Source organism: Gasterosteus aculeatus, chromosome 4 (genome assembly GCF_964276395.1).
Source record: "Gasterosteus aculeatus chromosome 4, fGasAcu3.hap1.1, whole genome shotgun sequence".
NCBI lineage: Eukaryota > Metazoa > Chordata > Actinopteri > Perciformes > Gasterosteidae > Gasterosteus > Gasterosteus aculeatus.
Window position 1 is genome coordinate 2982920 of NC_135691.1, and position 132787 is coordinate 3115706.

A 132787-nucleotide genomic window follows, 5' to 3' on the forward strand; every position below is an offset into this window, starting at 1 on the left:
TTTCAACAAATAAATGTGTGTTTATTATCCTCCTTAAGATGAAGAAATCCGATCGATAACGTCAATCAAATAAAAAAGATCTATAATAATACTATAATACAATCTAAATGGTTGTGAGACAAACGTGTAAAATATCCATATATATATTTTAGTGTAAGATCATCAGCACCGATCAATCTCTGAACCACTGGTGAACAAATTCAAATTGATAAATTAAATTGCTGCCCGTAATTTCTGCTTTCGATCATTTGGAAGAAAAGAAGAAAAAAAAAACTCACAGCTTCAAACGAAACGAGGACTTGAACTCGGTCCAACGGGGGGAAAAAACAAAGACGCACGAGTGCGTAAGCGCCATAGAAAACGGTTCACCTTATTACACAAACCAAATTAACCACTCAGCCAATATTGTGAGCCTAAGAGGTCCGATGACTGCCTCGCCAGTTCGTTACTTTCATTAGAAAGATGTTATTTGCCAAATAAACGGAATAATGAAAGTAATAAAGACAATTACAAACTCGTTTGAATCATAAAGAAACACACCCGGAAGTTAAGCAGAGATTGAACCTCAGCGGCGCAGAGAAAAATAAATTGTTTGTTTATTTGGAAAAAAAAAGGCGTTATTAAACCGAAGATGCTCGTTTATTACTGAATAATTTCTAATGTGTTGGGATAAATAATAACTTGCATGTATTGACTTCGGACTTGATCTAAAAGTATGAATGGATCATCAAAGACAATGAACAGTGTCAGAAGTCATGCGATGTAATGTGATATCAAAACAAAGGGCCTACACTTGTGTTTGTGCTTGTGATTGATGCGCATTCACCGTGGGAAGAAAATTCACCTTTTTTTATTCACTGCAGCCACATAAACAAAGCATTTCCTCTCAAAACAAAAAGATGGAAATCGGAGAAGTTGTTTCAAGGCACATCGGCGTGTTTCAGCAGTTCTCCAGCAGTCAATGGCCTGAAACGAAGCAGAATGATCAGGAATCAGGAAACATTTATTACCAAAATATGCCAAACTAACAAGGAATTTGTCTTGGCGGTAAGTGCGCGACAGTAGACAGACAAGACAGCAGTGCACAAGTAATAAAATAAAGTAAAATGAAATGCTAATGCAATGGGTTAGTAGAATAAGGCTATGGGTTTGTATAAAACAAGGCCACATATGGTGCAAAAAAAAACCCAATTAAAATCAGGCGACTTCACCTCAGTTGTGAATTTGTATTCGTCCCAATAAAATGTAAATCGTCAAGCCGTAACAAAAAAAAAAAATCGTTGTGCAAATGAACGCGTTTTTGCAGCTTCCGTGCAGAAGACACAGAGTCAGAAGAGCCAACAGACGGGCAGAGAGAAGAGGCAGAGGGGGAATACTCTGTGAAATCCTGCCCAAGGTATACGCTCGCTTAAAAGGCTTAAAAGCTTGGAGAAAATTGGATCAGGGAGAATCGTCACCCAACTTTCATTATTTCCAAGTGGTGTGATTGAATTAAAGGGCAAGATGGTGGTTGGAGAGGAGTGTGGGGGGGGGGGGGGGGGGGGGGGGGGGCGGTGGAGGGGTGGCGGGGCGGTGGTGGTGGTGGAGGGGTGCGTAATGGCGCGGTATTAAATTCTAATTAGAGATGCAGGGGATCAATGATAGGGAGGTTGGACAGCCCGGGCCCCCAGTGCCAGCCCAATAGACTGATGAGTTATTGTCATGTAAAAAAGCGCTAGCAATAAGACCGAACGCTTTGCTATTGTCCAAGCGGAAAGAGCCAAGTTTATTATGAGGACTATATGCTCTAGAGACCTCGGGCTAGGCGGCTCTTAGGGGGCTTTTCATAAAACAGGGCTAGGTTCCTATAAAGGAGGCCAGTTTTGGAGCAGGCGCTGAGCAGTGAACATCTACCCACCGTCCAGCATTCCGCCCAACCAGTTCAAACCAAACAAGTCCTCTTTCCCCCCAAACTCAGATCGCGCGTCCTCCTCATTTTTATTTCGATTATTATTTTTTTTTAATTTTGTAACCCACCTTTTTGGCAGGGGGTTACTTTTTGTTTGACTGTTTTTTTTTCCCGGGGAAGTGCAGCTTTCTAACTCCACCGAGCCTTCTCAAATGTATAAAATGGAGTATTCTTACCTAAATTCCTCTGCCTACGAGTCATGTATGGCCGGGATGGACACGACGAGCTTGGCATCGGCCTATGCGGACTTCAGCTCGTGCAGTCAAGCCAGTGGGTTTCAGTACAATCCCATCAGGACCACTTTCGGGGCCACCTCCGGCTGTCCGTCCCTCACGCCTGGGTCCTGCAGCCTGGGGACCCTGCGGGACCACCAGAGCAGCCCGTACGCCGCAGGTAAGCAGCGACTCCGCGGCCCGAACCCGCCGTATTATAGGACGCCTTGATTGCATTTGAAAATGGAAATGTGTTTAGTATTTACCAAACGAAATTTGCTTACACAAATGAAAGAATTTATCACGTTAGAAGCGATTGCAGGCAAGCGGTAATTCGGTTACGGGGTTACACTATCCCAGTCACACCCAAAAACCGCCAACAGAATTATCTTAAGCTGCCAAAATGATAGGCATAATTTATTTACTTTGCGATGAGACATAAAGCTTCGAAAAATAATTAGATAACCAAAGACTAAAGCTCATTATTGGCACTGAATTGGAGCTACAGCAGCAACACGCGGGGAGGATGCGGAGCATTACGACAAGTTTTCAAACTTGAGCCTCAACGTGAGGAGCAACAATTAGTTTAACATCACAATTAACCGCATCACAGGTCAGCGACGTTATCAATTCAGAACTAATGCGCAGGTATCGAAGGCATAATACAATTGGAAGCTGTTGCCCAGCAGCCACAACCGGATTTTATACAATATACCGAGTTTGAATTTACCCCCATTTGAAGACATCGACAATTACGCGCACTCCCACGGCACACTGCGCGGATAAGACCGCGCGCGTCTCACGGCGGCATTGTCTTTTCCATTCCGTTCACAGTTCCCTACAAACTCTTCACGGACCACGGTGGACTGAACGAGAAGCGGAAGCAGAGGCGCATCCGGACCACGTTCACCAGCGCGCAGCTGAAGGAGCTGGAGCGGGTTTTTGCTGAAACGCACTACCCGGACATCTACACCCGAGAGGAGCTGGCACTCAAAATCGACCTGACTGAAGCCAGGGTTCAGGTACGGACGCCTGCCCGCTCGAGTATGCGCAATTACGCACGAGCGGATTTATGATGAAAATAAGAATCATTTTAACACGTCGTCGAATCACTTACTTTTAAGAGATTTGAGTGAACTGAGAGTCTATATTAACTGGCCTCCACTTGTTGGCAAGCTCATTAATGCACAACGTACTGATGGGGTTTATCTTTAGGGCTTTAAGACATTTAAACACCGGATAGAAGCGCACTGATTTGGAGTTAAATCGATTAAATTATTTGGTGTTTGTCTACTTGAAAACCGAGCGAATAACAATAGCGCGCTGATTGATTTGGTTTGGTCACAAATCAAGCCTTCGTGCTGGATTAACGTCGGTTCTTCGCCCTTCCTCGTTTTTCCACCAGGTGTGGTTTCAAAACCGGCGCGCCAAATTTCGCAAGCAGGAGCGCGCGGCTGCAGCAGCAGCAGCGGCCGCCAAGTCCAATTCCGGGAAGAAGTCCGACTCCAGAGACGAAGACAGCAAAGACAATAAATCCACCGACCCAGACAGCACAGGAGGACCGGGTCCGAACCCCATCACCACCTCCAACTGCGGGGGACCGAGCCCCACCGGAGGCCAGGTCAACACCATCGGGAACGGACAGGTGGACCAAGTGAAGACCTCCGTGTCCTCCGGTATGGGGGTGACAGCGGCGAGCCAAGGCTGGGCCACCGCCCCGGGGACCATCACCTCCATCCCGGATTCGTTGGGCGGGCCGTTCGCCAGCGTGCTGTCGTCTTTGCAAAGACAGAACGGAGCCAAAGCTACATTAGTAAAGACCAGCATGTTCTAATGCAGCTGCTTCCTCACCCTCCGGAGACCCGAAAGCAATGGCTCACTACAGACTTAAGGACAATAACAAGCAGTGAAAAAAGAAGACAACAACTCTTGTTATTTTATTTTTATGCCTTGTTGCCGTTTCTTGTGGCCAGTTGACACATTTGCTGTGAAAATATCCATCTTGACAATTCGTGTTGTCTGATAATAACGTCGTTTTTTTTTTTTTTTGCAAGTTGGGTGAAACGTTTCCACTTGTTTCGTGCAAAGACTGAAACCATGACAAAACTGCAGAGCGCATATTAATATCAACACAATTATACTTCTTTCTAAATGCGAAAATTCAGAACGAGACAACGTCAGCGCAAAAATGTCGCTCCCGATCGAAGAATCATCACATGTTCACATCTAAATCTCAATCACCGGTGAAGCGACTCGTTAAGATGTTGACCAGGTGCACGCGCAAACACAGAGGCCCGCGCGCGCCACCGGCGAGCCGAGGCGCCTCGTTGTGAGGTCACGTGACATGTCAAGAGTTCAACAGCCGCTTTGTTTGGTGGAGAGACGTTTAGCGTGCACGGCTGAGGACGCGCGCACCCGACCGGCTTCTCTGACCCGCGCAGACACAATATGCAGTTCGGACAGCAGCCTCTCTACAGCTGTGTGTGTGTGTGCGTGCGTGTGTGTGTGTGTGTGTGTGTGTGTGTGTGTGTGTGTGTGTGTGTGTGTGTGTGTGTGTGTGTGTGTGTGTGTGTGTGTGTGCGCGTGTGGTTGTGAGCGTGTGTTTGTGTTTTTGTGTGATTGTTTTTTGTTTTCTGGGCTGCTGAGAGTTTAGTTTCTTTAAAGTATCGATATAAACACAATTATTTCCTCGAGAAAAAAAAATGGCACAAACTACTGCAATGTTCACCTCTGACGGGAAATCTGTGTGTTTCGTGTGTCTTTCTACGGCAGTGTTTTTGTGGCTCAAACTGTATAGTGTTAATACGTATTACTGTCTCCTAGTTGAACCATAGGCCATACTAGATCGATCATACAAGTCTTTTCGATGTTTTACTAAGTTCCCTGGGAAGAATTTATTTTGGGTAAAAAAGGAGAGGGAGTGGATGGAAACATTGTATTTATTTCTATATAATTTGCATGTTGTCTTTTGTCTGATTTACGATGATTTCGTTTCCTTTTTGTGAGCATTATGTAACACGTTTTGTCCAAGATCTGAAAGTTATTTATATGTAGGTAATGAATGCTTATATTTAAGAAGGAAATATTTCTACATGTGCACATAGTTTTCCAGGTGTACCATTGAAATGGTTGTTGATGATAAAAAAAAAAATAGTCCAAGTGGCTTTTGTCATGTTTTCTTTGGTTGGGAATTTTATTATTATATTATGTGTTTAAATCCTCAATTACATAAAACAAGCTTTTTTAATAATTGCTCATTATTTTACTAATAAGAATCCCGAGGTTTCAGCACCACAGACAGCTCCGTAATGTACGGAGTCCTTATTTGTTTCTCCGAAACACGGTGAGAACATTCACCTTCAATTACATTAATCAACATTATTTGAGCCAGTTTCAAATATACAAAATAGTTTTGCTCTTTTGAACGAGAAATTAAACAATGACAAGTTAAAAAGGGGGAAACGATGTCTTTGACATTTTAAACAAAGGACACTGACAGGGGAATTTTTGAGGCATTTTTACTGCATAAATCTATTTCCCGTCAGATTTTGTGCCAAATTACAACCAAACACTACCAGGTCGGACTCTTTAGAGCGACCCGTCCGCTGACACTGGGTGTTACTAAACTACTTAAATGTGCAACTCGGTGTCTTCAAGGTCAAAATTTATGGCAACTTTTGTTGCCAACGGAAATATTATGAATTCATATTTGGAACTTGGAAATTTGGAAATTCGATATCACATATTTCGTTGTTGCACCCGTTTAAAAATACTTTACTTCATCCTGACTCGAACCCTGTCAGTTCTGAGTTTAACGATAATAAGAATTTAACAAAACATTAGAAGTGAAGTGATAAATCTGACATTAGAAGCAGAATCGTTTTTCGATTTGCTTTCATTTGAGTCATTTTTATGTTTTGTTTCATTTTTGCCACATCCCTTGATTTTGTATTTCTTTGCAACTTCAGAAAATGTATTTTACCAGATTTCAGTCTTCGACGTATCATCTGGTTAAATAATGTTGTTTTGTAGAATTAACAGCCGGAATCACAATTTTATTTATGACATTTTATTTATAAACATACAGTTTGCTATAAATGCCATTGCATTTAAACATCAAAGGAATCTATATTTTGGATAATGTTCAGGTGAATATTACAATAAATACAGAGCAGACGTGAAGGCTCCATTCCTCAACCATCCTGCAGAAGCCCGTCTAAATGTAGAGCTCGTGTCTCAAAGATAAAAGAGACTTGATATTTATTCATTAACTAAATGAGGATAAAAATAAAAAAATACACAACCGAAACAGAAGCTTAAAAATACTGTAGAACAGAGAGATGAACCCGCAGGAGAAGCTTGGCTTTAGGACGCCGTTCAGGAGGACTAGTTTGCTTTCTGATAGCAAATCATTTGGTTTTAGGCTTAAACGTGCATTTTTTTTTTTTTACCTCTGCAATACACAACCGAGCTCCTTTCACACACGTCCCCAAAAAATGAAGCAATTATTTTAAATGTCCAGCAGGTACTTTTCATCCAACCAAAATTTGCACAGGTGCAACTGCTGCAATGTTCATATGACCTCTGCTCTTATAGTTTCAACATTGTGTTGATGCAAGTTTAGAAATTAATCCTACCACATGAGAAATGATCAAATTACCTCAATTAATGGCGTCTTTCTCTATAATAAAACAACATTCAGAATTAAATCAACGTTATCCCCTGCATTATAGGTTTCTAAATAAACAGCAAATGTTTTCCTTTACACTGATATTTATCACTGCAAACCCGGAGGAATCACGGGGAGATATGAAATGTCATTCATGTAAAAAAAGCAATATTTAGGGAGAGCTGCAGCCTGTCTGTCTGTCTGCAGTTAAACGTGTTCAAATTTGGCCAAATCTCTCCCTACACCCTAAAAAAAAAAAAGAAGAAAGAAATCAAACACAGCCAGTGTGTTTTTTCCTGCATCACCTTGCTTTTCCTAAGGCACATTAAAGTCCTGACTTTCTGAGCAGACAGGCTGAGGAGCAACCTGCTGTGACCCAAAAGCACCAAAACAGCTCACGAGTAGTTATTGCCCCGAAGAGGAAACTACATCTATAAAATGTGTTTGTAGAAGATCGATTTGTTCAGGAGGGCAGAACGACAGACATTAGGGGTCACTGTGAGGGCGTAGAGGGACATTTACTCTCTAAATGAACTTTCTGTATATAGTTTTGTTTAAATCTTGCACTAAATTAAAGGGTCTTAGAATTATCAATGTTTCACAGATCATATATGTTCAGAAAAATATAATGAAAATCCAATCGGAGCTGCAGGACTGAGGATTTTCTTTCCAAATTCGGAACATCTTTCTTAAATGACAACACAAGGATGCAGTAAGAACGGGATTCCAACCCGGAAAATAGAATCTGCTTTAACTTAACCAAAGACTGGAACCCCATATTTTCTCTTTGTTCACTGCCTTAACATCAACCTGTGTTTGAAGCGTGGCATTTTATTTTTTAACATGGCCGCCACCGGAGAACAAGTCTCTCGCTCTCTCCCTCTCGCTCTCTCTCTCTCTCTCTCTCTCCCTCCCTCTCCTTCTGTCTCTCTCGCTCCCTTTTGCATGAAGGAACATGCATGAGTCTGTGGTTGTACGTGGACCAATCAAATCCAGATTCCACTCACATAATGGATGACATACACACAAAGAATATATTTACATACACACATAGGAGCAACCTGCTCCTATCCAAAAAAAGGAAATATATATATATATATATATATATATATATATATATTTTAATCTGTCCGACTGTCCCCAGACCCCCGTGATGAATCTTCATTGGTTACCGAGCTGCAGAGGATGCAAAGGTCCCTCCACGCTGTGCAGGACATGATTTGCAGGCAATGGGTTTAAAAAAATGCAGTTCCTTCCACGAAGCGCGTGCTTTTCTGTCGAGCGTCACAACGTGGTTGGCTGTCCGGCCGCTTGAAAGGAAAAAGAAACAAAGAGAAAAATAAGGCCACAATTTTTATAAGCTCTGTATTTTCTGCTGTTGCCGTGACACCATCACCTCATTGACATTATTCATCGACATTCATTCATTGACATTAAACAACAAGGAACCACACGACTCCACCCACTATTGAGAATTATGCAACAGTGACGTTATCTTCCTATTTGTGGTGCTTGTGTGTTTCAGTTCACGATGGGGGGGGGAAGCGCCACACGTTCATTAATGATTCGGGTAGATGGACTCACAGCGGGAGCGGATGTAGCACTGGTGGCAGTTGAGGAGGCCGTTTCTGATCCGGACGTCCGTCCCCGTAGTCGTGTCGCCTAACTGTCCGTGACACACACCGCACTGGTGAGAGGAGGGCGGGGGAAATTAATATCGAGTTTTCTGAGGTCCCTTGCTCTGTCTCGGACACTCGAGACGGTTCCCACCGAAGAGTTCATCTTTAACAGTGTTTAGCTTAATTTAATTAGTGCAAAGGATTTGCAGCGCTGTAAAAAATTAAACAGCACGAAACGGCACATTTGCAGGGGGACTATTTTCAGCCGCGGATTAATATGCATCTGGTGCTCCGGTGACTGATTAGTCCCAACGTAAACATGTCGGTCAAACCGTGCGCATCAACTTAATCAGAATTTGCCTGAACGGTGGCACCGACCTTGAAGCAGTGGATGTGGAAGTAAAGCCCGAGGGTCTCTATGATCATGGCCGCCCCCTTCCCCAAAGGCTGCCCACAGCTGGAGCACAGCTTCTTCCCACTGACTGACCTGCAGGAGGGAGGAGGGACAGAAAACCATGTGACAGGAATAACCTTCTCGTGTGTCAGTGTCAACAGTCCAACGTCTTTCCGCGGTCATCAATGTTTGCGGTTGCTCCTTTCTTCTATTTAAAATGATTAAAAGACACCAGTTGCCTCGCGTTGTATTAAAATTCACATTGCATTCACGGGACGTTGCTGCAGTGCTACATGAAACGAGTGAGAGATGAAAAAGCAGGAAATGACAGTGCAGAAAGTGAGCCCCTCCTCCACCTCCTCCCTCCCTCCCTCCCTCCCTGTGGGCTGTTTGGGATGCGGTACCTGTTGGGTGCCGTGTCTGGAGGCGGTGGACATGCCGCAGGCTTTTTCAATGAGCTGCGGCACATATTACTATCGATGGGACCACTCCTGGAAATGGACAGCAACATGCAACATGATGATGATGATGATGATGATGATAATGACGACGACTCACAGATACAGCGATTCGATTGGCCGCCAGATTCTGACACGAACAGATCAAAGCCAGAACAAACTACATGGCTCAGACGTACTTTATTCTTTAAAGAGCTCTGTTATGTGATACTGACTAATGCACGTTTAAAACATCTGTCACAGACCACTGTTCCTCTGTGTGGACGGAGGCTGTGGGGGGCCGAACGCAGGGGCCACATGCCACCTGCTGGTCGAACAGGTTAGGATCCACTCAAATATGTGTTTACAGCCAGAAAGAAATGAGAATTCTATCTATTTTAGAGGAATTCTATCAAATAGAACAAGTAATGTGAGGAACTAAGGCCCTGTTTAAAATGGAGATAATGTAAAACAAATTCTGGGGTCAATGAATTTAATGTAAACACTGAACCTTCTTTTTAAATCATTGTCTTATACCACAACAAGGAGCATTAAAGGACATTCTGTTTATTACAGAAGGGTTCGTAAAACTGAAAAGGGACTGAACTTAAAAAAGAAAAAGCTGAACTTGTTTTGAGGACGGACACACACACACACACACACACACACACACACACACACACACACACACACACACACACACACACACACACACCTCCTGTCTCCTGCGGGCCGGTCGGGCTTGTCGCTGCCCGCTGACGCCTCTCCTTGCTCCGGCGTCGACGCGGCGGGACGTTTCTGTCCGTTCTGCAGAGCGTGACCGAGCGTCTCCGGCTGGCTGCTGCTGCTGCTCCGACTCACCGAGCTGAGGATCAGAAAGACACCGCGTGGATCGTCGTATCTTCTCCCTCTGATCCCACTGAAATGCACCGTACGAACGGCCCTCATCACATAAACACTCACGTGACATTTCATTGTGTTGTCTACTTTATAATCTATATATTGATATACATATTGTGCGTCTCCCACTAGAAATAACGTTGTAACATCTTGAGCAACCGTAGCTCGGAATGTCAGATAAAAATGTGTTTTTTCCCCGCTTCATTTATCACTTGCGAGTTGACCCGCCAACCTTCTGGCCGTTTCCATGCCGTCGTCGGCGGCGCTGATGTCACTGGTCCTGTCGTTGTCTCTGCGTTTCCATTCCGCGCCCTCTGAGCTCCCCCTCTGCGCCGTCCAATCACACACAGGGCACAGTTAGCAGAGCGACCAATCACAGACGGCAACGCCGCGCCCACTCAAGTAACTCCACCCGCTCCAGGACGGACGGCTTCCGCCAAACGATGCTTAAATCACCGTGTGCCTCTCCAGCAGCTCCTGCTTGCGTTCCCAGTCGGCCAGCGAGCGGACGACGGGGTCCCGGGGCTCCGGGGCGCAGGAGACGCCTCCCCGGCCGGGGGAGGGCAGGGCCGAGGGGCGGGGAGTCAGAGGCGCCACGGTTTCCTCCAGTATCCTGCGCTCCTGTTGTGATGGGAGGGCTGGGTGAGTATTTAAAAACAACAACAACAACAACAGATAAGCACCACAATGGGTCGAGATCAGCAGCGAGAAAATACACACGCACGCACCTCCTCGTGGTACTTCCTCTCCTCCGCCGCCACCTCCCTCTGGGCTTTCTCCCACTCCTCCTTCAGCTTCTCCTGCTCGCGCCGGTACTTCTCCTGTCACCATGGCAACAGACACATGACAGGCAGCCCGGAGCCTCAAACGGAGGCCGACACTAAGCTGATCTGCCAATCGATACGTTGGCAGTAAAAACAGAAGTGGCGCGGCATCGACAGGCTCACTTAAAACGGAATTCAGGCCTTTTCGGGCACACTGCTTAAACTGATCCTAGAAGGGACAAAGACCTCTACTTCTTGTTGTAACACTCGACAAATCATATATATGTATATATATATTGTCCATGTGTGATTCATTCAGTATGTAATAAATAGGAATCTGGACTTTGAGACATAAATGGATGGAACGAAAGCTACTCCTGTTTTCAGAGCAAACATCTGACACCTACTTGTTAGGAATGAAAAGAAAGCAAAAAAAGGCAGAAGTAGTTACAGTGGACAAACGCAGAAGGAGAGCATGCACAGGTTCCCACACAATTTTCATTTTAACAATATTTCATTGTTTTTTTTTCCTTGATGTGTGCAGCACAGACATCAGGAGAACAGATTGTCACTCTTTTTTAGAATTATGGAGGAACCTTCGAATGGAAAGACCCAAAAGGACAGAACGGATCAAAGCACAGAGACAACACAAAAATCAAGCAGGAAGTAACGAGCACATTGATGCACCAGGCGGACATTCACCCCATTCAGCGCATCTCATCGGAAACACCAGAAATGTGTCCTCATCACTGACGGGACTTATTAAAAAAAAAAACGGATGACACTGCAGATGAGTGCAGTACGTCAAGAGTACCATGACACGTTTGAACAACACGTGCACCTGCGATGCACCTCTGATTGGCTGAGGAGAGAGAGAGTGATCTGAGCAGCAGCAGCGTGTCTACGTGCGTGAGATGGAGACGGCTCTTAGGCTGCACACCAGCGCCCCCCGGTGGTCAACGCGTGCATCTGGAGAGGATCGGCTCAATATGGAAAAAATAAAGAAAAACACGGGCGCAAGCTTTGTGTGGAGCAATGAAATGTGGTGAATCCACCTGATCCGACACATTGCAGCTTCTTGTGCCGCTGCATGATTCACAGTATACGGAGAACAGTGAGTATTCCAGTTTGGGCCTTCTGGTTTGGACCTGCCTCGCCGAAAAAAACATTTAAAATGTAACCTGGATGCCTGTGAAGATAGCCCAGTTTAAAGCCGACGCGTCTTTTGATCTCTCTGCTACTCAACTCATCGAGGCTTACTGATGAGACGCAATGCTTGTGCATCGCATTTGAAAAGCAAGTCTCAATTTTCCTGTAGTACCTGCATTTTGTAAATGTGAAAAAAAATAAAGCTACGCATGCTGAATGCCAAACTTCCTCCCTGAGCTTGAGCTGTGTGTTAGAATAACTTTAGTGAGAGTGTGACGCCTCATAATTAACAGGCTTTAACACCTCAACCATTGATTTCCTTTCCTTCCTTCCTTGTCTTTTTGTTCGTTATCCCGCAACAGCCAAAAGTCCTAACGCCTAATCGTCACGGCCCCCTAAGCGCCCTACGACCTCACGCGCCACGCTTTACCCGGCGAGGTATTCCGTGTACCTGCAGCATGCGCTCCTGCTCTTGCTGCCACCTTTCCTGACGCATTCGCTCCCCGTCCGGGTCCCAAGACCAGCGGTCACCCCGCCTGGCCTGGGGCAACACCGGGACTGACACCTGGTAGACCCGAAACACACACACACACACACACACACACACACACACACATCAACGACATGCACAAATACACACACATATTCATGCACACATTCATGGTTACCAACAAACTGATTCACTCACACACACAAACAAACACTCTCCCACACCAATCCGTGAAGCCAAGGAGATCGATATGGCCTCAACACACACACACACACACACACACACACACACACAAATGTGTTCACACATCCACCACAGGAAAAGAAGAAGGGCAGGGAGGAGACAGAAAGAGTTGGTCTACCAGCACTACTCCAATGCTAGCCAAAGGATTCCTACTAAGGAGAGAAGACAGAGAAACAGAGAAATGAGCTCGAATTTAATCCGTTTTTCTACTGCGTCCTCATCTGGCGCGCTACAGCTGCGTTGCTCCTACCTGCAGACTATGTTTTCAGCATTTGACCGTTTACTCTCTGTGCACACAGTTAAACTACACTTCTGTAACGCGGGAGCCAGATGAGAAGCGGTAAAAGGGGGTTTGTCATGTTGTAACGTGGCACTTTGTTTTTTTACTCACGTTTCCTCGACGATCCTTATCCTCCTCCTCTGTAGAGGAAACATGATGGGGGACTTTAGTTCAAATACAATTTAAATACGTCATGAAGCCAAAAGCCTTCGAATGGGACAAATCTTCAGCGAAATGACAACACTGGAAGAGCTGGTTTGACAGCTTAAGCAGTGGAGATGCTGATGAAGGAAACAAAGCGAGAGATCGATCCACCGAGAGCAACATCCTCCACGAGTCAACCAAGCGGGATGAACCTCGCTGTACTTTTGTCTTTAGGTTTGGATTTGGAAAGCTAGGAATTGAAAGTCTTTTTTGACTCAGAAGTTGAGGTTAAGGGTTCTCAGATCAGTGTTTTTGATTACAGGGTCTATTTGAATCCATCTCTGTGGGCGCGCGTCAGTGTGTTGATCCGCCCTCGGATTGGATTAAAGGGCAGCAAAGCAAACAGGAAAGTATTGAAAACATTTCAATCGGGGAGTCGTTTACAGGCCGCCTTTCCAATTATTCAGAACCAACATTGGCTAATCGATCGGCGACCTGAAGCTGTGGCTCTGGTGGATGTAAAGCACAAAGAGACAAAGATGAAACTGATCATTCATAGAGTTAACAAGGTCCACCACGATGCATTTTCCTAAATCGACGGGGACAAGAACATCCTAATCAACACGATGATATGACTCAAAGTAAAGAACAGTAACAATGGCATCACACCCCGATGACCCCGGGAGGTCCACCGGTGAACGAAGGGGTTTACCTGCCGGCACGAAGAACTCCCGCCGTAACTTAGGGTTGCTGGTGGCCAGCGGAGACCTGACACTGTTTGCAAACTCTATAGCCGAGTACAAAAAATGATGCGGGTGGAAGGAAAGAAGGGAGGGAGGAAACAGATATGTGGAGTAAACACATTGGGAAGGGCGTTCTGCTCACCTGATAAATCAGTTGTAATTGAAGAAAAAGTCAAAAAGTCAAAGTGTTTTTCTACCCCCCTTGAATTAAAGAAAACAAACAACTAAAAACGTAACTTGAGGGCCTGAATACAGAATAAAGGCAGGACGAAATAATAACGAGGTGTGTTTATTAGACTCTCTGGTAATATTGAATCTTGAATTTGTATTGGATCTCAGGCGTAATTAGCATGTAAGTCCACCTACATTGGAAAGGTGAACCAGGTAGTTTAGAGTAAGGGTCAATTTAATATATGTGTCTGTCAAGCGGATTAAAAAAGACAAAGCAGGAGTTTATGCAGGTTGATAACAATCACAGCTCCCCTGGAATCCTGATCCAAACAGAAAGAATCACGCCGACGGGCGAAAGGAGAAAAAAAAAAAAAGGCCAGCCAGGCGGATTAAAACGAACTCAGAAGCCAAGGAGATGCATGGAAAGAAGTCGCTGGCGTGGCATTTGGACGTAAAGAGTTCACCAACCTGCTGCCGTGTCCCTGGGGGGGGCGCGTTCAAACGATCCTGGAGAAGCTAAGCTCGGGACCTTCTCCCTTCTCAGTGAACAGTCCTGGGACCTGGGGACACTTTCCTGCAGGGAGATGCAACGATTTATCTGCTGGACGTCAGTAAGGGACATTAGTTTGGGACGAAGAATCACCTGTAAAGTCACCGGCTGATTTTGCTCCGTGGCGACTCCCGATCGGACAACGCTGGAGGGACGGGCTTCTGACGACACACGCAAACACAGCTTTATCCTCCCTGAACTTCTAGTTAGAATGAGAACAAATGACGACCCGCTGCCTCACACCTGCAGCGTTGGACCTCTCCTCCTCTGGAGCCGCTACCGACCGACTTCCGGTCCCCCCGAGGCTTCCTCCTGGCTTCTGCAGCTCCTGCATCACGGAATAATACATCAAGCCTGGGATCCAGAGGCATGTGCAGTCGGTGAGGTAATCGCATAAAAACGTCAATTAAACAAATTAAAAAGACTGTAAAGGGGATTTTAAGACAAAGCCCAATGCAGCAAGTGATCGCTAGATAGTTAAAACTCCTCATCCTGACCGACGGGAGCGAGGTGGGCCGGCCGGGGGGCGTTGAATGTTGAATGAGGAGGACTCGTCCTCCCGGGACGTCCTTAGCAGTCGCTTCTGAGCCGCCTCGAGCCTCCTCTGTCGACACGGGGTTTGCTCCTGCGGTCGAGAGGAGCGGACGGCGCGTCGGTGGGGGGGCTGCGGACGAGGGGCTTTTGGAAGGGGACGCCTGGGGGAAGTCGGGGGGAGACTCCCGTCCTCGACTCGCTCTCGCCGCGTCGTCACTTCCAGCGTCGCCGTTGACTCGGAGCAAACCAGCCGCCTGGAAAGGACAACGCGGTTAATACTGGCTGAACCCGCTGCAGAGCCCAAGGAGACGGTCTTTGGAAATGATCCAGACCAGGACGCGATATGAAATATGATCACTTGAAAGATTTGGCTGACGAGTTAAACATTCTCTTTCAGGGCATATAGTCTCTCTTTCAAAGGATTTGGATTATTTATTCCTCAAAACGTGAAGCGTAAATAATTCATCTCGGTTCAGCGTGAGCTTCTCGATGTTTGAATTTTGTCATTTTCCTCCCTTCACGAGGGAAACACGGGTTAAAACTACGAGAAATGGGCAGAAATGAGGACGAACCCAGAGCCTGCAAACCCAGTGCCCTCGTTTGTGGTCGTCACCAGCCTCTCATCTCCGTCCGCTATTAGCTATTCATCTGGCCCACGACACCGGCCTGACAAAGAGGCCCTGACGCATGTGTGAGGAGCTCCTAGTGAGCCGTAACTTAAGACACAGCGGAGGAGTTGGGTGAATGTAGGTTCCCAGTCTGCCCCCCCCCACCTCCTCATCCCTCTCCTCGCAGCCTGTGTGGGCGCTCTTTGTCCGCCCGGAGCCCACTTCACGTCGAGAGGGACCTCCTCGTCAGCTTCTTAAGTCAACAGGGGAACAGAGGGCTCCATTCAAAGCCGGGCTCCGCTCGGACTCCCGGGCAAGACATTCCGCAAAGGCGCTGTGCTCCGCTCGGTCTGGTAGCGGTCGCCCCCCCTCCCCCTCCCCGCCTCACCGACACACGAGATCTCATTTGGAAGAGCGTTGCAGGAGAAAAGGAAATGGATCCTGTTGAGAGTACTTTGAGCCAAATGGAAGCATGACAAGAAGAAACCAGCTGCCTCATCACCACCAGGGGGGGTTTCTGTGGCATCCTGATGCAAGTGCCAAGGGAGGAATCCCCCCTTAGTGGGAAATAACCACACGTTCCACTTAACACATTTAAATTTGTAAAATCGGTACGCATGAGGTCGTCACCAGTTAGCGTTAAGATTTAAGACGATGACCAGAGCATCTGAGTCAGTCCCACCTGGCTGGGCCGCGGCTCGCCGGCCGTGGGCTGGAAGTAAGGCTTGGGCGTCAGCAACGGCAGCGGTTTGGGCGACAGGGCTCTGTTGGACGGCGGCTCTGAGGAGCGCGAGCGGATCTGGGGCCGCTGGTGCGGGGGCCCGCTGGGAAACTCCTCGATCCGCGCCTCCAGCGTGGACGTGAACTTGGGGGCCGGGGCGGACTGCTGGCGCAGGTACTTCATGGGCCCGTCGGCGTCGGCGTCGAAGGGGTCCGGGGCCGTCGGGGAGGCGCACGGCGGGACGGAGGGGTCAGCCGACACGCTGCGGTCCAGGAGCTTGGGCAGCTGGAGGCGCTCCAGGGCGGTTTCGCTGATGGAGAAGCGCTGGGCGTAGCGCTGCAGGATGAGCGAGGCCTCCTCCTGGGTTCTGGCTCTCCGGTACGCGTCGCGCAGCTCACCCTCACGGCGCTCCCTGACGAAGGGCGAAGGCGGTACCGGAGGGAAAGAATGAACAAAAAGCCAATCAGCTGTGTACAATGTGAAGCAACATACTCTCTCTTTCATTATCTCCTCTATGGGAGAACTGTCAATGATCTCCAGGGAGAGTCGCCGTCCTCCTTGTGCCCAATAACAGGAAACAGAATGAAGATTAAAGCCTCCTGATCAGATCAATACATCCTATTTGCGTGTATTTCCCCTACTTTTCCTCCACTATCTCTCGGTAGGTCTTGATGCTTCTCCTCCTCTGGGAGGTACATGTTCCCCCAGTCATCAACTGCTCCATCATCTTCCTCTCCTCCTCCTTCTTGATCAGGTCCTGGGAGATGCTCTTCCTCCGATTCTTCCACCGGGCCAGGTCCTGACACGCAGACACATTGGGAGAGGTTGAGTTGGGGGGGGGAAACGGGGCGAGCGGGGGCTCGGCTCTGCAGCGCTGCGGGGAATGCCGAAGAAAGACGCGGCGGCGAGAGAAGACGGAGACACTCACGTCCTGCCAGTGGTCGTCGTCCTCCTTCATCCTGTTGTACTGGTCGTGCATCAGCTCATGACGCACCTGACTGTGAGGCTGCAGCGCGGCCTCCTCCTCTCCTCGCATGTCCATCATACTCACACTTCTGAGAAGAGGGAGGAGAAAGAGTGACAGATAAAAATATGCGCTGACATCTCGTCGTTTCTAGAGTGGGACGTGGTTTAGTTGGTTTCACTGTGCTATTAGTACACTTTGTTTGTATGATGTGGACTCAATGTGTCAATAGCAACACAGTAAATACACTCATCAGCGGCTAAAGCTGCTCACTTTGCGCCAATCCATCATTAGCAAAAAAAAAAAGAGAGAATAATCTGTAACCAACAGTTCAGCACGGACACCAAAAATAATGAGTCCAATAAAGATCACATGACTGGAAAGGTTCCTCGTCAAAGGTGACCTCTTGATCCCCACTGAGAACCAATGCAACATAACCAAAGAAATATATGATCACATTGTTATAACGCGACACATTGAGAGGTTAGGAGGACGTGCGTGAGACCATTGAAGACCTTCGGCACCTTCAGTGGGAGCGGGTGAGGTCTTTACAGATGTTCAGTGAGTAGGGTTAAAGCCTCCGGAGAAGAGCAGCTTTTTGGTTTGGAGCAGCTCATCCCAGACAAAGTCACGAGTGAGATAATCGTTGACGGTTTGATATTCAAAATACTGATATTCATAAGGGGGTTTACATTTTCACTTTCTCAACAAAAGAGACGATTAAAATGCTCTTTGTACATTAGAAATGTAGTAGGAAGGGTACGATGCTGAAAAATGGCTCCTCCAAATATAAAAACAAAGCCTCCTCTCCTGGGTGAGAATCATCTCGCCCGCTTCACAAAAAGCTGCACTTTTTACATCATCTCCATGAGGATGTGTTTGGTAAGGGATGCTGGGTGACTGAAAGGGTTGCGTCTTGTGAAACATGCAGCTAGTAGAAGCACGGATGATGTCGGAGCAGCACAGTTCAGTAAGTCCTCTCCGGTCACGACGGAGGATCGCTTCGCAGGTCCAGCGTTAAGCATCAGGCGAATGGTTTGCCAGCGAAGAGCCAAAACAGTCCTCGTCCAAGGTCATTTGACTGATTTACAATCTCCATTTGAGTAATGCAAGCAGGAAACATCAGCTTAATTCAATACGTTATTGTTGTCCGTTCAAATCCGTCTACACCTGGAGGATCATGGACCGGGCATTTAACTCAATTTAACATTTAACTCATTTAACTGAATTTATTTCAAAGACAAATTTCGCCTGAAAACCAAGCAAGATAATTGATATTTGGAATTCCATTCCATTCTAAGCTTTTGAGATTGACGTATTTACAGGTGAGAAAAAGTTATTATTCCATATTCTCCTTTCACTCATCACAGGGTTCATATCTAATGTTCACAAATGCATGAATGCATTCTAGGCCAACTAGGAACACGGCAAAGTGCTGCACTAGGATCTGCACTTCAATCAAAAATAAAAACGAGGTAAGACAAAAACTGGCACAAAATATCGCCACTGAAGTTTCCTCAAATTACTTCAACCGATTTTCCCACTTGCATGAAGAAAAAGCCGATTCAAAGACTACACGAAGGACCGAATGGCTGATTGAGAGATCCGTGTTTGGTAGTGCGGAGCAGCCAGGTAGCTGAGCCTCCGAGTGGCAAATGGACAACTTACTGTGGGTCACATGACACACTATGTGTGCGGCTGAATCTACAGAAGACATGGAGGGAGAGAGAGAGAGAGAGAGAGAGAGAGAGAGCACAATCACACATGACTACGAGCAAACGGGACGATGGGATGTACAGACGTCACTGACGATCCTCGAACCAAGCACAAGGGGGCAGTGTCCTCCGTGACGCAGCCAGCGCGGAGCCCGAGACAAGTTCACTGCGTCCGCGCTGGCATACGGCACCAGACGGTTTCTGTCTGTGGGTTCGGCCTCGACCTCAACTCGCGACTTCACACACAGCCCGGAGGGAGCGGCCTCTGTGGTGTTCGGGGGGGGGGAGAGAGACCGTGTGGCCTGTGGTTTCTCGCCGCAGAGAGAACAAGGAGTGTAAACTAAGAGGCATCGCTAAATCAGGACCCCAGAGACACTGCTTGGGCCGTTGTATGAAATGGCTTCTTGCAGTATGTTGTTGGTAGAAAGATGTCGCGCTAAACCAGTATTTCACTGGCATACATCGGAATGGTCAGGGATTGATTGATTGGCATGGGTTTCACCAATTTATTGCCAAATAACGCAGATTTAAAATAGGGTCAAATATAATTGTCCATTGCTGTTATTCCCCAATTAAGTATATGGATTAGGTGGAAGGATGTCATTTAAAATGATGGGTATTTCATCAAAAATCACCTCATCGTTCTTAAATGCTTCTTAACAGAGAGGTTTCCATTATTCTCTTTACAAGCTCCTTAGAAAACAGCATCAAATAAACAGGTCATGCAATGTGGAGAGTGACGTCATCCAGGTAGCAGCATTGAGGTCAGAGGTCACATGCTGAGATTTAAAATGTGTAGTTTCCTTGATGTTAGAGGTGAATTAGTGGTTTGAGATTCATTAGATGTGATGCAGCAGCTGGAGGGGGAGTGATGGGGGGGTGATGGCGGGGGTGGGGGGGGTGGAAAGGGGGCTCACGTTGCTGGAAGGCCGCTGTCCAACCAGGGGTTTCCTCTTTGCGGGTCGTCGCTTTCGCTCAGCGCCCTCCCCTTCCGTCGGCCCGTTTCCGCCGCGGCTGCCGTGGCGTCGGGCACGGGAAGGAGGCGCGGGGGGCTCGGGGTGGCGAGGCGTTTGGGAGGGGTCAGCGCTTGGCGGGGCCGCTTCTCCTCTCGCTCTGCGGCTGACGGGACGCCGCCGGCTCCCTCCCTCGCGGGCGCCGCCGGCGGACGTTTCTCGCGGGCGACGGCGGGGCTCGCGGCGGCCGTCGCGGCGCTCGAATGGTGGAAGAGTTCCTCTGAGCACGAGCGAGCTGGAGTGCTGCAGAAAGCAAAAAGGGAACTAAAGCGCTCTGCTGCCCGGTTATCACCCCGTTTCATCAGACATTCCAAAATAAATCTGAAAAAATAACTACTCAAATCCCTTCGGAGCAGAAATCCGCTGAACCCTCAGTCGTCTGGCGTCCTGTGATGAACGGCCACCTTCTGAAAGGGTTATTATTGGACTCTAAATCCCCAGGATGCATTGCAGGGAGAGAAAGGCTACGAAAAGGCCGCGCTCCATTCCCGCTCTGCTCAGGGTCACGGAAGGAAGAAAGCCTCATTTCCTGACATCCTGAGGGTGGGTCGCACGTTCGACTTCCCTGGGAACGTTTTGTGTGAACACCATGCAGTGCATTTTTGCGTAACATTTAACTCCTGGCAAAGCTTACAACACAGAGACTCTCGCAAAATGCAAGCTGCTATCAACTAAACAAGCCTTTTCAAAACATCCTGGAAATCCCCCCTCGTCTTTCAGCCGTTCGACAGTCTGGTTTCTTCACGTCCAAAATGCGATCCAATACATCACATCTGTGCCAAATAAAAAGATGGAAACGACTCTAATAACTCTGCAACCGGACTGTGAATGAAACGACCAGGAAATGTCAGCAGAAAGAGCGCTGGACCGACTCCTCGTGGGATGGACGAAGCAATCGCCGCTCATGATCCTCACCCTGCTAATGCGACATCATGTTTACACGAGTGACCCCCTGCCGGCAGACACCCAGCATGACAACGGTTTAACCTCGACGTCTCAATGAGCCCTGAACCTCTTGCTGACTCACTGCTACGAGGCTCTGGATGAGGACGGCATTGGAAGTGATGATCCAGTAGCGTTACGGAGGAAAAGGGCTGAATGGAAATACCAGCTGTGAAAGTTGAAACTATTGAAGGTTCCTGATGGAAAGTGAAATATGTGCACGACCCCGATTAACCGGGACATTGTTGTTGGCCTGGTGAGCTGCAGATTTATTTGCATTTTGAGTGGCAAAAATACAATAATATTCATCTGGTAGGGCCGTGCAAACAAATATTCTGCTGCAATAAGAACCTACAAGACATGAAGTCATCTAAATAACTCTGGTTTAGCATAACGGGAAAACCGATGCAGCAGAACAGTTTGTTCTTATTCCAGACATCATTCCGACCATCAGTCAGTGATTCGTCCTCTGAAAGGTAAGTATTTTTACATATTTACCCCTCGGATGCATCAACACTGTGAAAAAAACATGAAATTCATTCAGGTTCTATAAAGACTATTATCTTTTGGATCAGGTTAATTTAGAGGAAATACGAATCAAAACTGAATCACAACCGTCGTCATACGAACGTAATCGGGCAGCTGATTTGGGGCAGAACGTGAATCAAGGGGAGGACCTTTGCGTAGAGGTGACCCTCACGGTCTCTGCGTGGGGCCGGGGGGGGCTACGGGCCAGCGGCTCGCTGCTCCTCCTCACGCCCGCTGCACGGATCGCGACGCGAGGTGCGGAAGCGGTCTGCTCCCCTTCCTCTCGGCCCTTTTTTGTCCGCGTCCCCATCGGAGTCCATGCCTGGGGGCGGGGGGGCGGGTCGGGGGGCGGTCCGGAAGACTCTGCGGGTGGATCGTCTAAGCTAGGGACCTCGTTCGGACTGTTAACGTCGGCCATTCACACGCGGGGAGGGGGGGAGAGGACGACGGTATGGCCGCAATATGGACACGAGACAGGGAGGACGCGGGGCAGGGAGGAGGCGGGACGTGGGACACATGAGGTTCACACAACACGAAGGATGGAGATAAAAAAACAAAGTGCAAAATCAATGAATAAAGGCGCACACTAGCGACACACAATGGGTATAACACACACACACACACACACACACACACACACAGATGGAAACAGATCAAAGCCCATTAAAGAATCCACTTAGTGTGTGAGAGCGATGATGGAACTGATCCCGACACTGCCGACAGGCCAAACCAGTAGCTGCCAGTAATACCGTCAGGCTTCAATCTGCCTCGTCTGAGCAACACATTTCACCCTTTCGCTTCAATCCCAGTCAGAGCCAATGAACACGCACATGTGGCCTCCATCAGCACCGCGCACACCGGGAAGAGAACCATAATCAACAGTTTGAACACCACTTTCAAAATCATAAATCCCACCATGTCGCTTCTTCTGCAGGCTACATTTAACTCATCAAACGTGTTCTTTTAAACAAGTAGTTTTAAAGAATTTGGCAAAACCTGTCACAACATTACGGCATCCATGACCACCACAACTTGTATAACATGAGTATTTAGTTACTTAAAAAAAAACTAAAGCTTGAATATTTAAGGCTCCACGTCTTCTGTTAAATGCAGCGTCACGTAAAGGGGTTAAATGTGTCATTTAAATCGGAGTTTTGAGTTTGGCAGCGTCACACCCGCGGTTCTCGGGGTTGAAGCTCTGCTGGTCAGTCCTCCGCTCGCCACCTTCTAACACCTCACCTGAAAGGCCCGTCCCCCCCTACAGGCGAGGTGGCGGTGCTCCAGCTCTTGCGCGCGCCCTCCTCTTTATCGGCCGTCCTCTTGCGGAGCGGCGCCGGCACGTAGCCGCTCTGGTTGCTCCTGTTGGGCAGGTACTGGTTGAAGGGCACGGCGGTCCGCGGCTCGCTGACCGACGTTCGCCGCGCCAACATGTCGTCCTTGCGCACGTCCGGCGTCTTCCTGTGGGCGGGGCCGTCCGACTCGGAGTCGCTGCCGCGGCCTGTTGAGGAGAGGGGAGGATTTTTATCCTTTTTATTTCTTCCACTGGCCTCGGCGTCGTTACGTCATTTAAGCTCACATAACAGTCAAGTGCTCTTCCGGTGGTATTTTATGCGGCGCTCTGCAGTAACGGAACATAAATCAACCCCAAGCGGGATGACGGCCTGTTTTTAAGAAGCAATAAATCATCAGGGAATTTGTACCGCTGCTGCGGTCTTAATTCTAGGCTGCAGATCGGAAGAATTCACTTAGGAATCCCGTTTGAAACACGCTGACACCTGGCGCTGCAGGAGTGCGCCGCTCAAGGACTTTCTCCCCGCCGGACGTCAGGAATTCCTCCCCCAAGATGTTAACCAGCGACCCGCACAAAAAAGAGGGAACTAAATCCAATTGATGTGCCGTTACATCTTAAGACAGTTGGAACTACCGGTAACCTGCAGCCCTGAATTTACCCAAAACCCCTCTGCAAGATGCTCAGCACGCAAGCCACTGGCATTCCCCCTCCCTTTGGATGTATACTTACTGAAATTATGACTCAACGTATACGCGTTTTCCAAGTGTATAAACCCACAATTGCAACCAGATCAAAAGCGTGAAATCTTCCCGGCCTGCCGAGCCGACACAAGTGGATGCAGCTGCGTCTCTCAGGGCAAACAGCAGAGAAAAAGCTCCCTTTCCATCAGTGGACTTTTTATGTGGTTTAAAAAGATTGACACGTCGAAGGTCTGAGGGAGGCCTTTATGTATCTGCACTTCTGAACAACCAGCGGTTCAATCGGGACTCGAGCGACTTCACCATCCAAGTCTTAAGGCCTCACACATGTGTCTATGGGGCCGACGTGCTGTGCACATCTGGGAACGCTGAGGCTACAGGGAGCGTTTGTCCCGGGTCAGTGCCTTACTGTGCCAGCGCTTCGCAGACAACATATTTACATCAAGAACCGCCATCGAGCAGGAAAACCACCAGGACTGCGAAAGCCGTGAGGCCTCAATGAGGCACAAAGAGAATTACAAATGAAGAGTGACGGTGATTCCGTCCACTTTGTCTTACGGCATTAAAGTGATATAAATGGCGAAGCTTTCCGGGATGGTATTCTGGATTTCTCCCGTTATGTGAGAAACATCCGTCGATGAAGAGCAGATGTCTAGACGGAGTTTGGACCTCCGGACTAAAACTACAGCACGGTTCGGTTTCATTCAGCATTGGTTGCCTACTCACACTCAAACTGAGCCTTTGGACACAGTATCTAACTCTCTTTAAAGAAGTCATTGGAGCAAAATGTAAGCAAGTACTAAGAATATTGAAATAAATATCCGCATCATGGGATTTTCTGATTAAAGCTAACGGTTGTGGATATTAGAATTACACGAAAAGCTGCAGGTATTCTTCCTTCTCAGACCAAATTATGTTTGATATTCGTTTACTTTAAAGTTTTGAATTTCTTGGAAAGCTCAAACTAATTATGAACAACATCACATTACATTACATGTCATTTAGCTGACGCTTTTATCCAAAGCGACGTACAATAAGTACATTCAACCATAGGGTACAAACTTAGGAGAACAAGAAACAAGAAAGTGCAATTTCCTCAAATAAGCCAATTTACAATTTGCTATAGATGAGTGACGTTACAAGTACAATTTAAGTGCTACAATTTATTAGTCTTTAGTCGAGGTAGAGTCTGAAGAGGTGTGTCTTTAGTTTGCGGCGGAAGATGTGAAGGCTCTCTGCGGTCCTGGTGTCTTCAGAGAGCTCGTTCCACCATTTCGGCGCAAGGACAGCGAAGAGTCGAGACCTAGTCGAGTGTTTTGCTCTCAGTGAGGGAGGGACGAGTAGTTTTGCAGATGCAGAGCGGCGAGTGCGGGTTGGGATGTAGGGTTTGACCATGTCCTGGATGTAAGCTGGACCCCATCCATTGCATGAGAAGAGTAAGGTTCTAGTTCATGTCCGAGATGGCTGCTAGGCACGAAGACGTGAGGGCAGAAGCACACGCTGGATCACTGCTACTCTAGAGCACCTGTGCGTGGGGAATGCCTTATTAAAAATGCCCCGGCTGTGTGTGTGTGTGTCGCCACGGATCACCAGCACGCACAAAGCGTCGGATTTACCGAGCGAGGGATGCCGCTCGCTTTAGAGGCTCAAAACGGAACCGCTCCGGCAACACGGAGCAACTCCCTCAAGAGAGGGAAATGAATTCAGGACGATCGTCTGGGTGCAAAGCTGAACAGTGAAAGGGGCTTTGTCTAAAAAAAAAAAAAAAAATAAAAAAAAAAAGGGGGTCGGGGCGGGGAAATCCCGGCTGAGTGGACTTTGTGCGCAAGTGAATAAAAAAGGTGCTCTTGTTCTGAGCGGACTCACAGCTCGCTGTGATTGGCCGATAGCTGCATTGTTATTCGGTTCTCGGGTCTCTCGTTCGCTCCTCCCGGGACGCTGATGACGCCGTCTTTCTGATCACTTCTGTCCTCGGGAGGCCACGGTGGATGATGCGGATGCTTGAAAACTACAGCGGCCCCAACCGCGTCGTGTCGTGGCGGCCTGAAGGGCGGGGGCCAGTTTTTGAGCGAGTCCCTTTACGTCCCACCTCGAGAAACGAGCGGAAAAGGGTTCCACGGGTAGCAGCCATCGCACGCGGCGAGACCATTTGTTGAATTAACGAAAGGTGAAAAGCTTTTGAGTCTTCATTCTTTTATTGGGTTAACAATTTAGTACATTTTTCCATGCTGACAGCGCACGTTGCTGTGCTTCAGAGGTGGCCTGGGAATGGGAATAACAGCTGTGGGTTACATGTGTTAGTGGCTTGCGGCAGCTTTGCATTTTGGTCTGTTGAGGAGGTGGAAAAAAAGCATCATCTCTCACCTCTGCGATGGATTTCTCCGGAGGATAACATCTAAAAATGTGGCCGTTAAATGACCCTCCATCTGGACGCGGTGGACATCACAACCTGAAACGGCCACTAAACGCGCGGCTCAGAAAGGCATCTGCTATCGGAGGCCATGATGTCACTGCTGTGTTTAAACAGCGAGCATTAGAGGCCGCAGCCGACGCCAAACGTCCGGCGAGGTTTCAGTCGGTTCTGCGGGTTGGCGGCAGCCTGGCTAAGACCTTCTGTGCTTCCCTCAAAACAACACAGTCAGACGGAACGAAGGCCTCACGCTGGGTTATTTCAGAAATGAAAGCAACATCATGACAACTTCTGTAACCTTTTATAGGCTCTCTTTAAAAGGCAAAAAGGGTCAAATTCAAATAAAGTGCAGCAGTGAACCGCTTTCAATGACAACATATGGTAGACTCGACAGTTTAAAGTAATTATATGCTGCCAAACTACTCTAAACACACAAAAAAAAACGGGCTTCTTTACTGTCAACGGTAGTCATGCCGACCGCAACATCACACGTCTTCTCAAGCGATCACCCACCGGTGCAAAGTGCAAGAGGGTCGTCCGTTCACTCACCATCGCTGCCGCCGCGGGGGACCGGGACGTCCGGCGACGGGGTCTGTCGTGAGCGCGAGCCGAAGGAGTCCAGGCTGTCGAAGGAGTCCTCGCGGCCGTGCCGCGGCGGGGAGAGGGAGTCGCTGCGCTCGGAGTCCCAGCAGTCGACGTAGCCGCTGTCCCGGACGCTGCGCACGGGGCTCTCCGCCTCCTCCTCCGCCTCCTGAGCGGTTCACAAACACACGGCCACCTCCGTTTCAAACGCGCAATAGGGAAGATCAAACATTGTGTGTAATCAAACATTTTTACCTCAAAAAACACAAGGATTTTCCCCATAAAACATCTCAATGTAAATGGACCTCATTAAGCGCTTATTGTCCTTCTTCCGTGTGTGTCGCCTCTCGCTGCACCTCAGTGATTCCTCCCCCCGAGTGTCCACATGGAAACACGTCCATGCGGCTAACTGAGAGGCCTCTCCTGCTGCTGGCCGCCTGTTATGCGCTCATCTCTTTTTCAAGCAGCATGGACACTGTGGCAAAGATCCGTCGCACTGTATTTAGAGCTAAAAACGTTTTTTTTTCAGTTAAATGACTCTTTTGTGGGCGTAACTCGTCTGGAAAGTTGCCACGCTAGACGTTAGATTCCCTGATTACTCGTCGCTCCAATGATACGTTTCTAATTCTTTCTTTGCGGCGGACGGTTGGTCAGTTGTGTCCAGAAGGTATTTAACGTGATTATCAGACACCAATACAGAGAGAGAGAGATCAGCTCTGCAGAAAAGAGCACAGGAGCCGAATGGCTCGTCTGGTGTGACGGATCAGGCTTCTGCTGGGGAGAACGGGCGTAACAGTGTGACACTTCAGAACCGGGACGAGAAATCAAAAACCTGTGATGGAACATTTTATGTTTTAAATCATGCCAACGGATCCTTGAAATCATGTAATCATGTATCCTCAGCAACTAACAGTAAGGGAGCAGATTAAATTGCAGCTTGTTCCTTCATTCACCCGCTTCACTACTGCCATAAAAAAAAAAAAAAAAAGAAATTCCACTTCATAACCATTGAAAGTGAGCCGTTTACTTTGCAACTGAAGAGCTTTTCTTGACCGTCCTTTTTGTTCCACAGAAGAGCCGTTCGGTCAGAGGCAACGCGGGAGCATCTGGGAAAGTGACCGTGCCGACTTGGCAGAGTTTTGGCGGTTTGATGGAACAGACTGGGGACGTCACCTTGTGGAATGAATCGCACGGGGGTGACATCATAGCTGCGAGCCGTTGCTTTCGTGGTTGTTGGGGCTCTGCGGAGGATAACCTTATTTTTGTCCCTTTGCGTCGGTGAAGAGGTGGAACCAGGTCCAGATGATTGACAGAACAACCGAGGTCTGTACACATTTTATCAATACGCACTTTTGGTGCATCGCAAAACGAGTGGTCCAGTATAGTGTGTGTGTGTCTCAGTATTGAGCAGCCTCTCTCCATCCCTTATACCGGCAGCGGTTGCTAGGAGATTTCTAACACAACAGCAAGCACCGACTAAATGGCCCCTTGTGCTTCAGATCTGGATTCTTATGATATTCCTCGGCCCGCACGTTACCAAACAGGACGGGGCGAACCTTTCGCATCTGTGACAGCAGGCCCTCAAACTCCTTCAGGTCCAGCGTGGGACCGTTGTAGGAGGCACAGCCGTTGGCAGCACGACCCAACCAGTAGATGGTGATTACAACCTGCAGAGGGAAGAAGACAAATGGAATCGGACGCCACGATGAGACGACACTTTGTCAGTAGAGAAGAAGACAGCAGTGATTTCCAGGGCCGACAGTGAAGTTTAATATCAGAGCCAGCTCCCATTTGCATGTTGCTATATCCAATATAACAGATTTATTATTAGTATTTTTTCACAATCCAGCCTCCTTCAAAGTACACGTCAGCATGCTGCTCAAACACGACAGGCCTGAGCCACCGCTGTGACCCCCGACACAGGTCACCGGCTAAAAGGCAGCCCCCCCCCTCAGGGCTCACAATGATCTACACTCGCCTGTCAGCTAGCTTAGCCTGGAGTGCATGAATCACCAGGTTAAACCTCGGCTCCTCTCAGCGCGGTAACCCCGTGAAAGAGTGAGCAGGACGCACACCTGCTTCTTGCTCTCGACCTGGGAAGGGAAGCTTTCTCCCCTTCGGCGTCAGCTGGACGTCCGACATGCAGAACGCACAGATCGGCTGCAGCCGCGGTTGGAGATCACGTGTTCCCGGCACCTTTTCGGCTCGTTGGCCACGGCGCCGCGGCTATATTTGCCGTGTCCATGTCAACCGGCGCTCTGCCGGGATTGCTTTGATAAGAAAGCTCAGCGTGGCTTAATGTGTTTATTTCAGTCGTGCCGTCAGTGTAAACAGCCTCAAAGCCACTTGGCGGCGGGATAATGGAACCGGCCTGCTGTCCAGAAGAAGCTCATGCTCAACATCTCAGTGGTCGGCAACAAATGGCTTTCAGTTGCTTACTAGTTTGCTTAAAATCCCATTGATCCCAAACCGAAATAGGAACAAATTCCAAAATTCCACAACTGCAACGAGCGTGCTTGGGAGATGCTTCACTAAACCCACAGCAAACGAGCGCCGGGCTGCAGTTCAAAGACAACACGTCAGGGGATATTTGACACGGAGAAATGTAAACGACGTGCCGGCCGGTCGAGTAGTGCACGGCGCCACTTTCGGCAGCTGATCGGGCAGGTGTGGAAAGACCTGTCGGAAGAGGTTCCATGGAAAAAACGGCAGTCACCGCTCAGTTTCGTTAGTAAACACAATTAAGTGATGCGTGCTCGAGGGAGTGAAGGAAGCCCGGGAGAAAACCACCGACAACCAGAGCGCGCCAGCTGCACGCCACGCGTGCTCGGTGCACATAGACAGAGATGCATAGCAACACGCACACATGCGCACAGTCAGCCCTTCTTGTTCACACCTGCGCTGCTATTCATGCAATACCCACCATCCAATCTACCCGACAACACCTTCTCACTGCATTCCCTTCACCTCCTCGACGTGCGGCGTGCTGCAGAGACGGCTGCTATCAGATCCTAGTCCTCGGCCTGCAGGGCCGATCCACAGCAGGTCCCAGCTAAAGCCCCGAGCTGCCGGGATGCTGGGCTACGTGGGCCCGAGAGTCCCTGCGTGCAGTCGGCTAAATGAGCCAACGTGCCCTCTGCAGCCGGACACAATGTACAGTGCACAGCAGCATCCCCCGAGAGAGAGAGAGAGAGAGAGACTGCAAAGTGGGCAGGGCTAGCACTATGTGTTCTACTTCTTAAAGCAGCATAATGGAAAAAGAGATAAGGTGCATTTGAGCAAAAGAAACTGTTTAGAACCAGAACTATAACATAATCGATACTAGAGAGAAGATGCTGATGAGATAACGGATCAAAGGGGCCGTCACATGCAAGCGGTATGAATCCAAACATACATTCAGCACTCAAACGAATGACCCCTTGCAGTCCAGAGGCGTCACTTACATTCTTGATCCTGCGGCTGCAGTCACTTCCCCTGAGAGAAAGACAAGAGACACATTGGAATATATTTTTACATAAACATAACAGCACACAGCTTTAAAAACAACCACACTCCCTCATATGTAAATGCAATACAAGAGAAGCAACTTTTTGAATCTGAAGCGAGTCGCCCACGCGGCGAGAACGCCGCACTCGGCTTTCGCTTCCAGTTTCTCCGTTTGGTGAAACAGATTCGTGACACATTTCCTGCAGTGGCTTTCGCCGCTATCTGACGTATGAACTTATACCACGCATGCGATACGAACTGCAACGGCGCCTCCAGGGGCCCCCCGGTCCAGCGCCGGCGGCGATCATTCACAACGACCGATCCCGTCCTCAGCGAAGAGTGAGGGCAGACAGATGTGGTCGCCGCATGGTCGGACCGCCAGGGGATTACAGGGAGGTGAAGTGCAGGAACATCGCATCGGGGGCCACTAAGAGCCACAGATGTTTCCCAAAATGGAAGCACGCGCATCTTGCGGATCACCGCTTGAAGCTATAAGAGGGAAGCGGAATGAGGCGCCACATGCACTTGTGTTGTGAAGAGGAAACTTCTAGAGGGACGAACGGCTAAACTGGTATAATCCCAGTTTAACAGGCCCTCGCTGTGTGTATATGTATGTACCCACAGAGATCTGTTTACCCTCCAGCTCCTCTTTATGTCAGCGTGTGTGAATAAACCAGACAGGTGGCTTTTCTCTGCACACCTGACTGACCGATCCCACATGCTTCATATTTACCTTTACTCGTCTGTCCCTCACAATCAGCATTAAGGAGCTCATTCAAACCGGTGTATAACATACAACAGCAAGGTTTTTATCAATAACAAAGTAGAGAACAGCAGCATCCTGTGTGCCTGAGGGTCACATAACCCTCCTCTCTAAACCTCAGGGTGAACGAAACCGAGAACCCCCTACACACACACACACACACACGTATCTTAAGAACTGCATGCACTCGTCTTTGTTGCTTGGCAACAAAGACAGAGTTGTGGTTCAGTGAGCGAGTGTTGTCTTTGGAGGGAGACCAGTTGTGTCACACAGATGTGGTTTTATTTATGTTTGTGAACTCAGTGGTTGTCTGAGTGACGCACGCACGCACGCACGCACACCAGGCACCTATGAAGGCACAACACTGGAGTTTCTTCATCTTCAGCGGCAATCACGTCACAAACAAACCTTTCATTCCTCACGTAAATGTCCACAACGTGTATTTCAACCGTGGAGCCGAGTGTGAATGGACTTCTTGAGGTGAGATCGTAGGAGCTGTTGTATCAAAAGGTCAACGCCTGAGGAACAACTGACAGAAGCCCCTCCCTCCCCCCGCCACACACACACACACACACACACACACACACACACGCACACGCCGTGCGCTGAGCAGTAAGGGGACACTGAGACTTACGTGGCGGTGGGGCGCGTCGACGTGTCCTGCAGGTCTCCAGGGTCAAACAGTTGGGAGCCTTTCAGTCCCAACTCCTCACAGCCGCACAGAAACACACTGAGGTTGTCCTGCACGACACACACACACACACACACACACACACACAGTTTGATAAGTGTCGGCAGAGACTGGAGGCAACGCTAGGTCTCTGATTCATTTAAAATCATTCAGTGTCCCAGAAATGAAGGTCTGGCTCGTTAAGAACGACACACACGTGTGAACACATTTCAGTACTGAATTCTTCTCATACGTCGGACATTGTGGCTTCACTGAAATCAACCGGATAAAAACTCAGTTTTACCCTCAGAAACGTAATATTCTCAACATGCAAGTTTCAAATGAGTCCAGATGTTGGACCGCGGTGTAGAAGAACAATAGATAGAATAAGTCCTCTTTTAGGATTCTTCACAGCATCTTTTACCCGCATAAGATACACGCAAAGACACGAACACAACACGAAAACCCGGCTACCTGTCGGAGCACAAACGGAACCCCAGCCGGTTCGCCGGACGTCTCCTCTCTCAGATTCCTCCAACGTTCACTCCGCGCCCTTTTGTTTCTTCCCCGACTCTCACCGCCTGCCCCATCCTCTCCGTCGTCTCCCTCTCTCCTCCCTGACAAAGTCTTTGTTGGGTGGAACCTGAGCCCAGCTCTCCTCTCCTGTTCCCAGGTTCTCTCTCTCTCTCTGTTTCTATGCCTCTCTATCATCCACAGGGCCAAAGCCCCCCCCTCCCTCTCTCCCTCCCTCACTCTCTGGGTGTCACCATTTCCTCTCCACCCTGATTGTCCCAAGCACCAAAACACAAACACCATCCCCGAGCATCCGCATGCAGCGTGCACACATTTGGACAGAACGCGGCATCAAGTATGGATCCTTCCCGGTGCTCAGACCCACAAAACGTATTTACATGTACACACCAGCTGGTGTGAGACAGCTCTCCTGCTGAGACAACCCCACCCACACACACACACACACACACACACACACACACACACACACACACACACACAATCTCTCCTTTTGACAGAGGCCACACCTACAGTGGGTCTCACACTCCTGCTGACCTTAACTTTGGTTGCACCTCATGGACATCAACGGGGGCTCTAATGAAGAACATTCTCTAGAAATAAGAGAGGAATTATTCAGGGAATCCCCCTCGGGGCGAAGGGGATAAGTGACACAAACTCAAAAACACTCTGAAGTAAAGTTGAACAACTGGCAGAATCTTTGTTACGGTTTGCCCATTCTGCTCGTGAACGCTTGATAATAAATCATTTCAACAACCTGCTCGACAGCCGTGTGCAAGCTTACTTAACGGCGCCCCCCCTGGTTTCCCGCCTCGCTTCAAAGATCTGATGTCAAAGCGCACAGATCAGTTAACAAAGTCCACATTGAACACAGAGTTGCATTGAGAGACAGGCGTCACCACGGCCTCAGACGGCCTCTTCTCTACCAAACCAAAATATGTGATGAACGACGAGGATATTTAGCAGGAAAAAGATAAACCGTGCTTACATGCTGTGCAATCAAACTATTGTCACTGGACGATATCGCCTCTCAGAGGCAGCAGATATTTGATAAGGAAACCTCCAAGCGAGCCGTATCTCCAAGAGAATCCATCAAAAAGGGAGCGCTTGTTTAGTCTGCTTTAGCAGCAGAGATGGGGATCTGGTGGCGTTGACTAAGAAAACCTCGGCCATCACGGAGCTGGTATCTCACCCTGTCTGGACGCGAAATGACAAAACACGGCGATAAACGAGCAGACACACAATTAAACTGGCTGATTTAGTAGCAGCTGGCAAGGTGACAACAATGTAGTGGGTGTTGGCGTGTGTGTGTGTGTGTTGGTCTTAAGAAGTGAGCATAACTTTTGATTTTCCAGCCAGTGCCACAGGAAACTGGGCGTCTACCGCAAAGGAAGATGAATGTGTTCGCAGAGTGATCGGGACGTAGATTGACTCAAGTCATGTGTGGCGAAATAAATCAATGTTTTAAGATTTACAACAAATCTAAAAACATGTTCAGGGTAGAGACATTAAATAATGTTTTAGCTGACAGTAAACCATCGCGCCTAACGGCCACTTATTGTAGGTTGCAGTATTACTAGCGGTGCGTGTGTGTTTACCCTGAGAAACACACTGTACGCAACGCTCATTTTAAAGAACCGGGATTAGTCCCCCGAGGTTCCTCAGGGAAGAGGATCGGCCCTCACGCCCCTGATTCTGGACCGTGAAAGAATCCAAAGCGTCTCAGGAAGAGGAAACTCCTTCGGAGTCTTTTTCTCTCCTCGAGAAGCATAACAGACAAATGTAAGACACGGGGAAAAGTCTATTGACATTCATAGAGTAATACTCTGTGTTAATATGCAGGTCTATGCATTCTCGTCGGATCCTGACCGGAATCAAAATGTAACGACAAATGTCAGCACAAAATATATCGTGAGAAAATTGCATGATTGAGGTATTTTAGAAACAATGCAGAGGTGCTTATTCAAAATTGTTTCTCAAAATGATTAGAATAAATGGATTAAAGACATTTTATGAATGTAGCTGGTTTTATTCATGTTATTTATCAATAACATAAACCTAAAACTTTTTTCCGTTATCAAACCCCCGTAGATCCGCATAATAAAGGCTTCTCCATAAGATCCTGTCGTAACAATGAAAACAATGGCGCAGAACCCGAGCGCGCCGGTGGACCCGGAGACAGCATGTGGAGGCCGACAGGGGAGCCGAACGGCACCGAGCCGCCGCTCCGATTACAAAGCAGCCAAAACCTCCTCAGAGACTCGTTTGCCCATTAGCCCCCCCCCCAAACAGGAAGGGGACGGGGGAGTAGGCTGTGTTTTATTACGATGGTCCAGATAACAGCGGAGCCCTTGTTTACGCATTTCTCACCTCTTTAGAGGGGAAGGAAAAAGCCACAGGAAGAAGCGGAGGGCCGTAAATATGAAACATGGCAATAAAGGCTCATATTGTTTAGACTGGAGTCAAACCACAGGTGTCCTTTTGTCCCTCAGTGTGTTGTCCTCTGCTGCAGTAAACATCTCGTCTTCAGCTGAGGATTCACTCACTGTTGTTTGAGATGATTTAAGATCATCACTCTAAAAACTTGTTGTCGCTTTGCAGAAAAGGTGGAAACGCGACATTCCTTAGGATCACCGGGAAGGACGTGGAGGTCTGCCGTCGCCGGCGGACCGATTAGAGTCCATTAGGCTGCCGTCACAGGAACATCAGATCAAAGTAACCGCTTCAGATGGACGCAGAGACCTTTCCTTGATCCCGTACCGCGCGTGTAACTCGGGCCCATAAGCTAAACACCACCCTTGCATGAACAGTCAGCGATGCACGCAGGAGAGGCGGGAGTGTGTTTAGTGTGTCTTCACAGTGCTTCCGTTTAACGCGCCCGAAGGGTCACTTCATCCACATCCAGGGTCCCGAGGGCGCCGTGAAAGAGCTGCAGTGACTCTCAAGCGCGTCAGCGTGCAGGTCTGCTCAAACGCACAGGCCCTCTTTCCAAGCAGGGGGGGCCGAGTTTAAGATTCTTAAATAAAATCACGGACAACAACGTGCATTATCGCGTTGAGGTTTTAGCCTCTGGAAGACATGTCTTTGGGCTCTGATTCACAAGACGTTTGGATGGTTTTAGTGAATCAAACTTTACTTTTAAACCGCAACGGAGGGCTCCTGTAAATGTAATGTTTTTAAATTATAAAACCAGATTACACGCATGTCACATGATTATCTTCAGTGTTTGTGTGTTTATACCCAACACTTGTGTAATCAGCCCGCTGAGGCATAAATGACCTGCAGAGACGTGTGAAGTTATACGGTGATGAACTTTACACAAGGTACCAGGAGCGTGACGGGGGTTAGTGACCTTTAGGTCAACTTCCTGCTCAGGTATCAGAGATGTAATCTCAATCTGCAAGGCCGTCACACATTTCAGCCCCTCGCAGTGACAGGCGGAACGTTTTGGAACACGGAAGGAAAAGGCAGGAGAAGAAGAAAAAAAAAAAGGATGAAAGGGCCGTTAAGTTTTAGAGGAAAGCAAGAGTGCAGGACTCACCAGGCCAGCGATGGGTGTTGGGAGCCTGTTAATTTTCTTCACCAGGCCGGGTTTAATAGAGCTCAGCAACCTAAGAAGAAACACACAGAGGAAGACATCACAAGCTGAATATTCAAATCAAACTACACGGAGAAACTGAGTCATGCCTTCTGAATTTGTCTCCATGACGAGTTGTGTTGAATATCCTAGATGATGCACTGTGAAATATCCTAGATAAAGAATGTGAATTGGTGTGTCTTTGTAGAAAAAGAGTGGGAGGAACAAAAGGGAGACATTTTCTGAGGGTCTCGGGGGCGTCTGGAAGGTTTTATAACAAAACAGATCCTAAATCAGACCGGGGAAGCTTCCCCTTCCGTCCCCACTGGGAGCTGTTAAATAGATCCAGCGCACTTCACATCGCAGCGAGCCACCCGGCGAAGGTCTGACCGTTTGCGGCCATCTCCCATTGTGCGCTTGCACGCGTGCAAAGCAGAACAGCGGCTTCTGGAGAAAGTTCCTGCACATTCCTGCAGTCTCAGACTGATTGTCAGTCACGGAGAGGCCACAGAGTTCCCCCGACCTCTTTGTCTTCCATCTTTTGTGTGTGTTCTCGTCAGAGGAAGCGGCTTCGGATGCTCTCTCAGTATGCGGCGTCCCTGCGATGTTGCTGATGGCATTGCAGGGACGTCTCCTTCTCTCCTCTACTTCGGCTTCAGTCACAGACGTCCTGCTGTGCTGTACTTTTCCCAAAATGACCTTCAACAACCCCCGAAAGGAGGGGGCTCTCAGTGCCACGTACAATATATACACGTTGGAAGCCTGGAATAAAAATAATGCTGCAGAATGTATTGTTTCATTCATTATTTCCTTCCAAATTTACACAAAAAGAGAGTTAACACAGTTTCATCATCTCTTCCAAGATGGATTGGCCCAAATTGCTGTTTACCAAAAGGTTTTGGACTTTTGGAAATGATGATGATGATGATGATGACACACACATTCCTTGAATGAAGGGTGATGATTAAATAAAAGCATTCAAACCCAAGCATATCAAATTTGCAGTCAAGTGAAACAGAACAAAAGCTTCAGATTGATTGACTTATTAATTAAAAAATGTTTGAATCGTCTGAATAAAACCGTTAAAAAAAAAACATTATTGTGGTCAGATGTTTAGGGTTTCATTAGAAGTCACATGATATCCAGGAAATTCCAGAGCCGGTGGGGATTCCTTTAAATTGGATTCGATGTCTGTTTTCACAATAAAGATGATGTAAACTTTGGGGTTGTGCAGCTGAACTTGACTTGTTTTCAGTCTCATTGTAGACCCTCAAACTAATTATGAGGGTTCACGGTGTCTCAGCGGAGGACAATTTAACACGACGGCAGTCCGTCTGATCACTGGACCACGCTGGTGTCTTCAAATGCTTCCTATTTGTCCTGAAAATTCTTCTGGGTTGACTTACGTTTTTATTATTTTAAATTATTGTGAGCTGAAGAAGGACGAGGACCAAACTGTATAAAATATAAACTTGTTGTATTATAAAGGAAATGTGTGAACGTTTAGATTCTGCTTCTCTGGACTGAAGCTTTCTTTGTTGTTGCGGCCTTTTTTGAACACCCTGCCTCTAATAAAAAAGAATCTTATTAAAAGAAACTATATTGTAGAGCCACTGACAAATGCATCGTTTTCTTAAGGAGTAGAATGAAGCCACCAAAGATAAAAAGGCCGCTAATGAACAACTTAAAAAAAGCAAAGACAGTCGGATGGAAACCACAACAGGCGGAACTTACTCGCACAGCAGAATGCCGTTCTCCAAACCTCCCCTGAAGTCCTTGTCACCGAAGCACCTTCCAGTGACGGCCTGCGGAGAAAACAAAGGGGCCGAGTTAGCAAAATACAACGGCAGCCATGAAACCACGAGCAGAAGATCACACCTCCGCCTCTTAGTCGCGCTTGGGGGTCCACTCGGGAACCGAGAAACCAGCCGAACAACCTTTTTCCCCCCACCCACCCAAACACTCCTTCCAGGTATTCCCGTGAATGCGAAGCCGAGTGCAGAGTCGCTCTCCGGCGAGCAGAGCGGCGCGCTAACGAGCTTGACGTAAGCCGCGAGCTTCCACAACCAAACGGCTGCGGTGGGCTAATGTGCCGTGACAGGGGATTTATTGGGCGGGAGTGACTGAGACCCTCTGAGGGGGAGAAGCCGCCTGCATCCACGACTCTTTTAAAAAAATAAAACACGTGTAAATGCTCATTTTTTTTCTTTTTCTTTTTCAAGACATGTCAGGACACAGAATCCCAGGCCAGCAAACCCGTTCGGTGCAATAACAAACAGCAGCAGTGAAATAACTGTCTAGCACTAGAAAATATCTGCCGTCACGGGACATTTAGCATCGGGCCCACTTGAGATCCATTTATTCTCACAAACACTGGCAGGGATTTGGCCATGAAAAAAAAAAAAAGGCTTCTCCCTCCCTTTGGGCCGCCGGTTTGAGAGCCAAAACAATTACAAGATTAAATTTCCTGAGACATTTCTTTCACATTTATTTGCACAGCTGTGGCAGAAAAGCGCGGAGGAGGGTCTCCGTGCTGCCTGCTCTTCTCCCCTCGAGTGGGGTCCCAGATCGCAAACTAGTGGCTCGCCGTTCGAGCCGAGCGGCACCTCCAGAGCTCAATAACCAAGTCACGTTCTACCTAGACGGTTTAATCCGAGGGGAGGGGGATGATGACCATTTGCCGTTTCCCCCTTTTTCAGTCTTAATGCTAAGCTAAGCTTCATACCATGCAAACTATTTCGATAAACAAACTATTCTATGAGACATCGGGCAGATGTCTCATAGGAGGAGGTTCAACAGACTAGTCGACAGGGACCATATTGCCAGATGGCGTTTTCTCAGTTAGGAGCGAGAACAGAAGGATTCACGTCATTCTTTTTGTTGACCTTATCTTTTCAGCTTCGGTATAAAGTTACGTGGCCAAATGTCTTTTGTTTGTAGGACAGCCTTTACGGTGACGTGGTCCAATGGGAGTAACGATTCACATGACCTTGATTTGGGAGCTGCTCAATAAACGTGCCGCATAAACGTCCCTGGCGCTCGCAGTCTTCACCGTGCAGGAAATGTCTTTGGCTTTTTGGTCTCTGGCTAAAAAAAAAAAAAAAAAAGGACACATGTGGCGGCTGCAGGTGTTGAAGGAATAAGTGGGTCAGCTCGTCAGGTGTCCTCGTCGCTGAACGCTCGGGTCCTCGGGGAGATTAAAGTGTCACACGAGCTTCACGCGCAGAGATTACGGTGTCCCCACCTCGACGTGGAATTGAGGACAGAGTTCAGGCTAGAGCAGGAAAAGAGGAGGAGGGTACTTAGGCCATTACTAATGGGAAATAAACTGCTGGTAAATATACTAATACTGATGGAGGAGGTTGCAAGTGAAGTGAAGTGACCCAGGTACAACGAGGCAGGAAACTACACAATAAAACTGGAAACAAACCCACAGTGACCAAACTGCTCATACTCAGGATTTAAAAATAGAGCGAAATGACCACGCTACGATCTGCGTATGCATCTGAAACCTTTTTTTTTTTTAAAACAGATTCAATAAATCCCCCAAATAACTTAACGGGCCCTCTTGACCCAAACCTCCAGGTGGGAAGCTGCGCCTAAAAACGGCACAGAATAATATTTGATCCTTTGGGATTCATGCACATTTTACATTATGGACCACAAAACCGCAGGGATTCCATTTTTCTCGCCATGCGGCTGCTCGGTTTGAAAGGGCCTTGATTCATGTACGTCTGCCGCTTCCATGAGCGTCATCCAGCACTGAAGCGCCCGAGAAGCTCCTGAACGAATCCACAGATCTCCCTCTGAGCAAGTGCTGTGAGGGGTAACACACACACACACACACACACCTTACGTACAGGAGGAAGCTCCACGTCCTGTAGAATTCACTATAAAGTGTCCATTAAAGGCTGAATCAGAAACCTCACAAGCATCAGATCTGATGTTAATAAAAACCTTGTGCTATTACTGAAATGTAATCAAAAGAAAAAGTACTTGAGTACTTAAAGTCTTCCAGATCACGCTGTGACTTTAAGCGCAACAAAGACTGCACCATCCAAAGGCTGGAAACGTCTGGATCCGAGCGGCGTTTCCAGACCGCCGGCGGGTCACACGGGGGGGGATCCGCTAAATGGAGAGGAATGTGTCGCCTGGGTTGTTTTCAGTGGAACGTCGCCCGCTTTGTCTCACAAACAATCAAACGATGCCGGTCGGCTTTTTCGCGTCCCTTTCACTTCCTTTCCTTTGGAATCCCCATCATGTCCGAACCAAAGTGCTTCTCAGGGATCCGTCGACACGGTCGCCAGACGAGGTGTCGGTTGGTTAAAAAAAATGCACGAATGAACGTCAGTAATCTTTATTTTTCTGCTTAGATGGATTTCAGAATAGAAATCTGAGAGATGAAACAAATTGAAAAAAACAGACAACAGGATTTAGAGAAAAAGGTGCGTCAACAGAGGGTTGTGAGAGAGTACTGTGCATCAGTACTAGTCTGTGTGTACTAGCTGAGTGCAATCCCCCTCCCCCCCGCCCGCCCGTCCGTCCAATGAATGATTCATTGCAGCAACCTCAGAGGCCCTGCGTTGGACGGGTACCCGAATCAACGACGCAGAATTCAAGGCCTGAAACAGGTCAGCTTCCGAGAGTCGGGGGAAAATAAGACCCCACTTACTTCGAGGCGAAGTGCGATGGGCGTCGTTGAAGACGTGACAGCTGTCGGCTGGAGGGCCGGCGAACATAAACAGAGAGGCGTGACCCCTCCCCCCCCGACCCGCACGCTCGCTCTGCAGTCACCAGCATTCTGCTTAATGATTAATGATTGTCGAAGATTTCGGGCTAATATTTGGATCACTCTTGTAGATCCCGCATGACAGACCACTGCTAAATCACCACAGTCGGTCGCGGATCCATTCGGACCGATCTGGGGACACAGACGAGCGGAATACGCAGCGGTGACGAGACGAGCACATTCACACAGACGAAACTCTTCAATCCTTGACGCAGACACAATGAATCATGGTCCCTGGTTGGGCCACGCACACAGAGAACAGGGGAGCCTCATGGAACGGGGGCCGTCACAGGCCGTGCCTGGCAGTAGACTACGATCGGCCTGCTGTTATCCCTAACCCCTAACACCTAACCCCTAACCCCTAACCCTGATCCCTAACACCTAACCCCTAACCCTGATCCCTAACACCTAACCCCTAACCCTGGTCCCTAACCCCGATCCCTAACCCCGAACCCCTAACCCTGATCCCTAACACCTAACCCTAACCCCTAACCCCGATCCCTAACCTCGATCCCTAACCCCTAACCCCGATTCCTAACCTCGATCCCTAACCCCTAACCCCGATCCATAACCCCTAATCCCTAACCATGATCCCTGATCCCTAACCCCGATCCCTAACCCCTAATCCCTAACTCTGATCCCTAACCCCTAACCCTGATCCCTAACCCCTAACCCCGATCCCTGATTCAGACCCCGGCTTCTGAGGGGAATATTATCAGACTGGTGAAATGAAAGCAGACTCTTTATGCTCAGTCTGTTGCGATAGAGGCCCGTGCTTCATAGAATGCAACCTGTGGAGAGACCACCCTGAAGAAAGGGAAGAGTGGACTCAGACTGTCGGAATAAAATTACTTTATTTTCGCGACCATGTGACGATCACCTCATTTGCTCAAAGAACCGGCGTTAGAAAAGTTATGTGGGGAAGAATGTTACACACGTTTACAGGAGTTGACCACACGCAATGCCAACGACCGCAGCAAAGATAAATAAGTCTGCTGTTCAGAGACCCAACAACGAAGAAACACTATTTCATAATAACTTAAACAGAACAAGTTTTACAACTGCTCACGTTCTTGTTATTTAAACACTTTTTGAGCTCCGTATCTTCTTGTAAAACAAACTCTTTCTGCCGTTGCAACTTGAGAGCAGGATGTTCTGAGGCCCAATGTAGAACCTGAGAGATGCTCGCGTGTGACCTCACGCAAGACGGGTTCTACAGAACAGAAGAAGAACTCCCTGTGATGACACAAACATTTGAAATAGTAATAATAAAATAAGAAGCAGATGTAGTTACGCGCTTAAATAGGAACCGTGACATAACGCCCCCCCCCCCCCCCCCGGGGAATGCGGACCCGTCGCCTGCAGGGAATAATCTACCCGTAGTGAAGCTATTTTCAATGTCACACCTTTGTCTCCGCAGACCGTCCTTCATCTGATGAGCTCTGGTTGCGTGTCCCCCTGCCGTCTGCTAAACTTGTGTGCGTCATCACAGGACTTTGTGTAATGAAGGAAAAACGCAGATGAAACTATGGATAGAGGAAAGACAAACCAATGATACGCAGAATAAATGAATACAACTTTGGAGGAACACCAAGATGAACGCATGAATGAATGCAGTGTTTGTAACTGTGATCACGTAATCCCAATGTGATTATACAATATTATTGCTCCAATCACCAAAGTGTTGCATTGACCTTCACCCGCATTCCTGCTGATCAAGAAATCTTTTTTGAAAGATAACATTAATTCCCACAGACAAGGAACTGGGAGTGCGACGCAGTTTTCCCCGAAATCCTCGGTTTCACCGAGACGGAGCAATAAATCAAACGCTTCCCAGGAGTGACACATCGGTGTCAACAACGCTGAGGCAGAAGTTGGAGGTTTGGTCTTCGTCAGTCAGGGAGGGGATGCTAACAAACGAGCTTCCGCTAATTTGCTGGTGACGCATGTCACCCAAGTATGTTGTGCACCATCTCTAAAAGGGTCCTTGGAGGTGAAGGTGCATTCCTTCTGCATCAATCAAAGATTAAATACAGTGCCAGTGGATGTCTGGGACGGAAAAACACATGATGTCAAGGGGGAACCATCCGAGAACTGCAGGCCGAGCGGATTCCTTCAGAGGATACTTTCTTTTTGTCCGGGGCTCGTTCTCTGCTTCCTTTCACACGGAGGGATGAAAAGTCGAACGTTCACATGTTCCCTCAGTTTGAGGAAGCTCGAAACCAAACCAGTAGTTTGACTTACAAGCGTCTACAGAATGAAGCAAAGCCGACCTGCTGTTGGACATCCTCACACAGATAGTGTCCACCACTCAACACCTAAGGAGGTGGAGGAGTCACGGCTTTGTGACAACACTGTGGACAGGAGGGGACAATCATCGCACACAGCGGGGAAGTGAGCAATAAATAACTACAGGGAATAAAAGGCGTTGGGACCAGATAATTCATCCAGACATTGTACTGTTGAGCATGACAGCTCGGATTACAACAGTCCTCTGGATCGTTCTCTTCTATTGCCGATGGACTGCAGAAGAGGTTATTGATCACGTGTTGCAATCGAATGCTACTTTTTCACAGAGTGAGACGAACCCCGCGGGAGGCCTAAAACGAGCTCATATTCTAAATCATTTAAAGCAATTCAGAGCCAACTCGAAGCATAATACGCTTTCTTTACATGATTGTTACTCAATGGGGCTAAAACAGCTTAGCGAGTGCCCCCCCCCACCCCCCCCCGACGCTGCAGCCATTCACCGTGGGGCATTTCTACTCAGGCCCACTGCGCCAGAAGCACCAAAGCTGTGCAGGACGTCTCTTGGACAATCATGTTATTTGTCCTGTTGTCCACTGTCTCAGTGTCCTCCTGTCTGATCTAATGCACCAACCGCCATGTCAAATTCCTTGTACGTCTAACATATTTTGGCAATACGTTTTCCCGATTCCTGCCTCCTGATTCCTAAAAGTACAAACTCAAAAGTTTCTAAGTTTGCAAACAAACAGCTGACGTGTGACCATGTGACACGTGTGACCTTCTGCTCTCTGCATTCGGCATCCAGGCCAAGGAGACCGCCGGCTTCCAAACTTGTTTTCTGAGGAGTTTTAAGCGTCGGAATTCCGAGGCCCGGTTCCCTTGTCGATGCCTCCCGCTCCCCACCGGACCTCGATAAGTCCCTCTGATTGGACAAGCCGCGTTTCCTGCCCCTGAAAGGGCCCCGCCCCCAGCTAGGTGTTAGTATTCCAGCCGCGCCAGTCCCATCTCGTCCCTGATTAGATGATGGAACAATGTTTGGGTTGTGGATTAACCCCGCTACTCGCCCCCAGTCCCTCCCACGTTTTTCTCCCCCAACTCTCTTCCCGGCTCGGCGGGGAGATGGAGGGGGGAGTATTCGGCATGGCGCTTGTTTGCCAGTTTTTCGGCTGCGCTAAAAAAAAAAAAAAAAGGACAGACGAGGGTCACATGTGAGGCTGCAAGGTAACGCTGACTGTTGTGAAATGTCTGCGCAGTGTACACACACACACACACACACACACATATCCCAGCAAGCGAGTGTGTGTGTGTGTGCGCACGTTCACAACACCTTCATTTGTATGGCAATATGAGTCTGCATGACATCATAAATCAACACTGACACGGCAGACAAGTATTGCCTGAAGCAATGCACACTAATTAAGTAACGAACACCAAGACAAAACCTTTGCATTGCAAACATTTGATCGTTATGATTCTTCCTGTAAAGATCAGCTGCAGCCGAGAAATGACTCATTCCAACCGCTGAATGCTAAAGACTAACCTGATTCACGCTATTCAATCGTATTTAAGTAAATTAAAGTCACTAGGAAACGATGTGTTGCAATCTTATTTGGGGTTTTCCTCAAAAGAACTATGCAAGCTTAACACACTGTGTTTGCAATTAACATAAATCTGTAAAATGTATATAAAATATGAGAAATTGTTCACCAAACCGCTGAAAAAAAATAAAAATCATCACAGTTTGCTTTCATTATCATAGGACCTTTTTGTCTTTACAGACCAACATCGAATGTAAGGTTGTGTGCATTATACATATATTCCAATTCATGACTGAACAGAGTGATTCAAAGTGTCTTTTCACGCGTGTTGCGACACCCGTCTGTGCCGGATTAAGGAGGCATTATATGCATTTCACACTCTGCCTCACAGTTTGGGCCTGTGAAGCTTTGATAGAGAGCTGCTGAGAAAGGAAAAACAGCAGCTCGTCCACAACGTCCCCTCAGAGGACCAAGGTGACCGGTGGGTGGGAAAGTCGCACACAGGGCTTTGATTGTGTCGCTCCACGCTGGCTTCACGACTGGTGCGTGTGGGGGAACGGACCTTGACATCCTTCTTCCCGTTGCTCCCCTCTGGGTCGCCTGAACTTCCCACTCTGGCATAAAATTGTGCCTCTTCAAAACAAGCCATTAGTATGTGGTTTCCCCACTCGGCCAACACACAACTACATCCTAGCGGACATTAGACACAGGAAGTGAAAGTGAGAATGAATCCACAAAAGTAAAGTTTGAGAAGAAAAAAAAGTTGTTTTTTCCCCCAGAAAACAGTAAATGCGAAGTAAATCTCCAGTTGAACACGGATCAGAAACATCTGTGTTTTTCCCAATTGCACACGATAACCTACACCGGAGTAGCCCGCAGAAATACCTTCCTATACCACGTATCCCATACCTACCAGGATTTTAGTGACAACCCCCTACAGCTCTGCACGATCAGAAACAAAGAGCCCCCGTGTTGACACCGGCTCTCTGAGCTAAGCCTCCTAAGCAGCGGGGTACTTTCTAGGGGCCTCCACTGGTCTCCAATATCCTGCCTGCTACAGTTTCCATGCAGCCAACCGCCTAACTGGGAGCCCCAGTCAGTCAGACAGGCAGGCAGGCAGGCAGACCCCCCCCCCCCCCCCCCCCCCCCGCCCCCCTCCTCCCCTCCGGGCCTGGACATCTTGACGCTAGTGACGGATCAGACAGATTTATTTAAAACAGGGTGTCATTTAGAGTTTACCTGATAATCATGTCTGCAATATAGACAGAAAATATTGGAGCAGTTTTTGCTTCTTCGTTTTCTAAAAGATAATGAAATGGATTTTTGTGGCGTCGGACTTTCTCACATAGGACCATTAAAACGAGTGTTCATTGTGTAATTAGAGGAATTTCATGTAGACTCAGATTTGCAGGACAGATAATCAGTGGCCACATTGTTAGCGGCTGGCTCTTTGCTCATGGGCATTCTGCAGACTCCCCTTTCCTGCAGTGTGGTCAAGGAACAACTTGTGTTAGTGGGAGTTTGATGGGAATAGTGTCATCCTGATTATTATCACCAGTCCTCCATCTTCACCCAATTACTGCAGGCACTGGATTAGCATCACTGACAATGGCTGCAATCATTTCCAATCACTGGATGTCTCCAGATAATAATACCAATCCCATGGAAACCAGGCTCCAGCTTCAAGCTCATTGACAGCAGTGAAGTGTAACCCGAGTGCTATTTTCTTGCCGACCGAGCGATGTAAGATTTGGCACAGCATGCCTGTGAAGTGCACCACGCTCAGCACGGTATCCAGGCAACAGACGTTGATTTTTAGTAAATACTAGAAGGATGAAAAAAAAAGTAGACTCGTCTTCTGTCATTGGGAGAGGAGGGAGGCCTGTGTACCAGCCAAAACAGACACACAACCACTTCAAAACCTCCAACGTGATAAGATTCTGTTCTTGGTTGAGTACACGTCGAGACGTGCCCTCTTCCTGTTGCAAAGCTCTTCCTCAGAAAGGCCGAGCTAATCAGGAGCTTCGCCGACGTACTCTGTCAACACCGGAGCACGACGCTGGTTAATCAGCGTGCTCACTGTGTTGGACACTCTTTTCCCCGTGGTGTAATCATGCCGAAACATCTACTTGTCAACACAGTTGATTACACACTGGTTCCCATTACAACATAACATCTAACTGGCATTCCCAAAAAAACAAAATAAATAGTTCATGTTCACAAATGTATACAAAATAAATGTTGAATCCAATCAAACTGCATTTTGAATAAATGCAATGTATGTATTTAAGACACTTTCATTTCTATTGCGAAGGCAAACCAAATCCAAATGTTTCAACTGTATCCCTACATGCATGTACTGTATCTGTAATACAGAGCCTATAGCATAGCACGTTAGTACAGAGCCAATAGCATAGCACGTTACTACAGAACCTATAGCATAGCGCGTTAGCACAGAAACAATAGCATAGCACGTTACTACAGAACCTATAGCATAGCACAATAGTACAGAACCGATAGCATAGCACATTAGTACAGAACCGATAGCATAGAACATTAGTACAGAACCAACAGCATAGCACATTAGTACAGAACCGACAGCATAGAACGTTAGTACAGAACCGACAGCATAGCACAGCACCTTAGTACAGAACCGATAGCATAGCGCGTTAGCATAGCGCATTAGCACAGCGGTGATAGCTCAGCGCCGAGGGAATAGCACGTTACTACAGCGCCGATAGCATAGCGCGTTAGCACAGCGGCGACAGCATAGCGCGTTAGCACAGCGGCGACAGCATAGCCCGTTAGCACAGCGGCGACAGCATAGCATGTTACTACAGCGGCAATAGGCAATAGCATAGCACGTTACTACAGCGGCAATAGCATAGCACCTTAGTACAGAACCGACAGCATAGAGCGTTAGCACAGAGCCGACAGCATAGCGCGTTAGCACAGAGCCGACAGCATAGCGCGTTAGCACAGAGCCGACAGCATAGCGCGTTAGCACAGGAGCGACAGCATAGCGCGTTAGCACAGAAGCGACAGCATAGCGCGTTAGCACAGAAGCCGACAGCATAGCGCGTTAGCACAGAGCCGACAGCATGGCGCCTTTGCATAGAACCGACACCATAGCGCGTTAGCACAGCAGCGACAGCATAGCGCGTTAGCACAGAAGCCGACAGCATAGCGCGTTAGCACAGAGCCGACAGCATAGCGCGTTAGCACAGAGCCGACAGCATAGCCCGTTAGCACAGAAGCGACAGCATAGCGCGTTAGCACAGAAGCGACAGCATAGCGCGTTAGCACAGAAGCGACAGCATAGCGCGTTAGCACAGAAGCGACAGCATAGCGCATTAGTAGAGAACCGATAGCATAGCGTGTTAATACAGATCCGATAGCATAGCATACAAAGATGAATTGAGCCCACTAAACGTGTGCGGGTGGATTCTGTTCCATTTCCTTTTCGTCTATGGGGGAACCTACACGTTAAGTGGACTTGTCAGGCTAAGCCGCTCTGCCACCCCTGGGAACAGGAGTGTTTGTCAGTCCAAGTTAACACTGAGCTCCCCATTAGAAAAAGGAAGCACGGAGCCGTTCCTGCCCAAATGCACAGAAATCCTGCCATTGTGTTTCCCCCCAGGGGTTCAGGGATTTCAAGAATTCCAGGGCCAATAAAGTATCTTCCCAAGAGAACGAAATAACAAACTTCTCTGTCTAATTCTTCAGAGGCTGCAGTAAGGCTGAGATAATGTGGTTCAGAATGTCACCAACATTCTGCCAATGTTCAAAAAGAAAAGCATGTTCTTGTAGTAATGTAATATCAGTAGAAAACTATTTTTAAAAATGTTACATTACATTACATTTTTTAACTATGGCTGCAAACAATTATTCCCATTGTTGATCAATCTGATGCCTTGCTAGTTTGGCTGCATGTACCAGATAATCCCGAAATTAATAAAAAAAATAAAAAAAATCACACCTTTCCAGGTTGGATAAATATTGTGACAGAGAGAGAGAGTCGGGCACTAATCGATCGGTTGAATGGATCAGAACTCGACATCCTGGGAGTCTGTCTACTGGGCATAGAGGACACAACTACTGCTGCACAGAAGAGTCCCTGATGGTTAAACTCTGTAATATTGTTACAGTGTCAATAAAGCAAAGAACACAGCCTTCAGCGAATGGGAACAAAACCAAAAAACGCTCAAATCCGTTAACTTGTAATTCTTCTGCTAAGCAGATTCTAAGACGAATTCCGTTAAGATCGAGCTCCGATTTGTACAACAAAACCTTCAATCTTTTACATAGCTGCACCTACTTAGTCATATTTCTCATAAAGCCCCCTCCCCACACACACACGCACACACACACACACACACACGCACACACACACACACGCACACACACGCGCTTTGAGCCATCTGAGATGGACTGATGACTGATCAGGTCGGGAAGTAAGGATCAACATTAGTGTTGGAAATAAGCTTCATAAAGTCAAGGAAGGAAAATGTGGTGGGGTTCCTTGTTGAAGCTTATAGTTTTATTCACATTGCATAAGTTGCTTAGTAGTGATTTAAATTACCGATTATATCCCCGACATTACCGGCGTGTTGCTGATGAACATGAACACAATGAAGTATAAAGTACCTGTATGTGTTGGTGTAGGGAAACACAGACCTTAACAAGGACATCTAATAACCGTAGACATATTCCATGTATGTTTGACACACACTCACTTACGTTAGATCAACCTGACAAAAACACAAGTTCTTGTGAGGTGCCAGTTTGCGCTCTGCCTTAGATGCCCCTGAGCAAAGCACCAAACTGCCCCAGGGGCACTGCACTGCTGTACGGCTGACCCTTTGCTTTCACCCCTCTGAAATAACAAGGAGGGGGGGGGGGTGTGTGAAGAGTACATCTCAGCCTGCTGTGTAAAACTGCCTTACGAGGATCCCCCTGGTTTTGATTGACAAACCAAGCATCTGAAACGGGCCTCGCGTTTCTCTTCCCCCCCCCGAGTTCAGAGTTGGACTCAAGCCACCCAGGCGAGCGGCCACGGGCACAAAGGAGGGAGGTGCAGCTGGCTAGATTAGTCAGGATTAGTGTTTGTTCTTCGCTACCAGGAAGCTGATGAGGATAACGGCTCCCGAAGAGGCCGGTACTGTAAGCTAAGCCATTCCTCTGGAGGTATTTAGTTGACTGTTAAAGAGTTTTGATCGAGGAGGCAGGTTAGCTGAATGGTTGGTCAAGCAGAAGGTCTCTTGTGTCTTGTAACGGCGCATTCCACATAACAACAGGAAAACAGTACCGGGAACCAAAGGGCCCCTTTTAGACGACATATAAAAAGGACTGAATTCCTCTAGTTTTGGATCACTGATCCAAAATGCTTCTCTGCAGCGTGTATTAGGTCTGTACTCGGCGATTGCTAAATGCCCAGGTCACAATTGAGTTGTTGCCAGCAGCTGACAAACAGCCTCCCTGATCTGCAGAGCTTGGCGGGGGTCCAGGTCTGATGGAGCCCGGGGAGACCTCTGCCGCCGTCCTCGCGCGTCGGGGAGGACAGGACTCCTACTGTACAAGTCAACACGCTTTTATCCCCTTCGCTTGTGGTTCCAGCCCGGCGGAGCGCCGAACCCTTCACTCAGGCCGAGGGGGGGGGGGGGGGGTTCTTACGTCTTAAACCAAAAGTTATTCTACTTCAATACGCTTTAGAAAATAAACCGCCTGAAACATGACACGAAAGAGTGATTTTAACCAAACTTATTGCATTAGGGAATGACATTGCAGACTGCAGCTCCCCTGTGAAATGAGAGAAATACACGAGTGACAGCAATGCTGCATCATGCAGCTCAATCCAGACAAATGGCAGTCAGCCGACAGACAATTGTGTCACTTTCTAGAGCGTGGTGACAGCACGCATTGTTGTTGGGGAGGGCGACCAGCTGGGGAGCTCTGTGAAGTCCGTGTGTGTGTGTGTGTGTGTGTGTGTGTGTGTGTCTCAATGGGATGGGGATTAGGGGGCTCAGGAATGTCACAGTGCGTGTGCACAGAATCACGTCTATGAGACCGTGTGTGTGTGTGTGTGTGTGTGTGTTGCAATGAAAGGCTTCCCACTCGGTCCTAAAAGCCTCCATTCATGGAGGACGGGAGTCCCCTGGCCCTCTGCGGATGCTTCAAACCACAAACAAAATCGTATTTACATATCTATCTGAAACCACCTCCCCCGTTAACTGTTGCCATTCCTCCTCCGATTCAAAGATAAAAGTAAAATCAAATACATTAAGACGGATTTTCAATGCAAAACCCTCGGCAATAACTGTGCAGGGACCCGTGTTTGCTTCCAGCTGGACGCTATGGTCATCGGCTGTGAGCGGGTCCATTCGATTCGGTCACCCTGCCATCCAGTGCCGGTTGCACTTGCTCCCTCGACAGGCAGAAAGAGTCCAGCTCCCCAGAGTCAGAAAACTAGGAAACCGACTCAGCCTGCATGACCCAATTAGAAAAGATCCCCTGGACGCAGGAGAGACATCAGTCTCTGTCCCATCGTTCAAACAGCCCCGTGTGCCAGATAAGAAAAGCTCAGAGTGCTGCAAGATACGGGATTAAGTATTACACACACACACACACACAGCAGATACACAAGACGGCACTGAGAAGCTCAGCAGATGTTGCACGAGGACGACACAATATTCACTGAAAGACGTTTGCTCCATGACTGGAGTAGATACCTGCATATTTGAAAGAGATTTCTGAGCACCTGAACCTTTATGCTTTAGGTCGAAGGCGCACAAACAAATCAATGTTGTGGTGGCCGATTATAGGACAGAGACAGAGGAGGAACACCCTGTAATTATGGCAAAGGTCTGGGACGCTTCGGGGGGGGGGTTTGAATGATCAAGGAGCAGTGGTAGTCATGGTGACAGAGCGGATTCGTCAGGTACGGTTGCTCTTACTCTGCATCTACTCCTTGATTCCCTCTAAGGCAGGAAGGAGATCTCATCTACAGAGCTTTGTGTGGTTTGGGGGTCGTCTTCGGTTTGTTGCTGCTGCCTGATGAAAAGGAGAGCACATCCTTCAAGTAAAACCTAAAAGTCCTTCATATGGTTAGTTCAAAGGAGAATTATAAACAGAAAACGGCTTTTTTGGACACGCTGTGGCTTTCATGATGAAGTAGCACAGCAAATTGCAAGATGATACATCATAAATTCTACTTCAAGAGAGAATCTTACTGGCTTTGTTTTGGTCTTTCAAAAAAAGAGTAAATGGAAAAGTCTTAATTAAAGCCGCTGTGGTTAGTGTGGGAACCAGCGTGTGGGACGTTGCTCTGGCTCGTTAGCTTTCATTTTCTACTAGAATGTCTCATCATTATACCAGGACTAGAACTCCTATTCCTAGATCCACGGCGTGCCGAGAGCCTGACCTCGAGCTCGCCGCCATCCTGCTGGACGCCCACCAACGGAGAAGGTGCCACCGAAGGAAAACAGAGGCACATACACACGGAAAAAGCATGCAAGGCTAACATTCATACGGCAATCGTGTGCCTGTTGTCTCTCTCGGGAGGCTTTCTGATCATCCCGTAAATTGACTTTTAAACGCGCGACCTGCAAAGGCCTCACAGTATCCAGCTGTCAACATCTGTCAGTTACGTTCCTCCTCAGAGAGAGCATTGGCCGACCCGGCTGGCGCGCCAAGTCACAACAATTGTTAACAGCTTCCCTGCAGAGAGAGAGAGAGCGAGCTGTGCAGCCCTGGCACACGGTCGGCTGAAACCACCTTCACCGTGGGGCTCAGTGTGTGTGTGTGTGTGTGTGTGTGTGTGTGTGTGTGTGTGTGTGTCGCAATGCAGTTGGAGTGCCAGGCTGCTTTGCTCTCTGCTCCATGAAAAGCTCCTTTTCTCTTTCAGTGGACACACAGAGCTGACAGTTGAACGAGATGAATATGTACACCTTGTCACAGACAGACTTAAAACATTCCACACACACACACACACACACACACACAGGGACACGCACACAAAGCCAGGAAGTGAAAGGGACGTCCGGCCCGAGCAGCTGATGGTGTGCGTGCTGCGCTGGCCGTTATGTAATTTCAGGAGTTTAAAGAGATCCTGAGCTGCAGAGTTTCCCAGCATGCATCCTGAGAGGGTCCATCTTTAACAATTCCTGTCCATCAGAGGGGCAAACATGTGATTATTGGATGCTTGGAAACTAAAAATGAATTCGTCAGCAGCGGCGGTTGGTCAGTACTCGTTAAATCTGTTCTCAAACCCACAAATGAAGGAAACTCATCAAATACAATAAACCCACTTTCAGTTTCAACACTTGATGAGAAGTTGTCATCAACCTAACCGGATGAAGTCGCTTAAGCTTTGCCTGGCGTCCTACAAAATTTGAATATATTTGCTTGTAAAATGAAGTAGCTGCAGATTTGACGAGATAAGTTGAGCCTTTTGGTTATCCTTCATGCAGTATGTATCCGATGTGAAAGGTACATTATTTAGGGGGGTTGAAATGATTGACGCATGGACGCCAAGGCCGCCTGCTTCCCAACTTCTAATCCCTTGTTCCTTCACTAATGCTGCCGTGTCATCACAGTAGTAATTAGCATCTTACTTTCAAGGCTTTCTCATGCATGCGAGTGACGGACTGAAGCTCTGAGCCGCTGATTTGTGTTTTGGCAAAGAAGGAGCTTCGTTAAAATGGTAAAAAGACAGCATCCGATCTGGTGTTGCACGTGAACCAGATGCAGCTCGGCTGTGTTGGGACTCGTTCCACCAACAGTGCTTTCAATGCTATAATTCATGCAACATAAATGCGTGACAAGCCGCTACAGCTGTGGGCAAAAGGGCTTATTCAACAAGTGGCTATAAAACCTGATAACGTAACGAACTGATGTAAATGGTCTGATTGTAAAATACCCTGAGGGATCCATACAAGACGTCAGTCTACAGCTTAACATCCTGGAACCACAATCCACTACTTGTGGAATTTACATCAAGCCCAATAATGACCCATTTTGCCCAAATTGCTCAAATATGACCACGAACACACAAGAAACTAAATACAGAGTTGGTCTCCTACAGTCGTGTCTAAACTTGATTCTCATCCTGTAATAATACACCCGATTGTGTTCTCTTCATTTATCATTCAGGATCCACAGGGATGAGAAGAGGGTGTGCTAGACCGTGAATATCCATCCGTGATCGCGTTCGAGCCTAAACCCCCTCACTGACAGACGTTCGCCCCTAAAGCAACACTCCTTCTTGGCTTGTGGTCACAGCGCTGCACGCCGTACACTTTGACAATAACGGGCGAGACCTTCCGGCACTCCACACATCCGTCGACTCCGTAGGAAAGAATGGCAAAGCTCCCAAACTGGGAATGACATCACGGATGAATTAAGAGGAGACTACAGGTCTTTCTATAGACGTGGGCGCCAGATTTCCAAAACAGCCCCGGGGCCAAAAACAGAGAGGTGTGCTGCGTCGCATTTCTCAACTTCTCTTGCTGTAATGGGACACGAGGAAGAAAAGAGCCTTTGATCGGGCTGATTCGGAACCACAACGTCGTATAGCGCTGGTGTAAATTATTCAGGAGGGACGCTGAAGGACATCTCGAAAGACAAACAGCTGTGAGATTGACCGTTTGATCCCATCTGGGGTTGGTTTTGCCGCTGAACAGGATGTTGTGGCGCTCTCTTTTAAAAATCAGACAGGAGACAAAGATTTCCTCGGGAGGATCCATCGAAAAACCGAACGTACTTCAGAGAGCTGAAGGCCGGATGGGAGCGTGACCTCTGGTCAACGCGGGACGATCATCATCGGTGAAACGCTTGCACCTCTTCTGCCCATTTGCTCGCTTTGCTTCATTGTTTCCCGGCACCTTAAACTCAACGTTTCGCCGTAGATAACAGCAGCTGTCATCAAGTCTCAGCCCCTTTGGCACTTTAACCTCATGAACTGTATCTCGCTCCAGTCTGATTCGCTGGCTGCCAAATGTGGTTATTGCACTTATACACGTTGATTGATTGAAAGCCGTTTAATCTTTTGTCTATTGGACGTCTTCCATTGCCCCTTTTCACGGGACTCTCGGGTGATTTATGCCACTGCGGAATCTGTTCTTTCTGATGGAGTTGGGATGCAAAGGATAAACAGTTTGTGTGTTGACACAACACAGCGCACATACCACAAACACTCCGGATGAAATGCTTTGTGTATACTGTGAAGGGGTACGGAGAAGGAGAGATACCCGGACAAAGAAGAGACACTGAACAAGCTGGCAAGCTCTGGACCAAAAAAATGACAACTTGCCAAGAACAATTAATTACACATTTTTGGACACATGATTAAAAATCACGCAATAACAAGATCATCGTAGAATAGAAAATCAGTCTGATGTCCATGGAGATATCGACTGAGCACTTTGATTCTCGTAGTGATCAAAACGCATCCATTTCCCGCTTGCACCACAGCGGAGACCTTTAAAAGGAATTTAAAAAGAGGAAAATCCCACGTTTGATACCTGATTTTTGTAGACACGGGGAAGAACACACTGACGTGGCTGAGCTGAGCTCTATGGAGCAAAATATGGCGAGTTACCAATGCAGCGTGTTTTTCAAGCTGAACAAAACAAGCGTCTCTGGCAACACAGTTTAACTTAGAATTCATTCATTTGAGAAGAACAAAACCAGAGCGTCAACCTCTCATACGAGACTTCTCTCCACTCGACATGCATTTCCTTCTCGTTGCATGTTTTTGATTCGATGATTTCTGTGTTCTAAATCAAAGTGTTTTTTTCCCCCGATACCTTTTGTCATTACGAGGCGAGGGTAACTCTCACAGGTGCCTTTGACTTTGCCGACAGCAAAAAAGTGCTGAACTACCGTTCAGAAGTACGACAGTAGATCAAACCACCAATGAGAGGTGAGGAGGGGGAGGAGGACCTCGCTCACGCAAACACCCGCCGGCTATGTGACACAAATCAGTCGTCCTCATCAAAGGGCCAGTCGGGCTCTACTGAAGTTCCCAGCAACCTAATCGCTGTCATTAGCAACGGCGTTAATGACGAGCTGGTGAGAGGAAGCCGAGGAAGTAACGAGTCAACGCGCTGGACGCCATTTGCCCATGGGGGACGCATTTGAGAGGACGCTTCGGCAAATAAAGCCTCCCTCCTCGTCAAAGGTTACCTTTTGGTAAGTTCGGTGGACAAATTGTTCTCCCTCAAATGAAACCGCTGTGTGTGTTGCGATCATGAGGACTGTGAGGAACTGCGATTGGTCGGCCGTGGCGGCTCCTCTCCTCCCAATGCACAGGCCGTGAAAAGCAAAGGAAACATGAAGCCAGTGGAAGGTTTCAGGAACACCACTTTCATATCCATTGTCTCATTTAGAGAGGTATTTCTGAGCTAATCATCCCTGACCCTTTGTGAATGACCATCATTACTTCTTTGGAATCGCATTGGAAATAGATTCCAGAGAGACATTTGGTGATCGACGTATCAGAGCGATTTCACGTGGAAACATTGCAGCGGTATTTCGGAGAAGTCTATTTAGTTCGACGGTGGTGTGGGGCTGACCTGCAGGGAGAAATCCTACACTCAACTGCGTTTCTACTCTGGTGACCCCCAGAACACGCTCACAAAGAGGCATAAATCTGGTATGTGTGGTCAGCAAATCGACAGCAGGGGTCAAATTATCCTCTGCTGCCAAAACAAACCAAAATGTAAAAGTCTGCTCTGGGTTTAAAATAAAGAAAGTCAAATTGTGATGGTTATACGTAGCTTATTTGTGTTATATGGTTGTTTTTTTGTATGTTGTATGCTAGCTGGCCAGCCATTTTCTTTTAGAATAGAACACAGAACCCTTTTAGGAGGTCAGAAGATCCGAATGTGCTTTTTAAAAAAAAGAATATTTCCCTCAGGAGGATTTTGACGCCACAAGAGTTAAGATGACAAACTTCAATTGGAACAAACAAGAGGACAAATGAAAGCAGCGACACTTTCGCTTAAAACCCAGGACGCGTTGGCGGGCGAAGGTGAGGACGCACAACAGATGGCAAACACTTGGCTCGCCGTATGAAATCACACGCGAATGAAGTCAAGTTTAACCGCCGCCATGCAGACGGAGGCTCTGTGTTGGAGTGGTGTCAGATCACTCCCGCCTTTTTGAGCGGTTGGTCCCGATCTGCCTCAGAGATTCTAGGTCAGTAGTGGCTTTTTAAAGATTTAATAGGAGCCTCCAAGGAGTTTGGTGCTGCTAAATGGGTCCATAACGGTTCCGGACACCCTTAAAGGGGAACCGCCGCTTTCAATACTCATTTTCAGATGGAATACAATTAGTCTAAACACGGCATGAAATGGATTAGAACTAACCAGTTTAATTTCTGATTCTAGCTTTTAAGTTCATCATTTGGCCAATAAAACATCCAAATATTTGGGAAATTGACTTGACTAAAGACTAAATAAACCTGCCAACGGAGACTTTAACCGTTTAAAATGATACGTGTCAGTTTAAAAACAGACCTATCACCTCAACTCTAGTTTGTCACAGTTCATCCAGGTGTGGCCCCTGTTGCTCTGAACCGTCACTTGCTTGCAGCCAGATGTTTAAGCCCCTCTGTAAACCTGTCCAGCTCACTGCAGGATGACAAAGCCAAATGAGTGTGTTGGGATTAAATTCATCCGGAACAAAACCCTCGTTTGCGTGACTGCTGTTCCCCATGCGGGCTCCCGATGGGGCAGAAATCCACTCCTCATGATGCGGTCTTTGTTTTTAATGAATTTTTGAATTCCAGAAGAAAAAAAAAACCCTCCAGTTTGAGTCACCTTTCAACAGGTGACGAAGCAAAACGTTCAAACTGCGGGTTGGAGAAAAAGGCGCTGCGGACACCTGCAAACAGGGCAACCGGGACCCCCGCAGAGTAAAAGAACACGCCTGCACGAGAAGCTACTCAAAGTCCCGCCGGAGCCGCGCGCCACTCACCTCGATCCACACCCGCGCCTCCCGGAACGCGCAGGCAGCGGCCGCCGCTGCGCCCGCGGGATGCTGATGCGAGTCCCCGCCGTCTGCCACCGGACTGGCCATCGGCGAAGAGGCTCCGCTCTCCAAGTGCTGAAGCTTCGGTTGGTCGACGGCGGTGGGAAGCAGCTCGGTGCCGCCGTATTCCTCCCGGAATCAGACGCGCAACGTGTCGGTCAGCCGGTTCCCCTCCGCCGGGTTGTGGGTGGTGGTGGTGTTGGTGGTGGTGGTGGTGGTGCAGCAGCAGCAGCACCGGCGGACCAGTTGCTGCCTTCCGGTGTCGCTCCTGTTGGAGTCTGTGGGCAGACAGCCGGCGTCAAGTCACCCAGAGTCAAGCGTGTGGCTTCCGGTGAGGTCTTTCACAAATAAAAGCCTCAGAACGTAGTAAATGTGCACAAGTCGCATTTAAGTAATTAATGCGGCAATAAGAAACACGTTTTTAGAAAACTAAATTACGAACTCGTTGTTTAATAGTAAATAATAAACACCGTGACCATTGATTGTCATGTCTTCATTTAGATTGATTGATTTATGTGATCTGCATCTGTTTTCCTAACCACTGGACAATTATGTTTCTGCCCCCCCCCCCCTTTCTTTTAACCAATGAAACCTAACTTAGAAATTTACAACGCGTTGTCGGAGTCCTACCTCCCCTTTGCCCTCCGTTTCACTGGCCGTTTGTTCGCTTCTTATTTTGGTTGCGACGCTTTGCTTCCGGTAGTGATCGAGCAGTGTCTGGCTAACTTGACGCAGCTGAACTGACGGGACTTGCGCACCGCAGCGTGATCCGCTCCATTGGCCCAAAATACTCCATCGACCAATGAGGGCAGCAACACACTGGGGACCTCACACTCTCCTCAACTCCGTGGGGCCACTTGGGAGCACCGAGTTCACTGATTTGGAGATAATGCACCAGAAAACAAAGGAGCCAGCTCACAGTGCGCTGTGCACCTTCCTGCTTTTTACGCAGATGTGTCTGGAAATGGAGTTGAAGACAATGTCTCCAGTCATTAACCATTATGAGGAAATACACAATAGTGCAGCATTTAGAAAATGAAATGTGTTTATTTTTGTTCATCGACACATTCTTGTCTGTTTTTCTATGATTTGTATTGTTCAAAACAGATTTAACTGCATTGTGCGAGTAGAAACTTTGCGTAAACTACGTTAACAGGATTCCCTTTTCGGACAAATCTTAGTTCCCGTTGCCATGGTTTCGCTGGTTAGGCTGTTTTGAGGGACAGAAGGGATCCTTGCAGGGAACATCTATTTGAAATCTCCAATTTAAGTTTGAAATCTCTGGAAACATGGTGTCAATGGTGTCAAAGTGCAACACCAAGCCAGATGAAATGTCGATGCAAACAGTTTTGGCCACACAAACCGTTTCAACGCATTAAGCACAAATCAAAACACTATTAAAAGCCATTCGTTTGTACCCAATGTTCGCTGACCTTCAGGCAATACTTTCCCAGTTCCTATACAGACAGTTTGTTCACAGGCTTGATGTATTTTCACATTCTCACATATTTGCTGACCTCCTGTGGAATGAAGCAGCACTGAAAGGTGGGAGGAGCTCGAAGCGGTTCATCTGTAATGATTCACCTGGCCCTCCTCTCTTCGGCTCCTCAGGCTTCGATTTCCTGGATCAGAAAAAAGGCTCTGTGGATTTCCTCCATTGTATTCGGATCTCTTTCCCACAAGGCTTCTGATTAGGAGACAGTCACGGTCGGTTTATCTGTTTCTGCTGCTCGCATTGTTGACAGTCCCATCTGGGTTTGACAGGTCACTCTGGTAAGTATTACACCGTTGCTGCAAACGTGTCACCTCTTCTGTCTCAGGAAATCCCAAAGAAAGAATTTTCTTTTCTTAGAACTATTTCAGAATTCACGAAAAGCACCATGTTCATATTTTTTACTTCAACACCACTGACTTCATGGTAACCCTACATTTGTATATTCAGTATTTTTTGTGTTTATTCCAAGATGTAGCTCATATGGACTTTGCCTTTTTTAAAGATTAATATAAAAAAACGTACTAATTTATCAATTGATTTATTAATTTAACAGTATATAGTACTTCCGTTCTTTATTCATCAGAATCCTAGTGTCGTGTATTTACTGCATTGTACGTTGGTTGAATTTCTTTTGATCCAGAAACAGATTTATTCACGGTAAGCACTTCTTCTGAAATGTAACTGTAAGTGTAAGACATGCAGTGACTTTTATTTACCTGCATTTCCAAGTATGTTAAGAGCAAGTAGTGCCTGCAGAGGGAGCCAGAGCTCAGGTGATTGTTGGTGGTTGCCTTAGAAACGCACATTATTCAGTCCATATATTGCTTCGGGCTTTTAATTATTCCTGCGTAAGGTTGAGTATAAAACCGTCATTATGACCCTTTGAGCTCCTATTTCAGAATGATGGAGAATTGAGTGTGAACGTTAGAACATCTGCACGCCAACAAAGCACAAGTCCGAGTTGTGATTTATTCAAAACCGGGACGGAGAAATACCTCAAATCTGTGCTGTGGAACGGGACCCTCGTCGTTAATCTCGCGTGTTCTCGCTCTCCTCTTTTCACCCCCAGCTTCTCCCGGGCCTTCCCGCCCGCGCCACAACTCCTGAAATGTGGCTGGTGGTCGCCTGCGTCCCGCTGCTTCCCGCCGTCTTCATGGTGAGCGCTCGCTGCCGCGTCAAAGTGGCCTCCCTGTGCCACGGGGCTCTGGCCTGGGCGCTGAGGCTGCTGCGAGGGAGAGCGTGTGCAAAGAGCACCCACGCCTTCGTGTTCTCCCAATGCACCCACGGCCAGGCCGACAGCGTCCTGCAGACCTTTGAGCTGTACGCCGACACACACCCGTCTCTCTGCATCGGCCCACTGACCGGTCGGTATGCGGGGTCCCTTCAGTGCATCAAGTCACAAGTCATGAAAATCTTGCAGATCATTCATTTAAAGCTGTTAAAAAGTCTTCAAATGAACACTGACTTTTCCATTTCACTCACAACAGCTAAAAGTAAGACAACACTTAACTTTTTAATATAACTGAATTTGGGCTTTTGATCATTTGCATTTCTGTTTGGAATTCCGCGACACTCGACCCTTGACATCAGAGTAGCGGTGCCGGGTCAACGATTAGTCCCAGATGTGGCGAAGGGGGCCGATAAAAGGAATCACCATCAGCTGTCATCCCTCCCAGGTGAGGCGCTGGACGAAGCGGTGAGGCGGCTCGGCCCGTCCCGGGTGTTGGAGCTCGGGATGCACTGCGGCTACAGTTCAGTCCGCGTGCTGCGTCTGCTTCGCCCAGCTGGCCGGCTGATCGCGGTGGAGCTGGACCCACTGGCCGCGGAGCTCGGGGAGGAGGTCATACTTGTGGCTGGCTTCAAACACTCGCAGGTCCGCCCAGGGAAGGACGAGGGTTTGGGCTCTACTGCACCGAAATAAGATGTAACCGTGCTCATTGAAAGGGTTCCACCCGTTCAGTTCCAGGTGCTGACATCCAGCTCGGCGGAGGCCATCCCAACTTTGCGTTCGTTTCTCGAGGTCAATCAAAGGGTCAGCGATGGGCTGGATCTGGTTCTGATGGACCACGACCCCGCGCAGTACCTCCCAGACCTGCTGGCTCTTGAGAGGGAGGAACTGCTCTGCCCGTCCGGCTGCTCCGTCCTTCTGATCTACGGCAACCGAAGAGCCAGAAATCGAGGAGATGTCCTGGATTGGATCAGAGCGAGGCCCGACCGCTACAGCGTCAAGTCAGAACTTCAGTTCATGACGGAGATCTTCTACCAAAATAAAAGCACGAGGGTTGATGAGTGAGAAGAAAATCTAAAGACGTGGTTGTGTGCTTCCGGTTTTTTTTCTCCACTTTATCAACCAATGGTGTAAAATACAAAGTGCGAAATACTATTTTTCCTATTACGTTCCTTAAGAAACTAAAGGAAATCGTTAAGCGATTCATTATCAAGTATGTAAACAGTTTTTATGCTATGAATTAAATAACAGCAGATAAGGAAAGGGTCATATTACTATACTTTTTCTCTTTGGTTGCTACACCGTACATGGCCCCTGAGAGACAAACAATAACACGTATACAGAAGGAACTGCTGAATTCACATTATTGCATATAAAGTATTAATATTCCAGATTTTACCATGTGTTGAAAAATGCACATGAGTGAATTGTCGGATTTACTATTTCAATAACTCACACAGGTAGGGTGGGGGGGATACAAAATACTACTTCTTTTTGTTTGTAATATCCCCAAAATCCCAAAGCTGCGTACACGATCGGCCCTGCTCGCAACAAAGGAAACAAAGAAAACGTCCTGCATGCAGAGCCCTGAGCAACCACTTGAGGGCGTCACGTCTCTTTGAAAGAACAAACTGATGCACCGGTCTGGTTTTCACAAACAAGCCTTTAAAGGGAGATTCCACCCACTTTAAAAACATGCACGTTCTCCCCCCGTGACACATGGGGAATACCTGTGAACCTCAGGAAACAACCTTTGACTTTGAGACCTTGACCTTTGACTTTGAGACGTGTTCTGATTCCCCCGTGAAGATCGTTATGATCCACACTCCCTCTTGTGCATCTTGTTTACAATTCAAAGTAGAGCGCTATTCAAGAAACTGCCCCCAGTCGCTTTATTGCCCCCCCGTCTTCTAGTAATAGTATTCAAATTGGTCATGAAGTGAGCGATTCAGTCCTGCAGCATGGTGTGCGTCACAAACGAGGGGAATCACAGTTTTCCTGTGTTTAGAACTCAGACTCTGATGATACAAAAGACTTTCAGAGCAGCCGGAACGCCATTATGTGGTTTAGAGACAATTTAGTGCGGCACTAAAGCAAATAATATTGCTGCAAAACCACAATTTAATTAAATGCAATTTATCCAAGAGCCCTGGGCCTCAACTCAAGGTCATAATTGTTGAACAACAGCGCAATAAATGTGAAATGATACAAACCCGGGGAGCTCGCTGCAGTTACAGAGAGACAGGTAGAAAAAGAGAGTCGGGGGAAGAGAAACGCGTAATGGAGCAGGGAGGGTTTGACGAGCTGCATGAATACTTTATAATCTCATGCATGGATCATTATTTGCACAGCAGGAGATGTGGTGATTCTATTTGTCGAACACAGAAAAGAACACAGGAAAGTGTTGCTCTTTGCTCCCCAACTGGTAGTACTCCTGTTGTTGAGAAGTGCAGAAGCCTACACAAAGTATCATCCCCACCGAGGAAGTTATTTCCTGCATGAAAGTCAAAGCACCGATCACTAATTAGTGTTAATTAATATCTGGAAACGATTAATATCGTTTTGCTGGGTGTAATCATCTGTGAGGATTTCTTTCTTGGTTTGTTTTCTTTGTAAACATCCACAGCAAGTTTCCGAATCAGCACGTGTCAACACCAGTTTTTCATTGTGAAACGATATTCCCATTAAATTAAAGAAAAACAACGTGGCTTAAGTGACTGTGATTTGACTAAACTTTTCTTTATTCATCTGTGATGAAAAGAAAAGCTGTGAAAGTTGTGTGTTGCTGGATTTAAACTCATCCTTTCCAAACCAGGCTCATGTGTACATATTTGTGCATTCTGTTTACCTGCAAAACTGTCCTCCCGAGCCGTAGATCCATTAAGATGAAGTGCCTTCCATGGCGCCAACTAGTGGAGAGAAGGTGAATTATTGAACTCTAGGTTGCCTTCGAGTGGACAAAAGGGGAAGTGCCGTCTCGGTCGCCATTTCAGTCGAAAGACGGAAAGATGTGTGCGGATGCCTCTCTGCGTGCAGCTGGTTCGTTATTTTTAAATATTTGACATGCCCCTCTGCTCGTATTCATGTTGAAATGTTTGTCTGTATTCGCCTTCAACAAAGTAAAAGGCATTTCTAGATGAATTTTGGAGACACTAGCAGCGTTACAAAGATGTTTGCAGGATGCAGCAAACATCCAGTGTGCGAATGTAATTACACGAAATGAGTCAACCGTGTGATTGCTCTTTAGCTAGCCGCCGCCGTTTCAGCCTCGAGAGTCCTCCAACTTCCCACAACACGAGCGTCACAGCCGGGACCAGGTCGATTTCTCAGCTGTCAGAGGTGATTTAACGTTTCCGAGTGCCACCGGTGTACACAGTGGAATCAAATGCAAACAGCGTGCTCTAGGACCACCCCAACCTTCGCCCCATCCTCCAATTTCCCTAAAAAGTCCAACTTTATTGGTTTGAATTTCCGTGTTCCACCTTCATCATGTTCTGAACTGCTGTCCGTGCTACGGAAGCTGGAGATTATAAATATAATTATGAATCAAAGGTATGCAGAGGATCTTCTGCTACATCTTCAGTACGGCAGGTTGTCAGACAACGTTCACTCCTCTTTTAGCTCTGCTTTGGTCTCTACCACTCCACCAGAGAAAGGTCTAAGTCTTCACAGTTCGTCACATTGGACGGGCCAGAAAAAACCCAACCCACTCGTTGGGAGACACCTTAACGCCCCGTGGAGGCTGAGTGGAGCTGTCAGGTGATCATGAGGAACATTCAAGCATTTGAACACCCAGCTCGTGCTGCCGTTTAGCGGGGACAGTTTCCGGCGCTAAACTTCATTAAGTCACTCGACGCAAAGAAAACTCATTTTCTATTTGTGATCAGCGGGAACAAATGATACATGCGAGGAGCTCCACGGTGTCACAACATGTTAGTCTTCACTGAATGGATTTTTTTTTTCGGGGTCCACAAATACGGCTGAACACAACCGAATGGTCCCTGACGGCACCAATTCCATCTCCTGTTTGTTAAATAAAATTGGTTGTTGTGGAAATGATTTTTTTTTGTTCTTCAAGTCAGTAAACAACCAGTTAAAGCAAAGTCATTTTAAATTCTCACTTTGCTTCTTCTTCGGCAGTGAAGGAACAAAGCCTGCGCCTCTGCGTCTGTTTCATCAACTCGAGTGGGTTGTCAGAGGAGAAAGGAGTCACTTGATGGCCTCTCCAGACACCACGGGGCTTCTATATTTGTTACACTGTGATAGGCTGTCATCACCCCCCCAAGAACCTTTTGAGGAGTGAAGACCCAGCCTTATTTTAAACTGTCTGCAAGGAATTATAGGAGAGCGATGGGTTCTTGTCTACTTGTATGTGTCTGCATTTTGAACAAATGGTCCTATATCACTAGATGTATATGGATATATGTGTTCATGAAACTATGTTAATTGTTTCACACAAAGTCATTTTCGTGTTTCTCCTCCCATTTTCTTTCATTCAAACTCACACCCTGTTGCAATTATTATTGCTAAAATGTTGACATTGCGCGCCATAATGCCACTGACAAAAGATTACTTGTGGATCTTACATGTAATTAAATTATATTGAATGGATAAAAAGTACAAGGATGGTTTACGAGCAGTTTTGCTGTGTTACATGTGGTCACAGAATGAGGCTAGTTGATATTCACAGTAACGCACACTTCACAAGGAAAGCTTCAGGTGAGCCGTGGTCACATTTAGGAGGTCAGCTCCTTTACTCCTCATCACTCTGATGAGCGTCAGCTATTGAGAAATGAAAACACAGCTTCTCTCTTTTAATCTTTGGAGGGATCTGACAATGTGAAGTGACTCCACCATCCGCCCCTGACCCGGACTTCAACTCGCAACACGCACACACACACACACAGACACACACACACACACACACACACACACACACACACACACACACACACACACACACACACACACACACTCACTCACACTCACACTCACCCTCCCTGCGGAGAGAGGGAAGATTGAGAGAAAATAGACCTCCCACCATGCGGTGTCTTAAGAGGGCTGAAGCCTCTCAGCATGTACTTTCTCCGCTGCAGGTTGAAGAGCCCTCCTACGCTTGGTATTCTTTTTGTCACAGGGAGAAGGGACACATAATGTCCATGTCTCGTACTGCAGGAGCTAAGTGCACTTGCGTGCTGCCGATGGAAAAATTGGACGAGCAACTGTCGTCAGACATCTTTTTTATCATGATATGAAATGCTCACATGGCTCCAAAAGAAAAACAAATATCTTACATCTTGTGCTTAATTATTTTTTTGCATTACATACAGCAGGTCCTCAGATAGTGTAAGTGTAGACTATCAAACTTCATTATAATATTGACACATTTAAGCATTATTTAATTATTAAAATCATTGTGCTAAATTATGTTAACGTCATCGATGGGGAACCAGTGGCGGATTTGCCGTCATTTGCATCCCAGTATTTGGTATCGAGCTCGCCAACATGTCGAGCAAAACCAGGTTCTCCTGCTCGATGTGTTTGGTCGCTAACTTAAACGTTAGCTTGCTTAACACTTTTCTACTTTTTTTTCCTAGATAGTTGCTTAATCGTGGTTTTAAGTTGAAATAGCGAGCTTATTTAGCTAAAAGCTAACTCGCTGAAGGCTAACTTTGCTAAAAGCTAACATTTCTAATTGTGTGTTTAGACAAAATGCTAATTAAATGTTCTCAAGGCGGCCCATTCATAATAATGATAAAGACGAAAAGCGACCTTTCTACTACTCACTGTGTTTGTTTCATGCTTTATTTTGTGACGTCCTTTCAAAAAAGTAACCGGGTCTAGTTGTTGCCCTAAACGTACGACGTTCACCATGGTGACGGAAAGTGATTCCGCTCAGCAAATTGGTCCCATATAAGAGAGCCAGACACAAAAAGAGAGAGCGGGAGGATCGATGGGGGGCGGAGGGGGAATACGCTTGGTGAAGGGACAGAACGAGTGCAATCACTTCAATAAACGTACATCGACAGGACATCTTATTATCATTGACCTGTATTATTCAAGCATTTGCTTGCCCCGCCAGATTGTGTGTGTTTGTGTGTGCTTGCAGCCAAATGTTTATTCTCTTGGTCAGTATAGATTGGACTCAACTGTTTTATTATTGGATCAATTGCGTTTCTGCATCATCAACATTTCAAAGCCCACTAAGGGCGTATTGACTACAACGCAAAATACTCACAAAGAGGCGAGCCTGAGAAATGTGAACGCATTGATTCTATTAGTTACCAGGAAAATAAGACATGAACGACCACAAAACAGTTCGCACATTCGATCCGAGCAGAGAAGTACTCCATTGAGATGCACCGTGGGTTTTGTCCATCACGTCCATATCCCACATTCAAGTGAGCATATTGCAAATACACATTTCACCTGTTGAGGGCGCTATATGAAAAGTGACATGATGGGCAAAGTTATTGCATTCTTCCTTTGGGGACCACCCATGTTTGTATCGAACTGTTTGCAGGTTGTAGTGATCTTTGTGTGGGAACAACGGATCTAGATTAAGCGTCTTCCAGATGACCGCGGTGAAGTAATGTGAATTCCTCTGAATGCTGCAAAATCTATCTAGATATACAATATTTACTAGGCCAATACCACCACAACCCCCCCCCCCCCCCCCCTCCACCCAGCCGCCTCCCCAACGCTCCATCCTGCCCCCACAAGAACAGGACTTGTAATGACCTCATTTCAAAATGGAGGGTAATTCCGACACACCGCCATGGGTGGAGTAGAAACAGTTATGAAGCCACAGAGTTATTTCCCACGAGTCCATTGCTGCCCAAGAAGCCATAGATTTATTAAGCCTCGAGGCAGAGTAAGCGTCATGTGATCCGTGGCTGTTTTTTTTTTTTTAATGATAGTTAGTATGTTGAAAGGATTATATCAAATTTTAATTATAATCTCAAATATCTGACCAACACACTTGAATTGAGGCCATCTAGACGAATCGCCAACGGCGTGAATTCCCTTCCAGGGCCCCTCCCTGTTTTTTTGTTGTTGTTCTGTTCCTATTTGCTGTCGTATTGCTTGTGATTTCTGCCGAGAGAGACTCTGCTGCACACGGCCCTGTAATGACCGCTGCGTATCTCCAATCTGACGCATCGCCTCGGTGTCTTTCATCTTGTTTGAGAGGACCGGCGTGCCTCGCTCTCCCCCGTGCACTCCCTCGTTTTATGAGCCCACACAGAGGCGGCGGCGCTTGTCAACCAAATGGACTTTTCATTAGGACCCAGGACGGGTTCGGGCCACAGCAGCGGCGCAGCTGATCAAATCTCAAACAATGGAGCAGCTCTTTAGAAGCTCTTTTCTTTGTTACTGATGTGGATGAAGGTGTGTGTGTGTGTGTGTGTGAGAGAGATCTGAGGCATCAACGTTGCTGTGAAAAAGGAGTTGGTTATCATAGAAGGCCCTGAAGATGTCACCTGCCAAGATTATTTTTTAATTACATAACCTCAGGTTGATTTGAACACAACGTGTATGGTTGCTTCAGAAGAAATAGTGTGTTATTTCTTCTGCAGCTTTAAATGGCACCTGCTGTACTTTCACAGATCTTCTACCCTCTGATTTGCAGTCTGAAATGTGTGTTCATGCGACTTCGATTTTTGTTCTTTAGGGTTCACCGTCCAAAAGCAGAGCGTGAAAACAAAAAAAACAACATTTAACCGGACAAGGCTTTACTTTTTTCATTCCGCTAACAATGCTACGCTAGCTTTGCAAGCACAAATAAGTGCTGGTTGTTATCAGACATTGAAATCCATGTGCATGTACGCAACTATAATATTGTGCTGTATTCCCAGTTGCACAGCACTGTTTGGTACAATAATATTAGATTTCTTCTTGCTGTCTCTCCCCCCCCCTTTTCATGGCCATTATCTTCTGTAAGTGAGCTGAGAGAATAACATCTCTACAATAAAAAATGTTCCCTCCCCCCCGCAGATTTATTGTAGTTCTTTTGTATATGATGTAAACGTGGTACTGCGAACCGGTTAGAGGTTGTAAATCAGACACTGATTAAATCTGTCTGGGCCAGAGATCTTCCATTTTTCTTTGAGTGCAAAACTGACCTGATTTGGGGCGATTTTGGAGACAGGTCCGTACATCACGGTGGGCGTAACTGCACTGTGGCACATTTCACGCCATTAAAGTTATCTGTGGGTCTATTAGGCTTCAAAGGTCCAGTATCCTGCCCCTGCATGCGCGGGGCCCACTGGTGAGTAAATCTTCTTAAACGTGGTCCTTTGCCAAACACATTTCTCTTTTTGTGAAATGTGCAGGTTAAAGTAGGACAAAGTACCAGAAGCGTAGTTCTTTCTCTCTCGTGCAACATTCGATCAGGCAAGTGCTCCTTCTTCCTTTTTGAATAGTCGGACCTGTTCATGCCAGTTTAAAACTAAATTATTTTACTCCCGTTTTCCCTCCACTCCAAGGTGAAAGGTCACCGCGCTGCAGTCTCTTCCTCCCTTCGATCAATAAATTCACTTAAAGCCGAAAAAAACATCTTGTGTTGTTATTTCTAAATGTCGAACTAGGAGCTAAAAAACATTTTTTGTGAAATATTGTATGGAGGGTAATTGTATTATTATGGTGCTGTTTCTAATGTTCTAGCATTCCAATTATGGAAAATAGCAGCTGCATTTATTGTGAATTAAAGTAAACTATAGGAGGGTTACGGTTATTTCAGGATATATTTTTTATAAAATTACAATACAACGCAGTTTAATGATGCCACAGTAACTCAAAAAACATTCTCTGAGGTTTGTTTGTGCGTTTGAAAGTAGCAGAAGAGGCTCAGCTGTTGTTATCTTCAAAAGGAAACTGGAGAGTCGTGATTGGCTTCCTGGACCTTTTGTTCTGATTCCCACAACAGATCAATTGGTCCTCCCGCTCGTCCCCGAGGTGACACCATCAGTTCAGAGACGACACTGATTAGAATGCTTTTAAAATAAAATATCACAAATGATGCAGAGATGTTAGGGCTGATTTTTGGTTTGGAACGCACATTTAGTGGCCACTGACCGACGGCTGCTCACAGCTTAAAACGGTAACCAATGGCAACCTGGTAACCCTTTCTGCTTCTCCAAGGTTTCAGCATAAAACACTTTATGACAAACTCACACCAGATAACGAGTTTGAATCAAATAAATGCAACTTATTAAAATTCTTGCACTCGCTTTGTATCTGAGTTTTCCCTTTTTACTCCATGAATCCGACCCGAAGCTCGTTCAGTGTTCACAAAGCATTTGGAGTCACGCTGCATCCTGTCGGCACAAGTGCAAAACGGGTCTCCACCATGTTTATCATATTATTCGCATTGCTGCGCATCATCATACGTTATGTAGATATTCTTGTCAAGTGCAGACACCGCAATAATCTCCTAATAGCCTTCCACATTCAGGAGGACAGAAGTTACTATAATTAGAGCAATCTGCATGCATGCTGTGTGTTTGGCGCTGTTAGTTCTAGGATTGGAGATGCAAATTGAGTCCCACAAAGCCTTAAGAGTCACCTAACAAACCTCTTGATGCAAGCTTTGATTGCATTTCACTTGTCATGAGAAGTGATTTGAAAGCCACTCTCGCTGAATTAAATCCCCATAATGAAGCAAGACAAAAATGCCACCGCCATTAGCGCATGGATTACAATTTTTAATCTGCTGAGGCTCATTGAATTGAGGCTGATATGCAGGACGAAGAGAAAACGCCTTCTTTGAATATCGGACCGAGCGTTTGTTGTTTACTGTGATGTGATGGGATGCGACTCTGCAACAACACACGGCAAAGAAGGCAAAAAGGTCCGACTGTGCCTTTAAGAGACCTCAAAAAGTGGAAAGCAAAAGGTGTATTTTCAACGTTGGACATCGGCAGGTGCGGCTGCTCCCTGAATGCCGACTTCTAACGAGGAAAGCAGCCGAGCCTCAGCTGCACAGCTCCCGGGCGCTCCCTGCATTTCGCTCCCATTTGACTTTTGCGTGAAGCTTTTCGGTCCCTGAGCAGCGGCTGCAAATATCCAGCAGGAACAACATCTGACCCGGCGGGTCTCGCCTCTTGACAGCGCTCCGTGCTGGTCTCTGTGTCATTCCATAAATACCAGATAAGGGCCTCGGCGGATCCTGTGTGTGGCTGTGTGGTTAATTGCGAGCCGGCGTCGGTGACCCCGGCGTCTGGCCATCACTCACGCCGGGTAATTGGAAGCGCCGCAGCCACGGAGATTCCAAGAACTGAAGCGGGAGCCGACAGAGGATGTGTTTGCTTTTAGGGGTTTGTGAAAAGGTATTTTCTCTTTATTTACCTACGTGTGCAAAACTCACAAAGTGCAGACGTTTTTTCCTTCATTGAGACAATTATTGTGAAAGACAAGGAGCAGTAGACATAAAGCAGTTTACTTCTGTTGTGGGCTCATCATTTAGATATTTTTCACCTTTTCAAGCATTTATCACTCAGATGTTCAATCAAATAGGCGATAGTGCATTTAAATGTTGAGAAATTATATTTTCCAACTACAATGTCATGAAAAACAGTGTTTCTCTTTCTTATATTGAAGAACGACGACTTGAAGCATCAGCGACGACGTGTGTCGTCAATATCGAAAACCTCGATCTTCTCACAAACAAACAACTAGCGGAGCGTGTTAATTTAACTTAAAAAAAAACCATCCCTCCCCGTCATGCCGAAAACTCTTGCATCCCATATTCATCGTTCGGTAGCTGATGTCTTCCTTCAGATCTCCGCTTCCCTTCGAGTTCAGACCCTTTTGCTTTTTTTCCAACTCAATTAGAAAGACGACTCCCTCTGCTCCGTTCCCAGAGAGGTGACACAATGAGCAGCCCCAGGTATTTATTCACCCCTCCCGAACCAGGGGGAGGCTGTGTGTGTGTGTGTGTGTGTGTGTGTGTGTGTGTGTGTGGTGGGGGGGTTTCAGTGTCCTCAGGGGAGGGCAGCACAAATCCGAGGGAACAAAAAGGCATCCGTATTCGGAAGAGCTTTTGTCCCCTGACAGCCGAGTGTATGAGGTGGAGGGAGGGAGGGGGGGGGGAGATGGGGGGCCGCAATAATTAATTGGATTAAATGTGAAAGTAAGAAAGCACGGCTCCTCAAAGGCCAGCATGTGTGTGTGTGTGTGTGTGTGTGTGTGTGTGTGTGTGTGTGTGTGTGTGTGTGTGTGTGTGTGTGGTGGGGGGGGGGCTTGGGGAGGGAGGTGTGCTAATATGTGTACAGTTTATAATACATGCAATCATTTCTGTCATAGGAATTGCATGTATTATACATTGTTCATTCTGTACACATGGCATCCATTGTAGTCTGTCCATCCCGGGAGTGGGATCCCTCCTCTGACGTTCTCCCTAAGGTTTCTTCCCTTTTTTCCCTCTTGTAAGGGTTTTTTCATTTTTTGGGGAGTTTTTCCTGTGCCGATGGTGGGTTTCGGGGCAGAGGATGTCGTATGTGTACAGACTGTAAAGCCCTCTGAGGCAAATTTGTAATTTGCGATTCTGGGCTATACAAAATAAAATGACTTGACTTGACTTGACTTGAATTCCTATGACAGAAATGATTCAAGTAATTGTGAGTAGTAAGCCAGGCGCACAGCAGGACCACTGCAGGGGCAACCACCATCAGATAGAACCACCATCCACAGAATCCTGTGGGGAGGGAGAGCACAGAGATTTTAGGAGAGGGTAATGTCGGTTTATGAGTAAAGTAATATGATTAATATCTAAATAATGATGATGATGATGATGGCAGCAGCAGGCGTCAGCATGGCCACGGTAGGTGTCAGGACCAGGGTCCCGAAGGAACCACGATCTACGGAGACCTGATAGGGGCGAAAGCACAAAAAAAAAAACTCCCGGAAAGAAGCTGAATTAGTCATGTGCATTAATAAAACTTGAATTATGATAGAACGAGAGCGTAAGAGAGGAGCTTGGTGTGTCCTAAGAATTCCCCCGGCATTCTAAGCCTATAGCAGCTTAACTAAGGGCTGGTCCGGACTAACCTGAGCCAGCCCTAACTATAGGCAGAATCAAAGAGGAACGTTTTAAGTTTTACTTTAAAAGAGCTGACCGAATCTGCCCCCCGGACTGAAAGTGGAACCTGGTTCCACAAAAGAGGAGCTTGATAACTGAAGGCTCTGGCCCCCAGCCTACTTTTTAAAACCCTAGGAACAACAAGTAACCAGCATCTATGGAGCGCAGTTGCCTTGTAGGGCAATACGGTGTTACAAGCTCTTGAAGATACAACGGTGCCTCACCAGCAAGTGCCTTGTAGGTGAAGAGAAGTACCTTAAAATCTATTCTTGATTTAACAGGGAGCCAGTGCAGAGAAGTTAATACAGGAGTGATATGATCCCTTTTCTTAGTTCTTGTTAATACACGTGCTGCAGCATTCTGAATCAGCTGGAGAGGCTTAAGAGATTTATAAGAGCAGCCTGATAACAAAGAATTACAGTAGTCCAGTCTGGAAGTGACAAACGCATTAACTAATTTTTCTGGATCACTTTGAGACAGGAAGTTCCTGATTTTTGATATGTTACGTAGATGAAAATAGGCAGTCCTTGAAGTCTTCTTTATATGCGAGTTGAAGGTCATATCCTGGTCGAAGAGAACTCCCAGATTCCTGACGGTGCTGCTGGGTACCAGAGCAATTCCATCCATAAAAACTGTTTCACGCGACAGCTGGCTTCGAAGGCGCTCTGGGCCTACCAGGATAACTTCCGTTTTTTCTGAGTTTAGCATCAGGAAGTTGCCGGTCATCCAAGTTTTGATGTCTCCAAGACATTCTTGGAGTCTAACTAACTGGTCCGTCTCTTCTGGCTTGATCGACAGATACAGTTGAGTATCGTCTGCATAACAATGGAAGTTTATGCGGTGTTTCCTGATAAGATCGCCCAAAGGAAGCATATAGAGGGTAAATAAAATCGGTCCAAGTACAGAACCTTGTGGGACTCGGTGACCAACATTGGTGGTCTTTGAGGATTCACCGTTTACAAGCACAAACTGGGATCGGTCCGATAGGTAGGATTTAAACCAGCTGAGTGCAGTTCCTTTGATACCAATTAAATGTTCTAGTCTCTGCAACAGGATACAATGGTCTATGGTATCAAATGCGGCACTGAGGTCCAGCAAGACAAGAAAAGAGATGAGTCCTTGGTCCGATGCAAGTAGAAGATCATTCGTAATTTTCACCAGTGCTGTTTCTGTACTGTGATGCACTCGGAATCCTGACTGGAAATCCTCGAACAAAGCATTGTTTTGTAGAAAGTCACATAATTGATTTGCGACGGATTTCTCAAGGATCTTAGAGAGGAAGGGAAGATTAGAGATAGGTCTGTAGTTAGCCAACACCTCTGGAGCAAGAGTAGGTTTCTTAAGAAGAGGTTTAATTACAGCTACCTTGAAGGACTGTGGTACATGTCCTGTCAACAAAGACAGATTCATAATATCTAATAAGGACGTGCTAACTAAAGGAAAAACTTCCTTAAGCAGTTTGGTCGGAATCGGATCCAAGAGACAAGTAGAAGATTTAGACTTTGAAAATAAAGAAGTCAGTTGATCAAGGTTGATGGAAGAGAAGGCATCCAAACAGGCATCAGGGCCCACTGCTGCATCCAAGGTTCCTACATCGGAGGACAGGTCGGCACTGGTTGAAGGCAGGAGACCATCAATTTTCTCTTTGATAGTCAGAATCTTATCATTGAAGAAGTTCATGAAGTCGTTACTAGTGAGGTCCAAAGGAATACACGGCTCGACAGAGCTGTGACTCTCTGTCAGTCGGGCTACAGTGCTGAAGAGAAACCTGGAGTTTTTATTTTTCTCTATTAATGATGAGTAATAAGATGCTCTTGCGTTACGGAGAGCCTTCTTATACGTTTTAAGGCTGTCTTGCCAAACTAGCCTAGATCCTTCTGATTTGGTGGAACGCCATAATCGTTCAAGCTTCCGCACAGTTTGCTTTAGGTTCCGTGTTTGAGGGTTATACCACGGTGCAGACTTCCTTCTTGTTGCTATTCTTCTTTCCAGAGGAGCAATAGCGTCCAGCGCCACTCTCAAAGAGCCTGTAGCAGTATCGACAAAATTATCGATCTGAGACGGACTGAGGTTCTCACAGGAGTCTTCTTGTATCTTGAGGCAGGGCACTGAACTTAGAGCAGAAGAAATGGCTTCTTTAAATAAGGCTACAGCGGTATCCGATAAGCGTCGACTGTAGAAACCTTTGGCAGGAGGAGGTGGTTCTGATAGTAGAAATTCAAAGGTTATCAGACAATGGTCCGACAGGAGAGGGTTCTGTGGAAAAATTGTTAAATGTTCAATCTCAATCCCATACACAAGAACCAAGTCGAGAGTGTGGTTAAAACAGTGAGTTGGTTTATTTACACATTGACAGAAACCAATTGAATCTAACAATGAAAGGAATGCAGTACTAAGGCTGTCGTTGTCGACATCCACATGAATGTTAAAGTCACCCACAATAATTACCTTGTCCGTTTTAAGGACCAAACTCGTTAAGAACTGTGAAAATTCAGAAAGAAATTCTGAATAAGGACCTGGGGCCCTGTACACTATTACAAAGAGAACCGGCTGGATTATTTTCCAGGTCGGTTGCGAAAGACTGAAAACCAGGCTTTCAAATGAGTTATAATCCACCTTAGGTTTAAAGTTTATTAAAAGGCAGGAGTCATAAATAGCTGCCACTCCCCCCCCTTGGCCTGTGCCTCGGGGAATATGAGTATTAACATGACTCGGAGGAGTCGCTTCATTTAAACAGAAATATTCCCCATTCAACAACCACGTTTCAGTAAGACAAAATACATCAACATGGTGATCTGATATTAGTTCATTTACCAAAACAGCTTTAGATGACAGATATCTGATATTCAAAAGACCCCCTTTAATTCTCCTATTTTGTTGCACTACAGTGATCCCTCGCCACTTCGCGGTTCACTTATCGCGGATTCGCTATTTCGCGGATTTTCATATTGCATTTTTTTTTTTTTTGGTGCATTGTGCTCTGCATTCTGATTCGCTAAAAACTCACTCCCGAGCCGTTCATTACAGTTCTCCAACGTAATCGATGGTGGCATGTCGGTGTACAAGGATCTTTTTGCAAAGAAGAAAAAAGAGCGACAACAGCTGCCTATCACTATGTTCTTCTCCCGAACAAACACACCTGCACCGCGGGCTTCAGAAGAAGAGAACACTGCAGAGCGCAGTCAGGATGCAGCGGCCCAGTCTGAAGAGCAGTGAAACGGCCTACACGCGAGTCACTGTATTTGTATACATGTAATAGTTGCTAATTGTAAAAAAAAAAAAAGTTTTCTATTTCGCGGATTTCACTTATCGCGGGTCATTTTCGGAACGTAACCCCCGCGATAAACGAGGGATTACTGTATTGCATTATTAGTTTTAACTTTAATTAAGTTATTTACTACAACTCCTCGGTTGTTTACCTTTAACTTAGATAAGTGTGTCCGTGGGGCAGACAAGGTCTCTATAAGGTTCATTATGCTGAGTGACTGCTCAGATTGAAGCGCAGAGAAGTGTGTAAGACTGCGACTCTGCTCCCTGGTCTGAACTCTGGGTCATGGATTAAGTCCACTAAGAAACTCGGTCAGGTTCTTAGAAAGAAGTTCAGCTCCGTCCAAAGTGGGATGGATGCCGTCCCTCCTAATCAGACCAGGCTCTCCCCAAAACGTCTTCCAGTGATCAACGAAGCCCACATTATTTACTGGGCACCACCTCGACAACCAGCGGCGGAATGACGACATGCGGCTATACATGTCGTCACTTGTCAAGTTTGGGAGGGGGCCAGAGAAAACTACGGTGTCCGACATTGTTTTAGCGTATGTACACACCGATTGCACATTAACTTTAGTGACCTCCGAGCAACGTAATCGGGAGTCATTACCGCCGACATGTATTACAATCTTACTGTATTTACGTTTATCCTTAGCCAGCAGTTTAAGATAAGACTCAATGTCGCCCGCTCTGGCTCCCGGTATACACGTAACTATGGTCCCTGGTTTCGCTAACTTCACGTTCCTCAGAATGGAGCTACCTATCACCAGAGTTGGCTTCTCAGCGGGTGTGTCGCCGAGTGGGGAGAAGCGGTTTGAAACGTAAAGTGGTTGGTGGTTAACCGTGTGCTTCGACTTAGACTTATGCTTACTCCGGACAGTCACCCAGCCTCCCGGCTGCTCGGGGGTTGCCGGGGGACGGCTAGCAGGAGCGAACGCTACGTCTATGTGGCCCGCACCGGCTACGGGGGTGGGCGCCCATAGCAAAGCAAAATTGAAGATGAGATCTCCTTTATGTCACATTTACATCTCCTAGATATAAATGAGCACTAATTGAGACCAAAGTGGTTTTCTCATTCTTCTCAAATGTCTCTCCTGAGAATTAAGTCTCACATTGAGCACAGTGCAAGTTCTCTAAATTCTCTCACAGCTGTCTCTTTTCCTGATCTCAACTAAGAGAAAAATGAGACATACAATGCAGCTTTCAAATATGTCTCAATTTGATCTCAATTATATCTCAGTGAGAAATATGTCTCGTACTGCTCACTATTTGAGTTCTCAGATTCGCTTACAGTTGTCTCTTTCTAGTGTTTCAGCAAAAAGAAAAAATAGAGTAGTGTTAGCTCTCAAATTAGTCTCAATATGAGACATTATTTAATATTATAGCTCAATCATATCTCAATTTATCTCAGCGCAAAATTTAAGAAAAGAAGTATATCAATTCAGGCAAATAATTTGAGATGGTTTACATAATGTTCAACTTACAAAAGGTGTTTATTTCTGACAAGCCATACAATTCATTAATTAGAATTTTGAGTTCTAAAACGTAACCCATCAAAACATAAGCCATGATTTGCTCAAAAGACACCTTTGTGAACTTTCTAAATGTTGACAATTGTGCTGTTTTATAAGAATTCACAGCAAAGCTCTATTGTATAGAGCAGTAAAAGAGTGTATAACACGTTACTCCAAGAATCCTACCTCATGTGTGATGAAAGAGTCCGTTATGACTATTACTATTAACGTTGCACGCGCGGGAGACGTGGTAGCGCCAAGACCCGCCCTACGAAGCAGCTCATTGCATGGCTCACGATTGATTAGACTTTTCACCTCGAGTGGTTAAGGTTAGGATAGCGGATTGGTCAGGGGATAGGACCTGAACAAATAAAAATGTTGTTATCTAGAATACAGGGCTTTTAAAAAGAATGTAATAGTATAAAGGAAATATAATCTGTGGGTATACTCCAGTCCAGCGGTGGCGGTAATACAACAACAAGTTATCAACCGCCAGATAAAAATAGAAGAAGAAGAAGAAGAAGAAGAAGAAGACTGGAGGGGGCGGGTCTTGGCGCCAATTCGTAATTTCGTTGGGGTGAGAGAAGTGCGTCGGTAACTGCTGCTGCACCTGTTGGCTTTTGCCCCTGCCACGAAGAGGTAAGAATGAAATTCTTTTGACATTATCATAATAATGGAAGGTGGGGATTAGGTAATTAGGTGTCTGTCCAACAAGTAATTGACAAAGAAACTCCGAACTGTATTCAGACTGTCGAAAATGGGATGGTTTGCTAAGTTAACGTTAGCTAACGGCTAATGTTAACGTTAGCTAACGGCTAATGTTAACGTTAGCTAACGGCTAATGTTAACGTTAGCTAACGGCTAACGGCTAATGTTAACGTTAGCTAACGGCTAATGTTAACGTTAGCTAACTTGTGTTAGCTAAATGTTTTAAATACATTTAAATTTGACTTTGTTGACTGGATTTGCCCTCCTATTTTTGCTGTACACTAGCTATTTATCTCTGACATTTCAGATCTGCAAGTTCATAAATATTGTGTCACGAGTCCGTATGTTGTGAGCAGATTTTCTGCAAAAGCTCACCCAAGAATAGGGATGCTATCATGGTTCATGATCTTTACATTTTTTTAATCTTGGTGGTTTTATAGGTTTTAAAACAATCAATTAGGAAAATGATTTGATTTGATTTTTGCTCATTTTAATACCATTATTGTCTCAAAGATATGAAGTGAATTTAGGTTAAAATAGTGTCTATTGATGTTATACTTAGCGTTAATGATCTAAAATGTATTTTTTTCATTAACCGGATGGAGAAAAACAAAGTGCTGGCAAAAAAGAGGCTACGGGTTCCCACTCAGAAAATTGAAGGACCTGAGCTCCCCTCCCCCAAATGAGCAATCTGGTAAGTATTAACGTAATAATTTGTTATATACGGGGGTAATAATCATAACATTAATAATGTCTAAAAATACCAGTCTAAATTGTTGTGGCCAAATAGAAATTCATTTCCATCGATGAATCCATCACCTGACGGGGGACATGCAACAGGCCGCAACACAGCTGGACCACCACCCTATGGGTAGGTTTGTCATAATTATTACATAATCGCCTGGGCCCATGAGTTCAACACTTTTTATCCTTATCCGATCAGATTTGGCAAAGTTTGGCAAAAAACATCATTAGGATAACTTTGTTATCCAATCTATGATAATAGAATAGGCTCTATGCACAGCTCCACTACTTCCTGAACTTAAGGCTGGTCTTTTATTTCCTGCCTTACATTATTGGACAAACTGATTAATCCACGTGTGTCTGAGTCACAATGGTCAGACACACGTGGATTAATCAGTTGTCCAATAATGTAAGGCAGGAAACCAAGGAGCTGCCTTAAATTCAGGAAGTAGTGGAGCTGTGTGTATACCCCATTACTGTATTTGAGTAAATAGTATGTGAATGACTCTTGGCCCTGATGAAAATGATTTGCTATTATTTTTGCTTAATGATCAGAATCGTTTACGTTCATCTTTTTACGAGCTCACTTCCCTTTCAGATCCAGGCCGGGTCAGAGAGCTTCAGACTCTCTGCGACTTAATTGGAGAGAGATATTGTGGCAGCCTAGCTTCACCATCAGGCCAGCAGGAGCTGTTTCCTGGGAGCGGCATATTCATCTCATCATTCCGCCTGGCTGCCATGAATCACGCATCAAAACCAAATTGCATGAGTCTGTTTCATGCACTTTTTGATAATTTCTTCACTGTTGAGTGTCAAAATGCAGTGCCCTTTGGTCACCCTGGAAACAACCCCTCAGGAAAGGAAGGAAAGCAGGTCCTTGACTGTAAAAAAGTTGACTGAATCCTAAGTACGTTTTTTTTTAAGGATAACACTTGTTTTATTCATATTCATGATTGGCCAAAAAAATCGTACTTGCTGATTTGCAATTCTCTGAACTGAAATGGACGTCTCACAGTGTTATTTCCTTTTAACCTGAAGTGCAGTTGTATATGGTCTATGTGGAAATTTTTTTGTCAAATTACTCATGACTGATTTTAATGCTCTTGTCTTACAGATGTGCAACTCTACCGGACTGGGAACCAATTGAGGAGGCCAAGCTATGTGGACCGCGATCTCTCTCTCTCTTTTGTGTGTGTGTGTGTGTTACACAAATGCAGTTTTCAATATTGAGTATTGTTTTTAGTTGTTTCTAATTAATAAAGATAACTAATATTTAAATTGCATTCTCAATTTCTTCTTGTATTTCTCAAATATACCTCAGATATCATTCTCATATATAGCTTCAGTAAGACATTAAGGAGAAATAATCAAGAGATGGAAGAGACGTTGGACACACAATAATAAGATCTCTTTTAAGGCTCATAATTCTCAGATTTGTCTCATGTTATTCTCCTTCAAATGGCCGAGACACAATTGAGATCAGGGGTATACAATTATGAGATCTCTACTGTCTATCCCACTTCTCAAGTATTGCTCAAATGGTATTCTCAATTTAACCTCCTTTGTCTTACTCATGTCTTGTCTCTTTTTAGCTTATGTCTTGCTCCTAAGGGACCCTTAGGAGAAGTAACTCAGAAACAAATGATCACAGAATGATATGAACATGAGATGCTCAAATTGAGCTCGCGAGATGAGATTGAACAACAGATGAGCAACACATTTTTCCTATGGGCGGGGTAACTACAGCGGCTAACGACTGAGCTTCCATGGTGCGGAGCCGTGCTTCTAGCTCACTAAGCCTCGCCTCCAATTTATCAAATATACTACACTTCTTACATGTACCATTATCCGTAAGAGAGGCAGAGGAATAGCTAAACATGTGACACACCGAGCAAGAAAGAGCAGGAGAGGCAGGGAGGGAAGACATCACCAGGTTAGCTGCTAAGCTTATGCTAACGCTAATAGAAGTAACGTTGACGCTAAACAACGTCCAAGCAACTATTCGATGGAGCGAAAATTTGCTAGGCGGTGAGGCGTTTAACAGCGCCTCACATAGATAAGAATTCACCGCTGTGATGAAAAATATCACGCTACAGTCAACTCAGTATAGCTAGAGCTGTGAAAAGTTCGATGACATCAAACACGCTGGTAACAGGAAGTGACGCAACACGCTTACCGTCACCGCTCTTTAGAGATAGTAAAACCGAGTGGCCTCCACCGCGTCTCAGACTCAGAGCTGCTCTCAGACCCCCCCCCCCCCCCCCCCCCGCGGCGTGAGGAGGGAACGCGCGGAGGTGAATAAACCAAATCTCCCCTCACATTGACGTGAGCTGAGCAGACGCTACGTCCAGTAGAGCGCTGAATGTGGCCCTCCAGTTTAAGGTCAGCGTTGGGCGGATGTTTGACCTTTTGGTTTTGTGGAGGGGGGGTCACGTCGGCACAGAGATCGACCACGCGGTCGATCGAATGGTGGGAAACGTCTTCAGCTTCAGCCGCTCGGGGGTCCGATCTCCCACGTGGCTCCCGTGAAAAGAATCCGTCGGAAGCTGTAGCTTGTTTTCACTTTACTGGAGAACTTCAGTCGTGTGTCTTAAAAGTAATAAAACGGAACTGACTAACGATTGATTTTTGATAAAATCCTATTTATAACAACTATAAAGACACATATTAACAGAATTGTTACCTGTCCACCTCAGTGGAAGTAGGCAAAGCGAATGATTCCCGGTATATTTAACAAAATCCTGCACTTCTTCTTCACATGATCACACGATCGACAGATGTGGTCAGCCTGAAATCACATCAGTCCCTGAAGTTTTCAGAAACAAAAAGAGCTTCAACAACTCAGAGCAAACACCTGCTCTCCGCTTTGTAAACCCGGCTCGTTTTAAACAGTTCTGTGTGCGTGTTACTTCTGTTGGATTTAAACGGCCACAGCGTGTGTCTGAGGAGTTATTTCCTGTTAAAATAAACGTCTTACCGGAAATCTTTCTCGTGATTGACGGCCACTGGGCAATAATTTAACGCAGCAGTCACACGTCGGAGAATACAAAACGGAAACTTTGACCGAACAGGATTACGTCCTAACGTTTCCTGCGATGAATCATCTCGCCGAAACAATGAATGGCAGCTAACGGCCTCGTCTGCAGGGAGGAAACAACCGCGTGGAGTTACAACACAAGCGAGTAGCACAAGCAGAAGAAGCCCGATATTTCTGCACTGCTCCATCCATCAGTGCCAGTAAAGCATTTTAAAGTGTGCACATTATTTTATTAGATTAGAAAGGCGAGCTTAACCTTTCGAGCACATTGGCGCTGGGAGATTCGGTAGAAGAGAGGAACAAAGAAATGGCTCTAACTGAACTTAAAATATGGATGTTTGAGCATTAAAGCGTCTTCAGCGGCCGCTCCTCTAAGCGATGACTGTAGATCCAACTTGTCAGCTCTGCAACCAAACAGACTTCTATTTACTCCCTGTTGGAACGTTATCTGGGGGTCCTCTTTACGGCCTCCCTGCAGTTGTTAATTGGTCTTTTGTGGAGACGTCGGGTTGTTTCTGCTACGGAAGCTAGCGGTTAGCCGCCTGAGGCTAACGGTCCGCAAACACCACATTCTGCTTTCTGAGGGTCAACGAGTTCAATCAAGGGAGTTCTTCCTGTGTGGAGCGGTGATGCAGCACATGTCGAAGGCTTTTCTTGTAAGTTAGTGAGAAAAGGCTGTAATGCACGGTCCTGTCCTTGACAATAGACAGTCCATCATTAACACTGCAGAGCCTCTGTGTTATTTAGCTATTGGCACCACTCGTGACCCTCGTCTGCAACAGCTTGTGATTTGACAACCTGCAGCAGAAAAAAGGAGGAACATGAAGAAAGCCGTGAATCTAACTCCCTCTACATTTACACAGATGGACTTCTTCAATAATGTCGCTGTGTCCTGGCTTGAAGATTAATTGCACAAATGTGAGGCCTTTGCTGTTCTAGCCTCCCTGTCACTGCGACACCTTTGTTTACAGTTTGTAGGACTTCTATTCCCTGTTTTTGCAGCCTCACAATTGTTCTCAGTAACAACTTGAAAAGCCAACTCACCCCTTTACCTTTTATGTGAAGAGTGTCTCACTTGCTGCAGAGTTGTGCGCCTGCATACGTGAGTTGTTGCTCTCTGAAGCAAATCCTAGCGGGTTAACAGTGGGTTTAATAACGCAACGATGACAAATGGTGACTTTGTAATATATTTTCTCGCCCGCCACCTCTGTCCTCACGGGCGGGTCGAGTTCACAGCACGTAAGCGAGGCTTCTGAAAGAGGAGAGCCGTCGGTGGATGCGAGCATAGGTCATTTAGAGTGTGAAAAGAAAACAGCTGGACTTTGTCATATATCGGTCCTATCTTTATTTGGAGTAAAGGCGGGGGGGGCAATCACCATCCTGCCATCAACAGAGCCCCCCTCCTGTGGGGGAACGTGACGCTGACGGAGCTGCTTTCCTTCGGTCCGAACCAGGATCACACGGCTGATGGATGAGGAACGGAAACCTTTTGCCGCTCTTATCGTCCCCGCAGCCACCGTGACTTGAACACCGCGGAGCAAAAGCATTCGTCGGATCTGCTTGTGACCCTCAACACAACTTCAGTCGGGGCAAATACCAGAAATTGCACACTCGAGGCGTCCCTTGACACGGTTAAACTACAGTGGAATTGCATGATATTGACCTCAGGCTGTAACGCTCTTAAAAGCCCAGAGGGGAGCACTTCTCCTGTGCGGATTCTAAAGGTCACGGCAGTTCCCCCCCCCTCCCTCCCTCCCTCCCTCCCTGACGTCCCTCCTTCTCGGTCTCTCTGTCTCTCGCTCGCCACTGAGAAAAGAACACAAGCTGATGGCCTACTGAGAACATTGTTTTCCATCTCCGCACCCCTACAGCGCAATTCCACCGCTGCCCTTGGAAATGCGTCTGAAAGGCAGCTCACAGCACGGCGAAACACACAAGCCTGCTCTTGTTGATGCCCTCGGTGCCTCTCAGTATGCAGACCTTAGATAAATGGCATTCAGCGCACAGTCGGTACCCACTTCCTCGCCCGTCTTTTCAATGGGTACACGGCCCCCCCACGTGCCCTCTCGGTAAACAACCAGAGCCGCACTGGTGGGGAAGGGAACGCTGATGAAACTTAAGACGCCGGAAAGGCCCGGCGGACGACGAGCCTGCGTCTCAATTTTTGAAGCAATACCGTCATGTATTTTTTGAACGCGCGGCGGGAACGGGGGGGGGGACGCGCAGATGGGGAGGAATGAAGTTTGGCTGCGGCAGATAGCAAGCCGCGCTCAGCGCTTATCGGATCGCAGCGGAGCAAACAAGATAGATTCCCTCGCGGTGTGCCGACAGTCAGGTGAAGTGATCAGGGGAAGAGCCGAGCAGATGGTGGAACATTTTGGGAAATACTGCTCACTGGTTTTCTTTATCTTACTTCATCCAAATAGAATGAGCAGCCGGCCGAACAATCAGGCAGCAAAAAGGCTGAGTGATTTTGACACTATTTCTATGATAATGTACATCAAGCAAATACAAACCAGCTCGGGCTCCGTGCAGCATCAATGCACTAATATGTGAGAGCTGTTGATCTCATCAAAATCTAAATACTTGAAATGACAAGTGGTCTACGTGGATCAACCTCAGGATTTTGCTAAATACAAACTGCCGTTGGGGTTATGAATAATTTGCATGATCGCATGACGAATGCCATAAATGCTGACCTTGTATAAAACTGTATTGTCGAAGGGCCCGCTCCTAAAAAGCACTACATGGTTGCAGGAGGTGGAAACATTGCATTGTGAATAATTAATCACAACACCATGCAGCGACGTAGCATTTTAATTATGTCGAGCAAACACTAGCTGTTAATGCGCCGGTTGTAGCTCAGCCTGCGACCCTTTAAACACTTCAATCACATGACCCTCTATATGTTTAAAACTACCTTTTAGTGCAGCACAAAGCGTTTATATAGTGCTTAGAGATTCTAAACGGAGGAGTTAAAATAAGTGTTACCCAGCGGCGGTGTTGGAAAAGGCAATTACGCCACAGCTGTAAATGCTGCTCCGGATGTGAGGTGGAAGACACGTCCACGTTGTTTTACAAGCAAGCTGCTGTTCAACCAGGCAGCTCGGCGAAGCACAGCCTGATTCGCGGCGGCCGCCCGGAGGAACGGCTCCGCTGGGAACGGGAGATAAACGGCCACAACGCACGCGCACACACGGCTTACTTCAGCACTTTAAGGGCACTTGCTGGGGGAATGTGAGCCTGAACTCTCTAGATAGGAGAGTGCTGGATGAGCACCACCCTTTGAGGGCCGGGGCCATCAGATGAAAAAAAAACCCCATGTGGCCCTTACAACTGCTGCTGTCAATCAACACCTGCAATCAACCCTGTTTGTGCCCAGATCAAGAAAAGAAATGTCATTTTGAACATACGATTTGTGCTTTGTGCGGCTTCACTCGAAGCCAATCACAGCGAGCGTTCCAAGAAGCTATGCAAAAAATGATTGGCCTCTCAACACAGAGCTAGCAGCTAACGCGGCTAATTGTTTTTTGATGAAACAATAACCAGCCCGATTTTAAACTAATACCCCATTAATTAAAGTATTCGGGTTTTGGGTCTTTGCACCACAAACATTTTGACTTTTCCATCCTGAAGAGCTACAGCTGCTTTGTACTATTAAGTAAACGTGAACATTCCCTTCTTCACCCGCCTTACGATTTCTAAGCACTGCAGCTGCCTACAACATCTCTGTTTCATTTGTAGAGCACATAACAACAGCATTAAATAAAAGCAACATAAAAGGGTAAAAAGACCAGTCCATCGGGTGGAAGACAATTATACTCTAAACACATAAAATGAATAGACAGCAAGCACTAAAATGTATATTATAAACAGACACAATGCCAAGTTGTAAAGCAGGATTTAAGATCGCAGTTTCTCATAAACAAGCCAGTGGGTATTAACTGCAACATACGTGACGGGAAAATAATCAAATATAACGCGCGCTATGATTCTCTTACTCGCCGGCTGACTTCTTCGAGGGGCACGTTGTTAAAAATACTCTACACACGTGAATAAAGATAAAATAAAGTGTAATAAAACAATACAAAGCCATGATTTCATTCCATTTGAGTTGTCCTGCAGTAGAACACTCTGATGAGAGAACATGCATGTGTGTATTTATGGTATGCAGCTTCACAGTTAAAGATTCACAGTGATTGACACTAAATAGCCGCCGCTGAAATCTGTTGAGCGCAGATTCATTTCATTATTTACCGCATGCATATTAGACTCCTCAGGGCGGCCTTTCAATTTACAGCAGTCAGTCTGTTAATTGCCAAAAATGCCACACGAGTTTTAGGATCTAGAAGTTCCATTTCATTATTAATGAGCCAGAGAGTGCAGTTTAACATTTATATTCATGCAGATAGTCTCAAATAATAGAGCGCGCTTAAACTAATATTCTGAGGTCTGCTGCTTCGTCTCTGTACGGTTTTGTTTTGCTTAATGATGCGCACATTATTCACAAATCTAATAAGAATATGTAATTGTTTCATTCAATGTCAAGTGTTTCATAAAAACACAAAATGTCAAGTTGATTTATTTTTTGAATAAAGTGCTGATAAAGTGGAAGGGGCTTTTTGGGTGATGCCTGACTCGACTATATATTCCTAGAGGACGGAAACATACTGATTCTAATCTGCATAAATGCATCATGTGCAGTACATAGATGCAAACGCTTCCTTACATTTATGACGTTGGCATCGCGGGTGTGTGGCGGCGAGTAGTTTCTCCTGATCAAAGAGACACTGACTCTTATCCAAAGCAGCTGAGGGGAGACGTGACACAATGGTTTGCTTCTTAAATGTGAACATCTGGTTCCTTTAGTCGTGTATGAGAATAAAACTGACAAAATTATTATCCACATTTTCTTACTGGGGAAACTAATGAAATAATCAAGGAAATCATTGTGGGATAAATCAATGATGAAAGTAATCGTTCTCTTCTCCCGCCCCAACGGACGTTTGTGACATCATTATGAATCCTCCACATCTAATCAGCCATCTGCTTGTTTATTATCCGTGTACATCGCACACATTATTTATGCGTCATACTGTGAATTTTGGCATATTTGTTTGTACATTTTCTTCACATCCATCCTCTTCATTTCAAACAGCGTTCAGCTGTTTTCATAAAAAACTATTTTGGAGTTTTTCTTTCATGTCTTTAATCTGCTGTGTTTATCATTATGCACCAAATTGCGAGCACCTTCTTGTCAATAAAGCTTTAAATCCTTAACGCTATATGCCGGATCAATGCTCGTGACTTCAAACACTGACCTCAGACTCATACCGAGTCCCGAACGGGTCGCGCCAGTGTGCAGGTAATGTCCAAATGATGAAATATAGCACAGGCACGGGGCTTAAAAGGTCGTATCCAATGCAGTCTCTAATGGGCTTTCCATATGTTGTCAGGCCAGCTAAGTGGGGGCTGGTGGGAGGGGGGGGCGAGTGAGGGGGCGCCCTTCCATAAACATCTGCCATTAGAGTCCGGCGCTGCAGAGGGAGGGATTTAAGTCTTGCCGCGTTCCTGACAAGATAACTTGTAAAAGCTTGGGAGAGGGTCAAAGGTAGCAGGTATCAGATGAGGCGGATCCCCCCTGCGAACTTTCCTCTAAAGACGTATAAATCACTCGGACAGTCGCTGCCGCCTATTTGTATCCATCCGTCGATCAGGGCGTTGCAGCTTTTTTTTTTTTTTTTTTTTGCGAGGCCTGAGATGTCCACACAGATAATTCCTCCCCTGGAACTGAACTGTGCAGCTCACTGAAGAGAGGAAATGAGGAGAGTGGAGGCGCTGACACGCTGACATTGATCAAGCACTCCACCCAGGCTTTAGACCGCGACAATTTAGCACAGATTGATTATGCTATTAACATCTGGCACAATACGGAACTGCACATGTTGGAGCGGCACTAACAAGATGCAACTGTCCCAGTCGTGCTCTCTGAGCTCGAAGTCACTCCTCGTCTGCAATGGAAAGACAAAGAAGTTATTTTTACAATCTACTGGTCAGCAATAACATTATTAGAACGCATAAACCAAGCTTTTAGCTTTGTGTGCACCGTTTTTGGAGTTGAAAAAGTATAACGTTTAGTACGGTTTTCCTACTAGTACCTGGATTATTTTAAAATTATCTTAAAAGATTGCTGGAATATGAACATAATGATTTTATTTTTAAATAAAATAATAATAATAATCCCCAACTGCAAGAGAAAAGATATCATGAGGTCTGAAAGAACGGGGCCCCCTTTTTTTCTTTAACAAACAATCCCCTTCTTCTTAATCAAAAACACAATTGGCACATGCCGTAAAACGGTCGGCAGCATCATCTTTGGTTCTGCTGAAAATGCTTCCCCCTCGACCCCGGATGCCTGTCGGTGTCCGGCAGAGAAATGAGATTAAGTCGGCGACATTCGTGGTCGTACCGTCCCGTTACGCAGGTCATTAAGCCAGCCGGGTAACGGATGGTTAGTCGAGGGCCACATTTGATCTCCCCTCAGCTCTATTGTTGAAGTAAAACGTGTGTCAACACAATGGCAATAAGCCGCCCCATGTCAAGTCAGTCATTCAAAAACAGGATTTAAGGTCTATTGTGTTTCTGCACGCATGATGTATGTGAGGGAATTTGGTTCAGATGTTCCTAACGACTCCCCATGGTGAGCGCATGTGAGCACCTAATGATTTCATGCCCCCCATTCTATGTATTTCCATAAAAGCTTTTGTTGGCGGGATCTTTTAACGCTGCTGATTCTAACATTGATTTGCTTCGAGTGTTCGACGAGACCAGCTTCCCTTTTATTAACTCCAGGCTGCACTTTCCCTTTCATGTACCGGTAGAAACGTATGTATGCATCGGCCAGGGGGAAATTGGGGGAAAGGCGACTCACTTCAAGGGATTTGATGGTTGTTATTGTAAATATGTGTTTTTGGATTTTTTTGGGGCTTGTCCTGTCATTCGATCTGGTTACAAACACATCCTCCATGTGGGTACGATTACGGGTGTTAAACCATCGCCGAAAGCAAACTCAGCAACATTATCCCATAATCATTTTTTCCTGCAGTTTGCAAAAGATTTGGTCTTGAAAAGATGATGAAACAAAAAGAATTTCAAAACAAACTACAGCTGCTGATATTTTGCATTCAGTTTACTGAAATCCCCTTTATGTCGAATCTGTTTCTCCTTTAGCATTCACCTCTTTCTCTGGGAACAATTAAAAGAGAGTCCAACAGGAAGCATTAGCAGACTTATGACTTCAAAGAAAGAGCTCAAATGTACCACAGTGAGATGTGTTTTCCCTCGCAGACAGACAGGCTTCCTTTTCTTCTTCACCGTGCACACGTCTTTTGTGCTATCAAAGAACATGCGGGGAAAACAGCATTTTAATCCTAAAGAGAGCCAACGGCCGAGAGCTGCAAATGCCCCTCAGTTTATACAAAAGGAGCAAAGTCATTGGACCCAGAGCTGTTTCATGAGCATTTCATTTGCATCGGTCGGAGCCTCACAAATCGGGGTTTAGAACTTAGCAAAGGGTAAAACAATATGTTCACAAGACCTAAGCTATTCTTACTCTGCACAGCCGAATGTTCCGACACGTTTCCCCTTTAACCCACCAGAGTATACGCTTCCTCCACTAAAGCTCTGCTCGGTAATTCAGTGGTGTTTGAGTTGTTTGCATCCTAATGCCTTGGTAACACTTGGGAGCAATTACCATTTATCTGAAACACGCAAACAGACAGACCTGTCTGATCTCTGGTAAATTACCCGCTGCATCATGCTGTTACTTTTGAGCTGGAGGCACAGCTCTCTCATCGGAAGTACTTTTATCTGTCCTCATGCTAAAAAACACCTGTTGGCTGAACGAGTAAAAGAGAAAGAGTTGTCTTTGTGTTTCGCCGGTTCATCGTAGTATCCGTTTCCTGCTCTGATCCTTTTTCCGGAGTTGTTGGTTTCCTGAAGTGGACGAATGTGCCGCTTCCTTGGTTGTGCAGGCCGCCTACTGCCACTGAGATGGCTAGTTGTCTGCCCCAACCCCCCCACCCGACCCCAACATGGTGGATCATCCATTTGTCTTTGTGTAATGAAATCTCCAAGCTGTAGCCCCCCCCTCCCCCCCGCAGGAACTATTGAACAAATGATCACTGGCGTCGTTAATCCCAGACCTCCTCCACCCTGCAGGCCACGTCACTAACGTAATAACCCTAAATCGTGGGATTTAACTAAGGGAGATAATACGAATTGTAAACCAACTGAAGCAGGTGTGATCGTGTAAGCAAGCTGCTGCATTCCAGCCGTTTCTCTTCCTTATCTCGTCGTTAATTTGATGCGATTGATGCCAGACCGTCAGTTGATTGGCATGGCTTTAATAAGCACAAAAACTACAAAATATACTTTTAAGCTTCAACTGACACGTGGTCCCTTTCCCAGATGACTTTCAAAAGCTACGTTGGAATCACCCCTTTCCTTCACCCAGCAATGTTTACAGTAAAATTACATACAATAGGAACGAATGTCTAACTTTAGCAAGCTCGGCTAACTAGCTTCAGATACATATGTATGTATGAGCGTTCATAACATACTCCAGATATCATCCTTTCAAGCACAGAAAAGCACAGAGACGTTAAATAGAAGCATTATTATAATGGTTTATAGATCTTGAGCAGAAAGTTAAGAGAATTAGATGTTCTTCATTTATTTTCATCAGCACAGGGTTTAGTTAAAAGTATGATTAAAGTCGGGGCAACCTGACCCTCCCGCCTTCTTATTAATACTGTGTGTCTGTGAGGAACAGTTAATGTTTCTCCTCCATAAGTAATATCCCCGATTAGATAATAACAATGATGATTGTGATGGACCGTCTTCACTTTGCTAATTACTTTGTGCCATTAATATACAGCAGTGAGAACGAGCCACAACCTACTTAATTGGATTTGTAAAATCCATCCATGACCATTTTATTCCGCAGAAGCACAAAAGATTGGATTCACTTCACCAACTCACACGCACAAACAAGATGATGTAATGCCGAGGACAAACAGTTATATTTTGCCGCTTAATCCACACCGAGAGTGAATCAGAAAACAAATGGAAGCCAGAGGAAGCAGTGGCAATGTATGTAGTTCACTGAGCTGCAGTAGATTTCCGTGTTTAATGAATGCGCACCGATAAACCTCCAACATCCACCTTCCTCCCCTCAGGAGGACCCCTCTTGTGAACACAAGTGTGCAAACAACATGATGAATGGCACCGTAATGCGTAAGTGGCATCATTTCACCACCTGCATAAGCAGAAAACAAGCTCAACCCAGCACTTTGGAAATCCGCTTCAGCATTAGGAGGATGCAGGTCCAGCTTACAGCGTTTCGTGATTCCATTAATTAATTAACACTGAGAGTGTGAGAGCAAGTGGTCAAAAGGTGTTTATTTCGTGGGCCCCCGCCCCACTGACAGCCTTTTCATATGTGGACATGAAATAGGCCCCTGACCTGGGGGACATAATGGTTCTGGAGTGCAAAGATAGCTGTTCCTTTTGAAACCCACCGGACCACCAAATGCAGGAGCCGTGAAGCCGGCAACACGTCTCGTCTCGCGTTTCAAAAAAAGGGACCTGTAGGAAAAAGGATGGATGTTGTTCTCACAAGAGCATGGATCCTCCCAACTTTGTTTCCTCGCTTAACATCAGCACCGTATCATTCCACTTTTCACCTCATAGCACGCCGACATTAAAGAAAATTAACAAAAAGAAAGAAATATTCCTGCTTTTACAAGTAGGTGACGTCACTAAACCATAAGTGACCCTTCTCATTCCGCAGTGAATCAGCAGCCCGTTACTGCACGATGACACACGCTCACTGAAATAACAAACCACGACAACTTCTTCCCTCTGCTACCAGCACGCTTGTAACCCGAAATCCATTGCAGCATGGAAATGAGAAATAAGAAAACGGGGAGACAATCTATGCTTCATGTTCGCTCACTGTTGCTTTCTCAAGGAGGGAAAGAACATTGTGGTCTCCATGGAAACTGTGGCCGGCCAACGGCGTTTTTTTCCTTCTCCCCGAACCCTGTGACGTGCTGCCTGTTGAGACGGGCATTGAAGCCGGCAGTCGGAACGTCTCCCCACATTTTTCATAGCGGGAGGAAAAAGGAACGCGGGAAACCAGGAAGAGTGAATTACCAGGTGGGTTATTTCAGCCCGTGCTGCAGAGGTTTACCATTTGACTTTCGCTCTCGTCGGGTTCCAGCTACGGGTTTGTTTTAACACCAAATACACCCGGAGCTGCGCCGCCATACTCATTCCTGATACCCTTAACGTGAAATATTTGGTTTTTACGACTTTAAAAGTGCCTTGCTTACACAAATTCGATCTCCCTGGTTTTATCGTCTGTAAAGCACCTTTGTAACTGCATTGTGGAAAGTGCTTCGCAAATAGACTTTATTATATAAATGTATCAGGCAGATGCAGCTAAGCCCTGAGGAGAATCTGCCCGTTCGGGGGGGGCGATATGAGCGGCGGCCTTGAAACTACCTGTCCACGTTGATCAGTCACGCGGCAGGGCTTCCTCTCCGAGACGGGACTTGCAGTTATTAGAGCGAGAGGGCCGTTAGATGGAGGAGGCTGTCGTCTGGCCCAGGTAAGCCCAGAGGAGACCTGGGTGGTTTGATTCATCGGCTCCCACCGGTGGGCTCTCCACAAGAAAGTGTGCGGCCGTCGAGTGCCAGAGCTGCGCCAAGTAGAACATCACGCTGTGCTGTGGATGGTCTTTTTTTTAAGGAGGTAAAAGGATTTTTAAAAATACATCCATATCTGAGGTTTGATAGGGTTGTTGATCAATACAAATGGCCCCAACAATGACTTCCCTCACTGCCCATTATTTCTTCGCCCCGAGAAAACAGAAAGGCACCGTTTCACATTCGTGCTCACATTTTCAGATTTTTTTTTTTAGTGAATGAGATTGGAGCCGCACTCCTTCTCGAGCTGAAAACAAAGTGAAATCACACGCCGCGGTTATGACGACTCGATTTGTCATGGAGACGTGTTGCCTTTTCACTGGGCGGTTCTGTTTGATTCCAGCTCATAATTGGCTTTAGCCGCTCCGCTGTGAAAATAGGACTTCGTAATGTGCATCAATTACAGGCCGTGATGGCTGACGGGCATGCGAGGGGGCCGGTAAAAGAGCCTGTCCTGTCTGCAGTGGAAATCTTCTGCTGGTGTTTTTAGGAATAGGACATGAGAGAAGTATCGCATCACCAGACGCCCGTTATGTACAACGGTTGTCAAGACTTTGGGAGCAGTTCAGCTGCCGTTCACGACAGCCTGTTAGCACTTTTTTGTTCTGTTAAATCATCATAAATATGAACAAATGATCTTTCATTCCTTTCATGCAGATCATTGATGTTAATCTTTACAATCTATACAGGTAACGGACAAAGAGGTGCTCTCATAAAAGAGGTATAATTTAATAAAAATGTGTTCTGGCAGGTTCAGCAAGCGTTGCAAAGGGAACAAAGTGTCACGTTCTTGTAAATGGAGGAAATAAGAGCAGGACTTTCTATCCTTTTAATCAACATAGGAACCGTTGCTTTCGCCCACAGACACATTTTAGACTCAGATATTTCGATTTCAGATATTTCATATTTCATACTGACAATGAATCAGAGCTCTATTCCCTCGGCTCATCAGCCAATACAAGTCAAGATATTTAGAGGTATTCAAAATATTCCTTAATGGCTCTGTAGAAAAGGCGGCACCCCAGCAGTCGCTGCCTGCTCGCTTTTATGCTTTGTCAGTATTTCTCTAAACCTCCACCCCCCCCACCCCCCTCCCCTCATCCAGCCACTGCCTTTAGAAACCTCCCCTTGTCCTATAGACCCACACAGCAGGTAATATCTCTCTCGGGGGCTGCCAACGTCGGCGTCTTTCACACCCAACAGCCCCACGAGACGACATCAGAGAGCAGCCCGGGGTGTGTTCATCCATTTGCCCTCCGCCACGGTGCTGCTCCATCACAATCCAGTGCCCCCCCCCCCCCCCCCAAGACCTGGGAACCCATTTAATCAATGGCAGAGATTACAGTAGTTACGACCAGCTGGCGCCTGCAAGACTCCATCGTCTTTGGTGTCCATGCAGCCCCCACCTAAACTCCCCATAAGACCACCAACGGGGGCCGCAGTCGAACACACAGCACGGCGAGGTTCACCCTCACAAAGCAGAGTGGTGGACTGTTTGCGACGGGTTTGTGTTTTCCGGTTTCTCACAGTGACACAATCGAGGTTGTGTATGCATCGAATTTGTGATTAGAGTTTTCCTCCACGGTCTTTTTGGTATTTTCTCTGACTGGCTCCCTATTGATACTTTGCAGCATGCACAAAATAACATTCTGAAAGAGACACCTTTATATTTCACCTGTTTTTCATGTGGTTTTTTTCCCCCCAGAAGCACAGAGTCTTAAAATATTCACGGTCATATTGGGTAAACCTCGTGTTTCAAGGTTGCCAAGGAAGTGTTGATAGAATTTGTTTCCCGCAGCAGCTGCTCCCCTGAACTCGGAGTTCTATACAACATCTCTGCTGGACTCCGTCAGACGAGTCAGTGTGAGTTTGTGAGGTGTTTCCAAAGTGGCTTGTATACAAATATAGAAAAGATTGCACTTCGTCATAGTGGTACGCTGATGAACACCATTGAGTGGGAATGATTGGAGGCCGTTGACGTCGTTTCACCTTGTGTCACTTTGGATTTTTGAAGGAAACTTTGCTTCTCCTCAAACGCCTCCCCGATGCACCGAGAATCTGGAAACAAGAGTAAACAGTTGACTTAAATTGAATGTGAACTTTCCAACAGCAAAACTATATAAACCTCTTTGGTTTACTTCCACCCCTGTCTAACCAGTCTTATGCGCACCACTTCCCAATTACAAAATTACACGATTTAAAGCGCTGCTGTACCAACTCCCTCATCTGGGGCTGCAGTCCGTAAAAAATAGATTTAGAATGTCGCAATCTCAGTTTCCTATAATGAATGACTTTCCTCCCAAAATGACCTTGGCTGGCTCGTCTAAAGAGCTGAAAGGGGGCCTTGTCGGAGCAGTCGGGTACGAGCTGTTCATGCTCCATGAATGTGCACGTTATGCCCTCGGCCAGGGCGAGGGTACAATCCGCAGGCTGTTCGCGGGGAGTTTGCTTTGGCCCCGACGGATGCAGAAGAGCGAGCGACTCAAAGGGATCGTACAGAACCCGTTGGCCGCCGTATCGGCCCTCCGCTCTGCACGCTTTACCCCCAAAATCATGAAACAGCAAACAGCCGGTGATGCTTTGGACTTTCATGGGACGTTTATTTTCTTTGGCAGAGGAACAGAAAGCACAAGAGAGGAGCGATTCCTGGCATCATGTCTGAAACGAGGACCTGGTACTTTTGCTGTGTGTGCGGTGGGCAACCTGCCCTTGTGGTTAAACGATTCATGACCTCCACGCCAACCACACTCTGACTTTGGCAGCGGATATTGGATCTTCTCGTCTTGACGACAGGGGAAACACAGTAAACTTTGGGATTGTTTCTGCCGTAGAGCCGAGGAGCCAAAGTGAGCAGATGAAATCACCAGCGGAGACGTTGGACAGACTCCTGCACCCGGAAAAATAACTCGCTGGCTTAATTTAATAAAATCAGGAAAGGATTTCCACATGATTGAATTGGTTTCTCTCTATGCTAAGCAATGACGTTACTCTAACACTATGTTAGTGGGTTGGGTTAATATAGTTTTGTAGAGTTGCATCGATTAGAATGGTTTAATCAGTTTCAACCACATTTATTAATTCGCATTAACTTACCATTAAGTTGGCCGAACATAACCTCTTAGTGCTAAAAGAAAGCCGTTCAGTCAAAGGGAAATCCTTTCCATGGTTTTATAATAATAACACAAATAAAGGAACCTTGTTTCATGTGCTTGAGGCAAGAGACGTTTATTCACATCACATGTCATTTAAGCTGACGCATTTGCATTGCATTGCATTACATTTGTAACCCACCCCAGTGGGAGCAGTGTGCTATAGGGGGGTTAGGGGTTGGGTGTCTTGCTCAAAGACACTTCGACATGGTCACGGCCACTTGTTTTATTTCCCCCAAATAATTACAAAGAACACTTGGTGTTAAAACATGAACGGACGAACAGGTGATTATAGTATTGTGAAGAACACTGATAGAAATGCACTTGACTTCAGGTATTTAGTCTTGCAATATCTCATCGGGGCTTCTTCTCTCGATGATTACCGGGTTCTTGTGCAGAAATCTTTCACTTAATATCAACGTGACTGAATCTTTTCAAAGTGACGATGTTGAATATTTTGTCAAATTCAACGCAATGTGGTCACGTTCACCTTGCAAACGTAAAAGTATAACGAAGATATAACATTTTGGAATCAAGTGAACTGGACAGCCGACCCGTATCATTTTTCTGAGTGTGTGTGCATGAACTAAGGGACTGAAGTGACCGTCATAAATATCTCACCAAGAAAATTGCTTTCGGTCATAAATACATCACACGTAACCGGGGGCGACTGGAACCGAGCAACACGATATGCATCACCTTTTAAAAGGCTCCAATTAACCGGGCCCTCGTATATCAGTTCCCAGTCACTTCCAAAGTCATTGCCTTCCTTCCTGCCCTCATTATCGTCACCTACAGTCGGCAGCCACAAGAGTTCACTTCGCAGCAGTCGAGGGGAAGGGGACGGATTGTTTATCTGTGAGTGAGGGGTTTCCTCCTGTGTTCTCCAGAGGGCCCCAGGGGCGGAGAATGGGGCTGTAGCTCTCCACACGTCCCAGTGTGACATCTCCATTGTGCCGGGAGAAAACGCTCATGCGGCGCGGCGCAGACGGCATTCTGAAGTGTATGAATTTTGACAGTGAGACATATATCAAAAGCGCCTACTCTGCATATCACAAGATCCAAGCCAGCAGGTTCACTGGTTAGAAACAATGAGGTGGAACGTAACAGGCTTCTGTAGAAGTGTCGGTGATTTTCCCTGACTTATGGGGTCAGGCAGTATTCATGTCAAAGGTCGCAGGGGCCGCCTGTCCATATTATGACTGTTTTATAAGAATGTAAGTACAAAAGCACCGTACTCAGATATGTAAGAATTTTAAACATAATAAATATCTCATAATGTCACATTTGCATATAGATGCACAACTGATTTTGTCCTTTATATCTATTCGTTTCCTATTTAATCATTAGGTTATTTAGGAAATGCACCAATGGACACATTGAGTTTCTCTAAGCGTTGGAACATATAAAAATCCTGCCAAAAACCAATGGTGTGTCTGTGTTATTGCCTTTAACCAGGCTGGCAGAAGGGGTGTGAAAAACGTCAACATATTAAAGATGGATTGGAAGACGATTTACAGAAGATTGAGCAGGTTTTGATCTCGTAGCTTTGGCATAGTTCTATCATCAGGTCAACATTTACACGTATTAAAAACCTCTAAAACTAAAGATGTTACTATTATTTCAGATTAATTTTGTTTTTAATTCTGAAATGTCAAAGCACACAAATGCTGACACACACGAAACAGCACGTTAGCATTGTGATTGTGACCGTGCTAGCATTCAAAGTCACGGCCCCACGGCACTGATTCCTCCTGCATTGAAATATGTTTACAGGCAGTGCAGCATAAATCACGCACAACATCGGACAGAATCCCGGACATTTGTGGAATTGTGGGAAAAACACGACATCTCGTTCGAACACATTGAGAATCCGGCTGGCGTGGTGCGTTTTTTTTTTTTTGTATAAGCAGCTCAGATTGAGACTAACTGTGCTGCTGTGTTTTTATCCCCACACAGAAAATGGTGCTTTGCGCCATATCGGCCCCCCTACATTATTTACACCTCGCTTTTATTAGGGCAGCCTTGACGTGTGCGCCGGGTGATCGATGGCTGTGCTTTTCTTCACACTCGCCCTGTAGGGCAGCTGAAGTGGGCCACGGAGCGCCAAGAAAGGAAGAGCCGAAATAGTCAATACAATGATGAGGTTTTTACGGCCTTTGTTTAGATTTGTATTAACAGGAAGGTTGTAGGATGGGAAATGTGTGGCCACGAGAAACCCAGAGGATCTACGGGTGTTTGATGTCACGGAGGCACAGACCAAATGTAAATATTCCTCTCAACCGGGGCGACCCCACAGTCAACACGGATCCAATTATTTTTTAATTTGAATCACACAGAAACTAAATCCCCAGACTGTTATTCATCCATGACCACAGTATCTAATTTGCAGTGGGGATAAAGGGTTATTTCAACAAACTGAGTCACTTTAGCCGACAAATACATGAAATCAACGGTGATTTCTGTTGTGGAGAAAAAAACATCCACGGCGGGAATCGTGATCCAAACACCATGCGGCTCGACTCAAGAGCGTGATGTGCGCTGCTCATTGTGCAGCCCGTGCACACTGCGGGCTTTTTGTTTCCATCATGATTGACACATCCTTACAGTGCGAATGTATGGAGTGGAATCCGAAGAAGCTCACCTCAATAATACATATTTATATTAGTCGCGGTTGAAATGCTATCCAAATAGATCTGACCTTGCCTCAGCTGGGGAGTGAATATAAATGATATATAACCTATACAGACTTCACTCGGCAAATAAGGGGGAATAATACATACTATGGAGCGCTGGAGATGCACATTTCAGGCCGTTGAGCCACATTGTGAAATGTCAAAGCGGGAGATACATTCCTGGATTTGTAAAGGGGTTTTCTTTGAGGCAGATTCCGGGTGAATATTAATGTACAGAGGTACGGCGGTTATCTGGCTTCGTGCGGCTCAGAGTGGTCACGGCAGCACGGAGAGCGGCTGGACACGTCGCACCATTTAAATTAACAACGGAAATGACCTTAAAATTAATCTCAAAATGAGTCCTTTCCGCCACCTGAGGTCAAATTTGATTCAGTGCATTGAATCTATTATGCTTTAGCCCAGGAAGTAATGGGTGGAAACCTCACTAACGTTGTCTCCTGCCGAACACAGATTTCTCACTTTCTGAGGTACATTTTATGCAACTACACCACTATATTTCGGAGTGAAGTATTGTACTTGTACCCGGGTGCATTGGACTGACAGTAATTGCTTAACACTAAAGTGTGATACACTTTAGTGGTAAAATAGAATACATCCCAACCGGCTAGAACATTGAGATGGAAATAATATCACAGTTGTATAAAAGAAAAAAAAAAGTGTATCTATTGAAAAATAGATTTTTCTGGGACTACATGAGAAAAGAGTCATCCGAATGCGTTACTGAGCTTTGACCGTAATTTAAACGCAACGATTTCAGTCAAGACAAAATGTCTAAATAGCTCGGACTTGAAGGGGTGTGAAACATCCTTCTGTTCATTTGCCCGTAATGAAAGATAAAACAAACGCCATTACATGTGGAATGTATTCAACCATCTGATGACCCTCTCGCTTCTTCTTCTTCCTGCACTGTGTGAGCAGCGTGATCAAAGTGAAGGCTTCCTCACCTGCATCTTTTTAATCCCATGTATCACGTTCTGCCTCCATCATTTTCAAAGGAAGCCACGAGGTGACGATTCAGTCACGACTGCTTCTTACTTTCAGTCTGTTTTCATTCGGCATTTTCCTCTGATGGTGAAGGCTCAGTTGTTCTTTATTGAACTTGATGCATGAAACAATATGTGCAATAACCACAAGAAGGGGGTGAGGAGGAGGGGAGGGGGGGGGGGGAGTGAAGAATGAAATCGCTTTAGAAAGACTTTCTTCAAACATGCCATCTTCTCAAGAACATGTCTCCTAAACTAAATCTTTAAACAACACATGGACACCGTGACTGCCGGCAACGCCAGCAATCACCAGTTTGTACTGCTCATATCAATCTGTATGCAGTGACAATATCATCCGTGGATCTATTGAATATGTTATGAATAATCATTATTAAATGTGCAATGTGACGCAGAAAAGGTATGTTGTGGATGAAGCTTAACAAAGTGCTGCTGTATTCTCTGTTTTTGCACATTTATAAGGATGTTGTCACGATACTGAGAATGCTTTTCGTTAAAGAATTAAGATTGACATTGTAGAAGTGAGTCAAAAAGTGCCACCCTTATTTAGTGAAGGGCAGAATCCATAAGGTATCTTCCTTCTTGTAGCTCTGTGTGCTCTTCCTCACTCTGCTGTGTTTGAACAAACTGAAGCGCATTAACAGGATGGACCAACGCGGCTCAGGTCTTTTTTCTGTAAAGCCGTTTCATAAGTAGCAAGCATCTATATGCTATGAAAATATAAAGTAATAAACACAAAGGTTCAAGTGATGTCGAATCGATCCGTGTCGTGTTGGCCTGGCTTCCAGCAAACTCTGGAGGTATTTGTACACAAACATCCATAACTGAAAAGGACTTTGTAAGGGTTCGTATTTTATCTATCGTATTGACGGACCGCCTCCACACGGCCGATTCAATGAAATCACAGAGAAGCTTCGACGCTGTGCCTTTACATAGAAAACAGATATTCGCTGCCATGTTAATTCCTGGTGGCCCATCGTGAGCAGCAACAGCCACCATGACGGAACAGAGGAAGAAACCTCATCAATCTCACACAGTTTGACAGAAGTGACGAGAATCAAAGCAACAAACACCCAGCATATAACAATCTGAGGGCTCATCATCTCATTGAAAATTAGATTAGAACTAATGAGAACCGATAACTCGTCAACACTTCACATGAATAATTCACCTTTATGGGGGGGATAATTAATTCGGGAAAGGTATTTGAAAGGCAAAGCCTGCCGAATACACACTGGCATTTGGATTTATATATTTATATGAAATTTGCAGTGAGACCTTGAGAGCCTCTACGCTCATCAGCGGGGCGCTGCTGCAGGGAAAGAAACGATGATTAGGAAGAAGCCGACCAGACGCGAGGACGGGGCACCGCTGCCCGCTAATGGCAGGAGAGCGGACGGGGAGAAGAATTGCAGTGATTTCTTTTGGACCATTCCGTGTAATTGCCTCCGTATGTGGAGGGGGCTCTTCAGATGCCCCACCCTGCCCATCAGATACCAGTGTGTGAGCACGGAGGACCTGCGGCCTCTGAGCCCGTCACGCTGCCGTGGATAATAAGGCGACCATGTGGACCTGGTTCAGGGGAAAACACTGCCACATGTTTCCGCCTGCGCGCCTTCCTCTCAAGGATTCATGAACGAACGGGCTTCAATAGCTCCCAAGTCCATGCGGCGGCGGCGACGGGCTCATGTTTGGAATGCAACCGGATCCATTCGTTCGTCTGTGGTTTTGCCGAAGACCTTTCTTGAGGACATAGGATAGTGTAACTGATGTTTTTCCCCTTTTACAATTACTGTGCATGCGTGGTCGCAATGCGACCCGGTTTGGATTCTTTACAGCGGTGAATGTAAAGAAGAGCACATGCAGCGCCTGAGGAGACTTTAACTTCAAACACGATGATTTAACAGTCGTTTCCATATGACTCAGCGTCTTTGCGCGTGAGAAACTGTATTTATTTTCTTCATTTCGTTACATTTCATGAATAATACCCATTAGTTTACATCATTTTATGTAACTCAGGTGTAAAAATAATACAGAAAACAACGTAAAAAACTGCATATTAACAAAATAAATTAAACTATCACTTTCAAATACATTGAAAGTAATGGCTTTTTTTCTGATCTGACAGTTCCGTTTAATTTAGGCACTAAAACAACAACAGGCTTGGTCCTTGTTAACATACGCACCAACCTCCACCTCTCCAAAGAATTACCGTTGCTGTATGAGGACATCCGGTTAGTTCTTCCCCGATCTGAAAGAAGAACCCGTAACAGATCTGTTTATTTAAAGCATGCCCAGCTGAGCCTAAGAATTGAGCTTGAACCGCGTCGGGTGGAGGAAGTCATTGAGTTCCTGTCCGGCTGGAGCCTCTGCTGTTGCGGCTGGACGCTCTGCAGAGTCGCGGTGGTCCTCTTGAGGGCAGTGCAAACAGCGCTGCGCTCTGCAGGGGCCTCGGCAGCCACTTTTCTCCAATTGACATTTCCCATCATGCTCACAGAGCCTGCATCAGTATTCGCAGGCTGAGAGGAGGAGGAGGCCACGGGGGGAGAGGAGGAAAGCGAGAAAGGAGACGACACAGTACAGGAATACAGCGAGGCTTTCGGCCGGGCCATTTAACTCCCGATCCGCGCTGTCCTCATTCAGCGGCCGCCGCCGCCGCCGCTCTTATCTTTTGGCTGAGGTTTCTAGTGTTTCCGTGAATACAAAACATCGCGAATAAGGGGCCGGCCATTGTGTGGCGCACAGTAATGGGAATAGAGGCTGTGAGGGGTTTCAAAAGGTCGGTGAAAGACAGACAGGAAGACACACAAAGAAAAATAAATTGAGACGGAAATACGGGGATGCGGTCTGAGCGCCGGAGCTCCGTCTCGGCCCCCCGCGGCCCAAGGTCTGAGGAAGCGATTAACCCTCCCGGATACCACAGGACGACGTGTGTGTGGAAGTTTGGCGTGGGCAGCTAATCTCTGAGCCCCCCCAGATAAATAGTCTGTGATTTTGTGATAATGGTTTTCTTTGATTCATGTAAATTGTTCCTCCGATTTTCAGATCCTTTCCCACGACGGAAGCAACACATTCGCTGGCCGTTGTTCTCTTTCGGAAGGCGGGAAGAGCAGACGTTTGCCGGCTAAACCTGCCAGACGAGGGAACCCGGCCAGCGAAGCGAGTGAAGGAATGGGTTCGGTCAGTTTGCCGCTGACCGCCCGCCCTCCAAACACACCGGACGCCCAAGCGCGAAGTGGCGCTCGCGCCACAATGAACGCAACGTGGCCGACGCAGCTCAAGCGTCAGTTTGACCTTTGAAACCCTGAGGACGACGTCTCGCTCCTTGGCTGCTCGAAGCGCCGCTACGTTCAGAAGCTAGTTCCTGACTTTGCTAACGCGGGTAACAGGTTTTAATAGTAGCCGTTTTGTCTAGAAACAAAGTCGATGAGAGCCATGAGGCCAAAACAGAACGTGAAGGACGTTGAGCTCTTTATGGGTTTTTATAAGTCCCGCAGATTGCGTTTTTAAAAGCAGTGAGTTTGACCGTGTGACACTTTGTCCCATCGTTCTGGGATCATCGTGAAGAACACAACTCTGCTTTGTTGAATCTTGCCCGAAAACCGCTGTTGCTTTTTCAACTTGAAGGCTGTTTGTTTGTTTTTTTTGCTCCTGACGCTCAATATTCCCTCTCGGATTTACTCGGGTTGTGGGAGGGCAAACAAGCACCGGCAGTCAGGCCCCCCGACGCGAGAGCTCACATCGTTAGCCCACTACGCTTAAAAAGGCGAGCCACGGGCTTAACAAGAGATTCTTACTTCACCTTTGACATTTAGCATGTCAATGAACTGCTCAGTAACTCTCCTCTCCCTTCAGCTCCTCTCCTCATTACCCTCTTTGGCAGGAGAGCGCGGCGCCCTGAAGCTGCCTCCCTCTCTTCTTCTATCTGGTAATCTTTCTCCCTTTCACTACATCCCCCCCCTGCCCCCCTCGCCCCCCTCCCCCTCTTCCTCTCGCCACTCTGCAAATGACTGCACCTGAAGTCAAGTGGAAAGCAGAAGGTCGGTTGGTGTAGTCGGACCACGGCGGGGCTGCGTCTGCACAGCTAGCAGTGCTTCGCCTCCCCCCCCAGACCCCCTCTCCCTCAGGCTCGGTAACCTCGGGGCTACAGGGCTCAGCCCCATTCTCTTCCAACCTGCATAAAGTATGCTCACTGTCAGCACTTTCTGCAGCAGCCTGGCACTCTGTTTATTTTTGCAAGACACAGAGCTGAATGGACTTTAATAAATACCGCGGCCGGAGAGTCAGGGAGCCATTGGAGCTTGTCACAACTTGTAACTTAGCTGGTGCACCAGTTCAGACCCGCGATTGGCTGTTCACTTAACGGATGACTGAGCGCACCGCTCTCTCACCGGGAACCTTTGGAAATTGCTCCGGGATGGGGGGGGGGGGTATTATCTCTGCTCGTATTTACGGAGCCTCACATCTCATCTCACATGTGCACAAACCCATTGCACACTGAAACCTCTGCAGAGTTCCGATGGGGAATCTAACATAGCTCAGTGCTGTTGGAGTGGACGCTGAACAGACATCAATCACAAATGGAGGAATAATTTGTTGGACGTCTTCCATGCAACCATGAAAATCCATTTACTGAGGATGTTGTGATTCCAAATGTAGCCAGGTCCCATCCAGCTGTGGTTTGAATGAAATAGGACATCTGCAGGATAAAAGAACGGAAAACACAAGAGGCAAAAGTGGTTTCTTGACAAGAACAAATGTTTTACTCCAGTCTTGTATTAACTGTGTTTGTTCTTTCAGATCTTTTAGAACTTTGAGCTGGTTTTGAGGCTTTAAAAGCAACAGTTTAATTTTGAACTTTAATCCATACAAGAAGAGCTAATGCCGAGCTACGCTAATAGATGATCTAACACTGTTAGAAAGGGAATAATATCACTTTGACTTTGTACATAGACTTTGTACAAGAATAGAATGCGCCTAAAATGGTAGAACATCCTTCTTTCAAAAGTCAAATCTTGATTGCAAAATTTCTTGGTTCTCATATTAACCAAAAAAACTGAGTCTCATAACTGATGTTCTTACTGTACTTACTGTTAGGCTATTATGGCAGCGGCAACTTCGAAGAAATTATGATATTTTTCAGTAATTTCTTGCCATTTGAAAGTCACTGTTGCCCAAGTGCATAATCATTATATTCTATTGTCCTGCTTCTTCATTATTCACCGCAAACTATTGGATTGACAAGAGCAGCGTTAAGGTGGTTTCCCCTTCGACAACCGATGTTTCAATAAAAGTGCAGGAAAAACCGTAAGTGATAATAATATAAAAAAGCGCACCATGTTGCCGATGCTGATGATGAAGAACTGTTTCAGAAGTGCAGGTCGTTAAATGAATGAAAATGAAGAACGAAAGTGCAGCTAAATGCCTTCGAGATGTGAAGCGTTATTGAGTAAAAGCGGCCGTGGTCATTTAATTCGGCACCAGATTGGCTCATCATTACAAGTCCAGCTCTGCTGCTGCTATTGACTTCTCTTTTTCCTGCCAGTGGGTTTCAGGGTTTAACTCGGAGTTGCTGAAAATTCCACAGTAGTTTCATCCGGTGTTAATCTTTAGAGATTTGCATCAGTGTCCAGAGACACCTTTGATCTTTCAAAAGACTTTGATTGGACGTGTGAAAGAAGGGGGCCACTTTCCCATCGTGCCTCCTCTGGATTAAAGGAGGGGAGGGCGGGTTATTTATAATTTTGGCAGTTGTTTTCAGGTCAGTGCAGGCTTTCAGGAGCAATCACACAAACACATTTAAGCGGCGCAGCGACGGAGGAAGGAGGCGGGCCCCCGGGCGCGATTTCAAACTCAATGAACCCGTGACGACGGCGCTCTCTGTTTCACGGGTTTGAATGAATGGGGGTCAAAGAACAATCCCAATAATCCAAACTCTGGGTCATAACCAGATGATTTGATGAGTCCAAATGCTGAACATGCCTCGTAATACTGACTTTCACTCAAAACCCAATTCTCCCAAAAAAATGGAGAATTTCCCTTTTTGACTCCAGGTCACATGGTGCATGTTGCGGTGTGGAAGCCTTCCTTGAGAGCAATCGTTAACGGCAGATCCTCCTTGCTGACTCGAATCCGCCGGGCTTCGCCGACAGCCGATCTCTGCTCCCCCTCCGTCCACGCTTCACCTTTTCAGTGGAAATCGCAGCTCGTAAACATCGTCTCTGCCGATGCCTGAAACAAGTTTCCACGCCACATTAACGCGTGCAGCGGCGAGAGCGAGTCTCCCGTCGAACAGCTGCCACCCCCTGTCTGCCCGGCAGCGGCGCCGGGTTAGATTTGCCATTAATTTGTCGCACCTGACAGCCGACCGGGCCGGGTGCTCTCCGTCTACACCACTTTGCTGCCGCGTGCCTGGGAGGGACGTGCATCAGGCCCTCGTGAGAATGAGCCTGAAATATGGTCAGGGAGGAAAAAAACGGCACAAAATAGAAGCCCCGGGCTGTAACATTTCTAGTGTATCTGGGCCAGGCCTGCGTGAATTGGAAAGAAAGTTAGAACTGGGTTTGAAGCCCACGGGGGTCCACCGGTTGTACCACCTCCGCCTGGAGTCCAGGTCCGAGGGGCATTGAGGGAAAGCCAGTGGATCAACCGATTTTCAAGGTTCAAACAAGCAACGTCGGACCGACAGCGTCATTGTATCTGAGATGCTGCCGTCGGTTTCTCTGGATTATTAATGTGTTTACACATTTACACGGCAGATGTTCTGGATCCTCCAGAGTGAACATGTTGCGTGACGCTTTAACCGTTGCTCGGTGACTTCCTTCATGTCTGTTTGCTGAGAGCAACGCAGCCCTGAACATATTTAGACACCACGGCGAGTAGGTGGATGTGAGAACGCAGATGTCACAATTTACCGACGTGTGAATTGAGCCGCATTTGTTTCTGGTGAATTCACAGCGAGCGAGAGTCGGTCTCCATGAAGGCTGTTTGGTTATTTTCTTAGTAACAAAGAGACGATCATTTGTCTAGTTTTCCCTTGTTTATCGGATTGTGGCTTGTAACACAGTTGCTTATTCTCATATTACTGAGAAGGTGGAGCTCGCCGGCCTCTGTTTTGTGATTGGACGAGACACTCCGAACGATAACAAAAGGACCTCTTTAAAGTCCAGTGGGGAGCCCACCTGGACGATTCCCTGTCAGTAGGTTTTTTACAAAAAACACCCGGAGCTGGTGATCTTTAAAAGGACAAATAGTTTTTGTCATTGTCCAACATGTTTTGTTTCCACAGAGGAAGTAAATTCCTAATGAGTTTCAGCTTTACAGCAGAAACAGAGAGGGGACTGAAGCATATCCTGATGTGCAGAATGAACAGAATGAAGAAACATCTGCCCTGATTTATTGTGTTTCAGTGCAAGTATCACATGTTTTACCTTTATGAGAGAGGAGATTTCAAGAAATATTTCAAGAAATATATATATATATATATGTATATATATATATATATATTGTAAAAAAAAGTCATGATTCAACATATTGAATACAAACGATACTGAAACATACACGTCAACACAATGATATCGGCCGACTATCGATTGTCAATGTACAGCACTCCACCTGTATATTGTGTCATTTGTCTTCATGAATACAGACGTCAGAAAGGTGGAAGGCAAGTGTCCGTCAAACTTTTCAAATATTGCATATCTCATTTCAAACCAAATCCCATGTTTTGTAAAAGGGCAATCAAATTGAGCCTGATTCTGATGCATCGTGCAACTTGGGTATAAAATGTTACCTTAAGAAAGGCAGTGATGCGCTGTGACATGCATCATTACCTGGACTGACATGAATCCTACATCGATGTTCCTCCACCTCGTAGCCTTTTCTTAGCTCGCTGACATTAGGAGTCGTCTCAGGCCACCGAGACAAACACAGTGCAGGAGGGAAAAGACAGAACCTCAAGACGATATGAAGAAAAATCATGCGGCAGCCCATTTTCTCTTCAGTAATGGACGGGCGTACTTTGTTATTGATGAGGTTGACATTCGCCTCAGTAATGGAGCCAGTGGTGAGTTTGCAGAAGTTGAACCGAGAGCGTTGAACGCTTCACATCAATGGAGCTGTGCCCTCGAGTGTGGCGCTTAGTCAGCGTGGTTACATGGATTCGAATAAGTGGCTTAGTCGGACTGAAATCGAATTATCCGTTTCATGTAAACACCTTTGTCTGACTACGTGCGGCCCGACTACGATCCGACTAACACCCCTGGATAACTCGATCTGATCCAGCTGATAGTTGGACTATTGCGGCATGTGACGGTGAATCGGATGAGGAACTGGACTTTGCGTCTTTGCGAATGCTTGAGATCCCGACGGCGTCTTCTCTTCGTTACCAAATCAGCCAATAGCGCCATTCGCATTCGCTGTGCTCCTATTAACATCACACATAGTAGAGGGATGTAGCTTCACCTTGCTCTCCGCTCGCCATCTTTTTCCTAATGTTGATGTTGTTGTTGTTGGTTGTTGTTGGTAGTGGTGAAGCGGTCAAGCGGAAATGGCTGGAACTGAAAACAACGCCACCTATCGTATCGGATGGGACATGCTTTCGGCCAATGATTCGATTTATTCACTGCCATGTATATTGGGATAATAGCACCTCCCCCCGAAAAGACAGCATAGTCCGACTAAGCAAAGATTCCAATTATACCCTCATGTAAACACACTGACTCTAACCCCGCCCCTCTGATGTGTGCACGGCCATATGCTGTATCTTCATTATGTAAAAAAAGAAGAAAAAAAATCTGCGTGCAAACATTCCCGCAGCGGAAGCAAGAGCCTCCAACCCTCCAACCCCCACCCTCTCGCTCACGGATGGACAATAACATTTGACAAAGAGCTGCAATAAATGAGCTGTGAAGGCCGGGCCTCTCACCTGTCAACATGTGACACTTAAAACAGTAATTTGTTCCCCTCGGGGGCTGTACGTTTCATGGTATTGAATTTCCCTCCGGACCCAGGATTATTCAACTATCACCCAGGAGGAAAGCAATACCTTCAGAGGACAGCTTAATGTGCAGACGCAAACTGCACCTTTTGAGCGTCAGAGCTGGTAAAAAGCGAATGAAGACACGGACGAGGCGCTCTGTGCTCTCTGCACACGGGAAGGATTTGTCAGAGCGTAACAAAGATCCGGCTCGAGATATCTGGACGGTAACGTTTCATCGCTGTCATCGTCGCCGGGCTCATAATGCCTTAATCTTTTATGCACATTTCCCCTTAAAACAACATAACGTCCGTGAAACAGGCCGTCCTTTGTCGTCGGCGAATGTCAACACGCCCGTTATCCCCTCGGCTCCCTCTGCGGAAACCTGAGACCCACAAACACCTGTTCTTTTGTGTGCGCTGGTATTTTACAGGAGGGTTTCTCCACATGCGGGGGGGGGGGGGGCTCTCACTCACCCCTTTTCATTTGGTTCGCTTTACTCTCCTTTTACATGTCGTCACCCCCCCTCTCTCTCTTACACCGCTCCGTCTCCTTTAACTTGCTACTGTCATCTTGCTCTGTCTCCTATTCTTTCTCCTCGGCTCCATTTACCAGATCTTCCCTCTTCCCTTCATCTCTTTTAGACCCTTCTTTCCCTCGACTCGTTTCCTCGGCCTGTTTTCTTCCCCCCTTATTTTTTTCAACCCTCACTTTCACTAATGATTTTCTGTCTCCTCTGTGTTGCGGTCTCCCTCCACTACCCCTTAAACCCGGTACCCGTGGACCCGGTAAATAAAACTTAAAGAACATCACAAGGCATATTTGACATAACTTTGCAGAAAGGAAGTGTGCATCAACTTGTGAGTAGATGTAACCATTGCCGTCCTGCAGGGCTGAGCTGTAACATTAGCTCAGTGATGCTAGGTGAGTTAGCAGTATCTCATTTCAAAAGCATGCTTCTTTATGTGCACTGATACGAATGGCAGATGTTGTTTGGTAGATATGCGATACTTTATTCGATGAGGGAACCGCTCACAGCTAGTTCTTTGGAATATTTCTAGAAACCAGGTCATGATTTAAATGCTGACAGGTTTCTCAAAATAAGCTTCTCTCTTCACAGGCAACAACTTAATTAGGTTTGGGCAACAGAAGTACTTGGCTGAGGAAAAATCTTGTGAAATAGTTTTGTTGAGGCAAATCACACCCAAATAATCTGATCTGACAAAAGGAACGACGAACAAAAGGGAGAATAAAAGTAATGAAATACTGAAAAACTTCCCCCAGATGAAAAGTATGAAAGAGTACATGGACAGGAGCTTATTTGTGAGCTTTGCTCTGCGGTTGCGGTCAGGCAACAAAAGATTGTGGTTTCTGTTGGATTTAAACAAACGCTTTATGGCAAAAGTCCCTGTGGATTATTTCTGCATTAAACCAGACAATCCCACCCTGATCTTTAACTATGTGATGTCCCAAATGTTCAAATACAACAGTTAAAACTTTGTCTCAAAAAAATATCTAAATGGCATTGCATTCAAATAGTTGTATTTGTACTTGTGACACACATAAACACACAACAGTTTTTTGTGCAAATTAACCTTTCAAAAAAAACACCCTTCTTCACAGGAAACTAATTGGCCAAAGAGCTGCTCACAGTAGTCTTGCTGAGGAAAAGATCGCTCTTTGGACTGGAAATATCTAAAAAAATCATTAAAACAATGTTAGTGTTTCCTCAGCACATTATGGTTTATTCATCTTTGCGGGCGTAGCTACGAACGCTGCATGAGAACGGTTCATCACAACGGGTATCGATGCCTTTGCTGCTTGTGCTGTTCCTATAAATAAAAACAGGTCAATTCGATATGGAGCTGCAGACGCACTGCTTCTGGAAACCTTTGCAGAATGGCATGAAGGTGGCCGGCCCCCTTTGACCTCGCTGACATTAGCGGTCACGGTTGCTCGTAGCTCGGCTCGTCAGTGCCCTTACTAGAAGACGCTAATAGAGCACCTCTCTCTTCATTCCGTCTAACATCACCTTTCTCCGCTTCCTTTTTTCCCCCTTTCCAGCAACGTGCCCGATCGTCTCTTTGCTCCTGGTGCCTCGCTCTCTCACACTTTGTGTCTACCCAATACTGTCTGTCTCCTACGCTCCAGCATCCCTTCTATCCCTCGGTTGTATGCAAGATGAGGCAAAAGAACGAGAGAAAAAAAGAAATCCTCTCACAATTTCCTCATCTCCTTTCTTTTTTGAAAGCTAGCCTTTGTGGAGCTGCCGGGAGCAGCTCCAGTGTCTCAAACCACAGCCAGGACTCTTTTCATCGGGAGAGGTTTGAAATCTAACTGACCCTATTCATGCACTGCCAGGCCTTTGCTTGTACTCATGCTACATAATACGTGGCAATGCAGCGGCTTGGGAATGTGAATTATTGAGTGAAGGTGGGGGGGGGCAACAGCCGAAGAGCTCAGAGGGAGTTTGGTGCGAATTAGGAGGTAATTTCGAATGCGGCATTTTACAAAATAGCATTGTCGAAGATTTTCTTGAGACGGTTTCATTACTCACATGAAAGAAAAGGTCTTTCTTCAGGAACTGTACAATATGGCAGCCTTTTAAGTTTTTTTTTTTCCCATTTCATCTCGGCCACATTCTTGCTCAGTTGTCATGCTGTGGTCTTTCTCCCAGAGATCCGCTGTCAGTCAAGCAGCGTGTCCAACAGTGGGATCTCTCTCTCTGCGCTTCCTCTGCTTTTGAGAAAAAGACGTCTTTTCGTAGATGATATTCATGTCTGCATTGTTGAGCCGTGGCGGCTGCGACAGCCCCCCCGTCACTCACGCGGCTGATTGTCTCTGGCGGTGCAAACTAATATTGGAATGCTTTTCTGTTTAATATGAAAGAAGCATCCCGAGCGCTCGCTGATCTCGGGGGAAGAAAAGCAGCCGTTCTTTTCTCGTCCGGTTTCACGGCAGAGTGATCCGCGCTGGCAGATAGACCTGTGCAAAGCCGGCGGTGATCACACTGAATGGGCACAACCGGTCAGAAATAACAAGCTGCATAGGTTGTGCCTATTGCCGCCATCACGGCGACAAATATTGTGATATAGTCTTCATCTAGGATGTATATGATGGTGTATCTTTCTGATCCAAATGCAGATGTGGGTTTAAGCTTCTGGTCGTGAGTTTTATGCAGCATTCTCATCAGCAATCTGGTTCATGTTTTTTTTTTGGGCTTCTCCAGAAGTGTGGAGCCGGGTTGGATGGGGGGAAACGGGAAAACGGACGTGTAAGCAGTATTTGAGTATATAAATAGCATTAACCTTTAATCTACTCGGGTACAATCGGGATTGGTGCAAAGGTATGATTTTCCTAAAAGGCACTTAGGCCCGACGCGCAGTGAGCAGAGCCGGTCGTTTTGTTTCTCTGCAGACTTTAGATGATTCAGGGATTCGGGGCCTGAGTGCTTCGGACAGTATGTAAAAGGCTTTTCTGATCTTATGGTTGATGTGATTGCTGTTGGGGAAGATTGATCAGTCACAGAGAAAAACAAACACTCGACATGAAAATATGGCCGATTATGGAGCCAGAAGTCAGAGAATTGGAATGAGAACAAAAAAAGTTCCTTTGATTTGTGTGGCAATAAAAGCTACTTGAACTCCTGATCACAGCAGCAGCAGCAGCATCGAATGTGACGATACAATCATTTCCAAATATCATTCTGTGTAATGAATGAGGCTACAACTCAGCAAAAACGTTCTCCTGAATGAAACTAAAAGACAACGTGGCATTTCAAATCTCACTGAAAATATCCCTGTAGGCATGGAGTCTTCAATAAATCCTCTTTTATTAGAGATAACTTGTTTACTTATGCACCACCTAGGGGCAAACAAGGATGGCTTGATACAGAATCAATAGTACTTTCATTCATGTTCATTTCTGCTAACAGACTTATTCCGTAATGGAACTTCTCAGACTGAAAGAAATACTCACATAAAAAAATGCCAACGGGACAGAAAAGCCAATCCTGGTACCATGACAAACGTGGGAAAAGTGTGTTTGTAATTGATGATTAAAGAGACGCAGATTCTTTGGTGTTCTTTAGTTTGGGGTTTGAACCGTTGACTTGACAAAATAAGACGTCTGAAGAAACACCCGTCATTCATTATTCAAAAGCAATGACTCAGCAATGAAAAAAAAGCAGTAAGCTGCTGACCTGCTGTTTTTTCTAAGTACTCTGTATTACAAAAACTGCTTCCATTTGGTCAAATAGAAACGCCGTCCCTCCGAAGACGCATCACCAGTGGAATCGCACGAATCGCCGCTGCAGAAATCCGACCTGCGATGTTTTGGTCCCCCGACTGCTCGCTCACACCGCGAGGCCACTCGGAGCAGAACGTTGTGTCAATACAGACGGGCCTATTGGTCTGTGTGTTTAGACGCCTCAATGGGACGACACCGGGGCTTTGGCGGCTCATAATGGGAACACCAGTGTGTGAAATATGTTATGCAAAGGAAGCAGGCGGGTGATGCAGCGAAGAGCCACCGTTTGGCAGTAAGTCCGGAGAGTCAGCAGTAAAGAGAGGACTAAAGTCAACACGCCGCAAGAAGCGCCGGCCCGAGACCTCTGCTCATCCCTCAGGGCAGAACTTCAATAAAAAATACCACGGTAATAAGTCCTCCATCCTCAAAATGAATTACCTTCAGGTTTCCTCTATTTCATCAAGGAGTTATGGGGAATAAACTTGGATAACAGTTTTAGCTGATTGAATTGATTTATAATACGAATTCTAGATATTTTTATGTACTAGAAACAGCTTAGCTTGAGAGCAATTCCTCCAGGAGAAGCATCATTCAATTATTTCATGTGGATTTGATTGAATAATGGTCTCCAAATAATTTCAGATAAAAGATAATATGCAATTTTATCATTTGTATTTTGATGTTAAAACATTACTTTGTCTCTCTTTATCATCGTTTTCCTCTTCTCTTGTCCTGTTTCGTGATAACATAAGAAGTAGAATGTGGGGATAAAGGCATGTATAAAGATCAGGATTTACTATATAGGACTCACAATATAGTTTCATGTTGGAAAGAAATCGAGCAAATCTAAGAAAAGCTAAAGAATATCAGCAGATTCTACGTAGTGTATTCAAAAAGTAAACAACGTCATGTTGAGTGAAAGTTCTGTGGTGGGAATTATTATTCTGAGAGCCCATTCATTAACTAGCTGCCGTTTATCTTCCATTCTCACCGGAGAATGTCAAAAGAAGTCATCGCTTCCGACAGTTGAAATATCAACACCGAGTCAAGGTGGAAGTCGCAAATTATGAATAAAACATGTCGTGTTTGACAATTCCATCACAGCTAATAAAACCGTAGGCGTGCTGGGCTTTTGCCAATCATCCCACTGACGGCATTAATTGAAATGGCAACATAATTAAAAATCCAATTAATCGTGCAGCCCTAACGGACAGAAACATGTAGAAACTGCGAAATTGACCTTCAAAATAGAATTTCTTCTTTGCTTATACGTAAAAAAAAAACAATATTTATATATTTTTGGCCTTTCAAATTAATTGGGGGGATACATTCTTTGTGCCCTGGGACACATGCAGACAATAATTTGTGCTTGGATGGTTTGTGAAAGACCAGACAATTTAATTATGAACAGTCATTTAGGAATTAGGCCATTACTGTCAGTTACTGTATGTGATTGGATTCAAGTGCCTGCAAAAGAGCAAAAGCATCACCATTGGCAGCAATTTCAGCAAATTCTAAAAATAGGAATACGAATAAAAAGTACATTTTGCTAAAAAAAAAAGTGCTTTTGGTATATTAAGTGTTGCTCTTTGAATGTGAAAACCATCCCTCTTTTCCACTTCCATGATTGATTTTATTACTTTAAAATATTCACAAACGCACAGCGTTAAATTGCTTTAGTTGGAAGATTCCCAAAGAGCCGTTTCAAACACACATATTTACAAGACCTCGTCATTGACTCTGGCTGACGTGCACGAACAAAGCTCTCATCCATTTTTAACACCTGGCGCTTTTCCATAATCTGAGGATAAATTGGGCCGCCTCGATAACTCCTACATTCATCACGGCAGATTAAAACAGACGCCTTTTTAAGTAATTGCTCAACATAGTCTCATTTTTCATCATCAAATCAAGTTTCAGAGAGCTGCACCCATCTCGTGCTGACCTCGATGCCTTTCCAACACAAACAGAAAGATTAGCTTCCCCCACCAGGAGGAACCCAGATATCGCGTCGATCCGTTCCATCGATCACTGGACGTGTGGGAATGAATTGAATCCCATCCCTCCCCCCACGCGCACATGGACCTCTGAGCCCCTGATCCGGTTTCCGGGACCATTCCTGACTCCCGGGCCACCGACATACAAACCATTTGAGCTCAGCACACACACAAAAAAAAAAAAAAAAATCATCCGGACACATTCAGCCACAATGGAGTCACGCTCGGATTGGCTCTGTGAGCACTGTCACGGCCTTTTGAGCACGAAGAGGGCTTTTGGGTGGCGAAGGCTGTGAAATAACAGAGAGGGGGAGTGTGTGCGGGGGGAGGGAGGGAGGGAGGGAAGGCGCTCTGCTCAGTGTTGACTGTCTAAAACGGACCGGGGCGCTGGACGCGATAAGCCGGCTGCGATAAACAGTAACGCCAATCAAAACTACGGCGACGGCGAACAATATTTGCCATCCCCTCCACGGACGTTGACCCCGGATTCCTGGGGCCTCCATGATGGAAGACGGAGACAACAGCGGAACCTGAAGGCTAAATCGTTGTTGCATGTCTGCTGAACTCGAGGATCATCCCTTTCATGTCGGAAAAAGCAGACCGTCCCCCCTTCGCCTCTCCAGCACAGACACTTCAGAAAAGCAAACAATCGGGTCCAGGAATAGCAGCGGTATTGTTGCGTCCCCACGTTTCTCATAAGGGCCCTCCACTCCTCCTGCCCTCCTGCCGGAGATTCAATCCGAACCTGAATGAGGTCCAAACAAAGAGGAGCTGTCAGTGGTCTGCTAGACGTGGTGGATTAAGCTGAGAAATGAAGACCTGTCGCAGACTTCAGCCAAATGGACTCCCTGTATCTAAGCAGCAGTGGCAAGGAGCCACACGTCTTTCACGGGCGGCCTTTTAATGAGCTCTAATTAAATTTCCGCGGGCTCAGCATTTGTTCACGGATAAGCGTCGGATCGCTGGCCGCCTACAAGGAGACTCAGAAGTAAAAGGAGAGATAAAATCCCAAAACGATAACCTTCTCTTGCTTGAAACCACTGGTGTCTTTGAAAACATTTGGCCATTCCATCAGAATATGAGACAAATAGTCTGGTTTGAAACGTGCAATGATCACACATGTCTTCACGTGGTTGTGTGACTAATGTTAAGCACTTGCCTTGTCATTCAAAGGTGGCCTGAGAGGGGATCATCAAATTCATTCACACGCTGAACGTCAGAAATATCAACCAAAGTCTCACTTGCAACATTCTGGAAAAGACTGAACTTAACAATAAATTCTAGAAAACCAAACAAAAACATGAACTAGACCTAATCAGATATGTAGAAACAGTTGTTTGATTCCTCCATGTAATGAGATGTCAGCATGGAGTGTCAAAGTGATGGAACTGGGGGGGGAGCAGGGATGAGTCCTAAATGCTCCGTCAATTATCTAGTTTTAGTTCTTGAATGAAGACGTGAAACTGGAAACCAGTGGGTTTAGGCGTGTGTGACGTTTCCACGAAAGTAACGTGGCACCCTGGGAAGCATCAAGTTGTCCATCCAGCAGGCGACTCACATGATACGGGGGAAAACAAAAAGCCAGCTGTAATGTATTTTCCTGCTAATCCTTCGTTGTGCTCGCACTCTTCCTCCCGTCGTGTGCTTTCATCTGCCTTTTACAGGAAACTTTCTGCCGATTTATCATCTTGTGTCACATTGCTGCGCGTGACGGGCGCGAAAAAACCACCTTCCACCAAGTGTGATTCCTTCCACCTGGGTGTGCTTCATTCATGGGTGCTTCTTTCTGCACCATTAAGCAGCAGAGGTCCCTCCGGGTGGCGCGCGGTACACTTACAAAGGAGGTGATCAGGGACGTCTGAAAAACATACATCTCACGTCATCGCATTTCACGTGGCCTCGGTAGAGTGAACGGCGCTATGAAATACATGTGCATCACGACCGAAATGGTTTCGTTGAATTGAGACTAACACACAGGCAGAGTTCTGCTGTTCTGCACGGCGGCGGGACACAAACCAACACCGTGATGAAGACGCAACAGCGTTAAAAGGCCGTGTGCCGTGAGCAGGGAGCAGGGAAATGCTAACGACAGCACGCTAGTCAGGATATATGAAAATAAAAATAGCAATGACCACTTGCTTTCAGTCACGCGTGATCATTTGTGTCCCTGGAATATGTCCCCCTGAAGTAATATGCTGATTTAATGCGACATTAGTGGTAAGAGCAATAAAAAAAGGGGACACATACGGATGGTTGTGTGATGTTTTCTGGGTCTCTGGCGGAAACATCCGCGTATTTTAACGCGGGTTCATAGTCGATACGGCACAGCTTAAGTGAAAAGCCTGCATGACATCTTTGTGAAATGGAGTTTGACTTCATCCTTCTACCCGTCGCTCTCTCCACGCAGCTGCAATCCGAAACTACTTACCCACACAAAACGTTCTCTTGGTCCAGCCACCGAGGTAAATCAGCCAATGAGATTATTTCTGCTTGAGCGGCTGAGAAATGCTCCTAATTCGGAATCCCACCAAATGAGCGTTTGGCTCGGATGATGTGGGTATAACCGCTGCCTTTCCCTATGAATCTCCCGCTAAGTGCTCGCATAACTTCATATCTCCGTAAAGGTTTTGTCTTTAAACTTGTTTTACTTCCCTCAGTCGATGGAGGAGGGAGAGAGGGGGAGAGAGCAGGCATAGAAAAGAGAGAGACACAAAGAGAAAAAGACGCCCGCACGGCCGAAGATCTGTCTCATGACTGAAACATTCTGGGGGATAAAATGTGCCCACGCTGCCGGGATTCTTTCCCCAGTAAAACGTGCAGCTTCAGCAGCGTCAGAGGCGCGTATCAATGGAGTGTTGTGTTACTGTGTTGTGATCACATTGCGCTGCCTCGCGGTCAACGGACAAACCACGTTGCCCCTTACAGACATCCAACTATCACAGCGTGAACCCAAAATGGGACGTGCTGGTGTTCGTGAAGACATCTTACATCAAAGTCGCAGATATCGAGATGGGTGACGGATTGAAACTCGAGAGTCGTATTAGACTTTTGTTGGTTTTGGTCGTATCGCAACAATCAAACGCCACATGGAACCTGAGGACTTTCACCCAGGAGACACTTGTTCCTGTCCTGCATGACACCACAAATAACATCAGCAAATAACATTTCAACCCTTTTACTTCTCCTCACCAACTACTTTCGTTCCCTAGCAGAAAATATTGTTATTATAAGACCTTTACTTCATCTCCCATTCACTTCAAATGATGAAGTACAAATGACTGATTAAGCGCCCGGTCGCTGAAGCCAATAAGCATCTCATGAACGGTGGCGGGATGGAAAAGCTGTATGTTTATGAATGTGATCAGCCGAGCACTGAGTGATGAAGTACTTCTGCCGCACTTTACATTTAACAGCAGCATCTACTTGTTTAGCACCACTAAGACATCCTCAAACCCGCTCAACCATCTCCAGCAGCAAACGCTCATATTAACAATCAACGGGGTCTCATCGGTTGAAACAACAGATGCCTTAAAACATCCCGACTGACACGCGGCCACGACTCTGAGCCGTTGGTCGGCGGCTGCCGACTGTGTCTCTAACGGGCCGGGGAAAGTAAGTCGGAGCGTCCACCGCCGGGCGTTGCTGACACTCGCCGAAAAACTGGAATGCGGTGAAGGTCAGATTCCGCGCGAGAGGAGCGTTACCCAAGCCGGGCCGGTGGGAGGGCACAGAGGAGGGCTTTCACTCGCTCGCCCTGCTGACTTCAGACGCGCCACTGAATTCCTGCGGGGTGTTTATCTGCAGCCAGGTGATTTCCAGCCCCACCCCCCTCAAAGGGAGGCGGGGGAGGGAAAGGAAGAAAGACGAGAGGGTTCGTAGGAAAAAGAGAAGAGCGTCTCTGAACCCAGGTGACCGTTAAGGGGGGCTTCTGGTTGTGAGCTACAGGTTGGGCAGTTAATAAGTGCCCCTAATAATAAGGAAAAAGGGCGGGGGAAGCGATGAAAGGAAAGGAAAGGAAGCAAGGGGGAGAGAGAGCAGGAGAAGAACGAAGGGTAGGAAGCTTAGGTTTCATCTTTATCAAGGGGATTTCCAGCCGTCTTCTGACTGAGGGAAAAGCAAACTGCTCCAGAAGGAATAGAATTACTCAAATAAATGAAAAGAAAAGAATTAGCCGTGTTATGTGTATAAATATAAAGGCGGTTTACAGGTGAGAGCATTCTCACCTTTGTAGTGATCCACAGAGTGGAGAAAGAAGGAAGGAGGGAGGGCATTTTGGTGCAATATTTATATATATATTTTGTTGTTTTGTACGAGCCCATAAACCAGGATCCCTTTTAACTCAATCATGGCCCATCAAACTCCACCCAACCCCCACCACACACACACACACACACTCACACCCTATAGCACACATTTCTTGCCGTGTCCTTCTCACAGAGGATACAATGCTATCTCTGATGCCTAATCCACAGCAGCACAGGGATACTGGAAGGCTCACGACACAAATTGAACATTTCGACGCGGCGTGCGAGGCCCGGACTCTCCCAATCAGGAATCTAAATGACGCGTTCTTTGTGCCGGTTGCAGTGCACGTTGGGGAAATGGAACACGGGATTGTGGGAGGCATCTATTTTATGTTCTAAGCCCTTCAATAAAACTCTCACTTCTCACCAGCTCCACCACCGCACGGGCGATAACAAAAGGCGCTCTCTGTTGGTGGAGGCGACCGAGCCGTCAGCTTGATGCATTGAGACATTAGCATTTAGATAACCCCTCTGAACATAGGATGCCAGGGAAGGGAAAAACAGGAAGCAAATGAATACTGTGAATAATCACGAGTTACATTTTGAATTAACATAGGTTTGTCTTTTATCCTTCAGAGCAAATGAGGCCGGCAAACAACGAGCGGAGCATCCGGTTTTGTTTTCGCGCTCCTGTCGGACAAAAGAACAAGGAATGTTTTCATGGCGACTCTGGATGAATTAACCAAAGCATTTTATACGTTTTTTTTTTTAATAAAAAGTAAAGAAATCCTGCTCTGCTAAAGCGATGTCTCGGAAAACATTCATTCTTCCATAATTTCCCAACTTACAGAAGAATTGTTCATAATGTTCATGTCTAACTCTCGAGGACAGTTTTTACCTAAATGTCCTTAAGGGTTCAGCAAAGATTGTGTTTTTGGGATGAATGTATTAAAAAAAAATCTGCTCGTCCTCGAGGCGAATCTGTGTTGAGTTAAAACCAATTAAGCCAAACCTACGTGAGGTAACAATCCGTACGTTAGAATCACACACACACACACACACCAAAAGTCCTTATCACGTCTGGCCAACCAGAATGTCACATTAGGAACGCTGAAACGTGCCAGTGAGTGCAATCCCAACAGTAATTGCATTTCACACGAATCTTATTTGCTCCAGCCAACAGTAGCGGGAATGTGTTGTGCTGGTCACTGTGTTGGTTTTACAGGCACATTGTTGTTGTAGATGTAGAATTTTCAAATCATACCGTTACCATTATTTTTCACGAGCTTCTGAGTGTTAAAGTGATCTGTAAAACTGTGGTGACAGGCGGCCGCTATTCAAGTAAATGTCTCTGAACGTGTCCTGGTTGGTCCCGTTCCATAGTATCTGTCAGCCTTTACCAATTCAAATCGGTCATTTAAAGTAATCGACTGTGGAAAAGGCGGGATTGGAAAAGGTCATCCTGCGAGATGACAATTTTGTCCAGTAGAAAATTCATTCATGAGCGCCAAAGTGTCTGTAGAACTGGTTAATATTCAAAACCAATCGGCCCGGTGATCTCACGGGCCTCTGAGTTCTGCTCTGATTCATCACTTACGATTCTCTCCTCGTGCTCGTATATTATTTTCACATCCCGGCATTTGATTTCATTTGAGTTCGCCAATCAGCGTGCGATGAGAGCGTCTGGAATCGCACTGAGATCAACCTGAGCTTTGTCTCCCAAAATATCCTCTTAAAGGGGAAATACCACTGTGTCTAACGGACACTCAGAGTACACATACAGCCTTTGTTTTTACGTGACAGGTCCCCGGAGTGACGTTCCAGTAAACCAAAAACAAATTTTGATGGAATTCTTTTGATCCCACTGTGCGTTTTTCTTCTTTTGAATCTAAATGAACATTTCATCCGAGTGTCTGAGCGGCGCGGAGTCCTCCAGGCAATCAGTATTCCAGTCACCTGCTGTACAACATAAAGAGCATGCTAGCAAGCTGTGGACAAAGACACCCCCGACCCACGGCCCACCAATGCACACGGACCCCCCCCCCACACACACACACACACACACACACACACACACATCAACACGATCAACCGCACACACGCTTTCAAAAAGCTTCATTGAAATAAATTGCAGCCTCTCTGGCTGCACCTACAGCAGTTTTTTCTTGGCTCCAGCAGCCACGACGGGTGAAAGGAGGAGGAGGTGGTGATGTGATGGGGGAGGGGCGCACGGGGGCGAGGGTGGTGGTGGTGGTGGTGGTGGTGGGGGGGTTGGGGAGCTAGCAACAGACGATTACAGCCGGACAAAAGGTTGGTAGACGTGACAACGCGGCTGCAAGTCAATCGGCAGGGCGCAATATTATCATCTTTCCCAGATTCCAGGTAATGGAGGGAGGGGGGGTAATGGAGGGATGCTGCACAACGCGATCAACTTTCAACATCCCTTTGAAGTCCAAAATGTCCTCCCCCGAGAGAGAGAAAGCAAACGGGAGAATTTTCGCCGGACAACATTGGTGATTAAATGGAATTACAGGGTTTTCCCCCGCCGGGCACTTGACTAACAACAGGTCAAATCAAGCTTTGGCAACGAGTAAAACCTCGGGGGGGGGGGTTCTACGGCCCGCGGCGAAGGCAGGTGGTGTAAGCCCTCCGGAATTCCTATGATAACACACATATATGAATTTATAAAGAGCAAAAACACCTTCACCTGAATGGAAGGTGGTGGTGTGGAGGGAGGGGGGGGGGGGGGGGGGGGGCGGGGGCTCGGGAGGAGCTGTCACATGCTCACTGTGTAATCACAAGGGCATTTTGTCATTGACACACCCACTGCTGCTGGATTTATAGTCCGTTACCATTGATAATTGATGGCCTGTGTGTGTGTGCGCTCACTCTCATGCATGTGTATTCCCTGTACGCCGGTGTGGCTGCCTCCCCACTCACTACCAACAACCCCCCCCCCCCCCCCCCCCCCCCTCCCTCCTCCCGCCCTCCCTGCCTGTCAGCGGTGTGGGCCTCCGATTGGGGGCCCTGGGCTCAGTCGCCACGGAAACTGCACCAAAGCAAACAAAGGGGTGGAACGGAGCCGAGAGAATACGGCGACACAAAGGGGGGGTGAGGAGGGGGGGGGGGGCTACCTAGCACAGTGGAAGATTTCAGGAGAGACTCGCACAAAGCCGAGGCCGAGGCGACGTCGCTGGCTGTCAACGAGCTCAAACCTGCGGCTTCTGCTGCTGTGCACCGACCCCCATCCCCCCCACCCCCCACCCCGTCCTTCTCCCTCGATGGGAATTGCTTTAATAACATATGCAAACGACAGCGTTGGACGGTGATTAGTCAAATTGCACGAAACCGCCGCTCATCCACGAGAATTTTGTCAGTCAAAGTGCAGCGGGCGACCTTAAACCGATAAAGCTTTGATACCCACTTTAATTCCCGCTGACGCTCCGGTGGCAAGCGGGATTAGAAGATGAATGCACACAATAAGTAGACAATAAGGTTATTAGGATTAGCTGTTGTTAATAAATATTAAAGCGATTAAAACTCCAGAAGCCTGGAATAATAGGAAATCCATTAGTGAGGCTCAGATGAAAGTTTTAAATATTTCCTCGGCCCGAAGCACTGTTATGCAGTCTGATGGAACGGGCGACATGCAGGAAGTCATTGTGCTAAAGCAGGGGGATTACATTCTGTTAGGGGCCCGTGGTCGGTCCCGTCCGCCGAGACTCATTAAGAATGGCCTTGACATTAAGGGCCCGCTCTCTTTCAACCTGTTTGCGGCCGCGATGCTGAGATCAAACGGGTTGCTGTAGGTGAGGGCACCCTCAATGGCCTAAAGCTGCTCATTCATCCTTTTTAAAGACAGGAAATCAGGCTAAATGGAGGCCCCGGCTCCTCCCTGCGACTGCTAAAGAGGCTTCAGAAGCTGCAGAGTTTTTGCAGTAAAGAATTTCAAGTGGCCATGGGCCTTTGAGGGTGAGTGCAGAACCAATAAAACCCAGGATTACTTGTGTCAAAGAAACACACCTGCATTTCATACATTGCAGGGCTTTTTCTTCCTCCTTAATGACTAACTGCAGGCAGGCGGAAATGAACTGCTTCTTTTCCAGGAGAAACCCACAACAATGCTTTTAGAGTATTTTTCCTCGTATGTTCTTACTTGTCCTTTAAGCATTTGCCAGTGTTTATTCCTGCTAGTGGAAACATCACAGACGGAATAAAGGCCCTTTGTTTGACCGAGCTCAGGCGTCTGTGTCTTTGCCACCTGGAAGTCAGAGAAATTGTGATGTTTTTTATGTTTACTATAGTGCTTCTCTGCTTTCTTACACATGAAGGAACGCTCAAGTTGTTCTACATGTTGGTACTATTGGACGTGGACATGTGTGATGATGACGGGGAGATCAGCTGTGGCACCCCGAGCTCACAGGGGAGGACACACACGCTCCGGCTCGGGCTGTTTTGGGGACGAATAAAAGCTTATTTTTTGCAAGAGGAGTTCTAATGAAAGGCGGGGGGGGGGGGGGGGGGGGGGCATGATTGGCCTCATCTTAAAATGGAAACGACGTAGCGCACCCGCCTCGTACTCCATCACTTCGGGAGGTACAAGCGTACACAGTATCTGGCCTGGAGGCTTCGGCATTAAGAGGAGCTGCACAGCCCTCGTCGCTCTGTCATCCCCCCCACATACACACACCTTCTCTCACTCTGTTCGAGACAGATGTGTGATTGATTCCCGTGGAGCCGGGGTGATGTGCTGCTCCTAAATTTAGCTCTGGACTTTCACAGCAACAAGTAAATTGGACGCAGAAGGCCGAGTGCATTCGGTAAATAACATCTTTATATGTTTGCTTTAAAAGGTTTGTCCTTGAAATGCAGTTCTCGTATGCATGTCAATGTTTGGCATCCAGATCTGGATCAGGATGCCAAACATCCTTTAGAATAGAACCATAGCATGGAGATATTTCTGAGTTACTTAGTTTGAATTAATATTGTAATCGGTACATCCCAAGTTTTACTTTACTTTACTAATTCATTCATTGGTAAATTGATAATTAATTGGATCGAGCCTGATCAAATAACTCTAACCACAAACATATTTTCAGCTCAACGGCAAAAATAACATCAGCAGTTCGGGTCAATTCTGCTCTGAAAGAGACAGTCAATTCAAAGGATTTATTTACTCTGATCACAGTGAGGTTTTCAGTATGAATGAATCATCCCTCCTTTGGTCACAAGGACACAAAGTGGTACCTTCAGTCTTTTTTTCACACATAACTATCTAAAAATGTAATTTTCCTTTTTGAGAATGGACTATCGTTCACGCGAAAACAAGAGCGAAACTGGGTCATTCAAATAATTTGAATCTCATTAAGAAACCAGGCCAACAATGTACCGGCTACATGTAGGTCAGAGTCCGTCTTGGATCCCGTGTGCTTTCTGATTCCACCTCTCCCTCGACTGTCAGTCGTGATTAATCTGCTAATGTCCGCATGCTAATTCTCCAAATAGGCCTCCTCGGCGTGACTGTACGACTAATGGAGGTCAGCTGAGACCATTTTGCCGTTTCATGCATATGTATGAGCTTGTATATTTAGCAGCCAAGTTGCTTCTGATCACCGCGTGTTGAGAATGAGTGAGCTGAGATGAATGGTGGTCCACAGCTGGGGCACATTAGCAGCTGACCACCTGGGGGGGGGGGGAGAGGGGGGAGTCTGCAAAAGCATGCAAATTGGACTTGGTTTGATTCCATTTTTCTTTGAAAAGTCCACAGGTTTTCGTTTTAACCAAACCAACGCTTCGCAGATGAAACATATCAATCACTGTTGCTACGGTCACAAAAAATGTCCTCCTGGTTATGGGGGCACCAGATTATTTTTTATAACATTTTTCTAGAGAAGCCCAGAACGGACAAACAAAGACCGGCTCTAGAAAGAAACATTGGTTTTCTGGTTCTCCTCCACCCTGGGCACACAGGAGAAGTTTCAGTTAGTTGCATTCTGCAACCTCACCGCTAGATGGCACTAACTGCCGACACAAGACGGAAAAATATCTGTAGCGATTTCAAAGAGCTCAGAAAACAGCTTTCTAGAATCAGAATTATAATTACCTGCAGTGAGCTCGATGGATGCACCATGGCTTAATTTAGTACAAAGCAGAAAACAACGTTTCTATCGGAAAGAGCAATTAAACACCTCAAGGCCAATGATAAAATCTACCATAAAAAGACTGCATTGAAAAATTATGATTGAAGGAGTAACATAATAGAAAATAAAGGTACTACAATAAGGTAAAAATTAACAAATAAAATGAGACGCATTGCAGTGTAATTATTCTAAAAGGGAGCTGCACAGAAAAATCTTAAGACCCGTTTTAAAAGAAATGAGACTTCTGTTAGCTTGTATGTTATATATATATATATATATATATATATATATATATATATATATATATATATATATATATATATATATATAGAGAGAGAGAGAGAGAGAGAGAGAGAGAGAGAGAGAGAGAGAGAGAGACATCATGTGGAAGGAAATGTTGAAACCAGAAGTGTTGGACCAATTGTATGGAAGTGGGACGCAGTGTTTTGCACATCAAGCTATTCTTTTTTAACATTTAGTCCAAAACCATTTTTGGTGTTTTATTTTTGGCGTTATAGTAATTTTGAAGCAGTGAAGGTGATTCAGCAGGGGGGAAGCAAATTATTTTCAACATAAAAGCATCTACACATTCATTCACTTCAAATAAACAATCCGGCCCACAGTGGCGATACTTTTTAGCATTCTTCCCGACACACGCTGGGGCACATCTGGTGCTGCCCTGAGCCCGGTCTGGTATTTAGCAGATTGCACCAATGAAGAAATCTTTCGATTAGAACTAGGAAATTGCTTCTGTCAAGACCACTCACCGAGGGGGGAGGATAGCTCTTGCTTGAATTGGGTCTCAATTTGAAAAAAAAGAAAAGTGAGTTATCTAATGTGGCATCTCGATAACATGTTTCATGTTAAAAGTACATTGGGATCTGTCCTGCTCCCTTATGCGTTTGAGTTTTTTGTCGTTGAATCGTTCTGAATCACACAAAGCCAGATCACCATCATCCAAAAAATATAGCCAACACTTGCACCGCTGCACCACTTCGAGGGGAAAAAAAAAACCTGTTAGAGCCGATGTAGACGGCGGAAACTCCAATTAGACTCTCTGAACGTTTGATAAGAACAATCCGTGTGCATGATGAAATCGGACACATCGGGGCTTCAAACTGAGTGAAGGAACAATAGCTCACCATGTTAGTTACCTTTACCTTTTGGAAAGGGAAAAAAATCCATTGTAAAGGACTCAGGCATTCCTTCGGTAACCATTTTAATGGCCAATGCCTCCTGGTCAAGAGGTGGTCGCTGAATGGACTAATTCTGCAGGATTAGCGCTCTGTGCTGGTGATCCAGCCAGCCAAACAAATGTGACCTTACGGTGGAGTATCTGTGCATGCACCACCATACATTGACTCTACGGGAGGGGGCAGCTCAGTCAAGGGATTACTGGGAATCAACCATTCAGGCATACTCTGTTTCTCAGATTATTGTTTCTTGACTTTGAAAGGGACGTTTGACAAAAATTACATCGCAGAAGGGGGTAACCGGTGGCAACACAAGCGAAAATACCAGTTAAATGAGAAGAGAGGGAACTCGAGGTAAGGTAAGCCTATAGGCAGGAGAGCTCAGCAAACTCATAACAGCCACAGTTTGTGCTGGGATGTGTTTTCAGTCTCCAGGGGCCCAACAGAAGAGTGCTGGTAGGATAAAACCACACAGAGGTGGACATGCTAGACTTGGAATACACAAAACAGCGGCCTCACATGTGTCAGGTGACCTTTTGTTCCTAACAGGGCTCAGTGCTGCAGGACTGCACAGCCAAATAAACAGTAAATGTTCCAGAGGATGGGCCGGCCTCTGACAGACGATACCCAAGGAAAGAAAATGCTGCTGCAGTATTCGCTGCTCTGTTCGTCCTACTGAAAGGCCTTTACACACCAGGGTTCCAAAGTAAAATTCATGAATTTGTTTGGAACGAGCACTCTCAGACAGAACACTATTATTACGAGGCTAAAAAGAAACATCATGTCTTCAAAAAATCCTTTCGCAAAAAGGAAGTTGTGCCTTTTGTGAAGCCTTTTAATCCGTTGCAGTTACTGAAATGCAAGCTCTCCTTTAGACGGAGGAGTGGAAATGAGGGGGGGGGGGGGTTTCCACTGTGGATGACTGTGAATGAAATGAAACCACAGTGACGAAACCACAGCGCACATCGTATTCCTCTTCTGCAGGGTCTGTGCAGCCGAACCGAGCAACGTGTTTAAGCGTAAATCAACCAATCGATAGGCGCAACGGGCCCCGAGGGGCCGCCGAGCAACTGTTAAACCCAACGACAACGAGGGAGCCGGCACGGACGGGGAAGAGCACCTCAGTCAGAAGCTCAGACGTTATTAAGAGAAGAGCCACAGGAAGGCGGCTCGGACCGTCTGATGGACGCAGAGAGAAAATACAACTTCACTTCTGGACAATTTAATTGGGTACATTCAAGTTCTTATCGGAATCTGTAGGTCTGAGAGAGAGAGAGAGAGAGAGAGAGAGAGAGAGAGAGAGAGAGAGGCCACCACACTTTATATGAAAAGTGTTATACGTCTAAAATGCCCGTGATAGTCATGATTACAATTATGTGCAGAAGCAATTCTGATATATGTAAATGCAAGTAAACTTCTAAAAATATTCTTTCTGAAATGATTACGTGTACTACTTTTAGTAAGTTTGAATTTAAATTTGAATAGAAACTAGAATTAGTTTATTATTATTAGTATTATTTGAAATCATCATAATTAGAAAATACATGCTTGAGTTGTGGCCAGAAATGTGTTTTTTTGAGGTCACACGGAACTGGTGATTAGTTCATCAAATAAATTGCCGGAGAAGCTCCAGAGACATCATGAGACATGTGATGTCAGAGTGGAAGGAAATGTTGAAACCAGAAGTGTTCCTTGCCTGAGAAATGTATCATGGAAAAAAATGGCGCCATTGCTGCTCTTAATTGATTTTAAATGTTCTTTTCCTTTGCCTTATGCTTTGAGGCTCTGAATGGTGTTATGTGAAGCCCTTTGAATAACCTTGTTATTGAAATGTGAGATACAAACAAACGTGCCTTGCCTCTAGCAGCACCACATGCTGTGCCGTAATGATAGTTCATTAAAAAAATTAAGCTCTTATTTTAAAGTAGATATTTTGCTTCAAAACAATCAGACGACTAATTGTGATGAAACCATGGTGTCCCTGATAGGAAGCAATGAAGTCTATAAGCTTAGCTGTAGCTAATGAACAACAGGTTGCTTGTTCATTATGAACTGAAGAAACAATTTAATAAATCCATGCTGTGGACTGGTATCAGTTAGTTCATTATTCTTTATAAAGATGTTATCCATGCCCCATGTTTTAGTAACTGCTTTTTATGGATAAAATAGCCGGCAGCTTCAGTCCTCCTGTTTGCTCGACTTTCTCTCACTTCTCACCAGCCACAGGGGCCCTCAAACGATCGGCTTCATGACACGGCGGGTAAAGACCCCGGAGATTCCTCAGGTTTAAGTCCTCTAACCATATTCTAATGCCCTGTCTATTAAAAACCATTTATGACGGGCGACGGCTGAAATGAACTTAACAAGTCTGTCATCGCTGCAGCTCTGTCAGCGTCGGTTGAGCCGATCGAATGTGAAGCGGCTCGCTGGGAGACGAAGCCCCCGACGGCGAGCTTTGAGGCCGAGGGATTTGGTCCGGGTGGAGAGGCGGGGCCACTGGAGAGAAGCGGTCTACGCCGCAGAAACGGGTTGTTCAGCGCAGGGACTTGAAACCTCTCTTTTTAGAGGGCAAATAACGCTGCAAAGTGCCTGAGCAGTTCAAAGAAATGTACATAAAGGACATCTGGCACAAGATCAAATCATTAAAAAGAATACAACCAGTTATGAAGAAGCCATGAAACTTAAGTATAAAACATTGTTTAACACAATGAAATCAATTCCCTTTGTTTCTCCATTAATCAAAGTTCCATGAAAGCAGTCGAAAAGCAAACTCCTCACATCTGCTCTTAATCCATTTGACTTTGTTTTGTCCCTTTCTTAGAAGGTGCTGCAGATGATTTCAATGAATGAAACGTTTATATAGGGCTGTCAACATTAACGCGTTAATCTATGCGATTAATGTGGCAGAGTTTAATGCGATTAAATATTTTAACGCAGTTAATGCAACAACATCCGGTGTGCCGGAAGTAAACAAAGTTGACCCCGGAAATGAAACCGCCGCTAGCTGCAGTCAGTTAACGTTAGACTGGAGAGAACAGCGGCGCGACAACGAAGAACTGTGCAGAGGAATTTCATCACATGGCAAACTGAAGTAGGATGAATGGCAAACCGACCACTTTGCGTACCGCTAGGCTATAAGCTAGCTGCTAGGCTACTTTCATCACAACATCTACCCTGCAGAGGACCGCCACTGAGTCTCGATTAATGATAACAATAATGAATGATAATGATAATTTCAAAATGTGCGGTTAATTAGTTGTTTTTTAAAATCGATTGACAGCCCTAGTTTCTAATTATAATAAAACTAACATTGAAACTTCCAGACATGGAGGCATGTTGTATTCTGTTTAATATGTAGTGGTCTTCCAGTCCCGCAGAACACATTCATCAATTAATCAATCAAGAAAGGTTAAATTGTAAAGGACAATCATATCTCAAGATTTCCTCCTTTGTTTTTTTCCCGTGCTGCTTTTAAAGCATCTAACAGTTTTGTAATAGTTGATACTGTCTTGTTCCTGTTCTAAGGTATGTGGGCTCTGAGTGTTTCCAGTTCAAACACAAGCAGGTATTTAGAGAAATACCAGAAATCATGTGTTTGACTTCCTTCAAATGAATAACAGTCACAGGGTCACAGCCGTAGTGTTTTACAAAAAAAATGAGGAGTGAGAAATGAACTGGCAGAATTGGTGCTTTTTTTTACGACAAGCTTACAGTCGGAGGCCAAAGCCGCCAGAGAACAAACTATGGTTTGGCAACTAAAACCCTCGTTAAAGCAGCGGTAGGGAGAAGGTTTCTGATGCCAAAGGGGAGGAATTCTGTTAAAACCTTTCATCACGCTGTAATTCAAGTGGGCCAAGAGAAAACTAGGTTTTTTTTCTGGCTTTTTCAATCAAATTTTCTATTGAAGCTTTGCTTACAATACAAAACAACCCAAAGAAGGGAGACTTAAAAAGAGAGTCCGATAAAATCGGCGAGCGTTTCTAGGAGTAAAATGTTTTGACGTTGTGCTAACCGCAGCTCAAGTTTTTCAAAAATCTCAAATTGTTCCTCGTCGTAAAATATGTGGAAAAAGCAAAGAACTTGCAGCTAAAAGTAAAAGATTTTTCTCTGCTTTTCTCCGGGAGCTACATGATGACAGCTGCATTAAAATTCTGAGTCTTTTTTTGCCCTTTGCAGAAAGCTGCCTGGGGTACTTCTTCAGTTACAATATGCGGAAAGGTTTTGGTGAATTCTTTTAAGGTGTATGAAAGTAGGCTGGCATACGCTGTGCAATGTATGCGTGGATCACTTGAGATAAGGCAAGATGCCTGGTTGATGCCTAAATTCAAACAATTCAAGCAAAATGTTGGGAGCAGTTAAATGCAAATTGTAAATTATCTGCATTACGACATTTAACACTGGTGAATGGTCATGTTTAAATCTGTTTCTTCTCACTCAATACAATATGCATGAGCCCACCGTCCTGGCATTCACTCCTTCATGACAGCTGACAGCTGAGAGGAGAAGATGTGGGGGCGAGATATCTTCCCGAGGAAATGCCAGAGAATCTGACCTCCAAGTTTCACTCGGATCAGTGAACACGGATATTATCTTCCCCACACACACAAGCGCACACACACACACACACACACACACACACGAGCACACACACATATGCGCGCTTGTACGCTTCCAACAGTCACAAACGCAAATCAATCACGTCGCGAGGACTCAAGAACGTCGCAGGCGTTAACGAGGACGAGTTAATGCTCATGAAGTCAGGTAATGATGTCAAACAGAAGAATAAAAGCAACAATCACGTCCTTATTTAAAAGTACTTATTCCAAAAGCGTAAGAAGAAGTGCAGTACATCTGCTTTTTCAGTTTTACTCTGAGAACTATTTTCCACAAAGGTTTAGAGCTTGGCCGCAGGGATTCGTTCCCATTTAGCCACAAAAGTATTACTAATAAGTTCCAAGAGTAACGGTGGACGACGCCTGCAGACTCACAGCGTGCGTTCCCTGCTTCCCAGAGGGATGTCGGATGGGGGTCGAGTTAAAGGCCTCGTGCATAGTCAAGTTCTGCAAAGGCGGCAAAATTGGTATGTGAGAAGTAAGGAAAATGTTTGGTTTCCAGCTCGCTGGCAGCCTGAAATATCATTCACCGTCCGTCATCTGATTGCAAATCGGGAGTCTGGTTTCCCTTCTATGTCTAAATATTAATATCTCCGTTTCATCTGCGACTCACATGGAAGGATTAGGATCAACGAGCCTGATAAAGTCTTTCTTATCGGAGGAGCTGGAAGAGCAAAAATAAAAAGATAAAATGATGAGTTGGCTTCAAGGACCAATGCTTTAAAAACAAAACAAACCATAAGAGGCGTCCATGGAGTGTTCGTGTTCCTCCACTCACGCTACTCAAGATTTAAACTGGTGACGAACCAGTCACTCCTCCTTCAGAACAACAATACTTTTAACCTCCATCGTGACGTCACTTATTGAAATGTGAAGGTGCCGAGAAGCATCCACGGCTTATCAGTGTGTGGACACCACCTGACGGAACAAAGACATAAAAGGGAGCGATGGTCCAAAATGCAGCTTCATCGAAAACAAATCAATGGAAAACGAAAATTTGAGTTAAAAGTTCAAAAGCTGTTTAAATACTTTTCTGTAATGCTCTTGACTTTGTGTAGTCGAGAGCATTACAGAATTACCCTGAATGTTGCCCTGAATTGTTCTTTCCTGCGCTTAAAACAACACCACGTTAAATCATTGACGATTTAATGAAGAGATTACGTCTTTTCATTCTTCTTGAAAAGCATTTTAAGTATCTGATTTCATGTCACAGTTAATAAACACATAAAAAGGCATCGGGAACCTTTGATCGTCCCTCAGTGTACCGTTTGAAAACTAAGGTAGTCTATTAGTCAGCTGGTCACCCCAGCAGGGAGAACAGCTGGATTATCTCTCTGCTGGGTGTATTCGTGTCAAACCAAAGTACCTTTCACTGTGTGGTTTGATCCTCGGGGGCTCAACATGTCGTGGTTTGTCATTTTTATCTTCATGTCTGCAACACCTGTCGTTCTCGTAGAACACTTTTCCAGTGAGCCGCCGAGCCGCCGAGCCGGGACTCTTCACTTGAGTTCCACATTTGATGTTTTCTGATCTGTTTACATCCAGCCTGCCGTGAGGTATCATGAACTACAAAGATGAACAATTTGTATTGTTTTCAGTTCACTTTGTAGATGAGATGTTCAGATGAATTACATCCCAACTCGATTCAGTAAATTGACAAAAAAAAAGAAAAGGGCTCCTTGTGTTGTTCAACCTACTTCTCGGATGTAAATTCACTGCGGTCGTTGATTTAAGGTGACCGATGTTGGAGTGTAAACTCTCATAGTCAAGATATTAACAACGTCTATTCATCAGCTTCTTGGCCTCATTCAGATGTCTGAGTCAGCCTGACTACATTAAGTGTGGCTCATGCTTTAATGCCATTCCTGCTGTAATTGGCTCGGCGGAATTTCAGAAACAGTTAGAACATGAATACTTGTCCAATATTCTCCTGTAGTCTGTCTGTGATTTTTTGCCTCTTCTTCTCTGCAGCCGATGTGCACATGAGAAACTTTAGAGGTCATTGTCATTGTGAACCTGCTGCTCTCTGATCTCCGTCCTTGTAAAAACAACTCCCAGTCTTCCGTCTTCCAGAATAGCAACGTGAGGAACTGCACCCCCCCCCCCCGCCTCTGAACCGGCCTCAGCACTGCGGCCCCCAGGGCTCGGAGGCAGGTCAGATGTGCTGCAGCTTCCAGCCAAACTGGAAACATTTCTGAAGGTTCCAATGACTGACATTAAGGAACGGCCCTCCAGTGATGTACGAATCGAGCATCACACTCAATATACGTCCAGATGTAATTGCTTGCGTTTTTTTAAATGTTACTACCAATGAATTCCATTGTCATTCACTG

The 132787-nt window shown here is 46.2% G+C and overlaps 3 protein-coding genes and 2 long non-coding RNA genes across 17 annotated transcripts; 3 read left to right on the top strand and 2 right to left on the bottom strand.

The window, feature by feature from the left end:
- Positions 1-835: 835 nt before the first annotated feature.
- LOC144406278 (uncharacterized) lies at positions 836-2240 on the bottom strand. Its single transcript, XR_013467508.1, has 2 exons — positions 2125-2240; positions 836-966 (listed from the first exon to the last, which is right to left on the bottom strand). It is a non-coding gene; the product is annotated as an uncharacterized LOC144406278 (long non-coding RNA).
- Positions 1752-4349, top strand: phox2bb (paired like homeobox 2Bb). The gene is made up of 3 exons (XM_040173474.2): positions 1752-2341; positions 2995-3182; positions 3566-4349. The coding sequence occupies exons 1-3, from the start codon at positions 2101-2103 to the stop codon at positions 3992-3994; spliced, it is 858 nt and encodes a 285-aa protein (XP_040029408.1). The 5' UTR covers positions 1752-2100; the 3' UTR covers positions 3995-4349.
- A 1864-nt stretch (positions 4350-6213) lies between these two features.
- Positions 6214-59983, bottom strand: LOC120817340 (LIM and calponin homology domains-containing protein 1). Of its 13 annotated transcripts, none has more exons than XM_078101913.1 (29): positions 59843-59983; positions 57299-57630; positions 37481-37551; positions 35711-35780; positions 31603-31709; positions 30163-30193; positions 28276-28386; positions 26687-26888; positions 22978-23236; positions 20173-20511; positions 19209-19244; positions 17505-17631; positions 17218-17375; positions 16538-16988; positions 15211-15501; positions 14957-15041; positions 14807-14874; positions 14632-14737; positions 13962-14036; positions 13217-13245; positions 12544-12657; positions 10908-11000; positions 10636-10800; positions 10412-10506; positions 9995-10144; positions 9247-9333; positions 8827-8935; positions 8414-8516; positions 6214-8139 (listed from the first exon to the last, which is right to left on the bottom strand). In XM_078101913.1, the coding sequence occupies exons 2-29, from the start codon at positions 57398-57400 to the stop codon at positions 8114-8116; spliced, it is 3660 nt and encodes a 1219-aa protein (XP_077958039.1). In that variant the 5' UTR covers positions 57401-57630; positions 59843-59983; the 3' UTR covers positions 6214-8113. The 13 variants fall into 13 exon arrangements, with proteins under 13 accessions (XP_077958039.1, XP_077958040.1, XP_040029397.2 ...); XM_078101914.1 differs by lacking the exon at positions 59843-59983 and adding an exon at positions 58870-58960; XM_040173463.2 differs by lacking the exon at positions 19209-19244.
- On the top strand, positions 59956-61339 carry LOC120817343 (transmembrane O-methyltransferase homolog). Its single transcript, XM_040173475.2, has 3 exons — positions 59956-60211; positions 60524-60720; positions 60808-61339. The coding sequence occupies exons 1-3, from the start codon at positions 59956-59958 to the stop codon at positions 61138-61140; spliced, it is 786 nt and encodes a 261-aa protein (XP_040029409.2). The 3' UTR covers positions 61141-61339.
- A 16138-nt stretch (positions 61340-77477) lies between these two features.
- Positions 77478-79662, top strand: LOC144406279 (uncharacterized). Its single transcript, XR_013467509.1, has 5 exons — positions 77478-77574; positions 78249-78337; positions 78434-78514; positions 78986-79294; positions 79502-79662. It is a non-coding gene; the product is annotated as an uncharacterized LOC144406279 (long non-coding RNA).
- Positions 79663-132787: the final 53125 nt, after the last annotated feature.

Bases quoted from the DNA above. Each gene is read 5' to 3' on its own strand.
- phox2bb (XM_040173474.2), top strand. From the start codon at position 2,101: ATGTATAAAATGGAGTATTCTTACCTAAATTCCTCTGCCTACGAGTCA. The intron at 2,342-2,994 runs GTAAGCAGCGAC...TTCCGTTCACAG, and splicing joins GAGCAGCCCGTACGCCGCAG to TTCCCTACAAACTCTTCACG. The intron at 3,183-3,565 runs GTACGGACGCCT...TTTTTCCACCAG, and splicing joins TGACTGAAGCCAGGGTTCAG to GTGTGGTTTCAAAACCGGCG.
- LOC120817340 (XM_078101913.1), bottom strand. From the start codon at position 57,400: ATGGCCAGTCCGGTGGCAGACGGCGGGGACTCGCATCAGCATCCCGCG. The intron at 28,387-30,162 runs GTAAGTGACGCC...TTCCCTCTGCAG, and splicing joins GCAGCCGCAGGATCAAGAAT to GTTGTAATCACCATCTACTG. The intron at 15,042-15,210 runs GTCAGGATGAGG...TCCGTGATGCAG, and splicing joins GGCCCACCTCGCTCCCGTCG to GAGCTGCAGAAGCCAGGAGG.
- LOC120817343 (XM_040173475.2), top strand. From the start codon at position 59,956: ATGTGGCTGGTGGTCGCCTGCGTCCCGCTGCTTCCCGCCGTCTTCATG. The intron at 60,212-60,523 runs GTCGGTATGCGG...CATCCCTCCCAG, and splicing joins CTGCATCGGCCCACTGACCG to GTGAGGCGCTGGACGAAGCG. The intron at 60,721-60,807 runs GTCCGCCCAGGG...CCACCCGTTCAG, and splicing joins CTGGCTTCAAACACTCGCAG to TTCCAGGTGCTGACATCCAG.